At 38.4% G+C, this 126,924-nt stretch overlaps 2 protein-coding genes across 10 annotated transcripts; both read right to left on the reverse strand.

The window, feature by feature from the left end:
* Positions 1 to 10,089: 10,089 nt before the first annotated feature.
* On the reverse strand, positions 10,090 to 103,469 carry chd9 (chromodomain helicase DNA binding protein 9). Of its 5 annotated transcripts, none has more exons than XM_079804848.1 (39): positions 103,372 to 103,469; positions 86,803 to 88,450; positions 56,117 to 56,544; positions 41,728 to 41,836; positions 40,050 to 40,196; positions 39,755 to 39,823; positions 38,863 to 38,918; positions 38,551 to 38,668; positions 38,301 to 38,387; positions 38,076 to 38,213; positions 37,529 to 37,650; positions 36,700 to 36,943; positions 35,823 to 35,999; positions 35,577 to 35,720; positions 35,236 to 35,491; positions 34,932 to 35,142; positions 33,334 to 33,529; positions 33,067 to 33,240; positions 31,754 to 31,939; positions 30,166 to 30,276; positions 29,466 to 29,662; positions 28,705 to 28,904; positions 27,141 to 27,300; positions 24,257 to 24,346; positions 23,417 to 23,520; positions 23,220 to 23,337; positions 23,033 to 23,090; positions 22,296 to 22,344; positions 21,929 to 22,181; positions 20,853 to 21,058; positions 19,863 to 20,738; positions 18,676 to 18,836; positions 18,277 to 18,453; positions 15,671 to 15,848; positions 15,428 to 15,567; positions 15,103 to 15,324; positions 14,546 to 14,683; positions 14,355 to 14,459; positions 10,090 to 13,563 (listed from the first exon to the last, which is right to left on the reverse strand). In XM_079804848.1, the coding sequence occupies exons 2-39, from the start codon at positions 88,315 to 88,317 to the stop codon at positions 12,676 to 12,678; spliced, it is 8,808 nt and encodes a 2,935-aa protein (XP_079660974.1). In that variant the 5' UTR covers positions 88,318 to 88,450; positions 103,372 to 103,469; the 3' UTR covers positions 10,090 to 12,675. The 5 variants fall into 5 exon arrangements, with proteins under 5 accessions (XP_079660974.1, XP_079660973.1, XP_079660971.1 ...); XM_079804847.1 differs by having other exon boundaries at positions 15,671 to 15,845; positions 18,223 to 18,453; XM_079804845.1 differs by having other exon boundaries at positions 18,223 to 18,453.
* A 474-nt stretch (positions 103,470 to 103,943) lies between these two features.
* On the reverse strand, positions 103,944 to 119,278 carry aktip (akt interacting protein). 5 transcript variants are annotated; one of them, XM_079811158.1, is made up of 10 exons: positions 119,169 to 119,278; positions 117,875 to 117,978; positions 115,888 to 116,096; positions 114,693 to 114,757; positions 114,151 to 114,251; positions 110,985 to 111,073; positions 110,547 to 110,645; positions 110,053 to 110,160; positions 106,041 to 106,101; positions 103,944 to 105,790 (listed from the first exon to the last, which is right to left on the reverse strand). In XM_079811158.1, exons 2-10 carry the CDS (start codon positions 117,914 to 117,916, stop codon positions 105,683 to 105,685), a joined length of 882 nt encoding a protein of 293 aa, XP_079667284.1. In that variant the 5' UTR covers positions 117,917 to 117,978; positions 119,169 to 119,278; the 3' UTR covers positions 103,944 to 105,682. The 5 variants fall into 5 exon arrangements, with proteins under 5 accessions (XP_079667284.1, XP_079667285.1, XP_079667287.1 ...); XM_079811159.1 differs by lacking the exon at positions 119,169 to 119,278 and adding an exon at positions 118,629 to 118,793; XM_079811161.1 differs by having other exon boundaries at positions 103,945 to 105,790; positions 106,001 to 106,101; positions 119,169 to 119,258.
* Between the last annotated feature and the right edge of the window lie 7,646 nt (positions 119,279 to 126,924).

Here is a 126,924-nt window from a genome sequence, read left to right on the forward strand (position 1 = left end):
TGCCAGGATGAGTGCTCTTCAAATGGTGCATCAAGGCTAGCTGCCTATCAAAATACACACATCTCACTTTATTTGGTGTTTCCAAATGGAAATGGTCCCACAACACAGAGGTACGGCATCTCTTGTAATGGACAATAACAAAGATAACTTCCTGATTAACAACATCCTCATGCTGGGAAAATTTTATATACACAAATGCAAGTTCTTAAAGGTGAAACCACGATTTTATTAATTTCATAATGAGTTTTCCATTATAGAAGAAAATGATATTCAAACAAAACCCTAGCCCCTTCAATGTTTTTTGTTTCTTTTATTATGATTTGCCCGATATATTTTTCTACTGTACTTTCAAGCACCTGATCTGTATTTTGTAATACAAAAATGTTCTGTTATTTCCATGCTGTTTGTAAATGAGTATTTGTTCAGCAATAAAAAAACTCAATTTTGATCTATTCTATTAATATATCTATCTATATATCACCTATGAATCTATATAATTATCTCTCTCTTATGTTGTGCTATCTGTCACTATCTAACTTAGCCTATATGAATGTGTCACTATATCTATCCAAACTGTCACTGTCTGTACCTATCAGTCAATATATCTCATTTAAATATAGCCTAAATATAGCCAAACTAACCAAAGCGCACTATAGATCTCACTTATATCACAAAATCACTGCTATCACAAAATCTCTCTCCTCTCACAAAAACCCACCAGGTGAAGATGGATTTACTTCACTTTTAAACTTTGGGGGGAATTAGGTTCATACAGATGTGTGACTGTGTTGTTTGTTCCCGCCCCCTTTAATCAACGCAGTTTCGACAGGCGCCATCTGATGAAACACTTCGAAGCTTCGTTTAGCCATAGTCACGTGACATGGGTGTTTCGAATCACAGTTCGGAGCAGTGTTTCGAAACATCTGCGCTTCGGGATCTCGGCAAAGCGCCGAAACGTCAGTTTCGTGTCAGCCATCCCTGGTTATGACCTCTTGCCTGTTTGTTGACTACGAGTGTGGATAACCCCTTACAAATAAAACTGCATTTGGATCCTCTACCTTCTGTCTCAGAGCAGTACGTTACAATCACGAGTCGGTGGGCGTGGCTGCAGAATCAGGCGTTGTTCTTTTTCTGTTGAGGCGGTGCTTCACCACACGATGACGTCAAGGTGTGGCATATTCTGAAATCGATCGTTGGCTGGGCCTGGTGTCTATAAAAGCTTTTCTTTGATGAACAAGGACGTTTTCAGCTCTGAAATTTACAGGATATTCTTATATTACAATGACCTTTTATAGATCAAAAGCTCAAGGGAAAGTTGATTTCTCAATTCATGACCCCTTTAAAGTCAAGGATTTAGCATGGTATTGGAAATGAAGAGAAATGAAGATTCTGTCATTCAAATGCATATCAGGTGCTGTTTTCTGTTGGATTAAAAACCGGTGACTGTGGAGGCCATTTGAGGACACTCGACTCATTGTGTAGTTGATGTTGTGTAACAACCATGGAATGAAGTGTTTTTAAAGAAAAATCAAGAAAATATCATAACACCCTGAATAGAGTGCTGCAGAAATAACATATTTTTTGTTCCATTGTTCTAAAGTCAATGTGTTTTTGTGGTTTTTTATTAAGTGCCTGAAATAATAGTTAGCAAAAACTCAACAACAACAAACCAAAAAACTCATTGTGTTTATAATCACACTCTTGCAAACTATTCAAACTCAAACTTTCAGGGATTTTTATTTATTTATTTGTTTTAATAAAGACTGAAAGAGTTGTTGGTGGTGATATTGAAACCATGATGCAACCATGGTTTGTATAGCCTGTTAAGCGTTTTACTTCTGGAGATTGCATTTAGGCTTCAAAATTCATAAAAGTTGTGTTCATTTGTTAAGATTATGAAGATGGACAAAACGTGCAAGTATCATAAAAGCGAATGGAATGATCGAATGATGAGTGAATGAATGTTTTTGTCGAGGGAACAAGGCTAAGGCTAATTTCTGGTTTGGCCTAAAAATACATCTGCAGCCCTCTGTTGCCACAAGGCAGGGTAAATTCATGAATTCATCTTCTCTACATCAAATTGTGACTGTCATTTGAAGTCGAGTCTGGTCATGTTCAATTTCCTCACGTATTTCTCATTAACAAGGGCTTTCTGCTTAAAGAAAGGGTTTTGGTTTTGAAAACTATTCCATTAAGTCTAATGGCTTTTGTTTGTGAAAATCTTGTCTGGAGTGTCTGAGATACTCACATTTCTTCCTTACTCTCGTGTTTAGTTTGAACAGCAAGTGCGTCTAGTGCCCATCTGTATTTAAGCTCTGCCTGCTAATATTAGCCTACTATTTAGAGCAGTTATATTTGTATCAACAAGCAGATGTACTCAACAAACCTATCTAAGCAAGTGGCTACTGAGTGTACATGTGAAATAAAGAAGAAGAATCTTTCCAGAGAAAGAGATTTCTACCTCTTAAATATCACAGCGTCCCCATTTCTCCTCATAGGCCAACCCAACGCCATATTACGGAGGGACATATGGTGAAGGGAGAAAAAAATGTCAATGCTTTTGCGTACACAGTTTCTCGGGGAACGCAAAAACATTAACTTAGCTATTTTCCTCCCATCTCATATTTTTTCCACCACCGTGTCCCTTTAGGGGCTCCGTACAATCTTGCCTTATTAAACTGATGTGATAAAACGTGATAGGCCTATGTGAGGAAAATGGATTTCATTTTCCAGACGTGTAAATTGAATCATCTCAGATCCAGATGTTGGTCACACTGCATACAGAATTACCCAGTGAAGCGATATTTCTCCAGCCAATTGTCTGTGACAACAATTAAATTAAATTGATGTCAATCAATGGCTGCACTAGCTACACTACACTCCCGCAGAGGAGCGCGTGTATTAACATAACATTGCGTTAACATCAATGGATCATTTGGTTTCATGTAACCACAGAGATAATGGGCATTTTAAGCATTCATATTAATTAACTGATAAAGAGAAGATAAGACATCGGCTCTCTGCAGGTGTGTTTGCTCTCATTAATACTGAGAGGAAGCGGCAGGAGAAATACTGTAAGTCCTTTTCATGCATCATCTGAAATTAAAAAGCTATTAAGCGCCACATTTTCTTTAAAAATGCTTTTCATTTATCTTTTCAAACATTTAAATCACTCACAGTATCCATTTGTGTAATAATAATATTTTGCAGCAATTTCCTGCTGTCTTTCTGATGAGAGTGTGAAACTGGGCTTCATAGAATAGCTTTTCTGTGAGCTCAACCCACTCTGTGTTAATAATCCTAAAACATACATTTCACATTGAATGCTCCCAGCAAGGGGTGCAAACTGCAGAAAAGGCTGGTTCCATGATTAAAGAGCACTTTTGCCCCCTAGTGGTGCTAATCTCTATATGGGTTAGGTCAAGTTTTGCCTAGTGGGATCAGAATGTGACAGTAAAACCACTTTGTAAAGCAGCCTGTTTTAGCATTTATAATTTTTTAGGCCCATTATGACACATTTAGCCGAATTTCATATCTTTATTTCATCATTCTTTAATAGCTTGTTCAATACGTCTTTAATTTATTCCTTTTTGTTTAAATTTGCTGACTTTCCTTGTTTATTTTGCAGTTGTAGACCTACTTTATTTTTATTTGCACTTCTGACATTTCATTGTTTTTTATTTAATGAATTGTTTTACTTGTTATTGAAATTATTCCACGGTCTCGTGCTGCAAACACAAATGTTCAGGTTTTTTTTTCAAATGTGTCTGAATTTCATTTAGATATAAAATGTACAGAGAGAGAGAGAGAGAGAGAGAGAGAGAGAGAGAGAGAGAGAGAGAGAGAGAGAGAGAGAGAGAGAGAGAGAGAGAGAGAGAGAGAGAGAGAGAGAGAGAGAGAGAGAGAGAGAGAGAGAGAGACATCTGGTGGTCTTTGGAGATATTACAGGTTAATTCAAGTTTTGTTTTTCGTTTTTCCACTCCGTGAAATTAGCATAATGTTAATATAATAAATCGTGTATGTGGGGTGTAAAATAAAAAATAGTGCATTTGTCATTTCTTAAGAATATTTATTTACATTCTTAAAAAACAGAATCTGCTATAATATCACAAAAACAATGTGATATAACATTTGATTCCCTTTCCTTAACAGTTTAACCATGCAAGGAACCAAATATATACAGATGGAAGGTATTGAAGTACACTCTAAAAAAAAAGGTTCTATATGGCACCAAAAATGGTTCTTGGCTCGTAATCAAATGGGAACCTTTTTAAGTGCTATATAGCACCAATTTTGGTGCTTCAGTGGTTCTTCAGCGGTTCTTCAGTGGTTCTTCAGCGGTTCTTCAGAGGTTCTTTGAATAAGGTGCAATATAGCACCGCTAACTAAGGTGCTATATACTACCGCTACCATATACAGAACATGTTAAGATGGTGCTATAGCACCAAAAGTGGTTCCTCTATGATTACGACAAAGAACCATTTTTGGTGCCATATAGAACCTTTTTTCTTTTTTAGAGTGTATGTAATGGACAGAGATCACATGATGAGATAAGAGCATATATGTAGAGATCAGAGACATCATATAAAGTAACAGGCTGCTGTAGATCTCATCACATTTTCCTGAAGACTTAGTCGATCAGAGCTGGACTGGAAATAAACTGCAACAGATAAAAGTCATATAAGTGTATGTGTCATTTCAGTAGTCATGTCAAGTGTAGGACACACTCTTGGAAAAAAGGTTCTTTATTGGCATAGATGTTTCATGAAGAACATTTAACATCCATGGAACCATTTATTTGAGCACAAAAGGTTATAGTGAATTAAAGAACAGTTCATTTAATAACTGTTCACACTGTTTCTCCTATGGCATTGTTTTGAAAAACTCTATTTGGCACCTTATAGTATATCAACAGTTCCTGATGCAGGTCTGTTACTAGAGCAGATAAATAAACTATTATGCAGCATCATAAAATGAGGTGACATAGGAAATGTCAAAACATAAATTTGTGAAACTTACCATAGAAGCTTGAAGAAAGTAGCCAGCAAATTAAAAGACATTATCAGCTGTCTTCGTTCTCAGCCTCATTATTCTCTGTGTGTGAGATTTCATTGACATCGTCCTCTCCTTCTTTGTCCGATGAGTCGGCTGATTTACGTCTGTCTCCAGGTTTTTTGGATGAATCCACAACCTCAGTATCTTTACTTGAGTTGCACCCCATAGTACAGTCCTGATATTCTTGTATTAAATCTTTTGATGTTAAAAGACAACAATAAAATGTAGCGAAGTATCTCAGTATAAGTAGATGTTGTCCAGAGGCAGTGATGTGCTCTTTAGAAGTGCATCATACACAATCTCTGCCTAAGTTTGTTCCTAACAGTGTTGTGGAAGTCAGGGCACTGATTTCTATGACAACACATTGAACTTCCTGTTGGCATTGGTGCAGGTACTGCAAACATACTTCAGCATGGTCACAATTAGCAGGGTTTGTTGATTTAGATTCCCGCACACTTTGTGTTTCACCTGCCAGGCAACGTAAGTTGACATTTAACCGGATGGCGTGTGAAGACATGGTTACTGATAAACAGAGTGGGGCTGGTTGTCAGTCAGTGTCTGTCCATGGTAACAAATGACAGGTTGAACAAGCAGGAAAATGCTTCTTTCATTAATCTCTGTCCACTGGGTCAGAGCTTTATCTACATGGAATATGACAACACTGACCTACTGATATATTTTACTTCCTGTCAAAATGTTCAATCATTGATCACTATATCATGTTGAGATGAGTCTAGAGCAGGGGTGTCCAAACCTGCTTTTGGTGGGCCACTGTCCTGCAGAGTTTAGCTCCAACTTGCCTCAAAACACCTGCCTGGAAGTTTCTTGTATGCCTAGTTAGACCTTGATGAGCTGGTTCAGGTGTGTTTAAATGAAGTTGGAGCTAAACAGGACAGCCCTTCAGGAGCAGGACTGGACACCCCTGCCCTGGAGAAATAGATATAGGCTGCGTTTAACTCTTAGACATCCACTTGCGAACTTCCCTAAGCATTCCCCCTCGGGAGAATCCCTGCCACCATTTTGAAGTGCGTTCATCTTCATCAAGTGTATGAGGGAAGTTTATTTGGAAAGAGGGATTTGGGAGAGACTGACGCTGCGTCTAAATAAAACACTTTCCTATATGCCAAAAACAGTAGGCTACGCCATCAGAGTAGTGTCTAAATAAAGAGTATTCAAAAAACAGTAGTTAAAAAAAGTCCCCGGAGGACCTACTACTTCTGGCGAGATTCTGAAGTGTGCATTCGAAGGACAATTTACTATCCCATGAGGGAATGTGTGTACTGAGGGATAGTACACACATTAATACTACACACATTCATACTATATAAAACGTACATTTTTAACGGTCGCAAAGAAAGTTTAAATTCAAATGTAGGACCTTCTCAGACAGTACACGATTTTGGACGCAGCTTGAGTATACTTATGTAACTTACCCTTCTGGCAGATTCGTAGACTACAATGCAAATTAGCATTGAATAGCAACTCGCACGGCAGGCTCCATGGCAGATTCTAAGTGATCGCGGACTTAGGGCAGGTCTCCTGGAGTTCATCTCCAACCCCAATTAACCTGCACCAGCTAATAAAGGTCTCACTAGGCATACTAGAAACTTCCAGTATGTTGAGGCAAGTTGGAGCTAAACTACACTGAACAAAATTATAAACGCAACACTTTTGTTTTTGCCCCCATTTTTCATGAGCTGAACTAAAAGATCAAAGACTTTTTCTATGTACACAAAAGGCCTATTTCTTTCAAATATTGTTCACAAGTCTGTCTAAATCTGTGTTAGTGAGCACTTCTCCTTTGCCGAAATAATCCATCCACCTCACAGATGTGGCATATCATGATGCTGATTAGACAGCATGATTATTGCACAAGTGTGCATTAGGCTGGCCACAATAAAAGGCCACTCTAAAATGTGCAGTTTTACTGTATTGGCGGTGTCCGGGGGTGTCCTGGGGAGGTAAAAAAAAAGTCAGAATCTGGTTCGACCACCATTTGCCTCAAGCAGTGCAACACATCTCCTTCGCATAGAGTTAATCAGGTTGTTGATTGTGGCCTGTGGTGAGTGAGCAGTTTGCTGATGTCAACGTTGCGGATCGAGTGGCCAATGGTGGTGGTGGGGTTATGGTATGGGCAGGCGTATGTTATGGAGAAGGAACACAGGTGCAGTTTATTGATGGCATTTTGAATGCACAGAGATACTGTGTCGAGATCCTAAGGCCCACTGTTGTGCCATTCATGCACGACCATCATCTCATGTTGCAGCATGATAATGCACGGCCCCATGTTGCAAGGATCTGGACACAATTCCTGGAAGCTGAAGCCCCACCCCACCAATACAGTAGAACTGCACATTTTAGAGTGGCCTTTTATTGTGGCCAGCCTAAGGTTGCAATAATCAAAGGAGAAGTGCTCACTAACACAGATTTAGACAGATTTGCAAACAATATTTGAAAGAAATAGGCCTTTTGTGAACATAGAAAAAGTCTTAGATTTTTGAGGTCAGCTCATGAAAAATGGGGGCAAAAACAAAAGTGTTGCATTTCGTCCCCTTGGAATTATAAGGTTCTATCTGACGTTTTTGTCAAAATTGAGTTATTCACATATTCTTATTCTGTGACAACTTATTTACATTATGTGATGTTTTTTTTACGTTGTGTACATTTTGGGACTTTTTATTGAAAAACAAAAAGGTTCTATCTACAAAGTCGAACTCTGACTTGGCTCTATAAGGTTCTATCTGCGTGAGCCAATCAGCACTTCGAATGCACAGAAGAGGACCAATCAGGATCAACTTTATAGGTTGTGTCGCCGGCTTTTTCCTTGACAGGAAAGATCGCAGACACACAATCTGAGGATATCTCAGAATATCTGTGAGGATTATGGCACACAATGCAAAGTTTTTAAGAAACCTCAAGATCGACAATTTTATTGACGATCTTGTCAAGGACAGCAGCCCGAATTCCAGGCATCACATATAGTCAGTGAATCATTTTTCAATGATTATTAAACTTTATGAATTAATTTGCTGAAGCATGTCTGTTTTCTTGCAGTTTTTAAAGTCTTAAAATGTCTTAATTTTTACAATATTAAGCCTTAAAGGTCAAATAGTAAAAAGTTTAATTGATGGGGTCTTAATTACAACAATAAACGTTAGCATGTTATTTCAGCCATACTGATGTCTAGAGAGAAAGACATTTTACCTGGCCCACTTTAGGTGGAATAAAATCCTGCTCAGATGTATTACAGTAGCTGCTTTCTGTCTAAACAAAAGAAAGATGAACAATTTCTGCAATAATGTGTTTAATTACCCATCAAATTGGTACCAAAAATTTACATCTGCACTGGACAAAATATTTAGACCTGCCTAGCTTAATTTGAAATGTCCTAAATACATGGAAGTGCTAAAAATATGAAATAAATGTCATAAGAAAGGATACAATTTTACATTCCAACACATGTTGAGACATTGTTACAACATTATTTTTTATATTTAATGTTCAAATAATGTTTTTGGCAGATAGAACCTTATAATTCTAAGCGAAAAGTGTTTTTTTTAGAATTAGAAGGTTCTATCTGCATTTGACCCATTCCAAAAATCCCCATTTACAATTTTGAGAGGATTTTGATATTGTATATCGTCCCCTTGGAATTATAAGGTTCTATCTGCGTTCTGAGCAGTTTTGAGATATTGAGCTTCAAAGTTTTTGCATTACATATAGGAAAATGTATATGGGGAACAAGTTTCTTTCAAACATGAAAATAACAGGGACCCTAAATGTATTCTAAATAATTTTGTTCAGTGTATAGTGGCCCTCCAGGACCGAGTTTGGAAACCACTGACTTAGGGTGTTTCATTTAAACACATTGCAAAGGATCTGCCAGTAGTGGACTCTCATGCAATGAGACAGCGTGACAACTGTTGTTACTAACAACTGACTAACAACTGTTAGTGAGAGAATGACACAACAATTTTACTTAAATGTAGCCCTTGTACCATACAACTGGCCTGCACAAAATATATTCACATAGTGTTATCAGATACGATTGATTTCATATGAAGCTGCAAAGGGGAAAAATCAAGTGAGTAATTAGAAAATGTGTCTAACATCTGATTTTTCTGTAATAATCAATAACTTATGATTTCCCTGATAGTTGATGTACAACACACTGAATTGTTCAGCACATATCATCATGGGCTGTTTGATTTCTAATGGGACTGGCAGATTCAGCTGTAGAGATCTCTCTCTAGATTACAAACATCCGGAGAGAGAGAAACAACTGTGCTGAAATCAGGACCGATCATGTTGTTCACTATTTTTTTTTGTACCTACAGGAAAGTAGCAAAATGCACAGTGCTCACAGCCTGAAAGCACCACATTCTGTAGTTATTTATTCTTTTAATGTAGCAACTCCCACAATCTGCATACTTTTGCTTGATTATAAGTAAAACATATATATAATATTAATTATTTTTTAATCTGTTCTCAATTATTAGTAAAATACTGGTGAAAGTATTGCAATGTCAAGTCAGACATTTTACTTTCATTCCGTTATATTTCTGAATAGGATGAGTTGGATGATAAGCCCCTCAACTATATCTTTATATACATTTATTAGGGTTGCACTTTATTTTGAGGTGTCATTGTTTTCATTGTAATTCTACATTTAAGTACTGAGCAATATGAATTAACAACATGCTCTATCTATAGGGTTAGGCTGCATGTAATTATGCATAATTTATAGTCATTACTATAGTAACATGTAAGGTGTAACAGGGACACTGTAAAATGTTACCGTTATTAGTCCGTCACTTCAAACATACAGATTATATCAATCCCATTCTGTTCTGTTGTTCCAAACAAGTGTATTTTCATGTAATTCACTTATACTGGGCATCTGTGTACTGTGCTATCAAATATTCAAACGCATGTTATGGTAGTTGATGTCCTTTAAATTACAAACCCAATCAAACCAGCCCACTTTCATCACAGATTAATAAAAACATTTTTAGATGTTTTGATTTTAGACAGTTTTAGATTTTAATAACTGGTGCTTCAGCTCAAAACAAGCAAATACATTTGACAAATTTCACATGAGACAGGATTTTTCTGTAGAGTCAGAATATGTTTAATAAAAATAATTAAACCTCAATTTCTTCTATAGAACTTCATAGAAAGTAATTCAATAAATTACAAACTTTTTAAGACATGTATCCTGCACTACAAGAAGCATTAATTGACTACACAGGCCACAACTTGCAAGTATTGCAACTGTCCAAAAAAAAAGAAAAGAAAAAAAAAGAGGGGGCTTTAATCTCAAAATATTGAAAATATGAAACAAAAACAAGCCATGAAAACAAATGAGTCGGTGTGTCAATTCAATCATTCACATAATTGAAAAAAATGTTTATTTGCAGTAGTGTATTTCTATTTCATTTGCTGTTGCATGGTGGATGTCATTGTCTTTGTGCCACAACGGCAAGTCTTGCCCTGATTCTGGTCAGTAGTCCCGTGGTTCATAATGCAACACATGAAATACAACCAAAATATTCAATGTACACATGAAAAAGAAAAAAAGAAAACCAATGTAAATTAAATTCTCAGTAAACCTGCAATTCTTCTCAAAACATTATTCAGTTAAATGAAATGCTAACGCTGAAGATGTCACAATAAGAGAAACTATATAGGTTTCATGTGCGGTTCTGGGAAGAAGTGGAAAGCAGCAATACCTGTACACAGTTTCAAAGTGCGTGGCTCAGCACGAACTAACTGGAAAGAGGAAGATCTGATGCCACAGTGGAGAGGAGAGGGCATTCAGAACATCGAATGAGGCAAAAATCACACTGAGAGAGATAAAAGTGAGGGCATCTGTGTGAAACCATGATGAATGTAATCATACATGCTTGGAAAGACCCATTAATATTACTGTGTTCACTAGTGAGACAGGCAAAGAGTTGCATTGTGCAGTGCATCCCGAAGAAATTTGCATCACAAATGGAAAACTTCAGTAGCCAAACCTGAATATGAACAAACGTGACGCAGCAGAGACTCGCATGAATCAAATGAGCCTAACAGTCTAGAACAAGCGCACATCAGCACATGTAACAGGAAACAAATCACATACACGTCCTGATTCAAAACGCCAGTGAGGTTCGTCGTGTAGGCCGAGGTGCTCGACTGCAATGGATCGTTCTATGAGGGACAGACACTGAAGTATGGCATAAGGACACTTCTAGATCAGTCATTTACATCTAACAGCAGCAAGGCGACTATGTGGGTCTATGTGTGTTTTATCAGACTGAAGGAACGTGTGATTTTGACCTGTGGAACCCTCCTATCAGATGTGCCTGATAAAGTAACTGAAATACTACTGCAAATACTTGAATTTCTCTCAATACTTTTTACACGGATTACAAACATGGGTGATTTAGCACGTGATGAACTAATGTGACAATACTGTAGCAGTCTGTGGAAAAGAGAGGATATACGCACTGCTGACGGTCGCGAGAAGGTTTGCATTGTGAGGCCGACAGGACCTTGGACACATAGATTTTCATGCAAATTGAGGCAGCAGTGTTCATAAGCACAGAACACCAAACATACACACACACACAGTGCTGTCTGAACGCTAAAAGAAATGTATGAATTTATGGATGTGAAGAAAGTGGTCTGAAATAAAACTGTATTTGTTGGAAGCATGTGCGCGCACACACTGATTTCAGGCAGTGAGGAATGTGTCCCTAAAACAATGTCTGACACACTGTAGACGTGACTGTACAGTGTTGGCAAGATGGATATCCTGCACCCATGTGTTCCGTACAAAACTCAAATCTTTGGGTAAAAATAGCTGTATGAATAGAATTTAAAAGTTGAGGGAAAGAATGAAGGAATGACAGACAGACCATGGTCTGGAGGCAGAGAGTCCAGGACAGTAAACAGATGCACAAATCACAAGAGGAGTGAACGAATGAGTACGTGTGATGAATGAATGGATGAATGAATGAATGGATGAATGAATGAACGAACGAACAAACAAACGCAGGGTCTCTACAGCTTCAGTGACATTCATAAGCTGCCTGTGTGTTATTGCTGTGGATCTGTAAGTATGCTCTGTGAAGTCTATGTGTTCAGGATCCTGCTCAAGTATTTACAAATGAAACCCAAACAGTCGATGTGTTTTTTTTCTCCCAAAAGAAAATATATTAATTATACAGCTCTGCAATGAGCAACAGAGTCCTCATTTCTTTAATAAAATTAAATCCCGACATAGCTATAACAATAATGCCTTTTAGTTTTTGCTTCTTGTCTGTTGCAATTGTACATCATGGTGTAATACAATTTCACAAAGGTTTTTTTTTTTCTTTTTTTTTTCGACATGCAAAACGTCTCTTCGAAACGACATTGTACCTAAACAAACACTGAAATCTCATTTCAGTTTCTCTAGGATCTCCATTTTCCATTTTTTCCTCCGTTACACAACACTTTAGTTATTATATTTACATGGAAACAAAAAACATGATGTAGTAAATGCAGAATAATTCCTATATGTGTGTATATGTATACATTTCTAAGAGATGTATATAAATATATAATATTTATTTATACATGTATAAAGACTCAGTCTTCGTCGCTGGAATCGGAATCCTCGGATGACGAGGAGGAGCTGTCGGACTCGGAGGAGGACGACTCCGCCTTCGCCGAGCCTTCTGGACCACTGGTATCCTTCTTTTCATCGGGCTCCTCCCCCTCATCGCTGTCTTTGTCCTCCGAGCGGCCGGGCCGCTGGGCCGTGGCTTCAGAGGCAGCAGGTTGCAGCGGTAGGGTTGGCTGAGTGTTTGCAGCTTGCGGCTGGTTGGCCACAGGCAGGTTAAGGCCTGGAGTAAGAAGCATCCCTGGGTAGAGCATACTAGAGAGGAGAAGGGGGTTGAGGGCCAGTGAGTGGCCTGAAGCAGAAGCACTTGTTTGATTCGAGTTGGTGGCCGTCGAGGTGGTGGCTTTGGAGCTTTGACCCTCTGTCCTTTCCACTCTGCCATCCGTAATCGAAGTCTGAGCCGAGGATTTGTGCGTGGCGGACTCTCCGCCGTTCTTCTTTTTCACGTCCTCGTCGCCTGTCAAAGCTCCGCCCGCCGCTTCCTGCGAGGGCTTTCCGAGGAGACCGCTCATCCCAAGGAGGTTCGGCAGGCCCGTCATTCCGGACAGCATCATTGGAAACATGGCGGCCATGTTAGTGGGGTCGTGAGGCAGTCCCATTAGGCCAGTGGTGAGTTGGAGGGACTGGAGACTCTGGAGGTTGTGCTGAAGAGCTTGAAGACTAGGAAGGTCCAGCCCAGCGAGGAGGCCGTTGGACAGGAGTGGGTTGAGCCCCAGGGCGGCGTTGGCACTGGCACTGGCCACTGTGGCTGCTTTAGACAGAGCGTTTTTGGGGCGTCGACCTCGCCGACTCACCTCTTCGGGAACGATGGGGCCAGTCAGGATGCGGTCGAACATACTTTCAGGAAGGTAACCCTGAAAACACAAATGCATCTGTTATATAACTACGTAAAATATCTATAAAGTTTTAGTTAATAATATATTGAGTTGGTTTCCTTTTAGGTTTATGTCAAATGATACACATTTCTGATGGGGCTGTCATCATATTCATTACATGATTATCGTGGCCAAAATAAACAATATATATGACAGAATAGCAATAAAATCTCTTTTTGGCCAATGAATCGCATAAAAATATGTGTAGGGAGGCGGAGAGAATGTTGTTTGTTTAAGAACTTGTTGATCGGCACATCCAGCAGACTGTGGTGTCTAACACCATTTTTTTTATGAAATCCCAAAAATCTCATACTTTTTCAGGTGCGGGCCAAGGTTGCTAATGTCTACTCCAACATTACTTTGTGTGGCAGTAGTAGCTACACACTGTGTCGTAATTGCCTTTCTGTTTTATGATGGTTGGTTAGCATTTAGGTGCAGTCACATTTACTATTTTCGTAGGGGGAAAACCAGCCTTTTCAATAGGAATCCATGCAATCATGAATTTTGAGCAAGGGCAAACTATTTCCCCATGCAGCTTTTGGATCGGATTGAAGTTGGTCAAGCGAATTCACCACCACCTACTATGTTGGAGTGTCAACCAGATACTGGCCCTGGATTACTCACGATATTCTCATTTGTGTAATACTAAAACAATATAAATATCTAATTTTTAAATATCATGGTTAACGCCAATACCAGTATATTGCGACACCCATAATTTCTGAAAATGCACTGTATTTTGAATGGAAAATGTTTCTCTTTTTACTCACAGACTGTTTAACAACGTCGGCCCACTCTGGTGGGACACCATACTCTGGATTCTCTTGCAAGAACCGGCTTAACTCTTTCAGAGGTGGAGCAAATGCACCACCAATCTGGAACAAAGAAAGAGCAAACAAGTATTACAAACAACACCCAGTACAGCAAAAAAAAAAAGTGTCTATAGCCCTGATACACTCACCTTGCGAGCATTTCGCCTGTTGATAATCTGGACTCGCTCTTCTCCAGTCAAGCTGTTGATGTCAATTTTGTTGGGGTTTCTGCAGCGATGTCTCTTCTGTTTTGGTCTGCCATCTTGAAACTGCAGCTTGGTTCCACTCTGCAAAGTTATAATCAGAAACTTAAATACACGCATATTCTCACAGACACAATTGTTTTAGTTTTTTTTACATTTAAAAGAATATCTAGTTACACATTATTATAAGGTGTCATTGTTACAGTGTAATTACATATTTAAGTACTGAGTAATATTATTTAACTACATGTACTTACTATAGGGTTAGGTGCATGTAATTATGCATAATTTACTGTTGTTACTATGGTAAGTACATGTACATTTGTAACAAGGACACTGTAAAATAGTATTACGAATAACTTTATTTTATGAGATGATGGCATTAATATTGTTGGAGAAATTGGCAATATTGTTAAAAATTACTAAATTTTTGGCGTATTTTATGACACATTTATTAAATGATTTGAAAAAATCCAGAGAATAATCAAGAATCTGGAATTTACAGGGATAAAGGCTCCCACATCTGCCACAAAGCCCGGGTGCTCCTTCAGCCACTGGTCAAGATCTTTCCGTTTCGGAGCGTCCTCTCCGGCTAGTCGCGTCCCATCTTTGAGGCTGATGACGGGAACGCGGCTCTCCGTATCGAGGGTACTGGGCCCCTGAGGTGTGCTCATCCCAGGGGGAGCGGATGTACCTGCAACGCCACCACTCCACCCAGTGGGAACCTGCAAAAGTAGGTGGTGCATTTGCTTATTGATAATGACTTCTTGCTATCTACATATAAAATGAAAAAAAACAAAAAAAAAACAGATCATAAGCGAGTCGAACCTGCTCTGGCATCACAGGAGGCCTGTTTCTGTTCATGAACAGCAGGTCCATCCCCTCCACATTTTTCCGCCGTCCTCTCCTCTTTTTCACTACGGGCTGTCCATCCATCACTCCATTCAGTCGCATTTGCTCTGGCGGTACTGCAATACCACAAAAAAACATGCTTTTAGTGTCCTCCAGTGTTGTGCATTGTGTACAGTGTTATGTGTGTAAAGCAGGTATCGGGGCAAGAATGGTTGTTACCTTGTGGATAGCTGTTCAGTGTTTTGGTGTAGTCCGCTAGGCTGGTATCAGATGCGTTCTGTAACTCTTGTAACCGGGCTAAGTACTGCTGTTGGGCGAGAGGTCCCTCCTCACCCTCCAGGGGGCGCTTCAGAGGCAGGCCTTGCTTCTGGAAGGTCAGTTTAAGACTGCCTTCCTGCTGCAGTTCACAGGCCAAAATGTCAGAGGTTAAGGACACATTGCTAATAGGGCAGGGTCCTATGAAGTCTATGATACTGGTATGAGACCAGTGAAGGTCTACTGAATAAACAAACGATTTTTACAGATAAAAACACTCATATGAGGTACTCAAATTACATTAGGTTTTACACAGACAGGTTGTTTTAATCAATATGGAAGTAATATAATTGTCTATAATAGTTTGAAGCAACACAGGAACACAGTAAAGTCAAAGGACTTAAAGGTGATGTGTGTAATTTAATACGAAAAAGCAAAGCTGAATTTTCAGCAGGCATTACTTCAGTCTTCAGTGTCACATGATCCTTCAGAAATCATTCTAATATGATTTTCTGCTCAAGAAACATTTATTCTCGTTATCAATGTTCATGTTGTACTGCTTAACATTTTTGTGGAAACTCTGATGCACCTTTTCAGAATTATTTGATGAATAGAATAAAAGTATGAATTTCTTAAAAATAAAAATCTTACTGAGCATAAACTTTTGAACAGAAGTGAATAATACAGCCATGTGTATTTACTTAAAAATAAAAGTACCATTATTTTTTTCAAATGAATGTAATAATATTAGGGATGCACCAAAATGAAAATTCTGTGCTGAAACCGAAAATTCAGAATGCACTTGGCCGAAAACCATTACCGAAAAAATTTATAATAAATGAATAATCGATTAATGAATCAAACTTTTTTAATAATAATCACCACTCAAATAGCTAAAGCTAAGTTGCACAAACATTTAAATTGCACATATATAATGCAGTTTTTACATAAACTTTTTAATAAAAGAATTGTTTCTACTCCAGTTTGGTTAAATATAAACATTTAAACGACAATAAACTGTAATAACTTGTTTTTTTGACAGATTTATACATTAAATAATAATGTCTTCATTATTTAATGCATGTTTGAATAAACCTGTCAAGAAAACAGATTTATTTAAACAGGTTAAGCAAAAATATAATGAATATGTAAAATGTATTTAGCAAACTCATATAAAACGTAATTTTTCTAGCTAACTAATGAGTTTATGGACATAGTTTTCTTGAGGTAAATGTAACGTTAAATTACATTGTATAGCCTACACTGATTGAGCGATTACATGAGACAGGATTCATTTTGGTAAGTTGTAATATGGTCTATCTTTCAACATGTCTTCTGCTGTTCACCCATGTTTATTCCGTGCACATAACTAATAGTAAAGAGGAGATTAGTTGATCGGTTAATATGCGGTTGATCCATGCTGGTGCTTGAACTGAGGTGGCTACAGTGATCTGTCACATCATATTAAAGAGTGCCAAAACGGCTTTATTGTTTGAATTTCATAGGAAAATCAACAGAATTTTAGCCCTTGCTTCAGATTATTGGATGGCAGGCGTGCTACAAATGTTTAGTGAAGTTTTTTGCAGGCATCCACAGAGCACAGCACAGAATAAAAGATTTTAGTTTTAAGAAATCATGTAATAACCGATAAAAATTGAGAAATGAATATTGTCAATATCCAGAGCTAATGTCTACACAGCTGGTATGTTTAACTGTTGTAGCTCATCCACGTGCATTAGATAGACACTGAACAGTCATAACATGCCATCGGTGAAGCGCTAATTAAACATCTGTTTCGGTCACTTATTTCTGCCTGTCAAAACCTTCTCGCCCTAAAAATGTTTCATTTTGGTGCATCCCTAAATAATAATAATAATAATAATAATAATAATAATAATAAATATATATATAAAATATTAAACAAACAATAAAGTATTGTAATAATATAGTTATATATATTATAAATAATATAATATATAAATAATGATATAAGTAAACATGGTCATAATATATTAGTTACACTGTGACTAATGGTCCTGATAACTGCACTGCATGGTCACATCTTGTATGTTTTATTATGTTTGTTTTAGCCAAACTTCTTGTAGTACTGAGGAAGTGTGAAATGAATGTGGGTAAAATTCCCTTTTGCTAGTATCGCAAAAATTACACACTTCACCTTCAAAGCAAAGGACAGAGGCTAAGACTGCTTTTGTGCACAGGGTTTAGTTTAAATGGGCAAATGTTGCAACTTCAGTGTAGTAGATTTGAGTCGATCTCAGCGAAAGTCACAGGAATATACCTTTGGTCTCCAGACAGATATAGAAAGCAAAATTCTGAGAACATAAACTGAAAATGAAACCAAAGCTGCAAAATTTTCAAAGCAAAGTCAAATGAAAGGAAGAAAGAAACAAACAAATACTGGTGGAAAAGGGGGAAGACCAAACAAACAAAACATGCCAAGCACTGCAATGACATTGCAGATCGGCATTTGTGGGGGAAAACTTAAAATAACATACGTTATTGATTTTGACAGAGAACTCCTTTTCTCTGTCTGCAACATGCTTCTTCACCTTTGAACCCTGAGGGGAGGCTGAGGGGTCTTCTGTGAGCGTGGTTGCATTGTCCAGGAGTTTGGTGGTGTAGAAAGAAGTCACTGCATTGCCTTCATATGCACGACGAACCCCTGGCCATTTCCCCTTCAACACAGCCTGACATATACTGTCCAACCGGTTTATCATGACACGGTCCTGCAATGAGAGAACAGTATTATTGTAAGGACAATAAGGTTATGGTGAGGTAGAGAAAAACATCATGTTCCAAGTCAGACTAATGTTTATATAGGTTTATCACCTTGTAATCAATTAAATGATACCATTCTTACAGTGGCAGAGCCAAAACTAAGACACAACATTGACAGAGTGAGGCCAGAGAAGAGGAACTGGCACAAGAAGTTGGCTTGGGCTGCTCACCTTTGGCCAGTAGGAGGCAGCAAGCATATAGCCTCCCTGGAAAGGGTGGGGAGGGTTAGAGATACCGTTGGTCACGTGACTGTCCTGCATGTCATCTTGTGTAGTGTTGAGTGAAGCAATGCTGTCTTCGTCAAAGCCTTTAACACCAGGTACTGCTGACGCTACCGGAATATGGACAGACCCATCAATGATATAAGAGTCAAACACACTTTAAACATTCCAAATGTTTACATTTTGCAAACTCAAACTCCACACAAAAGTATTTTAAAAGGCTATGTTTGGAACTGCACACTGTAATATCATTATTTCTATTTTTGTAGCATGCGTACTGCGCAAACACTCTGCAACAGAATACCCAGACAACCTAAAACATTTGCCAAAATGTGCAATATACAACCAGAGCACACTGCACTAAGTACTGTATCCCACAATGCAATGTGATTAACTTCTATTCCTTCCATTTCTAGTGAATCGGTAGCAATATCAATCTTTTTCTTGACTGCCAGACAGGGTTATTTTTTCTTCTCTTTTTTATAAAAAATTGGATCAACTATTTATTCTGAGATCTCAACTGAATGTCTCTTGCTGAATGAAACATAATATTTGAAATGTTTAGGCATTACATACGGTTTAATTACATACAGGTAGAATTTTTTAAGAAACAGGCAGTATACAGTATATGTGCAGACAGTGTTCAGTATGCAGTACACTGGTACCCCAGTTGCCTATTTTAACATATTAAATAAAGATAAGCATTTCTCTCTCTCTTAAAATAGTCCCTGGGCATGCTGCGCTCGCCAAAATACCTGCTGAATGCTTTTAAAGCTCATGACCCTCAGAACTGGAGTCTGGACATTAATAAGTAAGTGAGCTGACTCTACGCCTTAATACAGTTTGATGCACAAGGGAGACACATCTATGCCAGTCAATGTACTGTCATTGATAAATACAATCTTCCATAGCTCTTTAAAGCTAGAGTGCTTATTACAGTCATCTCTAGAGCCTGAAACCTCATCACCGATTAAGCATAGCTGAACCAAAGACATAAAACGCATCGTACATGGGCCGGACTAGTATAGCACAACTCAAAGACGCAATTAGACATGCTTTACTTGTTAGGAGTGATGAAGTAGTCCTATAGTTATCACAGAGACCAGGATACAACTTAATTTAATTGGATAACTTACCGTTCTTTGGTACCTCTTCGCTGTCACTGTCTTCTGAAGATGAGGATGACGAAGATGATGAAGACGAGGAGCCCGAAGAACAGGAGGAAGACGAGGACGAGGAACTGGATCCTGACCGCGACGAAGACGAGGATGAGGAAGAAGACCTTGATGAAGAACTTGACGAAGAGCTGGACGAGGAGCCGTCTGAGTCCGATTCTGATCCCGACCCCCTCCTGGCCTCCCTGCGGCTCCGCTTACTCAGCTTCTTCTGTTTTCGAGTTACTGAGTTCGGCGTGAGCGGTTTTGTTCTGGCCGCCACCATCCGACTCTCGCCCTCTCCCGCTTTGTTGACATCATTTTTCTCGTCCACTCCTGAAGGTGTGAGTGGTCTGATAGAAGGCGTCTCCATCTTGGGCTCTCGCATTACACTCACTTCCTCTCCTTCTGACTTCACCTCCTCCTTCACTTCAGTTTGGGTTAGGAGTGGTGAAGCAGAAGCCTCTTTAGCCTGAATGTGCTGGAGGGGGGTCGGGATGTGACACTGTCCCAGCGAAAGCGTCTGATTCTGGGCTTGGGCTTGTGATACAGTTCCCTTGTTCTGGCTGTAGTTCCTCTGGGCCGCGGTAAAGCAAAGCTCCGGGTCACGGAGGATGTGGTAGTCTGTTCGGCTGACTCCGTGCTTGGCCGCCCCAAGTAGAAGATCACGATCGTGGGATCCCGTTTCCCACCACACTGGAAGATCCGGTCCCGGCTGACACAGTGCGAGGTGCTCATAAAGCTGCGGGTGACGCAACACCTGTTCTCTTATCTTCCGCAGCAACTCCACACGGTATAAGGTACGGGACGCACGCTCCTCTGTGATTGGTTGAATAGCAAGAGAGGAGTCCACCATATCTGAGGGGAGAGAAAACACAAACTGATGATGAAAGAGTACAAGATAAAGCATTAGCAGACTGGCGGAAAAGCAATGCGAGTGTGTGAGCATGTTTAGATGTTTGTGGCACTGACCTCCCTCTATAGCGGGTAGGCGGCAGACCCTCCTGCACATGGCAATGAAGGCACACAGGTATTTGTGTAGACTCTCGTCAGTTTTCTTGTGCAGTCGAGCCATGGCTCTGAACTTGGTCCAGTCAAAACGACCCAAATCCGGATCAAACACTACCCCAAATGTCGAAACCACACGGTAGAAATCTGCCTCCTCCCTCCGCGTCCACCTATTGAGAAATGGAAAAAAAAGTGATAAATTCATAAAGTTATGGGCCAACAAAAATATTTTTTCAAAAAGATAATACATTTTACAAAGAGGTATGTTACAAATAAATTTTGACTAAAGGTACACCAAGTGTTTTAGTTCTTTATTTGCCTCTTTTTCATCGTATATGCAAGTCATAGATTCAAGAAGTTTTTGTAGATTAACTCAGTTAAACAGCTGATCATGCGGGGAGCCACCCACTTTATGTAAAATATAATTCTAGGCCACATAATCTCATGTGGGTTCTTAAACTGATTTGTCATTCATTTCTTTTTTTAAAGCAGAAAAAATGACTTTGGTATCCTGAAGTTGAATTAGTGAATACAATACAATCTGAACAGATTTTAAAACACTAAGCGTCATACACTAAATGACTGAGGATCACACACTACCAGACTTTCCAAACACAAAAACTCACACGGAAACATGCTCCTTGTTGCTGGAGCCGCACAACACATGAAAACAATATGTGCTCTAAAGTTGGCTCAAAATCAGATCAGCTCAGATGGGCACAGAATCAGATTCTTTCAATCAGATTGATGTCTTTCAATCAGATTCTGTGCCCATCATACACTACATGATTTTCTGTGAAACCTGTCAACCCCAACTGCTGAAAATCTGCAGACTGGCTCTGACTTTAGACAACTACTCCTCCAGACTGAAAATCTAGGTAAAAGTTGTGTAGTGTATTCCAGCCATTAGATAACTCTCTATCACAACCTGTATATTTTGGATTAATTTAATTGGTTCAAACACTGGAATGAACTTCAGTTAGCTGAATCTATTAGGATATATTAGGATGTTTATTTCAATGTTTTTTAAAGCCTCTCACCGTTGTTGTCTTTCAATCTTAGCAGCAATTTTGGGATTGAGTGTGTCGCTGATCGTGGGAGGCAGAGGGTAGAGGGCAGGGGTCGTAGTCTGCTGCGTCTGGTGGATTTGAAGTATCTGTCTGCTCTTAGTGAATCGCTGAGATGCAGTGATCAGACGCCGCAGTCGGGCCGTCAGCGTGGAGGGCGAGGGCCAGTACACCCCTGAGCTAGCACCCAGAGACCCACCTCCACCATCTAATACAGACCCTCCTTCTGCATGAACACAAAAACACACCACTGATGACTAATAATAACTTAATATTAACGCAAAACAAACTAGAGGTTTATTTATAAAAGGGAATGAGAAACCCTATAGTTTGTCTATACCTCCACCTGCATCAGTGATGACCAAGTCTCCCGGAGAGGAAGCATCGTCCTAGCGGTAAGAGCACAAGTTAAGTCATAGTTTAACACTATAACACACTGAATGCCCATTAAAAATCCTGAATTTAACTAAAATTAGGAATTAAAAAGAAATTAAATTAAAAGAACTGCTGTAACTGTTTCAGTATGAATTACTCTGCGTGTTACCATACACACAACATGTGAGGTATTTCCAGAAACATTAGATGACATTTATAATAGAATTACATATATAATAGAATTAATCATTATATTTTATTATATGTATACGGAATGCTCTTTTCAATATATTTTATAAATCAAATTCAAATATTGATGTCAATTGTTTATAACATTATCTGAAAACAAGACATTTTTTTAATGCTGTATGGCTAAAATAAAATAAAAATAAAAGAATTTATGAAAAGAAAAAAGAAAGTATGTCTAATCTGTTAGGAAAAAAAGTATTCTACATTTCAGGGAACAAATAGGCAGTTATTTAGTCAAAAAACATGTTGGACAAATGTAACACCTTTGTTTTGTGACTGTTTATTGAATTCCAATTGAACATCCTGTAGAGTGTGGCCTATTCAATTCAAATTCCAACTCCAACATGAATTGTAAAATTTGTCACACTAGTTCATATTCTTTATGAGCTTGTGTGTGCGCTCATGTGTTTAACAGTCTTATCAGGCCCAGTTCTCTATTTTCCACTTGCGTACCTCCATATCGTCCTTCAGCAAAGCTGGAGCAGGCTTATACTCAGGGTCATCCACATCCCTGCACACACAGATAATACGTACAAACACAAACAAACAGTTACAAACACCTCTGAGAGCTACTGCAGGCAGAAACTGATAAAAGACTTCCTCTATCTGTATGAATGGAGCACATGTTTGTGTCTCTTACCCATCCATAAAGTCATTTCCTCTCTGTTCAGCAGCGATGGCCTTGTCGTCTGGCCGCCCAACCCTTTCTAAGAAACACAATGCTGGATCTGCACGAATAGTGTTGTACTTCTCATAACCTACAACACATACAGACATTAGTTAAAAGTGTGTACCCACACATAAAGCCTTGAGTGCATCAGAGCTGATCAGACTTACCATGCTTATACACTCCTAGTAGTAGACATTTGTCAGAGAGCATGTCCCACCACAGAGCAGGCATTTCTGAATGATCCGGCTCAGGAACCCAGATCTCTATCTCACTGACGGATAGCAAAGAAAACATTTTAGCCATTACTAGTAGTTTTGCTGTACGCTTTAGTCTACTGTTGTTGTTTTATGGAACAGACCAAAATTTAAGTCTGATATTGTCATTAGCAGAAAATGTTCCCCTGTGTTGACATTTGAGATGCATAGCTTTTATAAATATATAGCAAAATAATTGTTATGGTTCTTTATGGTGCTTTTGTTGCAGTTCAACAGCTCCAGTCCTGAATAGTTAAAAGAGCATACTGGACTTTCTTCTTTTGTGTTCCAGGGTTAAAATTGGCATGTTTAATTTTAGGTGAACTGTTCCTTTAAATGCTGGTATTGATATTATACGCGTCCCTGGAGTTTCCTCAGCAGAACAGCAGATGGCGCTTTAATGTTTATCTTACCAACCAAACTGGCTTAAACTGACTAATACTGGAGTAGTTCAAGGACCAACAGTATTTATAATCCTAAAATCTAAAAGGATCTATGATACACAAGTTAAAGTCTTCTGAAACCTTGTACATTTTTTTGATTTTGATCCATTTTACATGGTTTAAAATGAAATAAAAATGACCAGCATGTAAAAAAACTATTAACAATTCAATTTCTTACACTTTTTACTCCCTCTCAAAAAAAATAAACTACTGGTACTGCTATTTCAACCACTATTGGTACTACAAATGCCCAGTTTTCATTTCCCAGACTAGTGAAGTGATAAGGTAAGAGGTCTATGGCAATGCTTACCTGGCATCTATCCCGTCCAGCACTTTTTGACACTGTGCTCCAATTACCTCTTGTTTCAGATAGTAGAGCATTCTAACCCTCAACAGCACCCTACAGGACAGAGACAGAGAGACTGAGTTCAAAGTGCACACATAAAACCACAACTTGATCACTGGTAAATACAGAGTGTGTTCTCTTATGCAGTCAAAATAATGCAAAACCGTCCACATTACCTCATGGGGCAGCTGAGCATTACTGCACACTCTCATACACAGTATTACTGCATATTTGTGCTGACTATAAAGAGCACCCTTTGCTAAAATGTACTATAACAGGGAACTTCCACAGGGAGCCCCTAACACCTAGGCCTTCATGGCAGCAATTGTTGTACGATCTCAAGTGTAGTGCTGAGTAAATATGAAACACATTGATGTTTTCTGAACATTGAGGTTAACTCCTACATTTTCCTATCAAGTCTAAGATAGGAATCACTTTTCAGACTTTTGCCTTTATACAATAAGTAGTTAATTATATTGGAATTAGATGAATAAATTAATTATGTAACTATTTATATACACATATTCATTAATTTCATTCATTGATCCTATACGACCTTCTAGGGTCATAGGGCTGGAGCCTAATCCCAGTTTCTTAGGCCAGAGGCAGGGGAAAGCACCCGTGACAGATGGCCAGTCCATCATAGATTTACACATTTAACTTCTATATACACACACATACACATATAATTAATGATACAAAATTATACAATATATTTAAGATATAAATAATAGTTATTCATTAAGGATGCATTTATTGATCAAAAGTGACAGTAAATACATTTAATAATCTAAGAAATGCTGTTCTTTTGAACTTTCTATTCATCAGAAACAATAACATTAATAGTGATAGAAATATTTCTTGAGCACCAAATCAGCATATAAGAATTATTTCTGAAGGATCATGTGACAATGATGTTGCAAATTTAGCTTTGCCACCACTGAAATAAACTGCATTTTAAAATATATTGAAATAGAGAGGTATTTTAAATGTAATACCTAAAATGTAATAATATTTCACAATGTTTTACAATGTCGTTTTATCAATTAAATACAGTTTTTGTAAGCATAAGAGACTTCTTTCATAAACATTAAATCTTACACATCCCAAACTTTTGAACAGTAGTGTAAATGTGCTTACTTGTGTGTACAATCTGATGTAACATACGCTGCTGTATGGCTGGTGTTAATGAGTGTTAACACATACAGCACATACAGCATTTTCCAGCAACAAAGTTGCTGAATTTTGGAGGACGTGAACGACAATGACAGTGAATGTTCAAAAAACGTTATTTCAGGTGGACTACTCAGCATGACTTAGTTTTTCAGCATGACTTAATTTTTAGAACTTAACATTCAAGCTTATTCATACGTGTCCACATGATCACTGAAATGAGATAGAATTCATCCTCTCATTCTAAAACTCACACTTTCACCCTAACATTCCAGGCCCAAGGGAAACTGCAGACGCATGCGAAGCTGACAGCTGTGTCCCAGGTCATCACTGTGTGTGTGCCTGTGTGTGTGTGTTAAACAGGAAAGCTTACTAAACAATGGGGAACTTTCTCCAATGGCAGAAAGCCCTGGATACAAAACCAGCCTTACAGTAATAAACCCCCTCCACACACACATCCTGGTCCAGAACAGTCTAATTATCAAAGCACAATTGCACATCCCGATTTATAGCATGACATTATGTACAATGTACATGATGTACATACTCTGCTTTCTAGTGTATGAACTTGCATTTGTGACAAACAAATGGAGAAAGAGTGGGAACTTAGCACAGCCAGCCAGATTCACCACCAGTTTCAGTCACGAGATTGACAACTTAAGCATTAAGAACTGAAGAGTGTGACCTGAAACAACCTCTTATCTCCCACTTCCTAGGTGAAAAACCCCTAAATACTCAGAAGAATGACAATAAAATTAAACTGTTAAACTCTATTCAACCTTTAAAAGCCATTCAGTGTGCGCTAAAATGGGAGATTCCCTTTTATCACTCCATCACACACATCCTCCAGAGCAGCAGATATCCATCTAATAAGGCGTTCACATGTCGACAAGTTGCTGTGTGAGGTTATTGGTGGGCTGCACAACAGGCCATAACTTTTGAAAATCTGATCATAAATGGAATGTACTGATTGTAAAAATGAGATCAGGAATCAGTGCTCTTGCTGCTAAACATGTTCTTGAATATAGATCGCAATAGTGCAACATATTTATCATGACAGACAAAATGGATGATTATGAATGCATGAGATGCCTACAAGTGGGCAGAAACCCATCATATAGAACACTGAAATCGCTCACAGTAATATTAATTATCTTCTGTCTTGCCAACACTTGACTACAGTATGTCACCGATGACGGATCTGTGAGCTTCAGTGTCTTCATGCTGTTGGTATGAAGTGCCATCATCACGAACATCACTTCTCATTTTTTCAACTTTGTCAAAACCAGACATTGCATTACCAACAGGTGCCAACAAAAACAGCAACTTTGAAAACGAAATTACTTCTGGTCGCTTTGTCGTTACACGATGCTGTACATAATAGCACCCATTAACACCAGTTATATGGCGGTGAATATTACATTAGATCATGCACAGAAGCGCATTTACAGTACTGTTCAAAAGTCTTTAATGAATATTATTCAGCAAGGAAGCATTTCAATTGAAATTGAACAAATGCTGTTCTTTTGATCAGAGAATCCAGAAAAATATCAAATTGTTCACAAAAATATTAGGCAGTGTTTTCAATAATAGGAAAGTTAATTTCTTGAGCACCAAATTAGCTTAGAATAATTTCTGAAGGATCATGTGACATTGAAGACTATGCAATACTCACTTGTTGCAGTGGTGTTTCAGGTGTTTCTTGTACCCATCATCAGACAACATGTGTTCTGGGTTGTGTTTTCGGATCCACTCTGCCTTCTGGATGTCAAATGAGCTGGACTGAGTCTTCATCTTCTTTCCTTTTCTGCCTCGCGGTACTGGAGTCGATAAACCTGTGCAAGACACATTCAAAACTCTAAATGACGTCACATGCTTTACAAACAGACATTAAGGGCCATATTTACTAAAAGCTTGCGCCAGCTCAAACCCTATTTATTTTTGTGGCTGACCTTATTACATATGCATTTGTAGAAATTTCCCTTTCAGATGCAAAATTTATGGGAGGAGAGTATTTTAATAAATCATGCAAGGTGATTTACTATGGTTTACACTTTACACAATTTACTGGTATTTGCGCCATTATTTAAAAGATTACATTTCCTGATAAATTCCTGATATTTACCATGTCATCCAAAATGTTCATGTCTTTCTTTCTTCAGTTTTGAGGAAAACATTCCAAGATTTTTCTCCATATAGTGGACTTCAACATGGTCCAATGGGTTGAAGGTCCAAATTGCAGTTTCAATGGACGCTTCAAAGGGATCTACACGATACTGAGGAATAAGGGTACCGAGGAATAAAGGTCTACCGAAGAATAAGGGTCTTATCTAGCTAAATAATCTGTCATTTTCAAAAAAATAAATTAAAATGCATATACTTTTTAACCACAAATGCTCATTTTGCACTAGTATCCACGACTTCACACATTATGCAGTCATGTTGGAAAGGTCATGCTTGACGTAGGCAGAAGTACCGCTCCAGAGTTTGCACAGCGACCATGCAAAGACTAAGTCAAACGCCCTTTACAAAGGTAAAACAATGACGTTTTTCACCCTACTCTACCTTTTTGAACTGGAGTACACAGGTGAACGTCAAGTCACTTTTCCAACATGATTCCGTAATGTGTTAAGTCGTGGACGCTAGTGCCAAGAGGAGCATTTGTGGTTAAAAAGTATATTATTATTATTTTTTTTAATTAAGAAAATTACATTGTTTCGCTATATAAGACCCGTATTCCTCGGCTGATATTGTGTAGAGCCCTTTGAAGCTGCATTGATACTGCTATTGGGACCTTCAACCCATTGGACCACGCTGAAGTCCACAATACGGAGAAAAATCATGGAATGTTTTCCTCAAAAATCTTAATTTCTATTCCACTGAAGAAGGACATGAACATCTTGGATGACATGGGGGTGAGTAAATTATCAGAAAATGTTATTCTGAAGTGATCTAATCCTCTAACAGACAAAAAAGCACGTCTTAAACCAGACGCTAATTTGTGCTGCTCTTGGTAGATTGTTTTGGTCATTATGTAAATGATCCGGCTGCGTCTGTGTTCTTTAATTTGTGCGTAGTCATTAGATCAGGCGCAGAACTTTCCCTTCCCATCGATGCTTTTTGGAATTGCGCTCTCGTGCTAATTTGTCCTGTTTAGTAAATCTGGCCCTAATTATTCTCCTGACCTGATCAAAATGCTAAAGCTAATTAAATTTATAACAACAGTTTAGGCCTCATACCCAAATGGTTCTGAAGTTCCTTGGTCCTGCCGTCCTCCGTGGGAGCGATCAGATCCCACATGAAGCTCTTGATTTTGTCGTCTCCACGGTAATGAACGAGGCAGTATGACAGAAGCGCCCTGCATATCCACTCCACGTCACGCTCACTCAGCTGTCGCTTAAAGCGGCCGTGAGCCAGGATGTCCTTCCAGCGGCCCCACCTATGACCACATAAACAAATTCAACGGTCCATCATCAGTATGATGAACTCTGCCTACATATTTGCATATTTTGTATAAAGTGCATGTATGTAGTGTATTATATATAACAGTACACTACCATTGAAAAGCTTGGGGTGAGCAAGATTTTTCACATATTAAATTGATCAAAAGTGTTACAAAAATGTATATTTCAAATAAATAGTTATTTTGAACGTTCTATTCATCAAAAATTCCTGAAAAAAATGTATCATGGTTTCCACAAAAATATTAAGCAGCACAATGGTTTTCTAAATTGATGAACATATTACATTGATTTCTGAAGGATCATGTGACACTGTAAGTAAGAAAATTCAGCTTTGCCATCACAAGAATAAATGACATTTTAAAGTATATTAAAAATAGAAAAGTTATTTTCATTTGTAATAATATTTTACAATATTACTGTTTTATTGTATTTTTTATTACTAACCCCTAAACTTTTGAACAGTAGCGTATATAGTTATTGTACTGCCATACACAATCACTAAAACTCATATCAGCAGACCAATAGCCACCACTTACCCATACACCAACAGATTCTTCTCCACCCTGAAGCACTCTGTGCGGCCATAGCTGTTGAGACGGTCATGTGGTCGGCGGAGTTTGGGTTTGTCGTCTCCGCTGCTCTCCCCTTCAGAGAGCTCGGCCAGCTCGTCCTTAGTGGCACTAAACGGCCGGGTCTGTTTCCTGACCCGAGGGGTGTCGATCACCAGACTGTTCTGTAGCAAAACCAGATCAAAAGACACAGGTGAAAACAGAACCACTGACTCACCTTTACAGAGAGTGCATTTAAATAACGTCAAACGCATTCACTAAAACTGATGTTTGTTTTCAATCACTCTCAAGCACAGCACTTACAACTAAAATACAAAAGAGCCTACAGAAAACAATGATTGAGTTACATCAGAAAGTACATTACATTAAACCCCAATCATGTTAGCCAGCATCCTGTCATCTCTTACAGCAAAGCATCTCTGCTCAAAATCTCATTTTTGGGGGTTTTCCCATCAGCCATTGATACTCAAAGCAGCTTCCCTTAACTTGATTCTTTTTTTATTTTTTATTAACATGGATGTCTAGGCAAACTGTTCTCAAATGAATTCTGGCACTGGAGAGTATTTGAATACATATACACGTTGACCTGGTCAGCCTGGAGGAGGTGGACTCCTCTGCTCTACTGTGAAACTTTGAATTCATACAGCAGAGTTTGCATATAACTTACTCTGCCATTGACAGTCTCCATGTCAATCTCTGCTTTCTTGGCCCACTTGTCCCAGAAGTTGGGGTCATCCAGAGAGATGTCTGTTCTGTTCCCTGAAGCTACAAAACTGGCCTGTAAGCACAGCAAAAATAAATGAGAACATTATGTTAAACAATGTCTCTAAAATGTCCCTTGCAGTTGAAAAAAGAAGACATAAGCACATATACACACAAGAATTAACACTGCACAATATTGATTTTTTTTAAATAAACATGATAGTGTGAGAAACACTGTGATATGAAAAAAAAACAGGATTTTTCAATGACTTATAATTCTAGAATGATTCAGGTATTTTGGGGTGATTGGAGTGTATCCGCATAGAAAATAAAACAAAAATGAAATCTTTAACTCAGAAGACTCATATTGACCCATTTATGACTAAAACAATAATAGTTGTTACGGTTTTATGGTATTATTAAATAAAAACATACATATATATATATTATACATTATACATACATATATATATTATACATACATATATATATTATTATTAGTGGTGGGCATAGATATTTTTTTTTCATCTAGATTAATCTCACTGTAATCTTGGAATTAATCAAGATTAATCTAGATTAAAATGGCTCATTTGAATTCTGCCGAAGGCATTCAGAATATGTGTGCTTGTAAGTGATCGTTTGTCTTTTTGTAGTTTGAATAATAAATAACTTCTGTCCCTTTAAGACCTGACGCACGCATGGATCCCAAACACTGTTCCTGTGAGGAGCTGGTTACGACTGTTTACGTTAAAACTCACCAAGATGGGGATTGAGACATTTTTGAGTGTATTTGACCATTAATAAGATGGAAAAAGTAGCTAATTTCTGCACTTGTATGTCAAGAGGCGGCTTTATTACGGTATGTGTGTGCGCTTCAGATGCGAGTGCGAAATCCGTGGGAATTAGTAGAATTAACGTTATGTGCAACCCCGCGTGAAATTCAGACCGGTCACACCAATACTAACACGCTGTCATGAAGAAAAATCCAGCAGAAAACCCGTTCGCCATGTTCAGAGGATTAAACGGACTGAATGAGAGAAGGCGGGTGCGTGTCAACTCGATCGGTTGGAGAGGAGAGCGCAGCTGATATATCGATACTGTAGAAAATGAGTATCGTATCGTTTCAGATATTTCAGTATCGATACATATCGAAATATGGATATTTTTGACAACACTAGTAGGCATATACACAGGTTCGAAGACTCTACAGTGCAATTCGGCTAGGTATACATCCGTGCTAAAATATCAAGGTGAAAGTCATCATAGCTTGCGTAGTATAGACCCAGCTCCCAACCCAACTTTGAGAATAGATTAACGGCGATATTTTTTTGTTATCGCCCGATAAGAGTCTCACGTTAACGCAGCACGTTAACGCCGATAACGGCCCACCACTAATATATATATATATTACTACTGTAATACTATTGTACTGTAAAAGAGTATTTAATATCATTTTAATTTTATTTTATAAAACAAACTTAAAATTACACTACTTATTATAATTAATACTTTTAAACATATAAGGAATAAAAAAACAAAAGGAGGAAGCTGACCTTAGCAAAGGTGGAGCCCCGGCCCTCAGATTCAATAGTGATGGTCTTGGTTCTGCGTTGCAGGATTTGGTCAATGTCTTCTTCACAAAATTTAGCCCCCTCATCTTCCTCATCCATGATGGCACCGTAAGCTCCACGCCGTAGAAGGTCCTCAATTTCCTTCTTAGAGAGCTGCTGCTGCATCTGCTATAAAGATGGAGAAGGAAAGAGAATGAGACCAATAAAATATATATTACACCAGTACAGTCTAGATTTGTCTCTAACAGGGATATTTAATTAAAGTTCCAAAAGGTCCGGTCTCTATATTTCCTTCTCAGCGGTGGTCCGGACAATACTTTTTTGGAACAGTTATACATTTCCATCGGGGCAGCCATAGTACTTTTTTAAAAGAATCATCAAAGATGAGAATCTTGGGCCCCGAGAGCCAAAGCAGTGATGTCTAAGAATTTTTACCAATATTTACCAAAAAAAGTAAATATTTCTCCCAACTGGATATGAATATAAAGAGGTTAGATCAGATGTTTTATCAGGCTATTATTATAATTTATAATTTTTTTTTACATGTAGACACCTACGCTTATAGCACATAGAAGGCCTTGGGACTGAGAAAACATACTGAGGGTGCAGAGTTTAAGAAAAGTATGGACCGTTTTTATATTTTGCTCAAAGTAATAAACTACTAAAAACAAACACCGTACATAATCTAATAATCAAAACGCTCGCCATGAGCACAAAACAAAGTTAACAAGTAATTTCAAAGTTTTCCATCTCTAAATATTTTTCCAAATTCTAACATTGTTATTAATAATGTTAAATGTATGGAAAAAAACAAAGGCGCTACGCGTTAACTTGTCACAAACCTGGTTTAGTTAAATGGTCTGAGTCATCTGCATAACAGATAAAAATAATTGTATTTGCTGCACTCTCGTTTTCTGCAGCACAACTATTTTGCTTCTCACTTTCTGCTACTGTTGTTAAAAGTTGCGTCATCTGCAGCTCTTAATGTGGCGTTTTAGAGAAGCAATGCGCTTGGAACGGAAAGGGCTTGAATGAAACTAAAAAATATTAGAGGATTTGGCGCCGAAAGCTCATTACAGCAAACAACCCTGAACGCATATGGTGTGAACCGCTCCGTTGTTTTGACACGCTGCTCACTTTAATCTGTAGAAACTGTAAATTGGCGCAATTATGTCCCGTGGTCCGCCATTTGAATACCACTGGTCTCACTCTACAGCATTCATCATGCAAATCTCTATGTAGAGAACCACATCGAGGGCTAGAAACAACCAAACGGTTGACATTTTACGACTTACCCCTCCTCCTCCTAGACTGCTGTCCCGTCCACTCATGCTCTGAAGCACCGCTTTATCCAATCCCAGCTTCAGACTGGCTCTATCGAACATCTCTCGTTCATATGAGTTACGTGTGATTAGTCGATATACTTTAACCGCCTTATTCTGGCCAATCCGGTGGCAGCGAGCCTGAGCCTGTGGAATAAAACAAGGGGAAAAAAAGAAAGGTGAGCCAAAAGGAACATCTACAATGCTTTTTTATTATCAAGTGTGTGTTTGTGTATGTACCTGCAGGTCGTTCTGTGGGTTCCAGTCAGAGTCAAAGATGATACAGGTGTCAGCAGCTGTGAGGTTTATACCGAGCCCACCTGCTCGTGTACACAGCAGGAAGACGAATCGATCGGAGTCCGGCTTACTGAAGCGGTCTATTGCTGCTTGACGGAGGTTCCCACGTACACGCCCGTCTATCCGCTCATAGAGGTATCTGAAAAAGGTCAGTTTGACTTAGAAATTACAGATCAATGTACTTTATTGAGCACTTCCACACAGTAGGTGCACAAACATCATACATTCATACACCAGCATTCAAAGGTTTAAGGCTGCTCACCAAGGCTGCATTTATTTGGTCAAAAATATAGTAGAAACAGTCATATTGTAAAAAAATATTATAATTTTAAACAACTGTTTTGTGTTTTAAAATGTAATTTATTAATGTGATGTCAAAGCTGAATTTGCAGCCTCATTCTAATCCTTCAGAAATCATTCTAATATGCCGATTTGCTGCTCATTAATAATTTTTTATCAATATCAATGTTGAAAACATATAGCTTAATATTTTTGTGGAAACCGTGATACATTTCGCTGTATAAAAGATCGCTGAATAAAAATATTAATTTAAAACAAAAAAATCTTACTGACCTAAAACTTTCATATGGTTAATATACACTACAATATATGCATCAACACATTCACATGATCCTATATATTGAGAGTCATCTATACAAACCGAAAAAACGTACATATATTTTTTGTCTTTACATAAGGAACTAAATTTGTTAACAGAATATTCCAGGTTCATCTGAATCAACAGCATCTCTGGCTGATACAACGTTGTTATTGGATATACATTATATCCAATAACAACATTATATCAGTATGTCCCTAGCTCACTCCTAAAACTCTTTACTATCCCTCTACACCGTTCAGTCACTCTTTCTTTTATTGTTTCCACTTTTGTTTGCAACTGTCGTCCTTTATCTCTTCCTCTCTTGTTATTCACAATCACAGTATCTCCTATTTTTCCCTTTTACTTCCTGCTTTCTCTGACCCACTTTGGGGAGAGCTGCGCCTCTGGGACTGTGTGCCTGATGTGAGATCCCTGGAGTGTCTGTGTCCTGCTGCACCCTAGCTGCATTGGCTAACATACACAACACTTCGTTCACAAAAAGCACACTGTACACACTGATAGACTGTCAAAGACAAGCTGAGGCAAGAGGAAAAATTAATGAGACTTCATTTGTTTCCTTAGGAAAGAAACTAATCCTAGCCACTGCATAGAACTGTCACGTGATATCGGTGGTGCTAAAGGGTTCAACAGCAGAGAGCTCTGTATAAAGGCCTAAAGAGATAAGGAACACGTGAAAACAACTCAAACTGGGGTAAGCAAACTGTGGCATTGAACTCCTGCCAAATAAGCAGATTAGGCTACTTGTTAAAACTACATGTATACCCTGTAAGCATCTAAAACAAATACAGTAGGAGCAGTTAAACCCCATGAACTGTGGAACACAACGAGAGCCACAGCAATGAAATACACCTCTACTTACAAGTACCATACATTTTGTTGTGCTTTAGGATTATGTAAACTCTCCGTTTTTGATTCCCACCTTCTCTGGATGAGGTAGTCTTCCAGGATGTCCAGGCAGCGTACCATCTGAGAGAATATGAGCACTTTGTGTCCACCGGCCTTCATCTTGGGGAGCAGCTTGTCAATGAGAACGAGTTTACCTGCCGACTGAATCATAGCCTGCAGGTGGAAATCTACTGCTATGGGGCTGTACACCTCCTTGAAGTCCTCCAAGATCTTCTCCTCAGCCCCTGGAAGCAAAAAAGAAAGAGAGAGACTTCTTGGGACCTTGCCTAATATAGGTGAGTTGGTTTTGATAGCCGTAGGGTTTTGTGTGGTAGTACCTTTGATGAGGTAGGGATGGTTGCAGCATTTCCGTAGTTCCATCATGGTGTTGAGCAGGTTTGGGACATTGGCTTGGCCAGCTCCTTTAGCAAGGAATGAGAAGTTCTTCTCAAGTATGGCGCGGTAGTATTTCTTCTGGATATTGGTGAGCTCCACTTCGATGATGGTCTCCTCTTTAGGGGCCAACTTCTTCTCCACATCTTCCTTAAGACGACGCAGCATCATCGGTTTCAGGATGGCCTGGAGTTTCTGAACCTACACGAGCAAACATATACAAATGGAGCAGAGTTAATACATACAGAACATTCACATTAATATAAAGTATATACAAATGCAGCACCTGCTCCTCTGTCTTGAGGTCTCCAAATTCCTGCATGAAGGTGCTTTCAGAAGGGAAGCGGGTCGGCTCCAGGAAGTGCAGCAGACTAAAGAGTTCCTCTACTGTGTTTTGTAGGGGAGTGCCCGTCAACAACACCTTATGTTCCTAAGGGACAAGACGTCAACAGATATCAAGTTAAAAAGAGGGGAAAAGAAAAGACATCTGTCATAATGTGTAAATATAGGTGTAATAACATCTCATTTGTACCAGACTCATAAGTTTGAAGCCCTCCAGTAGCTTGCAGTTCTTATTTTTGAGCCGATGGGCTTCATCAATGATGACACAGCGCCAGTCTATTGCATTTAGTTCTGGACAGCCTCCCAAAATCATCTCAAATGTTGTAATGACTGCCTGAAACCGGTAAGCACCTCTTATCACACGACCCTATAGGAGAGAGAGAAAGAAGAGAGAGAGAGAGAGAGAGAGAGAGAGAGAGAGAGAGAGAGAGAGAGAGAGAGAGAGAGAGAGAGAGAGAGAGAGAGAAAATGGGAGGGATAATAAGTGCCTGAAAACATTTTCCACAGTTGTTTTTTGTGCTCCCTGAGGTTTTACATGGTACGCCATTATACAGTCATTAGGGGCAAGTGATATGACCAAAATCATATATCAGGGTATGGGTATTTTTATTTCATAGAAACAGTATATATCATGATACAGTTATTTTTTGCAGGAAATTCAACAAAACATAATATATATTAGCCATTTGGTTAATATAACATATATTAACCACATGGTTATGTTTTACATTTTCTACCAGCTGACACAGTTCTACCATTTACACGGTATATACTGAAATAACATCCAGCCATAACAGGAATGTATGATTTTCTTTTATATCAAGCATTACTTTATACGGACATTCTCAGAATACAATTCAATTTAGTTTGAACTTGAATAAAAGAACCATAATTGAGTTGTGGCTTGCTTTTTCCACCTCTATCTTTCTCTTTTACAAAATATGATACTAGAAGGTAACCGATTCAAAAGCCTTGAATTACAGTTAAGAGGTCGAGATCAATGTGGAGCTGGCCTTGATGTGTGTATGTGTGTGTGTGTGTGTGTGTGTGTGTGTGTGAAATCTCACCTGCGCGTCTCTGAAGTACATCTCATACTGCTGGAGCATCTGTCTGCTGACCATACTGCCATGGTACACAATGACATTGAGGTGCGTCCAGGTTCTGAACTCTCTCTCCCAGTTAGCGATGGTAGAGAGAGGGGCAATGATGAGGAACGGTCCTTTTATCCCTGTGCGATAGATCTCCTCCAGAAACGTGATAGACTGGATGGTCTTTCCCAGACCCATCTCATCCGCCAGAATACAGTTACGCCTGAAAATTGAGACGGATGTTTTTTTGTTACATTTGTGCTTTTTTAAATATTCCCACACACAAGATACCAGGCTAACAAGAGTATGTGTCAAATTGATTAGGAAATTAAAGAAAAACATGCACAAAGCAAAACATTAGACCTTCTTGATAGAGGTCCAGTCACAAAACGCAGAAAAGGCTGGTAATTCAGCTAATATCTTAGAGTAACTCTTAAATGACTTTCAAATTAGGTTCGTAAGTAGCTGCTGTATAAAAGCATCGGCCAGACGAGTCATTGGAAATTTAAGTCATTTCATTAATTCATTACTCCATTGGTGGTCTAAATGCTGTCTGAAGTCTGAATGGGAGGTTACACTTCCACAACACAGCTATCCAGCCTATCTGCCATTTAGTTATCTAATCTACACACAAGCAACGCAAGCTAAAGAACATAGACACAAAGTATATAATATAAGAAAAGCCATGAAGACACTAGTCTACAAATGAAAAGTACACCATATGCTGAAGTTCCACTCAGTAGTTTTATTGACATATATGAGGAATGTTAAAGAGGAAGGATCTGTGTCAGGGCTGAGCTTCACTTACCTGTTGTACCAGTTGAAGAGAAGCCAGTTGACCCCTTCCAGCTGGTAATCCCTGAGACAGTTTCCATTACAATACTCTCGCGATTGATCCCGCTTCTTCCAGTGACTCGCTGGAGGTCGCTCCTGAGATAAAGACAGCATGGAAAATTCAGCAAACAGTAAATTAAGCACTATCCACCCACAATACACTTTAACAAGGCGCTATCTGATTTGGTACACCAATTCGCCATGCATATTAAAATACAGACGTTTTGGCCCAGACATGTCTCCTTCTATATAAATTAAAGATGCTTAATATAGATGCTTCCCAAAACAGAAGTTTATGTACAATTATTACAGTAATTCATCAAATGATGGAGAGAGTTATAATCAGGCATATATCCAGTTAGGCGCAATTCAAGCATTTTAAAGAGTTGTTACAGGTCCCTGGAGCTCAGAGGCAATTACATTTAGGAAGAGGAAAGTAAAAAAAAAAAAAATAATAATATATATATTTTTTTTTTTAAATAAATAAAGTATAAGAAAGAGCAAGAGAGAGATGGTCTCACCACTCTGTTGGTGTGTGGTTTTGCTGCCTGCAGCTTTTTGAACTCTTCAATCTTGCTCTGTTCTACATCTTCCTTCAGCTCCCATGTGCTGTCCTCATATGGCAATGAGCACCATTTCACCAAGTAATACACCACCGGCTACACATACACACAAAAAGAAGGCTTTAAGACTTGCACAAAATGCCTGCCCACATGAACAAACGGACATACAATTCACAAGGCTACCTCTCCGGTGTCCTTGTCCTCACAGTACGAGACCTCGAGAACTCGGTCCACTTCTACATAGTCAGGATTGAATGGGTCCTCCTCAATCTTAAACACGCACATACACATAATTAATAACTACACTTAAATCCTGCGTGTCTCCCTAGTGATTATAATAGTCAGATGACCAAATGACAAGGCATTTAACCTGCAAATCATCATACTAAATATTTTTTAGTGAGATCACAGTAACAAACACAGGCATCCTTACGTCAGCAAAGAAGTGTGCTTTCTGCGCCTGTTTGATCTTGAAGCGCTTGATTTTCTGCTGGATCCTCTTGTCTTTCACTAACTGCTGCTCCGTCGCCCACTCACAGTGAAGATACGAACTAGAACACACGCACGTTAACATAATTACTGAATGCTCCTTACACACACGCTAAATTATGCGTGCTCAACACATGACCAAATTGCTCTCTGAGCTGCTCCTGGCTATCAGCAATATGAAAAACATAATCTTTACTGGTTGAAAGCTAACAGAGAGAACAGGAAAAGCTGAAAAAGCAGTGAATAATTAACTTACTAGTTTTTGTATTTGACAAAATACTCTTCAATTTCTACCACCACTCCGGGAGAAACCTGTTGAATGAAAAATATATATATATTACACATACAAACACACACACACACACACACACACACACACACACACACACACACACACACACACACACACACACACACACACACACACACACACACACACACACACACACACACACACACACACACACACACACACACACACACACACACACATAGTATACAGTATTCAAAATGTGTCTAAATGTCTGTCTAAATCCTATAGACCCCATTTACATCAGGTATTAATATCGATCTCAAGTGATCCTGTGAAAAGTGGTCAGTGCTCATTTATAGGTAGTTGAAAGTGAATATGATTACATTGCAGCGCTGTCTTAATGTGTCCTAATGAAATCTTGAAAAGCCCCATTCATATGCAGACTTCACAGAGCATGTTTCAGTGATATAGATAACTCTCTTTGGATAAAAGCATTAGCTAAATGAATAAATAGATCATGTGAAGCACAAACATTAAAGTTTAATACAGATACTCACTAAAATAACTATGAGCATTCTGCTTGAAATGTCACGTCTGAGGCAAGGTTAAAATTCCAGCATATTTCAGAACAACAGTGCACTGAAAATTGTGTTATTTTTTCCCTTTCCTATGTTTTATCTTTGGTTTTATGACTGCGTACATCATGTTGATAGAGACCCACCCCTGACAAAATCTGATCACAACTGCTTACAGGAGGTGCATTCGAGGCACACTACCATCATGCGTAATACCAGGTGCAAAAGGGGTCATTATTCCCCAAATAAAACTGCATGATTTTTTTAAGGTGAGAAAGAAAAACACACAAAATAAAACAGAGAGATTGTGGAACTCTTACCTCTTTTTTCGCCACACGAGATGCCATGATTTTATCAACCACAGCAGCATCTTCCTCAGTTGGGTTCTCCTATAAACCAACAAGAAGATTCATGAAGTTCATCATGCGGTTTCTTTATACATATACTCGAACGCACAACTCTCTCTCTCTCACAAACACACACACACACACAAAAGCACTGGCTTTACACCTGCTAAACATATATTATTATATAAACGATCAGAGAACTGCGTAAGAATGCTATGGATACATCATGAGAAACGAGCCAGTGTGCTGCTAACTGTGGTGCTCTTACCACAAACAGTTGCACTGCAGGCTGTTTGTGAGCGTTGGGATTGCTCTTCTTGGCTTTGACGATGACCTTCATTTCTTCATCAGACAGTCGAGCCTCACCATCATCCTCATACTTCTTCCTCTTGACCTTCCGGTTTGAACGCCGCTTCTGTAAACACACACACACAGTGTGGTTTTAAGTGTATGTTTGGATTTTTTTTCTCAGTGATCAGTTTTTGAAACAAGTCTCATATGCTCATCAAGGCTGCATTTATTTAAAGCTGCTGTCCGCAACTTTTTTTGTGTTCAAGATTGACAAAAATAATGTACAACATAAATAAATTTTCCAAACCGTGTTTTTGTCTTACCCTGAATCATTATGGTACACTTATAATAAGTGTTTATATTGGGACTATTTCAGACCGGTCTGGTAGGAACCGCTGCAGAGGAGCACGGTTCCTGCGTGACTCGCCATAGACATAAACAGAGAAGTTGCTCCGGCTGCAATGTTCTTCCGCAAGACGCATGCAGTTCTGTTTATTAACCGCTAGAGCGCAAAAAGTTACGGACTGCAGCTTTAACCAAAACAGTACTGTGAAAAATGGTGAAACATTATTCAAATTTAACAGTTTTTTATTTGAATATATTTTAAAATGCTATTTATTCCTTTCATGGCTATTTCTTCAGTCTTCAGTGTCACATGATCCTTCAGAAATATGCTGATTTTGTGCTTAAGAAACATTTCCCATTATTTTCAAACTAATAATTTGCTTAATATTTTAGTGGAAGCTGTGATAATTCTTTTCTTGGTTCGTGATGCATAAAAACGTTTAAAAGAATATATACACGCCCACACATATATGCACGCGCGCACACGCACGCACGCACGCACGCACGATTTCATTATCATAAAAATGATATAATATTGTATATATTCAGAAAAAAATCCAATGACATTAGGGATGAATTTATCCCAAAATTGTATTTTTTACAATTATAATTTACAATTGTAAAATTGTATTTTTCACTCAGCAAATCACAAATGGCCATCAGGGGCCCTTTAATAAATTAGTACAGAGCAGAGCGAGAGAGCGAGAGAGCGAGAGAGAGAGAGAGAGAGAGAGAGAGAGAGAGAGAGAGAGAGAGAGAGAGAGAGAGAGAGAGAGAGAGAGAGAGAGAGAGAGAGAGAGAGAGAGAGAGATTCTGTGCTCCCAAATATAACATGACCTAAATGTGTACGAGTTAAAGTAAATGGAGAGGATGAGAATATCTCAGGATGACCAAATAAAGAGCCACCAGCTCTGCCACGAGACCCCAGTGTTTCCCAAAATGCATATGGCTGTGGCTTTAACTCCAACAGCCTAACTGAGTCATCAAAAGCATACTGCTTTAATTACCACAGGGGGTATTTAAAGATGATAATTATATCTTCAAGGGTGGAGGGGGGTATATCATGGATGGGGAGAATGAGAGATTAGTCATTTTAGAAAAAAGACAAGTAAATTATTTAAGGGTATGGCAGTCATCGTTGTCTCTCTCGCTCTTGCACTGAACATACATATGCTGAAATCCAGCAACAATGTGCATGTTTTGTGCTACCTGATGAATGATCACTTTCAAATATTTTCTTGTTAGACATATATAAGACAGCATAAAATTGCCATCAATCGTATCAAGAATAGATCAAATCCAAAACTCACCGAATCGTCATCTTTAGAGGATCGTCGAGTTGGTCTGTCATCATCAGACAGCTCATCTGAGGAATCTGTCTTCTTTCGCTTCTTCTTTCCGAACTTTATAACGATTTTCCTGTAAAGGGGAGATCACATAAAGAGACTTGTTTTTACAGTTTACCCACTGGAATTCAATCAGAATAAATCAATATTTTATGGAAACACCCACAAAATGGCTGCTTCGTTGAATGCATCAATTCATGAAAAATATTTGATGCACTTAAATAGTTTATATTATATGATATTCCTTCACAAAGGTTCCCTTTCACAAAGTGGTTAGCGAAGGTCAAGAAAGCCATTTTGCCATTTGTAATCATGATTCTGGATGACAATGCCTCTGAATTTTTTTTCTGAAACCTGAGGTAATCTACAGTAGAGCCTAGATTCTCTGCCCGAGCCCGAGCCGATATTTCCCCCCACTATCCTCGGGCCGGGCCCTTGATCAAGCATTTGTGTTTTTTTATCATTACTTTATTAGCCTAATTGGGTGGGCAGAAATCTATGCCATAATCAGAAATAATATATATATTTTTAGCAAAGTAAGAACTAATACTACAACTAAGAAACAAAGTTGCACAAGTCAGGATTAGACTAAAAATGCGTGTTAAACTCACAGCACATGATGAAGCGCAGCATTCTGAACAGAACCGCTGAGACGCCAGTCATGAGCTGCTCGTGTGAACAGGGCGCTTTGCTTAAATATTTATTTTTGTTTCTCATTGTTTCGTTTAAAAGTAGACATTTCAAGCTTTCTATACATATATTTCTCATGTCTGTGAGGCAAGTAGCCTGCTGAGTTTCGGTTTATTTATGAGACATGTCCGGAGCAATCGTAATCGCTCCGGCGCCTTCATGTCACGTTTATTGTCTGATATAGCCTTGCTTCTTATTTATTAAATCCAGGCAATGGGCTGATGAACCATATATTGCAATTAAGATACAATTTATACAAAACGAAATTCACTATAAAAGAAAGGCTTTCTACAAAACAAAACTTAATGAAGTGGTCAAAATCATTTCTGACCCACGCACATCTTTGCACTTTTCATAATCAGATGAAATTTAAAAATAACATTATAATATTTAACCATAAATATGAAAAAAAATACATTGTTTAATGGCTACAACAAGTATAGTAGGCTACAGTACTGATAAATGTCATGTCTGAGTGGGATTTGAGTGAACGGCATTTTACCGATGAGCGGTTCATGAGTGGAGCGCTGGCATAGAGCGGATTATTGAGCTGAGCGTCACACTGGTCCGCTTCGCGCATTACAGGCTCGTTCTCGTCAGAACGCCCTCGTATAAAAAAAAATGGTCGGGTTTAAATCGAGCTTGGGCTCATAATTACAATTAATGCGTCGGGCCGGGCCGGGCTCGGACACAATGTGCACGGGCTTGGGTAGGGTCGGGCGTTGATTTTTTTGAGCCCGATCTAAGCTCTAATCTACAGTACGTTTCCAAGAAGCTGTAAAACTGTTAAGTCACGGTTTCAAATGATGACAAATAAAACAGACACCACACATAAAGACTGGCACCATAAACACACACTTTAGTCTCTCTTAGTGTTGTTATTGTTAACTATAACATTTTTGGTGTAAAGCTTAAATAAAATAAAATCTAAATATTAAATAAATAAATTTAAACTTTAAAAAATTTGCCAGGGCAACTAACTGAATTAAGTTTACATACTAAAATGACTAAACCAGAAATAAAAAATACATTTAAGCTATATAGATATATTGCAAAAAAACGAAGAAAAATGCCAAAAGAACATCAAATAACTAAAACTTAATTAAACTAAAAAAAAATTAAAGCGGATTCCAAATATTAATAAATACTATAATAGTATATAAATAATACCAAACACTGGTCTCTCTCAACTCCATTGTAAATGTCATGTAACAAAGCCAAAACATTCTTTTCATGACTGGACCTTTATATAGTTTTAAATGTGGCTTATTTTACTGTCAGGAATACATAGAATATAAAAACGTCAAATGTAATTGTAATTGTATTTAATTGTAATTGTATTTGTAATGTCAAATACAAATTTACTTTAAAAATGAAGGCAATCAAATTCAATTTATTTATTTTTTTTAAATCAATTTATAAAACTAACAATTTAGTTGTTATAATACTAAAAGAAAGCTTTGAGTTTCTGTGTGAATATGATATGACGATGGTTTAATCAAATGAAATGGTACAATGCTTGTAAAGTGATGTGAACTTAGAGCAGCTCTGCAGATCATGTGTTTCATGTCCCTATAGTGAGATGGCAGGGGCTGAAAACACCACGAGCGTCACAGATGCTTCAGTATTACACAGACACGAAGAAAATGCAGACTTCAGATTTGAATAGCAGTCTTTTTGAGCTTTAATATGTACAGAGTAGAGTTGAAAATAATCAAAGATATTTGAAAATTAACAAAAGACATTTGCTTTACTATTTCAACCCAATCTTTTTTTTACCTCAAGGGCCATTTGGAATTCCTAAAGACAGGTGTGGATAGTCCTGAAGGCCTGTTGGCCAAAATGTGTCACACTCACACCTTTACAGTGGGGGAAGTTGTAATTATCTGATTGGTCAGTTTGAATGTCTCACATTTGGGTTTCGGTCACATGGTCAAGGAAGGGATAAAAGGATATTGCAACTGTTGCTCTGGGTGTTATTCTCTGACTCTCTCTTTTCTTGGGGCCTGCTCTTTGGCTCTTTTCTTCTTTGCCCTCTTCTTCTCTTCGTCTTTTTCTCTCTACACTTCCTCTCTCTCTTTCTATCCCTCAGGTAACATTCTATTCATGCTGGGTTCGATTAATGATATAAGTTTTATCATCTCATACATCTATTTTGTAACTATTTTAGCCATTAAATTCTTTCTATTACAAATGATGTGCTAACTAGTTTTTATTCAGTGTTAACCTTGAAGTGCTACCTATTGCAATACAATAACTTCACAATATAGCAACGCTCTCCCACATATTTTGTAATTGTAACTGCGCTTATTTCCGTCGTTGGAGTTGCAGTGGGTGGTAATAGACGAGAAATGTACAGTTTTCCACCATCTTGCTGATAACGTTTCTTTAGTCATACGGCATCCCTGCAGCCTGAACCCCTGTAGGCGAACCACCCTTACAACAGACACTAGTCTATATCGTGATTTGATTCAATGTACAGCCCTAATTTATTCATCCAAAAAAATTCTGTTACATTCCATTTTATACAGCAAGTTCAGTTTGTGACTGGTTTCCGTGATTCCGTCTGTGTTTTCTACAAGCTCTTCATGGATGTTAAAGAGAGTTAAAGAGTGTGCTGTCCCATTTCAGGATTTCGTGGGACTTTTTTTCCCTAATTTTTGCGGCTTAAAATCACTGAATTTGTGCCAGACACTAAAAACAGTCACACTTTGCAATCTCTCCTCAGTGTCGGACACACAGCCCTGATAAACAGGAAATGATTCTCAGGACATCAGCTATGTGCATCATTTGCTCTTTCACTCTCGTTCTCATTCTGGGTCCTCCTCTCTGGATGATGTTACACTTCACTAGTCTCTGGGACAACGTGACTTCCTGGTTGCCTAGCGACCTGATCAGAGTGAAGCTGGCGACGTGGGTGGAAGCAGTAATGTTGTATCCTGTGAGTGACACACGAGCTCCACTCAGCAGCTGTGAAACGAGACTGAGACCTGGTCTTTACTGAGCTCTTCTCTCTCTCTCTCTGTGTGTGTGTGTGTGTGTGTGTGTATGTATGGACAGAGCATGTGAAATCATAAAATAAGACTGTTGTTTAGTTTAACAACCTCCATATCTTTCTTTTGCTCTCCTCTTTCGAAGGACCTAAAAATACACATGGACACACAGGGTCCAAAATCAACCACAAACTTTCTGCCTTTTTATGCATATATAGAGTTTCCATCAGACAAAGCAATTATTTAGCCATTTTCGTCTTCTATGTTTATGCTGGATCATGTACTATCCATATGAAAATATAAATTTTCCCCCTCACATATTCATGTTTGGCGGAACAAAAAATGTATTGTCACATAGAGCTCTGGAGTAACAAAACAAGGAAATAAAAGGCAAAAGATAAAGCTCTGAAAGCAAAGGTGAGTCAGTGATTCTTCAGTAGACTGTTTGTCCTCTGTCATTTGATTCAAAACCTCAGCCAGTCAGACTGTCATTCTTACATGCATTCTTATCATTCTTACATTTACACCGCATGCTGTGTTACAATTCCTGAAAAAGACACCAGTCAACAGGCCACCATGGTCAACATTTCGTTTACAAGTGAAGTAAACTATTGATTCTATCATTTGATTGATCTTTCCACATTAATAAATCTCCTATGTATCAAAATGCTTTACCAAAACCAACATCACAAATCCTAGCTGGTCAACACTGAGTTACATCTTTCTCTTAAAGGAACTCAGAATTTAAATGACCTGTTATTTGAATGCCTGTACTTTGTCACATAACAAACCTATGTGCTCTGAAAATATCTTTATTACAGCTCAAAGTCAACAAACAAAAACAACATCCACACACGCACGCACGTGCACACACTCACAGGTATATATATATATATATATATATATATATATATATATATATATATATATATATATATATATATATATATATATATATATATATATATTTTATTGACTGTAGTTGCCACTGCATGTTTGACAACTGGGTGGTTTGATAAGTCATAAGGAACATGGGGATACAGTATGTGTACGTGTCTCTCTTATTTCTTATGATGCATCAGTATTTAAAAGCTATATGAATGATCAGACGCAAACACATATACATACATGCACACCTGATGAGAGCGGAAGGTCTTTGGCAGAAAACACAGAAGGCTGCATTAATATTTCAGGGTTGTAACCTAGGCTACATATACGCACACACTATTTTCTCTAAAAGCTCCTACCAACACATGGTTGCACAAACATACACAAAAAAGGAGTTTAAAATCATCCTTGAGCCTGAAAAAAAATCCTGTAAACATCCAGTATCTGTTCATCTCCATCACATGTTGTCTGGCTATCACCAGACCAAGCTCAATTTAAGATTGAACATTGGTCTGGGGAGTCTGCTCTGTATTTTCTACTGCACAAGAGGCGAGCATTATTCAAATGACACTGTACGCAATCGATTAGTCCTTCAACCAATCAGACCACAAGAGGTTTGATAAACAAGCATAATTCAAATGACTCTGTATGCAATTGGATAGTCCTTCAACCAATCAGACCACAAGAGGTGTGATCAACAGGCAACGACCCATCACTTCTCTATCGGTCATCGTGTTAAACCCGCCAATAGCGCGCCAGGTGGATAAGCCAGTCTGTGATTGGTTCCCGCAAAAGTGTAACAGAAGCAGTAGAAATTAATGTACAGGTTTCCAGACTGAGTTGCAGGGCGAAATCAAATCGCCGGCAGATCAGGCTGGGTTTACCCAGTCTACATCACATGCTCAGTATGTTACGGAACAACTAGTTGCCTTACATCACAATTCATTTGCAATCAATCACAATCTCATAATTGGATTAAAACTGAATATGTGAGAGAGAAACTGGTGAGTCAGGGAAAGAGTGAATTTGCGGTATCGGTTTCAATCCGTCTTGCATGTTTCGCTTCACTTTTGCCCAAAACTGCATCGCTATATACTTCACTTAGAAAAGTGAGTTTGAAAAGCTATTAACAACAAGCTTCCTCCTTCATTGAATGAATGAACACATAGTTAAAGGGCTGGGAGATATGGCCAAAAAAATTGTCACAATAAAAATGTTCATATCAGTCGATATCGATCATTATCACGATAAATGTCAAAACTTTATTTCTTTCAAGTTTAAAGGCAGATTTTTGCTCCTGAGTGAGAGTTGTAGAAACCAGAATGTTAATTGTGGTTTTATCATCAGAACATTACAAACACTTGCCAAACAGGTAAACATCTCACAAATCTGAGGTAGAATATTAAAAACATTTATGGTCCATGTGGTGCGGTTCAAATGAGTAGCGCTGTTTCGTTCTGCTTTTGGAGTATAAATATTATATTGAATTTTGTTATAATTGTATCGAGGAAAATTATATCACAATAATTATCGTTATCCGATTCGATATCACGATGCATCACGATGCTACATTTTTGTCAATGAATACAAGCAGTCTGATCTATATGAAATCCTTTTTATTTGATCTGCTCCAAGAAAGTACACTTCTTGAATGTTGCAAACATTTAACACAACTTAAGTCTGAACACAGCAGGCGACAGGACACAAACACTAGTAAATACTAAAAGAGTATGAAACGGTCAAGTGTACTCAAGTTACAATAAATCTTGCACGCACACGCATGCAGCCTCGCATACACACACTAGGGATGGGCGATATGGGCTTAAAAATTGATCACGATATTTTCTAGAATTTATTGCGATAACGATATCAATGACGATAAATGTAGTATCATTCCCCATGTTTTTGGATACAAGTGAAAGCTGCATGCATTCTTGAGAGACTCAGAAAAACAAACAATGATCTATTAAAACGTGCCTGTCATCAAATAGGCTCCTATAATACACAATATATATATATTGATTAGATATAGATTTTTTTAAATGTAAAATTCCTTTTCAGAAATGGAAAAGTTGCATAAATAATTGTCTTCTGTAAAAGTGCAGGTAAAGTTTAAATAGTGCAACTGTGCTGAAAAACATCACACAATGCAAACAATAATAATTAAAATCAATGACAAGTTTTAAATGTAAACCGATTCTGTATTTATTCATACACTCATGTCATGGTGCAAACAGTGGTAAAAATAGCAGAAACAGCTAAAGTAAATATCCAAAAATGTCTTCAGATTACAAAAAAGTTGAAAATAATGATTTAATGATAGAACTTCAGTAATTTGAGTTAATAATACCACAAATTCTTCTACTAAGAAAAATAAACTGGACTAAGGAATAATGAGCTTCTGGGTTCATGAATATTAATCACGTTGTCAGCGCTCATTCAAACTGATTTGCTTAAATCAAAACAGGCGCAGTAATAGGTGCTCGCCAGCCAATGAGATTCCCGTTTGTGCATTCGTTTCTTCCTGTTCACGAAAGGCTGAATAATTCCAAATAAACGCCATTATTTTACAGGAAAATACAACAAAGGATATTGTTTACATGTAGCACGTCAATTCTGTGTGGTATAAGACTCTCTCGCTCTCTCTTTGAGTGTGTGTGAAACACTGAGCTCTCTCACACTAGTGTTTACTGCGCGTCAAATACACTGCCTATTCATTGAGATGAACTGAAATAGTGTGCTTTACCGATCGATTGAGAAAGAGCGAATATCTTAAGCGCTCAGTCCAAGTGCTCAGCGAGTGAAAATACATCTGTATGTACAGGTTCAGATCGCCCTCAGGTAACGTTAGCCCCTCGTTTAGCTATGAACTCTTCCGCAGCTTCCGCCATAGTTGTTTTCGCTCTGCACGTGAGATGCGGATTCAGTGTCGCCGCTCCCATCACGCACGGTGCTTAGGGCACCGAGTGAGTGCTGCGGGGGGCACCACAAGACAATATTCTCTCCAACCCCTGTTCAGCTATACAAAGTGACAGATGCAGCCACCGCGGCCATCATAAAGTAATAACGGCCAGCGGCGGCACTGTGCGGATGGGTCGCGCCATCGACTAGGCTTTATCGTTATTATCGCGGGAAGACAAATTCTTATCGTGGGGAGAATTTTTACCGGTATATCGCAAACGATAAGATATCGCCCATCCCTAACACACACCCACACACACTCGCACTCACATGCTGTAAATATAAAAAATAGTTGGTGCATTTTTTATTACTCGCTATTGTGTTTTGCCTCCCTCTGCCGTTTTACGCTAGCGCGAGAAGTGCGTATGCGATGAACGATGTCAGAGAAACGTCAGTAGGCTATAATCGAATATGGTATATTACTGTATCGATGCGGAATCGCCCACGTCCGCATCTCAAAGTATTGATGCAACAAGTAATTTCAACAACCCTAATATAATCAATAGAAGTAGATGCAATAGCATGTGGGGAAAAATATATATCAACACAGCCATAACCTGGCAGACTGTACATTTATAAAAATGGGTTTGTGACTGACTGCAGTCTCTCCTTAAGAGTCTGAGATCACATGGTCTGCTTTAATAGTGTGCAGTTTGGCGCAAAGCAGGTCAGTAGGTTTCTGGCTTTACTCTCCACCGCAGGCTCAAAGACACCAACTCTGCTATTTATGAAACCAAGATCTAAGACCCACCTCGGCCTCCATGTCTCCAGATAAATATCCAGCATCCAGTGGCTACAAAATCTCTTCAGTTAAGAAAACCCATAGTAATAACAGTTAAGGTTATTCTCACTAAGGGTTTTCCTGACTTCATTGGTTTGTTGTATAAAAAAAAAAAAAAAAATGAAACAAAAAAATCTGTTTGTTAGTCTACCCACAGACTTTTTGAATACATCACGTACTCATACTCAAGTTTGTGTATTTTTGCTAGCTTGACTACAACCTCAAACCTTGAGGTGGAACAATTTTCAATGGCCCAAATTACATACTTGATGTGGATTTGCGGTTTTGTGGCCTTCATTTGTACGTTCAAGAATCCAACTGTAGGGTGTCCAATTGTCATTTTATGATTCAGAAGAGTTTTTTTTCTAGACGGTCCAACTGCATTCTCAATTAAATCTTTTGTGACGTCTGAACTGATGCGTTCTCAGCAGAATTCTACACAATCTATGCAACAAATCATGGACCAGTCTAAAATGAGTTAAAAGTAGTCTTAAATGAATGTAAAGAGTTGTGAGAAAATGGGATGCGCGTCAGATCCGCGTCATGTGTGGCAGGTCTTAAAGGGACGGCAGCCTAATAAACCTGCTGCTGTCTATCATTAATGTTAATCAAAGAACAACAGAAAAAGAGAAAATCACTCACTGCTCTTGACTGAATAACCTGTACACTGTAAAAAAAAAAAATCAGGTCTCCAATAGAAAATTTTCTAGTGACCGATCACATCTAAATTTTTTAATGGCCAAATTGTATTTCTGTGAATTGATGCAATTTAATTCACAGAAATTCAATTTGGCCAACTAAAAAAATTAGATGTGATCAGTCACTAGAAATTTTTCAATTGGAGACCTGATTTTGCTTTACAGTGTAGCTTTAATAAAGATTAATCTACAGTATATTTAATGTATAATCTGTGCAGTGAAGACTGAAGTGTTTGATCATTTTATTCAATTTCTGTATATTTCCTGCCTGTTAGACCTACCTGAAAATCTTAAAGCACTGTTTACAAGGTTACACGGGTCAAAACTCAAAAACAACGAAACCAATAACTTTTTTGTGTATTTTGACAGGGCAAGTAAAACTCTGAACTGGTCTGAGTGGGCCAACAGAATTTTTTTTACCCCTGATATATTGAAAGGCACAGGTAAATGTGACATTTATTATAATGGTTTTATGTGAAGATTCACTTAAATTAAAAGTTTGTTATTTTTTAAACCCTAATAAATGTTAAAATTGATAGCTTTTAATTATACTGTGATGCTGAATGGCTATATTTAATGGCTAAAATTGAGAATTTCAAAGAGACAACACTAACAGTATTGGTAACAGTGATCCTGACCTTCTTTCAAAAAAAGATATATTAATCTTTTCAAAATATGTTAATATTAATGTTAGGTGCGATTAATCCCGATTAATTACAGAAAATGTGTGATTAATTTTTACATTTGTTTAATCGATTGACAACACTAGTAACAGTATATTTGATCCTGCATGAGGTCTTAAAGTGACAGCAGCCTAATAAACCTGCTGCCGTCAATATCAAAAGAAAAAGAAGATTCTCCCTCACTGATCTTGACTGAATACATTTTTAATAAAGATTAATCTATTACTTCATTTATAAAAAGAAAACTATGCAGTGGTATTTTACATTTGATTGCAATTTATGTACCTGAACCTGTTCAGTTGTATTTATTTGTGCTATTGTTAATTTGTTTTTATTTTATTGCTTTGGTATTTTTGTAAAAGCCAAAGGAAAATGTTAGTGTATATTTAGGCTGCTGATTTTTGTTCATGGAAATTAGCTGATATAAATTATGTTTGATATAAATGTTTGACTTAATGTTTTTGACTTACTAGAATCGAAACTGGGAATTGCTAAGCAGAATCGGAATCAATAAAATTCAAATGATACTCAACCCTAATTAATGAAATGTTTTGATATAATATATTGATATGTTTATAATGTTTAACAGTTGTAAATAATTGTAACAGTTTGTTACATAAAAGTAACAGTTTGCTATGAGAGAATGCTATACCAGAAGCTTGCATAGCACACAGATTTTAGCAGAAATATTTAGGCTGTAGGAGTTCTTTGAAAAGTATTATTTTTATTATATTTTATTATAATTTCCTGTAAAATAAATAAATAAATATCCATATGTATAATTGGTTCAAATATTTTTTTCCAGAGATTACTTTTCCAGGTGAGGTTTTGCGGTCATAAAAAAACAGGTCGTCACACTGAACCTTTCTAGAAAAATTCTAGAAAAACGTGAAAAAAAAAATTGGACAGAACATTTTCCTGCACAATGTTATAACTTGAAAATTCCTAATTTTAATTTGGTCAAGACACTACTACCTACAACATAACACTCAACCCTTAATAAATGCCACTCACTTATTTACACATTACACATATCACACATTAGACATCTAGAATAATGCAAGATGACAACATCCTGTTCACATTCGACACGCTGCAAAACAAGCTCAATAAAAGCTTGCCAAACCAGACCGGTAACTGAGTACTTAAAGGAACACTCCACTATTTTTGAAAATAGGCTCATTTTCCAAATCCCCTCGAGTTAAACAGTTGAGTTTTACCGTTTTCGAATCCATTCAGCCAATCTCCGAGTCTGGCGGTAACACTTTTGGCATAGCTTAGCATAGATCATTGAATCTGATTAGACCGTTAGCATCTTGCTCAAAAAATGACCAAAGAGTTTTGATATTTTTCCTATTTAAAACTTCTTAGACTCTATCTAGACTCTATCTTCTTAAAACCTATCTAGACTCTTATGTAGTTCCATCGTGTACTAAGACTGATGGAAAATGAAAAGTTGCGATTTTGCACCTCTGTATCCATGGTACGGCAGCAAAGTTCCTTGGTTATTACGCAGGAATTAGAGTATAGTTCCTAGCCATATCACCTAGAAAATTGCAATTTTTCATTTTCCGTCGGTGATGTAACTACAGAAGAGTCAAGTTTTAAATAGGAAAAATATCAAAACTCTTTGGTCATTTTTTGAGCAAGATGCTAACGGTCTAATCAGATTCAATGATCTATGCTAAGCTATGCTAAAAGTGCTACCGCCAGACCCAGAGATCGGCTGAATGGATTAGAAAATGGTAAAACTCAACTGTTTAACTCTAACGGAAATGGAAAATGAGCCTATTTTCAAAAATAGTGGAGTGTTTCTTGAACAGGTAGAAGACGACCACTTAGGCTATTAGCAATTCAATATGTAAGTATCTGCAAAACGGCCATCAACATCTGCTTCGTTCTGTCAGGCGTGGTAAATAATGTAATCTACACAACAGAGGTGACTGTGCCAAGAAACTGTGTTAAACAAGCAAAGAAATTACCCAGTGAGGGGCTGAGTCTGAACATACACATGTCCTGGTTGTCTTGCCTTTACTGCTGAAGTATTTGGGTCAGTCAGACTGCTAATCCATTAAGCACGATGAACAAATCACTGAAGAAATTCAACATATCGCTTTTACAAGCACAGAGGGAATGTTAAACATTTTCATGCTAGCTTCGTAATCTCAGCAATGGACCATAATAGACCATGTAGCTTTCCTAAGAACAAAGCAGCATCTAGCCTGAACCTTAGAGCTGGAAAAGCCAAACAATATGGTGGAACATAGTTTGCAGAGGCCTTCACATGATGCACATGACCTAGAAATCTCATGTCACGTTCTTCCATTCAGTCCTCCATTAATGCAGATCAGATGACATCATGATGTCGGTTCAGCCTTATGATCTATTCATACACTCCAGAAGAGGCTGTCTGTTTGAGCACTGCTGTTACATGTGAGGTACATTTTGTAAAGGAATCATTAACCACAACAAAAATGGATGTTTAGCAAATGTTTGTTCCTTTGCCATGTTTGAAAAATGTGCTGCTTGTTTTGAAACCCACATTCAACCCTCAAATTAGGGGCTTTCAAACTGGGACCCGGGGACATCAAAGAAGGGGTACCAAAGGGGTACAAGGGGGTTCGATTTTTTTTTCTTTCTTAAAAAATAGTTTCACAATAAATATTAGTCAAAACCTTTTCTTTTTACTCTAATTCATATTTATTTTGAATTAATATTTTTTTATTGAGGCTTTAGAACAATTATAACATACATGCCAATTATTTACATTGTAAAAAACATATTACACTTATTATTTTTTTGCAGACAGTATGAATAAGTTTTATAACATATAGATTCCTTTATATTTTTATAAAGAGGGTCCTTCACATTCCTGCCTCAGATAACTTGTGATTGCTGATAAATTATCTAATAGAAACTGGTTCTGGATCAGACCCCATCCCTACAGATCTCAGTTTCTTCATACTAGTGGACAAAAGTCTTAAAATATTATTTAAAATGGCCCCTATATTAGTCTTTAGTAGTCACATTTCTTGGGAGAACTGCTAGGGCAGCATTTCTCATACAGTTTGTGGATATTAAAAGGGGTCCTTGGTTCAAAAGAGTTTGCTGGAAGGTTCTTTAACTGGTTAAAGATGTGGTTAAAAAGTGCACTCTCCATGCATGATCTAAGCTTATAGGTCCAAAGACTTCTTAACAGCTGAAGGCAGAATCATCATCATGACATTAAAAGAAAATACATCTGTAAACATCTAATGAAACATTGACACTTTTGTTAAGTTACAATTTAACAGAGCATTTTGCTGCGCTAGCCATCTTTGCAGTGTTAGAATTTTGTACCCGCCAGTGACTATTGCTGCGATTCCAGCTAAAGTTATGCTCAAGAAAACCTGACAGGAAACACTTGATATGCGCATAAACTCTCAACATTTGCATACAAGTTTATGCGTTAGCCTAAGGTGTATTTCTTCTAGTTTTGCACAAGTTGAAGGGCACATTAAGGTGAAAGAAACGACTGACATGCCAATGACATGTTTTGGCGATTTAGGCACGCTCACACTTTCTCACAACATGGCAATGAAGAAAAAAAAAACTTATTTTTTATTTTTACTACTGACTGTTTACTTGTCTTTAATGTTTTAAATTTATATTAATTAGGCTAGTAGTTTTAGCTGTGGTATCGAAATTGGAATAGAGTGAATTTTCACTGGTATCTAAAATTTTAAATATATATATATATACAAAAAAAAAAAAGATTGGTCACCGGCCATTGGCAGGTGTGGCAAAAAGATAGTTTTAGGCCCTTCTCTTATTATATTCACAATATTGCACAGCCTCTCATACCTTAGTGCTTAATTAAACTGCTACTTCAAGTTAACAGCATTTTACATGGCATTCAATGCTCCTCAGGCTCTGATGATAAAGTGCTGCATCTTTAAGAGAGCTTGGGGCCAGATTTACTAAACAGGGCAAATTAGCGTGAGAGCGCAATTCCCAAAAAGCGCAGATGGTAGTGGATATGTTCGGTGCATGATCTACTGACGGCACAAATTAAAGAACAGAAATTGAACCGAATTAAGGACAGATCATTTCCATAATGACCAATGAAATCAACCAAGAGCAGCACAAATTTACCGTCTTTTTGGACAGTAAATAATGGTGCAAATACCAGTAAATTGACGAGCGCAAACCTTTGTAAATCACCTTGCATGACTCTCCTCCCATAAATTTTGCATCTGAAAGGGAAACCCCTACAAATGCATATGCAATAAGGTCAGCAGCAAAAATAACTGTCCACGCCTTTTCAGCGCTAATTTTTCACTGCGTGTCTTTAGTAAATCATGACAGTAGTTTAACGCCAAAAGAGGGTTTGCACTGATGCAAGTTGTTAGTAAGTCTGGCCCCTTGACTCTCATCAGTTTTAGACGTGATACACAAAAACAAGTTAAGACCACATCTGTAAGCAGTAAAACCTTTTTAACTTGCAGCAGTTAGCTGTATGGCTAAGAACATCCAGGTGAAGTTACAGAGATGGTCTTAGTTATCACAAATCTTGATGGACACATCTGTATAACACTTCCCCTCCTTCTCCCTAACAAAGAAACAAATTAATGAAATGTCAAATCCTTCAGCTTGGGGAGAATATCACAGATGTCTTACCCAATTTTAGCCTTTTGCTTGGGCTTGGATGATGCCACAATCCGGGCCTTCTTGGAACTCTTATTCTTGCCTCTGGACTTGGAGGAACCTGCCCTGTGACTGCGGTGCTGCGATGAGGAAGATGGAAAGCTTTCAGGACTCATGACGCGCGGAATATTTTTCTCTCCCCTTTCTCGTGCTTTGGCGATGGCCTCTGAGATGATTCGATTGGCCTTCTGTTGTTTATCGTCCGAAAGCAATGACTCCATCTGCTGCTGCTGCTCCTGCTGTTGTTGCTGTTGTTGCTGTTGTTGCTGATGTCGCTTCTGCACCCTCTTCTCTGACACAGATACGTATGAGGATGACGAAGAGGAAGAAGAGGAGCTGCTTTTCACTGGTGGGCTGAGTACCCGCGGCTGGCTGCTGGGACCATTAGTGTTCTTAGGAGGCTGTGAGAAAAGAAAAAAAGAAAGATATCACCATCCAAACATGATATTAATATTCTCCATAGGACTAGCTTCGTTTAGAATTGTTGTGTAGGCAGGACTGTACAGGAAACCAATAGACAGGTTGCTATTTCAGGATTCTGTAATTCCATATGCTAAACCCATGACCAACAATACACTATTTAAGATACCATGACGCCATGTAGACTAGTCTGCCGGACAATATGAGAGCGCTATTCGACATGAAACAGGACGATGAGCTGAATTCCATGAACAGCCATAACATTACTCCTCTAGTCATGACCTAGAAATCTTGGACTCGAGCGGATGTAAATACTTTAATAGGTTTCTTATTAAGGGGGACAAAGTCAGTACAGTGAAACAGCTACTGCACATAATGTTGAAGGTTCTGAAAGTGATTTAAGATGTTTTTCTAACTTTCACCATAATGTGAACTTAAAGTACACAACATCTCTCCAAAACCCAGACCTACAAAGAGATGACAGCAACCCCGAATGTGAAAAATCATTCACAGGCAAGGTAAAGCTGAAATTACCCGCCTCTACCAGCCAAATGCTGGTAGTTTTACAGACATTAGTAGGTAATTTTGCTCATCCACAATGGTTTGCTTATAATGTGCACTGTGAAGGCAAAGCTCTACAGGTTCCTTTTGATAATGTCTGATTTAAAATAGTGTGCCTTATATTTGTTGTTAAACCGACTTAATTTGGGCTTAAAACTAGAAATATATTGGCTAGTTTACTGATGGGCTAAAACGTGTCTCACTCCCCTGATTCTGTTTTGAAGTTACAGTGTCTAGGGCTGCTACTGAGACAGGTGTGATTTTTCACGACACCTATTTCAGTGAGGCCTGTCAGGTAGTAGAGACACTTTATGTGCTTACAGCTCAAATACGGTTCAAGAGTTTGGGGTCTTTCTTTACCCAGCTCAATACAGGTCGAGAATTTAATAAGCACACTAGGTATTTCATGACCTCGCCAGCAGACTAAACATAAGACGGGGTCAAAGATAAAAATCCTTGGAGATTCTATGATATTCTGATTGTAGCTGAAGCAGTGCAGCATGGTAAGCCTGAGTCCACCCACACATACTGGATGACAACATGGGAAATCCTCCATCTTTGAACTGCTGCATCATCAATACTAATGCCTGGGCTTCATAATAGTCACTGTTCTCCAATCACATGGCCAACCAGCTATAGAGGAAGATAAAGGAAAGGTTCGGACAACTGCACAGGCAAATGCAAGACAGCACGGAAGCTGCATATATTTACAAATTGTATCGCTAGTTTATGCATATAACCATGATAGATATTATTTGTAAACTTATGGTATGGAGGTGTTAATAAGTCACAGTTCATCAGAATGGCATCACACACTGATCAAAGGTCAATAATTGAAATCTTCAACCTGGGAGCCAGTTTGTTCACATTATAAGAAGACAAATATGTATAATTCACTGCACGATCATATAACAGAGACAGAGACATGCCAACTTTTATTATTCATGTCCATTATGCTGACATTGAATCTCTCCATTTCCTCAATTTCTCATACATTTTCACAACAAGAAAGCAGCTAGTGAGTTTGAACTCCATAATGAAGTGAACGAGATCTTATCTTTTACTTTATTAGGTTTCACTTTGCACACTTGCTCTTTATAAACATGACACACGTCCGAAGCAATGTTCCAGTCATGCCAATAAAGCTTTGTTGACTCTCAAAAAAAAGAGACCGACATAAAATCAGATCACCTGGCCTGCGCTTTCCTGATGGCTAAATAAAAAGGAATTATCTGGAAAGAGTGAAACAAAAGAAAAGAGAAGGGGGGAGGGTTATAAACACTAACTCATTTGGTGGCAAAACATGAGCCGGAGAGCAGAGTGAGAGAGACTGAGCTCTCCTGAAATATTCACACTAATCCATTCGAGGCATGAAGGGGTAAATCAACAGGAATGGAGACAAGGAGGAAAGCTATAGGGGAAAGGCGGGAGAGCGTATGTGAGAAAATGAGTAATAGAGAGAATATGACGTGAGCGAGAGCGAGAGAGAGAGAGTGAGTGAGCAAGGGGAAAATGCAGCAAGCCGTGAGCACTGCAGCTATGTAACACATCTATAAATAACTGAAATTACAGCCTGCCAGCGCCGCAGCAATTTCAATCTCTCTTCTCGCTCAGGTCATCAACGTCTTTGCTTAGAATGAAACTATATTGAAATGGAAACAAGCATGCGGCGTAGCCACACAAAGCCTGGTGCGCACATGTGGCACATCCCACGGCACCTTGGTGAAAGAAAGCAGATGAAAACGAAACAGGAAGAAGAGCAGACAGGGCACCAAAAGCTAGCTAATGTAGCATTCCCTGTTAGCACGCAAGCTAGAGAATAAGAAATGGAGAGAAGCAGTTAGCACAAGATGGCGGCGATTGTGTAGCCTGCCGCATGAGCCTGTAGCTGTTCAGTTCCTGCCGGCCCCCTCCCCCACCTCCACCCTTCCCACCTCCTCCTCCTCCTCCTCCTCCACCCTCCCCCCACCCCATACACAAACACATGCTCGCTCTCTCATTCACTCACTCACCCGTCCTCTCGGCCTCTTCACTGTAGACATGTTTTTTTCTTTTCTTCCTTCCCCCCCTTCCCTCTCTCCAACCGCCAACAAAAGCCTTGCCCTTTCGCCGTTTTTTTTTTTTTTTATCTCTGTCTCTCTCTCTCTTTTGCACGCTCCCTCCTCCCTTCTCTCTCGCTCTCTCTCACTTTCCCTCTCTCCCTTCCTCCCCCGGCAGGTCCGTGGCTGAAGAAGCCCTGTTCACCTCCTCCTCCTCCCCTGGCCGGGCTGCATGGAGCCGCACTTCACGGAAAACGAGGGAATGAGGAAGAGACCGATGAAGCAGCCACGCTGGTCCAGGATTCTCTCATTCTGCTGCGCTCAGCAGGGCTCGGTCTATTCTTTTCCCTCCCTCTCTTGCGCTCTCTTTCTCATCGATTCCCTCCAACTGTCCGTCCGAGAACAACTGCGCTCGATCTCTCCCGGCCGTCGTTTTCTCGTCCACTCTCTTGCGTTCACACACACCACGCATAGACCGACAAGACTTCTCGTTCCTCTTTCTCCTTTCACATACCAGACGAAGGTAGGATTGCAAACACAAAAGGTTTTTTGTACTGCCTCAGTTGGACGCTCTGTAGCTTGTTTTCCTTATTTCCACTTGTTTTTTTTCCCTTCCTTTTCCCTTGTTCCCCTCCCCTCTCTCAGGCTGGGGTGTGTGCGGAGAGCAGGAGACGCAGACGAAGCGGCGAGAAATGAAAGCACAAAGCAGCAAAACGCATCAGCATGAATATTAGAGATGTCGTTAAAATCCGGACTCGTTTTTCTCTCTCTCTCTTGCTCGCTCACTCTCTCTCTCTCTTTAGCTCATTGTGAAACAGGAGGTCCAGCAGAGGGTGCTAGCTGTTATTACATTAACTTTCACAACTTAACCCTAAAAATACTGAATTTCTTTACTTGCTGAATCCAACCAGGCACAAACTCAACAGCAAATGTTCAAGAAAATGAATACACCAACACATGCATTCAACAGATAATTTGTGTCAAAACATCTTTGTTTTGATCTATACAAGTAAAATGATTTCACAAATACAATTTGAAATATGTCAGAATCATGTCAGCAATACAATCATCAGATTTACACACACACACACACACACACACACACACACACAGGCAGGTGGCATGAGTTCATGTGCTGCTGGATCGACTAACAGGAAGTGACAACAGAGACTCAAGGGGAAATGAGGTCGTGCCCCCACTTTCCCAAAGTGTGACAGATTGGCCATGTGCAACTGTGCACGTGCACTGCAAAAAACACTTGTTCCAACACACATACATATGCAGCATACACAAAAGAAAGTGTCTATGACCCCCCCCCCCCCCCCCCCCCCCACCCACCCAACAATTTGTCAGATATATAACCACAGATGTGTTATGACTACACCAGCCATCTGAAATCACGCACAAAAGTGGGTCAGTTTAGCATACGAGGAGTAGTAGAGAGATTAGCTTTGGCTAGGCCTAGCCTTGAGACTGGAGTAAGATAAACTTTTACAAGGTTAAATTAAGTCTAGGCAATACAAGAGACCTGGAAGTCATTTAAAAACTCTCCTCACTAGGTGGCACATGGTGTAGCTGCCTGCATGGGCAGATTTCTCTTTTAGCAGTATACTAGGTACAATACAATGTTCTGTAACAGGCTTTGTGTGACAGAGAGAGAGATAACAAAATTGAGAGAAGAGATAAGGCTTTGAAGTTTGGACTCGTGGAGACAATTCAAACGAGACTTCAATAAACACCTAATGCGATCATCTACATGCAAAAAATTTAAATAAAATTAATAAATAGAAATAATAATAAAATAAAATAAATCATTTAAAAATGTATATAAATATTGTAAAATATAATAATTTAAGAAATAACATTTAAAAAAACGTTTCCCTAATACTACATCCCCTTCACATTTAAATGTGACATTTTTGAATGATTCAGCCAACTGCAGCAGACCAGTCACACACCCACACACGCATGCACGCACTCGCTCGCACGCACACGCAAACACACACGTGTTTTCATGTTTTATGGGGATTTTCCATAGACATAATGATTTTTATACTGTGCAATCTATATATTCTATCCCCCTTCACTAACACTACTCCTAAACCGACCCATCAGAGAAAACTTTCTGCATTTTTACATTTTCAAAAAAACATCACTTAGTATGATTTATAATTTGTTTTCCACATGGGTACCAAAAAATGTTTTGGATATTGCCGTTATTTCTACATTCCTAAAAGATGTATAGGTTTATATTAAGGATGTGTGGTACTTAATTTTTATGTGCAACCTGTATTTGTATGTACAGGCAGCCAATAAACAATAACTTAAAAGATGAAGAAGAGTGTTGGGAGGAAAAAGAGAAATATGCACATGCTCTGGAGGTCACATGGCACAAACCACCTCTACACCAAGGCAACTAAATGGTTAATATGTAAATAAGATGAAATAGCAGCACCAAGATATTGGGAGGAGTTCAGCTCCGCAGAGAAAGAAAGAGAGGGGGAGAGAAAGAGAAAGAGAGAGTACTCTATTCCTTCAGTTCTCCAGCTACGCTTTCTAGCAGATATAATGTATTAGAGTTAGTATATGATAATTCTATTTCATTGGCTCTCGCTATTTCATGTGTTCATAATTTCGTTGTATAACAGCCTGGCCACAAATTATGACTACATGGCACGTTTCATGAAGTTGTTGGAACCATTGATGGAACTGCTCCAACTGTAAATGATGAGACATACACTGTATTGCCAAAAGTTTTGGGACGCCTGCCTTTACATGGACATGAACTTTAATGACAATCCATTCTTAATCTGTAGGGTTTAATATGGAGTTGGCCCACCCTTTGCAGCTATAACAGCTTCAACTCTTCGGGGAAGGCTTTCAACAAGGTTTAGGAGTGTGTTTATGGGGAATTTTGACTATTCTTCTAGAGGCGCATTTGTGAGGTCAGGCACTGATGTTGGATGAGAAGGCCTGGCTCGCAGTCTCCGCTCTAATACATCCCAAGTTCTATCGGGTCGAGGTCAGGACTCTGTGCAGACCAGTCAAGTTCCTCCACAACAAACTCGCTCATCCATGTCTTTATGGACCTTGCTTTGTGCACTGGTGTGCAGACACGTTGGAACAGGAAGGTGCCATCCCCAAACTGTTCCCACAAAGCTGGGAGCATGACATTGTCCAAAATGTCTTGGTATGCTGAAGCATTAAGTGTTCCTTTCCTGTAACTAAGGGGCCAAGCCCAACCCCTGAAAAACAACCTCACACCATGTAGCTGCTCGGTCATAGAAACCCATTCCATGAAGCTCTCTACTCACTGTTCTTGAGCTAATCTGAAGGCCACACGAAGTTTGGAGGTCTGTTAGCTATTGACTCTACAGAAAGTTACAGACTTCTGCGCACTGCACCTCAGCATGCGCTGACCCCGCTCTGTGATTTTACATGTCCTACCACTTCATGGCTGAGTTGCTGTTGTTCCCAATTGCTTCCACTTTGTTATAATACCACTACCAGTTGACCGTAGAATATTTAGTAGTAAATTTCACGAATGGACTTGTTGCACAGCGACCCATTCTTTCACAAATGTTTGTAGAAGCAGTCTAGATGCCTAGGTGCTTGATTTTATACACCTGTGGCCATGGAAATGATTAGAACACCTGAATTCAATTATTTGGAGGGGTGTCCCAATACTTTTGGCAATATAGTGTATATCAGCAGAAAAATATTTCACAGCATCAATACTTATTTGTGATCATTTTGCAAAATGCAAAGAAAATAAATTAAAATTCAACCAATTTAATAGCCCAATCTGAATTAAAATTTTCCATGTAAACACCTCAATCTGAATAAAAATGCTTAATTTCAATCGGGTTGAGATAAACCTTTTCTAATCCGTTCGATAGGACTCGTAAACACTTGACCGGATTGAAAACCGAAACTGGAAAGTTTTACGCACGTGTAAGGACGTAGAAATGGCGTAATGACAAATGACGCACGAACGGAATGAACTGATGTTGTTTTGTAATATAGACCTAATAAAAAATCTAAACTTCTCTTTCGCCTCATCGTCTATAAAATGTGTTGCAGAACAGCGTTGTCCCACAAGTGTCATCTGCAGGCTCCTTGTTTTAGGGACTGGAATGGATGTCTTTACTGCTTGATTATTATCTAGTGGACTTTGTTTTCAAGCGCTCACTCGCACTCGCAGTCACATGCACATGCGCTGTTGTACGCACACCGTCTGATGACGAAAATGACATCACACGGACAGCGTGCAGACCGCCACGGAACATGGACCGAAGTATACTTTGGGCTTTAAGTGTCACCCCAGTTAGCAGTCTTAGACTTTGCTGAAAATTGCTTTTAGTTTCTTTATGAATAGCTCCTACGCTTAAACAAGTCCTACTTTTTTTACAAGAATTTTTTAACACTTAAGTCAAAACTTAAGCCTATGCTCAAGAGCATTTTTTTAACTTTTATACATATGGCCCCAGACATCAAAGTAAAGTAAAGAATATAATTTCATCATCTTATAAGGCAGGCCCACATTGAATCAGTCCATGTACTGTAGAAGGCTGCAGACCGCAGATTTCTGTGGCTTACATGTGTGTTTATTAAACATGTTGTATAATTCAATTACATCTTAGATACCAATAAAAAATGTTTTATCTTAGCTGTCAGCTAAATTCATTTTGAGAAATTCAAAATTGTCCTCAAAAAAATACCACAAAAGTAGTATGCCATTCAAAGATTTGTTTTAGTTCTAAGACAAACTTGACTGATTTGAGCTCTCATGACAACTAAGGCAAGCATAGTACCTTTTCAACTAGAAAACGATAAATAGTTGGGAAAAAAAAACAGGTCGTTTTTGTTGTTGTTGTTGTAATAATAAGCCTCTTGTGCTTAGCAGGGCTGCTTTTATTTGGTCAAAAATACAGTAAAAAAAACAGTAATACTGTGAAATTGTCACAACCTGTCACGTTTTCGTTTTCATTGTCAAGGACTTTTAGTTTGTTTTCGTCATTTCCTGTGTTTGCTTTCTGCTTATTCACCCTCTGTGTCCTAAATCAATTACTTCCCTACTATGTAGTATTTGAAAAACAGTATGCCAAAAGAGTAGTATGTCCGAATACATAGTATTTGAAAAACAGTAGGCGATAATTCTCCGGATGAGTAGTTGTGTATATAATGAGTATATAATGCCCTCAGTGTCTTTAGTTCATGGTATGGTGTTGTTTGTATTTCATGCACATGTTGCATTTGCTTGTTTGATAATGTTGTGATGGATTACACTCCTATTAAATTTGTTTTATTTAATAAAGACTATGCTGCATTATAGATCTGCTTTGTCTAACCTAGAAATCAGCCATTCAAAATTATATATATATATATATATATATATATATATATATATATATATATATATATATATATATATATATATATATATATCCGTCACATGCGTGCTTCATGCGCTAGTGTAAAATGGCAGAGGGAGGCGAAACACAAGTAATACAAGTGAACATGAGAGTGTGTGTGTCTGTGTGTCTGTGTGTGTGTGAGAGAGTGAGTGTGTGAGCTGCGCGTTATTGTAACTTAAGTACACTACTTAACAGTTTCATGCACTTAGTATTTACTAGTGCTTGTTAGTTCTAAATGGTCCTGTCGTCTGCTGTGTTCAGACTAATGTTGTATTTGATGTTTGCTACATTCAGGAAGTGTACTTTCTTGGAGCAGATAAAATAGAATCGTTGACGACATGATAATCAAATTGAATCATGAGACCAGTGACGATTCACACCCCTACTGACAACCACCCCCCAAAACGCCAGCATCATGGAGTCAAGAAAAATCTACTTAACAGTCAGTTCCTTTTCCTGCTGATAATGAACTCCCTCTTACGTTTAATAGTTCCTCAACAAAAGCACTTTTATAAAAGCCTTAAATATCACATTTTCAAACACTTATGCCATTTAAAAGTTCTCTCACTTTCATCTAGAGCTCTTATAACAGTCCAACACTGTAATGAATTCCCTGCCCACAACCTAAAATCTGTGTCCTGCTTAGGTGAAAATGAATTACACTGTCAGAACCAGAGAGAGAGTTTAGAGTCCATAATTAGGACTAGACCTGCAGACTAATGTGGAGTACAGCGGATAGAGCTGGAGGGATGGAGGGAGAGAGAGAGGATTAATGAGGGAAGGCCTGATGTGTAGCATTGGTTTCCTGAACCCATTAAACACGACGGCTATTAATGACCCACACAAAACACACCACAAACCCCCTCTAAAACTCTCACACACACACCACAGCGGACAATGCATACACTCAATGAGCATATACATTCAGTATCGCTACACTGATTCAGGTATACACACACACACGTCTGGTTCACTTTCTTTGTGGGGACTCTCCATAGACGTAATGGTTTTTATACTGTACAAACTGTATATTCTATCCCCCTACATTAACCATACCCCTGCCCATTTAGGACCTGCAATTTAGGTCCCCATGGTGACACGAGTCCCCATGAGTCTGTGTGCATTCAAAAACACATGTATATACACACACACACACACACACATGTCTGGTTCACTATCTTTGTGGGGGTTTTCCATAGATGTAATGGTTTTCATACCTTACATACTGTACATTCTATCCCCCTACACTGCCCCTGCCCCTAAACCTACCCATCACAGGAGACATTCTGCATTTTTACATTTTCAAAAAACATAATTTAGTCTGATTTATAAGATGTTTTCCTCATGGGGACCAGCCAAATGTCCCCATAATGCAAGTGATCTCAGGTTTTACTATCCTTGTAGGGACATTTGTCCCCACAATGTAATATAAACAAAGGCACACATACACACACACACACACACACACACACACACACACACACACACAATACACACACACACACATATTCTACACATATCTGCACTTGCACGTTCTTTAGTGCATAAACAGGCTCAAAGACATAATGACCACATGCAAGCAAATCTAACATAATCCTTTACCCATGTAAATCTGTAATCAATTTTTAAAAAAAGTTGTTGCAAAATATATATTTTAATATGATTGATAACTATATCATAACTTATATCAAGCAGGTCAAGCACCTACACAAATGTAACTACTACTCCCAATATCAAAGATAACTCTTATGGTGGGCTGTCTAACCACCTCTAAGCCAGGCCCGGTTCTAGGCACCTATAGAAGGGTGGGCTGGCAGATATCCTGCATGGGCTTTTTTTTTTTTTGGTGTTGGGGGTGTACATCATCCATTCAGTGATCATCCAGTCAGTGAGTACTCTGCAAAAGTAGAGAAGTGAGATGGGAGCGCAAAATTAAGGGTCTGGGTGACAATTATAAAGAAGTGAAAATGTTATAAAAAGTTATAAATAAATAGGTATATCACTGAATGGATGGATAGATATTCTTATTATTATTCTTATATTATTATTAACTATTTATTTATAACTTTTTTATAACATTTTCACTTTTTTATCATTTGAAAAGAAAACTGAATGGAACCCTACATGTTAATACTATAGCAACGAATGCAACTTTAATTGCGTAGAAAGGGGCCATTAAATGCTAAACAGAGTTTTTTTTTTTTATCGCTTTTATTGTAAACATCACCCAGACGCATTACTTTTGCTCTCCCATCTCGCTTCTATACTTTTGCAGTGTATCGTGCATGACACGGCTTTATAAAAGGGGCACTCAAGTTAAAGTAACTTATAAACCGCTTTAACCGCAAAAACACGTCCTGTGTGAGTGACCCTGGCCTAAACTAATTAAAAGATAAACAGCGCCTTCTTATTTCAGCGCTGTTATTTAAAAAGTCAGTTTGCCTCGTACATTCAGTTTAACTGCATTAACAGCAAGCCAATGAGAGGTTTCAACTGAACAATGCATATGCATTTGCATGTTCTAGCTCTGTCCATGCAATAAAGTCTTAAATGAGCGAGTGTTTTTTATAGCTAATTTGGCGTGAATCAAAAATAAAATCAGAGCTGCATATTAATATTTACAGGATACAAATTCTCAAATACAACTCCTGGTAATTCACACCTTAATAGCACACACATATTTCTGCCCGTTCTGCTCGTGTGACTGCAGCCTCTGCTTTTCTGCTACAGACTGAAGCACGCAATTAACGCGCTGCGCCATTACTTTCAGTTAATAAAGGAAAAAACTGGTGTTATTTTTGCGATTGTTTGGAGCATTCTACAGCCTTTCCACACAGAGCCCACCTCAGATTGGGTTTAATGAATGCACAAATAGTAAAAACAAATTAACACTATCAGCTCCTAAATTCTGATTGGGTGGGCAAGGCAGACGTTTGGGTGGGCTTACCCCTGCCCATGCCTAGAACCGGCCCTGCTCTTAGCTCTGGTCTCTGTTTACACTTTGAATATTGAAAGATTAATGTGATTATGGTTGCAAAAAACTGTTATTTATTTTTGTTATGTACTGTTTTTATTTCCATGTTCAATTTGTGGAAAGGAGTTAAATTAGGAGGTCACACACAGCCTCAATCAAAAATTCTGGATGCTCATAATTCATGTACAGTAAGGTCGGAAGAGACTCATACAGGAGAGAAACCAGTCAGATGAGTTTGTTTGTTACAGTCAGTGCTTGTATATTGTTGTCTTTCAGTGCATATGATAATTAATTCTCAGAATGTAGACCTGACATGACATTCATTACAAGATGATTCGTTAAATGCACCATACAATTTTTTCAGTCATGAATTTTGTCATTGAGGATTTCTTTTTAAATACTGTGCAAGAATCTTGTCTCTTCTCGTCTCGTTCTCGTGAACGCAATCTTGTGTCTCGTCTCATGAGCCAAGTGTCTCGTCACACCCCTACCGAGTACCATGACATTTTACTGGTATTGGTACAGACTACTAGCTAAATTTTGGTATCATGACAACACTAATTCAGAGTTTGGTTGGGTGACCTAATTCATCTCAGAGAATTACCATCAACCCCAGCCTCAGTCTATGCCCCTGCTCACTATAGGGTTATACAGAAGAAAGAAAAATAAATAAATAATAATAATAAAGGGAAACAGAGAGAAAACATAAATATACATTAGACAAATAAATTAGGCTGCAACATAAATTAATAATGGCTAGTGATAGACACGTACATTTGCTGGTCTATCTTTTAGACAGACAGGCGGACAGATTATATAGTTTATATGATTTTCTGAACAGGGAATGAATCATGAGCAACCCAGGAAAAAAGATACACGCCAGGGGGGGAAGAGAAAGAGAGCACACAGCGGGTAGCCTCCACTAGACCTTTACACTTCTTTCATTATTTAGAGCAAAAGAGAAAGACTGAGAAAACAAAACACACCGTCAGACAAACATGCAAACATCACTCAAACACACTGAACACCATTCACAAAAATGCAAATTTTCAAATCAAAGTACACACGCAAAAATACAGAAGAAGAACCTGTACAATAATGTGTCACTCTTGCATGTGACCAGAGAAAAAAAAAAGTCGGAATGGCAGTAAATGAAACCAGGGAGAAATGTGTCCATATCTTAATGCAATTTATAATTCATCTTTACTATCAAACGATTTACAGTTGCTGAAATATGGCCCTATGAAATGTTTTATTTTCCCCCAAATTCCTAGTATTGCTATTTAATGGTTTAATTACATTTTTTAAATCAAAAAAGCAAATCTAAAAAAATTATTTAAAAAAAACCCCACACAATTTAAAACCAGCAAAGCAAAGAACGCTCCCTTTATAATCAATGCAGCTGATGTCACTTTAGTCTTGTTATAATGATAAAATCTCTATATTGCACAATGAATCTTTTCAATTTTCTGGATTCCTATTTAATGGTTTAATTAAATTAGTAAAAAAAAATTCTAAACAAAAAACGAAAATCAAACTAAAAAATTTGATGTCACCACAATAACACATTAACTTGCTATGCTTTTCATTAGTTTCATTATGTTAGAGCAAATGATTAGAGGAAATGTATGTAGATAAAAAGAAAAGAAAAGAAGACAACTTAATTTCTATCATAGAGGTAACAGCACTTGGGCTTTTTTAATGGAGGGGGAAAAAAAAACTGATGAACTGCTTTGACTTCTACCTGAGGCTCCTGTTCATCTATTGACCAATCAGAAACCTGAAGCCCTAAATTCCCGGCCAATCAGAAACATTGCAAACCAATGGCCGTCTCCAGACCAAAAACTAATAAACCAATAGTAACCAAATCAAACGCTTGTCCTCCAAACTGCAAACACCACAGCTGTAGAAATTAAGCTGAAACAAACATTTTCACGACATCCCACAACTGTTAAGCTCCCGCATGTTGTGTTGTGTGTGTGAAGGGTTAAACAGCTCAGGCAGGAGATCAGACAGTGTCATCGGCCTGAACTCCTGACATTCTTCTAACCCCCCCTCGCGAGAGCAGAGAAAATGGCCGGCTAGCTTACAGACACACAAACACACACACACACACACACACACACACAGATACTGATACCAAAGTCTAAGCGTGCCAATTTTCAGTAGACTGAAGTGAACTCTGAATACACGCCACACACCTACAAACACATGCACAGTGAGAAAGTTAAGTAAAGTAAAAGAGGGCTTGAGATTGAGACCTACTGTGTAGTTTGGCCTGGCAAACTTCCCACATGCTTTTTCCCCCCTTATGACTCGACTAACCCCTCCCTCTTCTCAACGTCCTTCCTTTCCTGTCCTCCCTCCCCTTCCGCTGTGCAGCAAAGACCGCCTACTGTATCTATAGACATGCTACCAGAAACCCTTCCTGTTTACCTTTAACCCCTCATGTCCCTCCCCAGATCTGTGAAGCTCACAGCTTTTCTCCTGACGTCATTCGTCATTTGATTCTGACCCTAGATTAGTGCTTGAGGGAGAAACAGACCGTCAGACTGGCTGAATGAGCAAACGTCTGTCTGTCCGAGTCGGCTGGTACAGAAATGAATGCACATGCGTGCTGAGCTGAATTAGGTGAAGGGAAAAGGGGATGAGCCACTTGCATACACAGATGGGGAGCACAAACACACAGACGCATGCAGACATACAGTGGGAGGTAATCAGGTATCAAGTTACAGTGCTGGTTGGAGACTCTGCCTGACAGACCGGCCCAGTTATATAAACCTCACAGACGCAGGGTCAGGAAGCAACAAAGCAAGTTGGCCACACACACAGGCATGCACTCACACAAAGAGGCGGATGCGCACACACACACACACACACAGACCGGTTTTACTCACACAGCGCATTCACACGGCACATGGTAGAAGGCTTACAAGCAAGCAAACACACATACACACCTTACTTCATGCCACATCAGTTATTGGGGAGGGGTGCCACAAAGAAAGCCATTTTCATTCATTGAGACACCTGAATTTTCCCCCTTGTTTTTTTCTTAAACATACAGACATATAAATTACCAGAGTATAAATGACCAGTGAACCTTTAAATAAATTAATATATATATTCCTAAAACGATTCGGCTATTGGACCTTTGACAAATACGATGACAGCGAACACTGAATTCTGATGTTGTGCTGACGCAGAGCCAGACAGAGCCATTGTCATCATGTACAGTTATGAAACAGCGTCACAGTTTTTTACAAACACATAAATAACATTTTCGATCAATTCAATGAATCATTGGGGAATATTAATCCCAGTCTTCACCCAGGTTGTCAGTATTATTTTCTTCTGAAGAGAAATGTTACTGACCCCACACTTTTGAACAATATATCATTTAAATGTATATCATTTGTATATCATTTAAATATTGTTTGCAAAAAAATTTGGGATTTCCAAATCAAATTTTCAGTGATCCTGATCCTTTATTTTACATCAGCTGTCACGCAGATGTCATGCAGTAGGTGGCGGTATGCACCTTCAAGCGGGTTTACCAAACGCCATTAAAAGACAAAGAAGCTCAAATGTATTGTGCGTGACCAAGCGGCAACCTCCCTCAGTTTCTCTTGAAGCCAATACGGAAGTGACTTAAACTGCAATTCATCGACTGGCCACTAGAGAATCTCATTGAGCCCCATGTTAAAATGCCCAACTTTACATTAGAATAAAACATGTTTACAGCCTGGTACAAATTGTGGTTTTGGTCTATACAGCTAATTTTGCCCTTCATGACAACTGTGAGGGGGGTGAATTTTTTTTATAACTCATTCGTTTACAATATATAAAGCTTTAAAGTTCTGCATAATTAAGGGCATGGCCACTTTGAGTGACAGGTGGATAGTCATTTATCTGCTGTCTGTTAGTCATCGCGTCACTTCAGCTCCGCCCACATCCCGCCTTTTTGCCCATTTTCTATTATCTGGGAGTGACGCGCGATGACACGCTGCCAAGATGGCAACGGGCTGCATGTCCCTACTTTACACTTCAAAACTGCTCATCAGAACCCTATGGGTGACGTCACGGACACTACATCCATATTTTTTTACAGTCTATGTGCGTGACGCTCAAGACCCAATGAAGTCTGTTCTAGCGCGTAACGTAATGTTCAAGTTTCCGTGTTTAATATATTTGATGCACAATTTTGTAACTAATCACTAAAAATTATTTTGAGTTAATTTTTATCTACCGTTTACTTTATTGCACGGCTACGAGTGTAATATTTCATTGATAAAACAGTTCGACGACATAAGTGTGTAAATAAATAAGAAACAACAACGGAGTGTCTTTAAAAACCCTCTTTTGTGCGGAACTACTTCCTTGCGCCGCGGATTCAAATTTCAAGTTAAAAGTTTGAGCCCAAGCCTCCGTTACTTATTCTAAAACTCCACTTTAGAACTAGAAGAAATACTAGAAGAAGAAATACTACTTAACTATCGGTTAATAGTTACTGTTGCTAACTCAGACAAACAAACGGAGTTGCTAACTGTCTTACAATGACAGCTGTCAGTGTGAAAACCTTATCCCAAGTTGTTTTTGGACACAGAATGTAGCGGACCCCCTCCAAATGACGGCCAAACTTCACTGATGGTTTATGAAGTTTAATACCCCCCCCCCCCAAAAAAAAGTCTGTGACACAGATGGACCACCTCTCGTCGAGGAGCATTCAAGTGGGACTTAAATATATAAAAGATTTTAAAATAAATATGGTGGGAGATTAATTTGGAAGCGATGGTTTACAGATCACAATGCAAACGGGAGAAGCCTCATCATGTTACGGTCGTCACAATCGCAGATGACAGCATCCAGGATCAACACTGTCCTAAAGCTTATTGTATTATGAAGAGTAGAGTATTATGAGAGAGAGAGAGAGAGAGAGAGAGAGAGAGAGAGAGAGAGAGAGAGAGAGAGAGAGAGAGAGAGAGAGAGAGAGCCTGCATTGCCTGCATCTAGATGGTATTCTTCTGGTCAATCTTACATTTATAATCACAAAATCAGTTTGAATGTCCGCTGAGGAAATATCTTTGAGTTTGTCCTCTTAACAGTGAAGGGGATTTCCCATGACAGCCAATGCATGTGTAAGTTGCGTCTTAAAGGCTCAATATGTAAGATTTTTGGATTAAAATATCTAGTGTTATATATTATGTTGACTTGTGTACTTACATTATCCTAAATGTTTCCAAGAATATTTAAATCCAGAGAAATAAGCTATTTTAACCAGGACAAGAATTGTGTCCGTGCGTCGCCTATCAATGACATCATACATTCCCGCGTTACCCTCGATTTCCGAATTTTCCTCGAATTTTTTTTATTTTGTAGAAACCATGTAAAAACACCAAAGACACTAATATATTGTGTGTTACTGTTTGAATCTCGTTTTCTTGATTTACTGCGAGTACCATGTTTTAGCATGCCTAATATTGATCTAGCTTACTGCAGTGTGCAACAAGTGTCTCATAGTAGCCACTAGGGATGCACCGAAATGAAAATTCCTGGCCGAAACCGAAAACTAGGGATGCACCGATATGAACATTTTGGCCGATACCGATAACCGATAATTCTTAATATTTGAAAGCCGATAACCGATATATTGGCCGATAAATCTAAATACAAATTTTAATAAACTCTGAGAGCCTGATTACAAAAACAAAAGGCTCACCATTAAAAGCCATGTCCCAAACACTTCAACATAAATCAAACCTATACACTACAGTAGCCTATTTGAACCAGTGTGAGATTCCTTACCTTTTCAAATTAATTTTACACTCCAATTTTTTTTTTAACACTTTACAATAAGGTTTAATTTTTGTTAGTATTAGTTAACCAACAATGAATGAACAATACTTCAACAGGATTTATTAATTTTAGTTCATGTTAATCTCAACATACTCAGACCCAAAGTTGTGTCTTTTAACATTAGGTATGAACTGTGAATGGACTGTTACAAAACACAAACATTTTATTACTAAAAGAAACTAAGGTTATTGCTCTCTGTTTGTTTATGATAGTTAATGCATTAATAAAATGAGACCTTATTTGTAAAATGTTACCAAAAATTATATAGTCTAAAAAATAAAAATAATATACCTAAATAATGCAAACAAGTAATTGAACAGCATTACTTAGGCTGCATAATAAAGAATCAGAATGCAAGTGCATGAAATAACCTCCGCACAGACGATAAAGAAATGGTTTTAATCAAACCATATTGTTGATGGAAATGATACGAGAACAATAAAAGTGCTAATTATAAAAAATAATGCTTCTGTGTTTTTGAAAAAAAAAATATGTTTAATATTACAGTAATAGTAAACATCTGTAATATTAGTCTAGTCTATTAGGAATAATGTTGCTGTTTGAGAGCGCGCTGAAGCTGGAGAGAATGAACGAACAACCATAAACTGAAGCGCTAAGAAGTTTAATTAACAACTAAACGCATCATATATGAGAACAATCAGATATTTATACAAAATAAATATAATATTACAACTTATATTAGCACAAAATCACGCATAGGTGAAGGGTTATAACTCCTGTGGATGCTCTTCCCCTGTTTGAGAGCGTGATGAAACTTAAGATGATCACCGGTACAGTGAAGCACTGCGGGTTATTGACTTAACCAAACACATCCTATATGACTTTAATCAGATGTTTATACTACAAAAACGTAATATTACGACTTAGGCCCTACATATGCTTAAAATGACGCGAATGCACAAGCGAACTTGACTGTGCTGGTCAGAATGCGTTGTTGACGCTTCCCACAACAGCGCGCTGAAAAACAACTAAACCCAGAGAATTCACTACGTTTTATAACAGAAATATTCTCATTGCAGTGTTATGTATAGGACAGTCCCAGTAGTTATTAATGCTGTGCATTTCTGTTTGAAATGCGCGCGCCGGTACAATGAAGTGCTTTACTGCATCGTTAATTAACTCAACCAAACGCATCCTATATGGGATTATATACACAAAATAATAAATATAATATTACAACTTACAATGGCACAAAAGGCTGTGAATGCACAAGCGAACTTGACTGTGCTCGTCATGAAGGTGTAACTCCGTGGGCGCGCGCTGAAGCTAAAGACCGGTACAATGAAGTGCTTTACTGCATCGTTTATTAACTTAACCAAACGCATCCTATATGATATTACATACACAGAATAATAATAAATATAATATTACAACTTACAATGGCACAAAAGGCTGTGAATGCACAAGCGAACTTGACTGTGCTCGTCATGAAGGTGTAACTCCGTGGGCGCGCGCTGAAGCTAAAGACCGGTACAATGAAGTGCTTTACTGCATCGTTTATTAACTTAACCAAACGCATCCTATATGATATTACATACACAGAATAATAATAAATATAATATTACAACTTACAATGGCACAAAAGGCTGTGAATGCACAAGCGAACTTGACTGTGCTCGTCATGAAGGTGTAACTCCGTGGGCGCGCTCTTCCCTCAACAAACGCGCTGAAACACAACGCTCTTTTACAGCCTATTCTATTCTCATTATCATTTTATGTAGATTATAGAAGACTTGCGCTTCCAATGTTGCACATAACTGTATTTTCCTTTTCGAAGTGATTCCAAACATATTTAGAGCAATTCAAACCCATCATGGTGGACAGCGCGTCCGTCTCAGCTGAAGGAAATAATACATTATCTATCGGCTTGACTATATCGGTCAAATTTTCTTATTGGACCGATAACGATAACATCAAAAATAATCATTTATCGGCCGATAACGATATGTTGCCGATATATCGTGCATCCCTACCGAAAACCGAAAAAGAGGAAACCAAGGCCGAAAACCGAAAGCCGAAACACCGAAAGAAATTATGCCAATTATTAGTACCATTGCATTTATGGCTATGACTGTGTACTAACTTTACTAAAATCAAGGCATTGCAATTGCATAGATTAATATTAAAGTTTCAAAGAATAAATCAATTACAAATTATGCCAAAATTTATTTAGCACATTGCAACAATGCACAGTATAAAATAAAATAATTCAAACTAAAATGTTTAACTTGACCCCACTCATTTGTACATTAAATAATAATGTACAGGCCTACAGAAAGGTTTTAAAAGTAAATGTTCTCTCATAAAAACAAAGTGCATTTAGGTCTAGTGCATTTAAAATTGTTCTCTGTAGGACTACTACAAGAAAGTGCATTCAGAACAAGTGCAACTGCTTAAAGATACAACTACTTTCTCTGTAGGCCTTCAACATAATAGTGTATCAAAACAAAGACTGCCAGAGCCCATATGTTAACTGTAGAATAGGGGTGTAGCGGTTCACAAAACTGACGGTTCGGTACAGCAGTTTTACAAAATGGCTTTTTATTTATTTTTATTGGTTTACTGAAAAAAAAAAGTATCTGTCCTTAAATGAATAAAATTATAACTAAAAGTTTATTGAATATATTGCTCTAAACTATATATCGCGCCCTTACTTGCACATTAATATTAAAGGTTAACAACAGAGCCCAAACTATTAGCTTAAATTCAGTTGCTATGTATTTTTAGGTCTAATAATCAACACTCAAATAACATAGTACACAAACATGTAAACTTCACATAAGGCAGTTTTTGCAATAACTTCTAAATCTAATTATAAAATAGTTTTTTTATCCAATTCGTTGTTGAAATCATTTATACACAGTGTCTGTCATTTTATTTAAACATACATGAAATAATCAATATATCATTAACAGGTTCAGTAGAATATAATGACTATAACGGCTAATATAGGTCATATATTTAGTGAAAGAGTTGATTTCTCTAGTGAACTAACAGCTGTGGACACTGAATGACTGCCTGAGGTAAATGATGCTACATGACTGTTTAGTTTACAGCAGTTATATTGAGGGTCTTTCCGCCGTTGAGACACTGATTGAGCGATTACACCACATATGATACGTGACAGTAAGTTGTAATGTATCCTCAACATACCTTCAGATGTTCATTCATGTTTATTCTTAAGGAAGAGATGATCGATCGCGCTCACAGATGATCGCGTTCACGCGCGCGCGCCGCCGCCAGATTGAAGTGTGTTCCGTGCTTAAAACATGGCCACTGTTAAAGATTGCGTTGGGTTTCACAGTGAAGTCTGGTCCTCTTCTCATGGAGAACATGAGCTCTGGCTGTCAGTGTGTGTGCATGGAGCAGACGTGGGTGTTTTTCAGATATACTGAAATACGTCCACACCGCGGACATGTTGCTTCAGACAAGCACGTGCAGGTTGCGGTTTCTGTTTGCGTCATCACAACATTTCGGCCGTGTTGTTTCGGTGATAAAAGTCTTTCGGCCGAAAACCGAAAATGCACTTTTGGGCCATTTTCGGCCGAAAATTTTCGGTGGCCGAATATTCGGTGCATCCCTAGTAGCCACCAAGCTATAACATAACTTTCAACACACTGAAATGTATCTAATATGATAAAACAGCGCTGCGTTACCCAACATACGCATGAGCGGAGGAAGCGGAAGCGGTTGTCTGCAAGCAGCATAATAAAAGCTCTGCAGTATAATACAAGATAACCTTGTTCAGCTTCCCAATAGGGTTGTGCCGATGGACGATATCACGATGGAGCGCCACGCCCCCCATTGCGAGTCTTGTTGTGAGTGCGACGCCCCTTCTATAGTTAAACTAAAAACTTTGCAGGGATTGCTTTGTAAATTAAATTGAGTATAACTAATGCATGCTATTTTAAATACTGTAGTCTATGCCAGATATAGCCTACATTTTGAAATAATAAACGAGGCTCAAACATCTATTTCATAAGCATGCGTGTTTATTTCAGCACTTCCGTCAGTGAAACAACACACTTCAGCCTGTAAAACATTTAAACAATTATCAGTAAATAATGGTAACCTAAAGAATATAAAATTAAATATTACTTTAAAAAAAAAAATTCACAGCCTATTTCCCCGCAAAGATGCGTCATATGCCGCTCTGCGCTTTGAGATGAGTGTGGGACACGAGCTGGATAGACACCTTCTCAAATATCTTCGTCTTCATGTTTTCTCCTGATCTTGCAAAGCAACACCTGTTGTAAAAGTTCTAAAGAGCGAATTTTATCTTCCACAGGGTCAGGACATTTAAGCTATGTTTGATTATGCACTGCCAGAGAAAGCGAAAGTAAAATCGCCTGTGTGAATGTGTGTGTGTGTGTGTGTGTGTGTGAAATGCGCTATTCAAATAAACTTGACGCGCCTTACCATGTTTAATAACAAGCACAAACTGTGTTAAATAAATGTTGAAGTAAAAAGGTAGCCTATTCGTCTTACAGTTTTTCTACTTTCCCGCAGTAAAGGATGTGAATGGGTATAATAGACTTAATTATAAACAAACGAAAGGAAGAAACGTTTATAATTCCCTGTGAAAACGGGTGCGATGCCAGTGAAGATTTGAGAAAAGAAACGAGATATATCTCCATGTCCAGTGGGATAAAATGGACTAACGTTATGCCTATTGTTAAAATTCACGGAAATCGCAAAATAGAATGGCTGCGATGTAACATTTATCTGCGAATTTATTTACTTTGTAAACAAAGCTTTGTGCTTCACTCCTGTGGTATTATTCCCGTAAAGAAGCATTAACATACAAAAGACTGGGTTAATAACGAAATTATCGTTTTGAAGTAGAAAATAGCATTTATGTAAAGAGATATATTAAAATAAAAAGTGCACAACTCTTCTTAAGTGGAAGGAAGCTACTTTTTTCCCTCACGTGCAACCTAGCGCGGATGAGTCATTATTTGGGTTAGTAAAATAACAAAATTATATAGTTTTTAAGTAGAAAATAGTATTTATGTAAAGAGATAGTAAAATACAGATATAGTAAATTATATATTTTTATTTTTTTTAAAAACACGATATCATCGTCCATCACAATGTTTTACTGTAAACATCGTCAACTGCCAATTTAGGAGACATCGCCCAACCCTACTTCCCAAATAACCCACCGTTAAGGAAACAGTGGACGCAGTTTGTTTTTCTGGAGCAGCAACAGAGCTCTGCAAGTGTGTTTGTTCGTTTCCAGTCACCAGTCGAAACCGCAGGCGATGAGTGAAACTGCATTAAATGTCTGTTTTGTTGGCAATCGGCGCGCAAATTTATAAATGTTAACAGCACGAACATATAAGGAATCGAAATTTATCCAGGGATAATGCCATGATGTATTTTGTGTGTGTGTGTGCGTGCTTGTGCCTCTTAAGCTCCGCCCACTGCACAAGCTCGGCTGTTTTCGGAAAGAATCGGTACAGCGCATCTGTCTTTTAAATATGATAAAACTAAAGACTCTTCTGAGATATGAAGGATGCTATGCCCTTAGCCAAATCAATTTGCTCTGGAACAAGTTAAGAAGACCAAAAATGTGCCCGTTTGATATACCCAAAATTAATTATACCTCATGTTACACTATCTACATACGAGCCAGCAGCAAATTTCTGATGGACTCAATATTTAACCACTCGAATCGGATCAGGCACACAAAAAACTTGATCAGGACATCTCTATTAAAGGGATAGTTCACCCAAAAATAACAATTCTGTTGATGGACCACATTGACTTTCATAGTATGTGGACAAGATACTAAGAGTCCCATTAACTGTTTGGTTAGACATTCTTCGAAATATCTTCCTTTTGTGTCATCCAGTCAAAGAAAGAAATGCACACAGGTTTCGAACAACTTGTGGGTGAGTAAATTATGACAGAATTTTACTTTTTGGGTGAACCATCCCTTTAAAATATATTTTGACAAAAAAAAACACAAAAAAACATATTTCTGCCATCAGTGAAGAAAGATCCTCTACGTAGTCAGATTATGTAGTTACAGCATCCACCAGCAGGGGCTACATGGGCTATGTTAACCAGACAAAACTTTATTGAACACAACAACAAACCCAAAAGTCACAGTTAAGAGTTAATACTCATTTAAAATGTGAAGGCATTTAGATGTACAGTATCATAAAACAGCCAATATCATTCCAAAAGTCAGAGAGAGAATACAAAATTAAAATGAACTAAATTCAAGTGAAATACAGAGTAAAAAACAACAACAACAACAACAAAAAACATATGACCCCTTTAAAAAGCAGATCCATCATCTGGATCCCATCCAGACAGTAGGTTAGGGGGTTTGTGTGTGCATGTGAGTGATGTGGATTGGTATTTGCATCTATGTTGCTGAATGTTCATTCTGCACAAAGCAGCAGCACAAAGGGGCTCTGTTCATGCCGTCAGCCGGTCTCGCTCGCTCTCTCGGGCCCTCACACTATCACACCACCCTGTAACACTGTGACCGCCGCTGCTCTACCCTGTCACTCACTCCAAACCATTTCTCACATTTTAACTAGGTTGATTCCTAAATTGTCTGATCAAATGGCAGTTTATGTAATAATCTCAAACATTTTCAATCCTGTTCAACAAAGCTGCCATGCAAAAAAAATAATATATCTTTCATATCACAAGAGGGGTTCATTAGAATGGGAAGGTATATGATATGACATTTCCCAGAGGCTGGTGTGAAAAATCCCCTTTTTTGAGTTTACAGATCTAACCAAACTTGAAGAAAACACCTGTGTAAAAGTACAGACTGTTTTTGTTATAATGTATTAGTCTAATGAGAGCTTTGTTCTATATTTGGGGGCTCCACCCACCCACCCTTATAAACCCTCACTGATTTGACCATTGAATGCACTGAAGGAGGGTTATCTTTTCAGTACCGTGAATAAATCAACCTACTAGTGAAATTTCTGTCTGAACATGTTCAACCATGATCTTGTATTTTCTACAAAAATTTAACCCAAGTAAACCACAAAAAAAAGCCATTCCCCTCTACTGAAACTAAACTGACGTCCTAGACCTAGGTGAAGGAAAGTTTCAGTACTGAAACACCAACCCCTCGTAGTCCAGAGGCTTATAAAAACTCAGAACATTAAAAGCACAAACTTGCCCCAGAGACCCTCAGGGAGAGAGAAGGTTGAGTGCATCTCTCTCTTTTACCCTGGGACTGCCTCACATTATACATCTGTTGGCTTTCCACAGCCCAGTGCACATGAATGGCTCGTCTCTCTCTCTCTCGCTCAGACACACACACACACACACACACACACACACAAACACACACACACAAATGCAGACAGACACAGCAACACAAACACACTCACTACAGGAAGTCACACGATATGAACTCTGATCCACATCCTGCCTCTGCTTTAATTAAGGATCTGCGAGGACAGATAGATTGACTAAAGGAGAACATAATCTATCATGACTGACTTGGCTTTCAGCACCTTTACAGGAAGTAACATATTTGTAACAATATTTGTAGCAATATTTGTGATATATCTGACAACAGTAGATGGATGCTCCAATACGAAAATTCTGTCCAATTCTGAAGAGCTGATAATTATTATCATGTTATGGCCAACATTAAAATGTAATACTATTTTGTCTAAAAAAAAATTACAATTAAAACACAATATAAATCATATAAAGATCACGTTTAGCAGAGTTATTAATTAGCATTTTTAAAGATTATATTTAAGTGAGGGACAGCCAAGGGGATTGTGGCTATAATTGTATTATTTATTAATGTACACATTAACTGTATTAAAAGAGTAATGGATTATAATTGTATTGTATTTGTATATTGAATATAATTATAATTGTATAATTGTGTTATTAGCAATATCGTGTTTGTCATAACAAATACCATAGAAACAAAATGTTACTATTTTACAATGATTGTGAGGTGCAATGTGTTGTTAACATGATCCTAATACTATGGAAGACCAATCATTTTGAACCATAACATTTTTAAAAATGCTACTGCTTTTGTTAAAGGGGTGGTGAAACCACGATTTCACTTTTCTAACTTTAGCTAGCGTGTAATGTTGTTGCTTGAGCATAAACAACATCTGCAAAGTTACAACGTTCAAAGTTTAAAGCAAAGGAAGATATTTGCTTTTAAAGAAATCAGTTTCTAAGGACTACAGCAAACGGCCAGTAGGCGACTACAGACATTCCTCCAGGGTTGGTGACATCACCAGCCTCAATATTTACATAAACCCCTCCTCCGAGAATATTAAATAAGGGGGGGTGAGGCCATTTTGTATCGCTGCTGTTGTGGTATAGTTAGGCTGGAGTGGTGTTGCTGCAATGCCGACGAAACGCTGTTATTTTCATCCGGATTGCAGGTCTGGGGTACTTGCTTTGTTCAGCCTTCCTAGGGACGGGGGTGCGTTGCAGAGCGTTTAGCATACAACATGTTATATGTACGTGTGTATGAGGTAGAGGGGCCCATCATAAAGCACGAGACAGACAGGGTCGGAGGAGAAGACTGGAAAATGTGACATAATGGACAATATTCGTCCATTGCAATTCATGAGCAGCGGTTCAGCGAGACAAATACTGCCAGTGTGAATCACACACGACGGGCGCGCCTCCCGCAGCACATTTCACAGAGGAAAACATCCACAATCTTCGCGAGTTCAATGCAGGATTTGCACAACGTCAGCTACGCGAGACAAACACGGCCAGTGTGTGGATGCACGACGCGCGCAGGGCTCCCGCTGCACATTTCACGGAGGAAAACTTCCACAATCTTCGCGAGTTCAATACAGGATTCGCACAACGGCTTGTCCTGAAAGCTGGATTTACAAACAGAAGCTGTTTACGGGCCACAACCTGTAAGTCTGATTTATTTTTCATCGATGTGTTTTCCTGTAATAGGTTAATTGTACGTTGTAGCAAGTAAGTAAACAGATGACAACACTGTTCTGCAAACCAGTCTGTTAAATGCTCATTCATACTTAACGTTATCCGACGAACACCTAACGTTACAAACACCTAACGTTAAAATCTCAACAGCGAACTTGGCATTAGTGTAAATGATTCTTTGATTAGAGCTTTAATGTATTATTTATCTACAGGCATGCTAAACATGGTTCTGTGTATGATTTGGCTAACTTACTAGTAAAGCCAGTGTTTAGTGTTCGTTTTGGGTTAATAGTTCTTGCGACAGATATTTGGCTATAATCGTTCTAAAAATACATTCAGTGCCATTCAGTAGCTATCACTATAGATCCGCAGTCTTTACTCTTGAGGACTGAACAGGTTCTACTCGATCATCTTCACTAAAATGTTCTGGGTCTGATTCGGGCTCATATGGTTTTATTGACGACATTGTTTCTAATACTGACCAAAGCACAGCCTCCGGTAAAGGTAAAGGGCGTGGCGTTTCCGACAAACGTGCACTAGGCGGTTAGCGAATCACAACACACTGGGCCAGCTAACCAATCTGAGCCCATCGCATATTTTTGAGGGACTGGCTTCATAAAACCCGGAAACCATCAGACTGTTTTACAAGGAGGGACAGAGCAGTGTAGAATAAAGGTCAAATATATGAAAAATAATGCAATTTTTTTTTAAACGAAGCATGAACACGTTACAGTGCACCCCACAAACACAATCAAGCCTTCAAAAGAATGTGTTTTACCACCCCTTTAATGAACATAAATTTACATCTGCATCTCAACTCAAGTTACTAGTCTACTACTGTTGACTAGGGATGAAACGATTACCGGTTTCACGATAAACCACGATAAAGTTAGTAATTAGTAAAATTAGTAATATCGTATAAAATTTAATTATCATTAAAACCGCGTGTGATTATCACGATTGTGAAAACTCGCGGTAAATCATGTCCAGTCAGCGTCAGTCTGGCGCAGCGCACTGCTGTCTTTTGAATGGGAATAAATGGCAGAAGGCAGTGACAGCGCCTGGAGATTTTTCAGACTTCTAAAAGGACCAAATCTGAGGTGTGGTCATATTTTGGCTTTTACAAAAGTCCTGAGCGAAGATGGTCACCCTGTCTGAAGAACATGCCAGAAGAAAGTCGCTGTAATGGGGAAACACTTCAAAACTACGAACGCAAGGCAAGTGGACTTTGACCTCAATACCAAAACTATGTCTGGGAAATAATAACGTGACGCGAACGAACAAATTCAGTCAAGACTAAGGTGACATTTAAGGGATAATAATCAGGGCTTGACATTAACAACCTCCATTTGCGGGTGTAACGTTATTTCGGCTGCACACTATTGCCACTCTGGCTGTTGAACTTATTATAGTCTTCTCAAAAGCCATCTGTTATAATCGCGTTGCGCATTATAACCACGTACACGTGTTTCTATTGAGTTTATGAAAGCGACGTCGTCTCATAATCAGAGGCGTTCAGATTAGCGGAGTCAGAGCGCGCGCCGCTCTCACTCGCTGAAATCTCTCAAAGCAGAGATAAATGTGCGATGTACGCAGGAGATTCACTCATCATACAGTGGTTGAGTGTTTTTGTACTATTTCAGCAGCGAAAATGGTTTCAAACAAACACAGCAGAACCACAGCGCATCTGATATGACTGGCATAACGCAGGCGAATTTAGGGACCGTCTCTAAAGTTACACACAACATCGGTAACGTTATACACGTTTCAAACATCAATAGCATTTGAAGAGAATGACAGTCATAAACCTGACTGTAAGGTGTTCATCTAGGTGTCAGGTATGATACACACCTTTTGATATTTAATAAAATAAACTGTCAAATCATATGGAAATATGGATATGCATATTTCACTAGGATACTGTTTGGGCTCTTACACAAAAATATGCTAGATTAAAATGCATCATTGCTGAACACTGATGCTTGAATATATTTACAGAGATAATATTAGAGATTATATTTACGACAAATTATTAATTATGCGTTATGCGTTGCTATTGACGACGGCCATTATAAGGAAGGAAATCCCACAGAATAGAATCTAGCTTAAAAAAGTGCATAGAGCTGCTTGATTTATTTGTTGTTTGTTGATTTCAAATATAAAACTTGTTTAAATGTTTTAAGTGTGTGCATCTGTTCTTTTTGAACACTTTCATCTCATTTGAACAAAAACGTGATAATATTGATAACCGTGATAATTTGGGTCACTATAATCGTGATGTTAAATTTCCCTACCGTTTCATCCCTACTGTTGACTCAAGCTACTATCAAAATGTGCATTTCTAAGAGCCAAAACATGTAATATTAATTAGTGAAATGTTCACCTGTTGGGCAAGTGTTTGTAATGTTCTGATGATAAAACCACAATTAACAGTCTGGTTTCCACAACTTTCACTCAGGAGCAAAAAATCTGCATTTAAACTTGAAAAGAAGAAATATTTTACATTTATCATGATAATTATCTAGCCTGGATGCCAACCGAATTTAGCCCCGCCCACAAAATGTTTTGCTCGGGCAATTCGGTCTGGACTCGCTCCATAGAGGAGGAATTATGCCCGAACAGAAACTGTTCGGACCAATGAAATTGTCAGGGCGGGCTTTAGACAATGATGGACAGATGATCAACAGTAACGTGATCATCCACGTCATCGAAGGCTCTTGGGTTGAATTTGCTCTTATCCTAAACGGAGAACTTGTTCGTATATGCGTTCACCTTTACTATTTCTCTCAGAAACGATGATCGTGTTGGTAAGTACTCTGTGTATCCTTAAATTATTTTATTACTGCCAAAGATCGTTTACACTCATGTTTTTCTTGTAACGTTACTTAATCATGCGTGCGTGCAGACAGGGTTTCCAAGTGTTTTTGCAATGTCGCGCACAATTGCTACTCAAAACGTTTGGTTGGCAAAATATGTTATTTTGGCAAGGTTGCCTGCTAAAATTCGCATTCCTGGGTTTATATAATCACATAATTGGGGTCGCTTCAACCCGGGGACATGGAGAAAAACACGGACTTGGCAACACAGTGCAGTTGAGTTCTGTTGACATTTGACAACTAACCTTATGCGTCGATCCGTTACTCTGATTGGTTGTGGGTCTATCCAATTGAGGTCTTTCCTGGCTCGGTTGAAACACGCCCCATAATCAAAGCTCAATGGAGCGGTACCAGACTCAAATTCTGACTAGAATTGAGTATGGCCACGCCAGGCTAATAATTATCAATATCGACTGATATTTTTTGGCCAATATGCAAAATTGACAATACTGAAAAAAACTCATACAGTATCTGCCAATAGTCAATATGGTAAAATTAACTACAATCCATCTCTCTATTGATAAACAAAAAGGAGACTCCTGTTTGCATTTCTCCTCATGGAAAAACAAGAGCACTGGCAAATAAGAATCCGTATTTGGGTAGGTGTATTTGTGAGCGCACGTCTGACTGCAAGAGCACTGCGTGTGCCCAGTAGAACTGGTGGAAAGAGTTCACAATGTGTGTGTGCGTGTGTGCGTGTGTGTGTGTGTGTGTGTGAGTGAGAGAGAGAGAGTGTAGCAGCTGAATCACTGAGCCTCAACTCCCTGTGTCAGCAGCAAAGAGCTGAGGGGAAAGACTGATGCTCATGCATCACAACAGAGAGAGAGACAGACAGACAGAAAGAGAGAGAAAGAGTTGACACTGCCAGGCAGTATTGCTGAAAGCACTGCCTGCTGCTTGCGATCACAGTCTAGACAGCACTCCTGCTCTTTTCATTCTCTCTCTCGTTCTCCATTTCCCTCAGGAAACCTCATTATCAACATATCCCTTCTGCCTGCACTCACACACAAACACTAATCTCACATCAACACACACAGTCAGAAAAACCACAAGCCAGACCCACTCTAGTCAGTCGGAGAGCACCTCCCACTATCCTATGGTTGGCCTGACCCACATCTTGTTATAGCCTTAAGTACGCTTAGCCCCAGTAAGTCCTAAACACCACTGCAACTCTTAATCGGCTGCTACAGTACCTGTCTAAAGGCCCTTGACAAGAGGAGTGGTGAATTATTATTTAAATGGAGCCTGTCTATCTTGACCTTTCTCTTGCAGTACAGTTGAACACTACAATGTAGCCGGTTGTCAAAGTAGTCCATTGTCTGCTTGGCAACATTCCTGCAATAATTTCATTTATCTCTCATCCATGTCATTAGCTCTGCATGTCATATGTACGTCAAATCTGTCATATTTTCTGGTGTAGATATACACCAACAATGACTACAAAAATCCTGTCGAAATAAGCCAAGCAGAGCTGATAATCTTTGACTCACTCCAACATCCCAACACTGAATATGTAAAGCCATCAAACAAAACAAGATACATTTGGGAAAGATCTGAGAACTGCTTTTCTCACCTGTACATTGTATGCCATTGGCACATCCTCCATGCCTTCCTCTTCTCTGTCATTCCCTAGTCCTACATTTATCCAAGAGTGATTGGAGTTCTCTTCCTGGTCTAGTGCCTCCAGCTGGGGCAACAGCTCATCTCCCATAAGGTCAGGAGCTTCACCCAGGTCGTCAAGTCTTTGTTCGTGTTGCTCTCCAAGCAAGACCTCCTCCAGAGCCTGAAACCCATTAATGCTGCTTACGCCATGGTTCGTAACCAAAGGTCCAGGCACTTCACAGGTCCTTCGCTCTGCCGTAGAGAACGGACGGTCTGCAGAGAATGAGTTCAGACCACTTGAGAACACCTCAGAGGAGCTGAAGGGATTCTGGTCCGATTTGGAGCTACGTAAGGGGCACTGTTGTGCTGGACTGCCTGGTATTCTGACTTGTTGCTGCTGATGTTCCATTCCGGAATTAGACAGGAAAGGACAACCAGTATCCAACAGGTTTGAAGCTGAGGATGAGATGGACATAGAAGAGGTTGTAATAGATACTGGGGCAGCGGAGAAAGACTGAGTTTCATTTACAACAGGGGGAGCGTAACGAGCAGTGGGATAGGACGAAGCATGGCTAACTAAGTCAGTTGGGAAAGAATGAGTTGCAGGTGAGGACTGGACAGGGAAGGCCAGATCATTCTCTTCCAATCTTGGACCTGTAGTAAATCCTTGGACTCCCTGTGCCACCTGAAAGCCACTGTGTTGAGAAGAAACAGGCCTCATTGAGGCCTCAAGATACTGTTTGGACTGTGAATGACCACTTGGGGTAACTGTAGGGTGAAAGGGACTACCCTCTACACCGAGTGAGTTATGGTGGCGCTGCTGGGAATGATTTTGGGGGACATTGCCCCCATAGTAAAAATTTTGGTTCTGATAGGTCTTGCCAATATGGTGCAAGCCCTGATGGGCTATTTGTTGGTGTGGAAGCTGCAGCTGGTTTGAGATTGGGTGTTGACTGAGCTGTCTCTGCTGAAGATGTTGATGACTGTACTGCTGATGTTGAGTTTGATGCTGCTGAAACTGTTGTTGCTGTTGAAATTGTTTATGTTGAAGTTGTTGATGAAGTTGTTGGTGGTGTTGATGGTGCTGATGGTAGTTATTCCCTTTTTGATCATGGTTTCCCCACATGGGGCTGTTGTGAAGAAACAGCCCATTGGTCTGGGGCACTTGAAATGGTTGCTGCTGTGGCAAAAAAGCTCTTCCATCATTGCTACCTACTTCTGGACCAGGGAAGGACTGTTCCATTGAAGTCTGTGCCTTCACGGTGTCAAAATGCCCTACAGGTTGACTGTAGGGTATCCCGTGTTGGATGGTAGAAGATCTGGACCCTGCATCCACCTGAAGATTCTCCAAACTAGGACCCAGGTTTAGTTCATCATCCAAGGACACTGTCCCGGGGGTAAACCCTGGATCATCCTGGACTAGGCTGTCAAGCCCTTCCCCAAATATGTTAGGGTCATCAAAGAAGTCCATGATGGGGTTGGTCATTGTATGAGTTCAGTGCATGAAGTGTCTGCCCCCTCAGCGGCCCCTACAACAGGATTGCTGAATGCAACTGGGAGCTAAAGACTGTCAGAGTTTGTTGAGCCACTGTGTGTCCATCACCAAGAATGGCATCATTCTAGAAAAAGATAAACACAATTACACATAAATTTAGATATGCAAAAAACACTTAATATGGGATTCATAACCATTTCAATAACCTTCTATAAGATCCTTCATTGAGCACATTTTAAAAGAGGTTTTAAATCCAAAAACATCATTGATACCCCACATAATTTCATCACAGTTCTCTGAGCTTAGCTAATATAAGTTGACTTATTGTATTCAGAATACTACTTTTAACATACATGTTCAGTTCCAAACAGGATGGGCAAAATTATGTATTTAAAGATGCAATAGGTGAATGCTAACTTTAGCCTGCTAGCATTGAAAGCATATGATCCCACCCTCCCTGCAAATTGCCGTCCAAAGCCATGCTTCCTCCAAAACACATGAAAACACAGACCAGAAGCGTGATGATCAGAGACAACGTTATTGGATTACGATCATCTGTCATTCACTGGTGAGAAAACTTAAAAGTACAGTACTACAATGAATGCAAACAACTGTCTGGACAGCGCATGTGAACGCACTGATTAGTGCTAGGCAGTATGACCAAAAATTTATATCACAGAATTTTTCAAAACTATATTGGTTTTGCGGTAGATGACAGTATTTTTTTTTCACTATGCATGACCGGGTGTTGACCACGTTTTCTACTAACTGAGAGAGGAAATACTGCAGTAGATTGACTAGAATGCCCCATTTTACTGTCATGATGTGGATATTGTAGAAAAATTCTACACTAGAATTAATACAGGTTTACAGTTTACAAAGCCCCACAAAATGATACTGTGGGGAGACAACAACCAATAAAACACAGACCTGCAACATGCTCTTTCCAGACACATGAATATTAAAATATGGCCATGGAGAGAGAAAAAAAACAGTTGAGGGCACCTTAAAAATCGAACCCTATATAACAACAAACAAATTTTCAATACATTTAAGGGCACTACAGTCTCTGAACAAACGACTCACACGTCAGTTTAACACAGAAAGAATAAAGCAGTTACATTTTTGCCCATTCTTCTTTGAATTGTCAGTCTATTTATTAATTCACTTCGTCTTCTGTGTAGCAGAATAACCCATCATTGTGTCATCGCGGTCGCAATCCGACATACGGTTGTCTGTGTCCTTTGCATACATTTCATTTGAAGAAGACGTGATGAAATATGTGTGCATACACGCTGCCGGTTCATGTTTAGAGCACTAGAGTATATGAAATAGGTCCATAAAAAACTTAAACACGCTCACTCCGGTCTATATATGTGCTATATGATCCATGTGGAGAACATTGTTAATCTCATCATGGCGCTCCGCGCAAAAACCGCTCTTTCTCTCTCACCGCATGTAGTTTGAATTCTCCACTGTAATCAAAGGCTGAATCCAAAATCGCCCCCTATAACCTCAAATAGGGCATTATTTGAGGGGACAGCCGAAACCATAGTGGACGTTATTGAGTGCACTCATTCAATCTCACATTGCACTGCAATAACGAGTGTACAGCCGATGTACACACAACAGCTGTCTGAATTCACACACTCGTTTTCAACAATATAAGTGGATAACGTAGGGAATAGTGAATGAGGCTTTTGAGGGGGGCGATTTCGGACTCACCATAGGCTGTGATGCAATCTCAGCTGTGTCCTCACTACAGTGCAACATTGAAACTGGACCCCGCTCAAACAGTGTCGCGCTGCGCCGCGTTCCGGCCGTTGTTTAAGCGACATATACCGGTATTGCAGTATCATCAAAATTCATATCATAACAAAAATAAATCCCGGTATTCGGTATGAACCGGTATACCGCCCAGCACTAGTGCTGATGACACATGATGTGTATGTGAACAGGCTGTGCAGTGGTAATGCAAACACACGTTGACTGACAGGGAACACGTTAGAGCTGGGCGATAAATCGATTTTATCAATTAACTCAAATGTGTAGTTTACGTCGACTTGTTTGAATGAAAATCGGTTTTCTCTTTAACATCCGCAGACGCTCCCCTCTGGGCTCCCGTAATGGCTCAGCCCTCCCCCGCACGTTTGCCATGGAGATACACAAACAACAAGGACAGTGTCATCTTACAACATACAGTGTCATTCATAATTGGTTCGGATTTTCGGCGTCAGTCGCAAAACAAACAATACCCCACTGCAAAGTGTGTTTGAAGTCTGAACGGAACCGTTCAAAATTCATTTGAGCTGCGCGGATAGCGCAGCAAGAGCTCACACATGGGCCGATCTTGATCACGTGACACGTTACTACACAGCACTGGGAGATCCAGTGAGAAAATTCACCAGAGAATTAATAACATTGCTTCTGTGCTTCTGTGAGATCTAGTGGAAGCATTCGGCACAGAATTCTGTTATCAGATCAAACAGCGCTGACGTGGAAAACAGGAGAAACATTGAGACAACATGAGCGAAGATCAGGGGTTTCAGTCACAAATCACCAACATTTACCATGATTTACTGTGGTAACACCACATGGATTTAAGTTGTTGCCATTATTCATCTCAGGGTTCATACAACCTTTTGAGATTGAAATTCAAGCGCTTTTCAAGGGTTTTCAAGAGCTTCACACATTTTCCAGCTCTAAATATTATCCAATTTTAATGTTATTTTTAATGTGATGATTTGTAAAACAAAAAGTTTAAAGGGGTATTGTGGAAGAAATAGTTGAATGTTTTTTTTTTTATGTGTAGACCACTTTGTGGCAAACAAGCACTTTTATTTTAAAAAGATATGAAATTACCACTATAACCAGTAGATGGCAGTAGATTGTTCAGTAAAAGAACAATGGTAACCTATATTTAATAAGAGCAGAATATTTAAAATTTCCCTATATTTTTTTGCACACTACTGTTGTTAATAAAGGTTAATTTTATCTGCATATCAATTCATAAACCTTTTATATGTGTATTGTATATTTGCAAAAGATATGGTGCCCATTTATACTGTGGAATAGCCGGGGTTTATTCACATGCTGAAAGTTTTGGACCTCAGGTAGTTGCTACCAAGCCGCAAATATTTTACATAAACAAAAAGTTAAAACTTGTTTTGAACAATTTCTGTCATCTGTAGATTGATTTTAAGCACATTGAACATACATTTCACACCTTCCACAGATATATGATATATATTTATAAAAATATATTTAGATCGCTTAAAATACTGATTGCTATCAGGATATGAGGAGACTTTTAACCAGCATAACAAAAAAATGTTTCTGTAGAGAAATCACCTATTGCACCTTTAATAATCACTTTCAATTCATGAGTGTGAACTTAAATTGAATTTGCCACACCGTACAGTTGAATTGGAATGACAGGAAATGGAACAGAATGTACTGAACTGAAATACAAATAAATTCAACAGGTAATTATTTAGCTAGTTCAAATGTGTTTACATGGAATGCAGTAACTCTAAGACAAGTCAGATTTACATCTCTGACGTCTTCCAGTTGACGACAGATAAATAGGCCTATGCTATACGTTCAGGTGATAGCACTGCTAGCATTCGTTTTGGGACGTGTATGATTATCAAAACAGAATATGTACTGTTGTATACTCTGGAAATGTTTGCTAAGCAAATCAGTTTTATTTGCTTACAAGTTAAGGTGTACCATTATATCTCCTTGCCACAACGATCGTATGACGTAAAACACCCACATCTCAGCAAAAGTCAGAGTTTCCAAGTAGGAAGTTCACAATCAAGTGGCGTTCTACTGAACTCGTCCAAGTGAGAAACTGAGAATTCCAAACTGCCGAAATGTAATGGAATGCAGCATAAACTCAGCAGGAAGGTGGACCTCTAGGAGTAGCACAGAGCATGTTATACTTTAAACACAAACCTAATGTTACATCACTCCATAAGATCGATACCACATTAATGCTCTTCTAACATGCTCATGTCCTTAAGTAAGACTCTGGCAATAAACTCTTCTAGAACACCCTGAGGCCTGAGAGAGGTGAAAGGGGAAGGAATGTCTGGGGAACATTTGGCACCATTATTGGAGCTCAGAAACAGGCATTACAACAAGCACAGCAGCTGAAGAGCTTTCAGCACCAGACAAAAACCAGGTGCTTCACACTCCCCTCAGAGTTCCCTCAGCTTTGGATAAGAGAGAGCGTGTGGGAACTGCATAATTCTTTGTCAAGCCCTGGTCAGGAGAGCGGCAGGAGCTGTGTGGGACATACAGCTCATTCCATTTCATGCACGCATGCACACACACGCAGCCGGACAGAGAGGGTGAGAGAAACAGGCTGTCCTGACCAACACCGGCTGTGGAGGAGGTCAGTCACGACCTGATGACTCACAACACAGACAGATAAACAAAATGGCAGTGTACAGAAACCTAGCCATGGCCCAGAACTACAATACCATCCTGTGGTTTCATTCTTCATCCCTCTATACCTACAATAATTATTCAGTCGCTACATAGGGAAGCATAACACCTTAAAGAGTTGCTCCACATCTTGACTATGATGTATCTTTTGGTTTTGCCATCTGAAATAAGACTCTAATGGCTATTTTATATTGATTTTAATTTAAAAAATAAATAAAAATAAAAACATATGGAAGGTCAAGCATGAGTCTTATATTACATCAACCACAAAGCTCTGTGTGGGGATTTTCAATCATAAATGCAGCCGCATCTGCTTCTGTCACCAGTGTTCAAAATTACAGGGCACCTCCCATTATCTAGGGCTGGCTTTAGTGAACTGTTTTGCAAGTAGTACACCTGTCTCAAACCAGGAAGCATTTGGGCAGGAACACTGTAATTAAGGCTTCCTGTCACGTCAAGCCATCTGGGTGAAACTGATATGATATCAGACTAGAAGTGAGACGAGCTTCTGCAGAATGTACATAATTCACTTTGTTTCTTAAAGATTTTTGAAGTCTGGACTGGAATATAAGGATGCTGCCTTGATTACGTAATTGTGAAGTGTTGATTACACAATTCCATTTAAATCTACTGTAGCTTTAAATTTACAACCAGACTGCAAAGAATCAGTGGCATTTTACAATTATCATTGCAACTATGGATGCACCGATTTGATATTCAGTATCAGTATCAGCTCTGATTAGGGCTGTGCAATTAATCGAATTTCGATTTCGATTTCGATTTTGCCTCCCAACGATCACCAAAATAGTACAATCGAGAAAAAACGATTATTTTGCCTTGCGTTCTGAATGAAACGCGCATGCGCTCATCCGCCCCTCCCGAATTAAGCCACAATCTCTCTCACCCAGTTCGTGAGTCTCGTGTGCATATCATCCGCTGGAATTTAAAAACTCTGCGCGAGTAAAGATGGCAGAAGGAGGGCAGTTACAGCAGCGTTTGGTGAGCAAAAAAGGCAAAACCAACTCTGTTGTCTGGGAACAGTTTGGCTTCGAGGAATCAGACGACGAGCAAAAACATGTTACGTGCAAGATTTGCTACATGGTAGTGGCTGCAACGCAAGAGAACACCACGAATTTGTTTAACCACTTGAAAATTAAACAGAGTGACCTATGACAATCTAATAAAGAAACAAAAACTGACGAGAGCAGGGGTGCCGTGTAAACGTCCTTTTTTCCCCTCATATTTTTCAAAGAATTCTCTCTTTGTAAACTTTGTTCAATGCATGCGAGTGCTGCCGTATGTTTGAATATGACCAGTCGTTTTCACCGTCGTCACCCGGGTTTAGTGCCAGAAGACGCGAATGAGAAGCCGCGCGCTGTGAGAAAATGTATCTGTATCTGATAATGTATCATCCGAGAGCGCGCACACGTCTCTCAGCGCGCAAATATTGAGTTCTCTTTCAAGTCTTGCTCTTGAACGGACAAACTCACACAAAACGTATGTCAACATGTCCATCTTGATGAGTATCCTAGCAGACATAGTCTGTATATGCCTTAAGTGAACTTTATACAGTCGAAAAAGACGACGCATATCCGATCCGGATTGAATAGCTTTTGTAAGTTTAATAGGATTCATCTTTAATTTATGCACTCAAATATGCAATGTTATTTTACACATGAGACATTTCTGTACCTGAAAACTAATGTTAGACGTACCTGAAAAGCATATCTAGCCGAACCATATTGTTTATCTTATTTATTTTAATAGTTCAAAAAGTACAACAAATGTTACAATTTCAATTGAATTGTTGAAAGGTGTATTTTTAATAAATACAACACATTCCCAAAGTCATGTGAAATAATCGTGTTACATAATCGTGATTTCAATATTGACCAAAATAATCGTGATTATGATTTTTTCCATAATCGAGCAGCCCTAGCTCTGATACTGCAATTTTTGCCGAACCGGGTATCGGTCAGACACAGGACCAGTCCATAATATTGGTTGTTACTGATAACAATGTTTAAAAAAAAAAAATAAAAAAAAAAAAAATGTATATATATATATATATATATATATATATATTATAAAATGACTGTGCACCAAATACTTTTGCTGCTCACCTATAGCTTATAACATATATTTTTTGTTATAGATTGATCATATTTTTTTTATTATTTTGTTGTTTTTCTCTTATGAAATCTTGTGTATTTAGTGTATTTAACACATAAAAAATTGACCATCAGTTCGACACACACAAAAAAAAGCAGCACTGGTATCAGCCAATACTCAGAATTTAGAATATCGGAATTGGATTGGTTATGAAAAAATGGTATTGGTGTAGGGCTGGATGGTATAACAATATTTCTGTCAGGATCACTATCATCAAAGTGATAGACAATTTGCATATAGTTTAGATTGGCGGTATGGTTCTGTTCTGGGCAAGAACTCCCTGCGCATCCATGCAGCCTAGCATGGATAAGAGCAGGGAGAGCAGTGATAAACCCCCTTAGGGTAAACAGAACAGAAGCACAATGTATTTATTGCAGATAGCATTAGTGTCAATATTAAAATGTACAACCTAATTCGGGAATTTAGTCTGATTCAGATGCCATCAGATGCCAAATCCTGACTGACGAGAGGAGGAGCTGGGGATGGAGGAGGGTAAATAGCTCCGGAGAAACGCAATAGCAGCTGATAGTACTGAAGGAGCTTATATATGCACACTGTGATAGGCATCGTATTCCTATAGGTAGACGTGATCAGCTGACAGTCAGCTGATGCAAGCTTGACTAACGTGCCCTGCCAGAACTAACGCTATACGCTGGATATATTGTTACCATGGTATAAAATGTCTATCATTAGAGATCTTGCTATATCGTATATTTTGCGGTATGTACCTTTATTGCTCATTGTACATATTTGACACTTCAGAGTGATGACATGCATGAATGAGAATATAAAGAGGACGTACACAATGTTAAAAAGAGTTATAAGCGCAATATTTCCTGAAAAGGAACTCAGTGAGGTGCTTGTGCTGAGTACACTGCCAAAGTGCATGCACAGAAAGCTGCCTCTCTCAAATGGTGATCGCAAATTTGGGACGTGCACGATTAGGGCTGTGCAATATATCGAAATTATCCAAATATTGCAAATGTACATATTGCGATATCCATATCACAACGGCATGCAATATTTGAATGATTTTAATAGGCTACTTCCACATTGTGAAAAGTGTACATTTTAGGTTGACACATACAGCAGAGAATAGACTGGGCACATGACTGTTACTTATGTGACTTTCTTGATGTTAAAAAGAGTTGTTAAACGCAATAACTTGTGAAAAACAACTCCTTGCAGTCTTACGCTGTCTGACACACACACCGAAACGTGCGCACAAGCCGTCTCTCTGAAAGCGTGTGATAGAGGGCTGCATTGGGATTGAGTCCCGCCGGGTCCCGCGGGACCCAACGTAAATCTCGTGGGAGCGGGCGGTTTGAATTTTGCTGCGGGCGGGAATGGGCGGCTAAAAAAAACACCGCGGGAATCGGCGGGATAGGGAGGTTGCCTAACGACATGATGGAGAAGATGTCAATAGATGATGTAGAAAAGAACCTCAAACGAGGTATTTACAGCACAAAAGCTAAGCAAGGAAAGTCTGACATTTGGAGAAGTTTCTCAATTGTTTTGGTAGGCAAAATCATGCGGTATAACGTTATATGTATCCACATATTGCGCAGCTGGCAAATACATAGCTACTTGATCATACCTCACCAAAAACGCTCAGCACTCCCTGCAGGTCAAGTTGACTGTTTGGTGTCTTTGACAAACAATACATAGAAGTTTAGTGAGTGCAGTGGAAATGGATTGTTTCTAAATGTCCGTTTGCTATTTTGTGTTCACGTTCTGTTGAAGCATGTTTTCTCAGGTTTCCTTTCAGTCGGTCACGTTCGACGTACGTCGGAACTGACCGACGTATTGGGATCTGTTTTTTGTTTCTCAATCTGTTTTCTGTTTTGCAAAGCAGTCTTTTTTTATGTGCAAAGTTTTTGATAAAAACGAAATTATATTTGAATGTATTTGTCTTTTTTTTTTTTTTACATGCAGGCCAGGGAAACGAAACAAACAACCCCATGAATCTCTTTAATAATATCAATACAAATACGTGTTTTTTTTCCCTGCGGGACGGGAGAAGACACAAAATCAATGCATCTCTATTATTGTGCGGGAATAAATTCTCAGAGTTTTGCGGGTGCGGGCGGGAGTGGACATACATATTGCGGGAGCGGGCGGGAGTATAACACATATGTTGCGGGAGCGGGCAGTAATGGTCAGAAATTTGGCGGGTGCGGACGGGAGCGGGATGAAGAAAACAGTCCCGCGCAGGGCTCTAGCGTGTGATCCCTTCAGTTCTGTTTCGTGCCTTGTTACACACTCGAACTGTCAAATACACACACAGTTATGTCAAAATGGCTGTCTTGACGAGTATTCATGTAAACACAGTCGGTTATGCTTTAAGTGAACGATATCAGTTGGGGAAAGACTGAATGTGTGTCAATACGATCCGTGCATTAGGTCTTAAAAGTGACAGCAGCCTAATACAGTAAACCTGCTGCTGTCTGTCAAACAACAAAAGAACAAGAAAAAAAAAAAATCACTCTGAATAACCTTTGTAGCTTTATTATGTATCAGAGTATATTTAATTAATGTGAAGACTACTGTTTTTAGTTATTATTTTTAATAACAAGGATAAATTAAAATAATAAAAAATAATCGTCCACCCCTAGTTCAGGTGTCTTTGTTTACCTGGATGTTCTTGATGTTAAGTTTTAGGTTGATGTAACTATATATTACCAAGTCAAAGAGTTTTTGGTCTTTAGATATTGGCATAACATGTTGTGTTTGTTTACATTGATGTTAAAATTATATTGTCAGATTTGTGACATTCATTTTTGCTAAAACACTGCTGGTCACTTTCAGAAGTTGTAGCGATGCTTTCTTTTCCCAGAAAGAATGTGAAACACATATTTTTAAATATTTTTTTTAATATAATTTAAACAGATTTTACGCACTTAAAGCAATATCGTATCGCATATCGAATATCGCATTATTTAACAAGGTATTGCATATCGCATTTATCTTCAATATCGCACAGCCCTATGCACGATGTTAAAAAGTGTTATTAAGCACAATAAACAGTGAGAAAGAACTTCAGTTCTCTTCGTGGCTATGAATAGATGCAGCAATTGTTTCAGACAGCTATGCACCGGTATGGTGGTATTTGAAAAAAAAAACATACCGTATGCAAATTTGAAACCAAATTTTTTAAATAGGCTATTAATGCAGCTGCAGTAGCAATGGCTTACCAGTAGTTCTGGAACATTGTGGCACAGGCACAACAGACCCAAACAGATTAAAATGTAAACACTCATTGCTAACCTTCCAAGCACAGATAGCTTACCGGTTTTGATCAGCCTCTTTGGCTGTGAGGACTGATTTCTATCGACTGGCTCTAGGATAAGCCATCAGGCCAGAAACATTTCTTGTGAGAAGAAAGGCCAGAGATGTCTTCCAGAAACTGCATCAGTCCACAGCTGAAAGACACACTGATAAGAGCCCTGCCGTCTCAGGCCATTAGCCGTGCACTATCTGTACAAGCAAAAACACGTGCAACTTCCTACTACTGAAAACCACTGTGACCCCCTCCCCCCAACACACACTCTTCACAGATTAGATCTTAGAGAGAAGTCTCTTTCATAGAGTAACCTACAATGTCCCATTCAGTTTACATTTCTGCAATATGCCTGACAGCCCTGGCTCATGAAAAAGTCACTAACATGAGGCAATGATGTGATGCAATGCGTTTAACAAATCTAATCCACTGGCTTTTGTACTGTCAGTGAGAGAGCGTGACTTCAACAAGATGAGGCACGGCTGAGTGTCAGCGCTGCTGGTCTTGGACTGCACAAGTCAACCCATTTCCGTTGTGAAATTGCCCTGTGACAGAAGCCAAGTCATATATGCTGGATTGTGACTCATCTAAAGAGAAGGTGCTATAGAGGTTGCCTGGTGCCAGAGACCTGAGACCAATTTCAGAGCTGTATTTGACTACGGTCTGATACAACTGATCCTGGACCACCCCTATCAAGTAACCTCTTTTTTTAGTGATTCTTTTTCCCGCAGCACAGCCATGCTTTAACCAACATGACAGGTGGCGAGTGAAGTTTTAATGACTTTCATATCAAAAGTGGAACAACAGGATGAAGATACAACTGTCTTTTTTTGCAATTTCTTGCACCATGATGAGGGACTGATTCCTGTAGGAACAGTTTATGTCTTTCTTTAAAGCTGCTAAATGGCTTGTTATGGCTGACAAACGAAACTGCAAAATTAAAATGTACTATTTTGTCTAACTGAAAAATAATACATTAAAAACTAATTGTTTTAAATGCTACAAATTATTTTAAACATCACAACATTATAATGTATAGTATACAAATGCTATTGGATATTTATTATGAAATGTGCTAATGATAACACTTAATGGTGTTATTTGTGCTTTCGAAGTTTAAGTTTAAGTGCATGTTTGATGATGGCAAAGGTGAATGTAAAAATAGGGTGAAATGCGCATGAACAATGAGCCCTTTTCATATTTCCAGGGTTCTCAGAAACAAGTAATCTTAGTTGGATGAACTTCTACACTCTAAAAAAAAAAAGGTTCTATATGGCACCAAAAATGGTTCTTGGCTCGTAATCATAGGGGAACCTTTTTAAGTGCTATATAGCACCAATTTTGGTGTTTCAGTGGTTCTTCAGCGGTTCTTTGACTATGGTGCTATATAGCACCGCTAACTAAGGTGCTATATAGCACCGCTACCATATACAGAACATGTTAAGATATGGTGATAGCATCAAAAGTGGTTCCTCTATGATTACAACGAAGAACCCTTTTGGTGCCATATAGAACCTTTTTTTTTTGGTAAATGTGAGACTAGAGCAATAATGATTTCTGCTTTCCCAGTTGCTGCAATTGCAAAAGATAAAATCCATGAAAGCATTTCCACAACTTTCCAAAAGATGTCAGAGAAAGATGTCAAATTTACCATCACTCTATCAGCCATTATATTAGGAACACCCTTCATTGTTAACTAGTTTTTATTTATTTACTTATTTAACGCTAAGGTAATATAACACAAAGTATTGTGTTATAAATGTTCATTACATTTTAAAAAATTAAACCTAAAAAACAAAGATTTATGATCTTAATAACTGTGGAAACGTGTCATCAGTGTCTGTGAAAAGGGTCCATTAAATACTCATAATCAGCTAACATACATTTTAAAAAATGTTGCCTGATGAGATATTGTGCATGCCGAGTGAAAAATGAAAGTGAAAAACTTCAGGTAGATCTTCCAGCATGAGAATAAGGCTTCAGGTCTTGCAGATGCAATTCAGGATGAGCGTGATCTTTATATTATGTTCAGCAAACCTTTCTCTATTCTTAGTATACTTCTAAACAAAAATATGGACCAGCGTAATCTTATATAAGAGTGGACAAATAATGAACCTGCTTCAATTGTGGAATGACAAAAAAGCCACTCCTTTAAAAGAGAAGCAGAAAGAAACAACTACTTGCTGGTGCACAACATGGCACAGGGCATAATTCACTTTTTCTGATGCAGAAAAGACATACGCATTTTGTACCAACTACTGACAATGCACCGTTTGCAGCTCTTAGTTGATGTACAAAATTAATCAATTAATGTAAAGCTGGCTGCACAAGATTTCCTCTAGATATAATGGAAAAGTACTTCAGTTATCTTCTATCTCATCATGACTCATGATGCTCAGAGATGTGGGCTCAAATTATCCTGTCCCTGCTGGAGCTTCCATTGACTCATCACTGAACGCCATTTTGCTTCCTGATGTAAGTTCAACAGTACTTCAGATAGTGATGGGTGTCAAGGGTATTTATCATTTTTGGAGTTGATTTACCATCTGTCCATCTTGGTTTTTGATTTTTTTTTCCTTTTACATTTAGGCTCTAGACAGACATCACAGGCAATGCATTTGAAATGCTATGTCAAGTAAAAAGCATTAACCTAAAAACACGTCAATGTACACTGTTTAGTTTTTTTTTGTTCGTTTTTTTAATGGAAGACCACTTCCTGTGTGAACAGCCCCTTACAGTGCATTCAAGGTGATCTGAACATATTGAAGGCTAAATGGAAGCAACACTCTCCAGGGTAGGGTTGCACCAGCTATTCGTAAACGCTTACTGAAATTGGAACGAAAGTCCACACAAAAGAGGTTTAGTAATTACTAGCTAGTTTGTAACTAACTCTGTCCTTTACCATTTGTCGTTCTCTCCGTAACATAATGCGTAGTTGCGTAATATGATGTTTACCCTCAATGATCCAATAGCATCCTTTAAATATGAGAGCAGAAGTTGTTTAAATGTGTGAATTTCTGTTTATCCTTCATTCTAACTTGTTTTGCCACATGTAACTAATGGTAAAAATATGTTTCCATTAAATACGATACTAATAACGAATAACATAATAGGTATTTTATATTTGATAACATTCAGAAACTGTATTTAAAAATAAAGGTTCACTAAATAAATAAATGCTGATAAAAACAAAATAAGAAATTATATTGATCTATTATGACTGATTTCATTCGACATGCACAACACAGACCATTGCACACAGAGGTGAGCTGTTTAGGACAGTTTAGATCCACAAAAACATCTTGTTCGCTCTCTTAAAATGTAAGCAAGTGTAAATGTTTATTGATGCATCTCAGTCAGTCTTCTATTTTATTCCAACCGTTACTCCCGATCAAGAGCTTCTGTAATTAAGTTCATATGTAGAGTAGTTAAGCTTCAACTAAGTTTAATGGTGCAACTCGAAAATATTTAGTAGTGCACAAGTTGTTACTTTAAGACAAAACTAGACTAAGTTGTAACTTACGCCCAGCTTTGTGCAACCGAGTCCCAGCATCATCTCGGTTTCGATTTCACTAACTTTAACTAACCTGCAACCTGTACTAGTGAGGTCTATGCCGGAAACTATGGGCAGTCCTAAACCGCACACAATCATATTTACCAGACCTGTGTGTAATAGAGCTGAAACTAATAATGAATATTTGACTATTATTTAGTTATTTAGACTAAAAGCATGTGGCAGAAACAAACACATTGTTGGATAGAAGAATAAGCTATCTAACTGAGCTCTGGAGGACCCATAAACAAAAAAGTGCAATGTATGGTACTACCAGGTTTTCTGTACATGTGCATAATTATGGTACCATTTAGTACCATTACATTTGCACCCGTATCTAATGGTACTAAATGGTACCATATTCATGCACATTCATTCTTCAATTAGGGGTAGATTTTTGTGTCAAAAAGCATGATTTTGCTACAAACAAAATATCATTGTAATTTAAAGAATATATTATTAAAGCTTTAATACTGGTTTCTATAAACAAATGCTATTTGTGTCCATTTTTGTCTACTTTTTTACAAAAAGCTTACATTATTTATAACTCCAATTAAGAGCATTTTTAACAATTTTAACAATTATTAGGCTACATCCTGATCTGAGTCAATTAGATGCCATTACCAAACCAGTCAGTATTTGAGATTTTGAATTCATTAACAAACTATTTATTTTTAGAAGTTCAAAATGAACCATCCATTTCTAACAAGTAACTGTTGACATCATCACCATCATAAAAAAAGAAAATCCACACCACCACAATACAAAAATCCACTTAAAGGTTGATCACCTTTTTGACTCCAGTAAAAATTATGAGTCAAAATATATTTTGAATATATTTCACAAAGCTGTCAAAAGTGACTCTAATTGACGAATCCCACAATACAGTACTTTGTGTGTAGGTCAGCAACCTCTTAATATTACTTAATATTATCTTCAAATGGTCGAGCCTGTTATCCTACCTCTGTCTTCGCAGATTAGCTGTATGAAACTACACTCCATTATCGATGAAATCTGTGTACCATCCAGAACATCACCTGGAAAGCGCGTTTCAGCCTCGCCACCAGAGCATTTCCAACTTTAAACGTGTGTCCTCTTCATGTTTGTCAAGAGAGCGAAGGAACATGGTAATCCTTGAAATTCAAACTGTTATTTTCCTGTTACGTTCGTCCGGCGACAGCAATCTGGTCTACTTTCTGGAGTGGACTCGGTCGCTGTTAGTTCAGAACCACCGTTTGCTGAAAACACGGCGCTGCCTGTCGTGCTTTTCACGTGGAGCTCATATCGTGACAGTCTACCTAAGTTCAGGTGCTACGAGTGTTTCATCCAGGCTGGGATTCCCTTCAGGCAGCTGAACGTCACGGTTTCTCTCTCTCTCTCTCTCTCTCTCTCTCTCTCTCTCTCTCTCTCTCTCTCTCTCTCTCTCTCTCTCTCTCTCTCTCTCTCTCTCTCTCTCTCTCTCTCTCTCTCTCTCTCTCTCTCCCTCCCATCAGGACTGACAGCCACCTGAGTTTCAGCACTGTCGCACTCTATAACCCTCTACATTATCTTTAGACTAGGAGAGGAAACAAATAAACGAACTTACCCAAACGAAGCCAAATCCGGCGGTGACAGCGCAATCATTTAAGGAGGAATAAAATAGCGAAGTTTTGGCGTAGTTAATATCGCGGCTGTGCGACCTCAGCGTTTCCAGCGCTGCTGACGTAGGATGATGATAAAACGGTCATTTGCATATATGTTAAGTCCTCTGTGATTGGTCAAAGTTGAATTCGTTTCTTTGGACTTACTGGAACGCCCGTTTAAGTCTTCAGATTAAGTTTTAGCACAGACCAATATCATGTCCTTAAAATGTTACTCGTGATCTGTAACCTAATTGTACTGTACACAAAATATGAAGTTAGAGCGTTGAACAAACAAGATGGCCGTGCCGGGACGTCAGCCAATAAGCGATGGTTTTACATCGATTGAGAATCAGCCTATGGCAGTGGAAGCAGTGGGAGGAGAGAAGTGGAGAAAAGTTGCTGTCGGTGCCTCTGATATTTGATCACCTCTGGCGGATCTTTTCGGAACTGCTTCTTGTAAACACTGACATGACAAATACAGCACAAACTGGAGCATGCCAAATGCACAAGGTGTACAATCAAAAAGACTCGTTTTACCCAGCGCCAATTTAATATCGCAGCACATTAAAAATGCGGAGAGTTTCAGTTACCACAGTTCACTTTTCACACCAAAATAGTATATATTTTTCTTTACATTTTTTAGCCAAATCTCATAATTGTCCTATGGTGTACAAAGAAAGCATACAAATGTTAATACAATTGTACAATTGTCTATTTTAGTAAATGACTATGATTTTTTTCATCCATATTTCTGAAAACGTAAGAACTTAATACACTTTGTCACTGAAAACCATGTCCTCCGGTGTGACACCATAGGCCTATCCTGATTTTAAATCGGGCAATTCCACTGACAAGTTTAATTAATTGAAAGACCCTATTCATGGTCATGTTACCGTGAAGCCCGATATGTGCACATGTAGCCGATTTATCTGTCCTTTGGTGCCTCACCCATATTCTTAAATCTTTCTGTCACACCATTGGACATTTCCGTAAAAACGTTCAAAAAAAACAGTGAAAGAATTGACAAGTTAGTGACCCCTTATTTTCTCAAACATTAGACTTCACACTACATAATATGCATATTTTACTGCTTATTTGTCAACTACCCCTATGTAGATGCACACATACACTCACGTTTTTAAACTGTATTTAGCAAACCCAATAATAAAGTTAAGCAGTGATGTCTACTCAAAATGCCACACAAGCAGCAAATGTGTGATTCATGTAGAACAAAATTATATTATGCATTCTCCATAAACAGAGGAAAACATTTTATTGCAAATATCAACACTAAAATGTATTTACCACTGAATACAATTTCAGACCAGTTTCATACTTTATGCATTTATTTGCTCTTAATAGATTTAAAAAAGGGGGGAAAAAACAAAAGAGAAAACCTTATTACTTACACAGCTGAGCTAACATCAGTATTCTTACTGAAACTGCCCCAAAATAGAGAATAAAAAAAGCATTGTATAAAGAGGGGAGGAATTTCTAAAATTTCAACCATCGTAAATTTCTAGATAAATAAATGAAAGCTATGGACTCTGTTATAGAGGCCATTCATTTAATTTAACTGCTCCACTATTTACACATCAAACCCATTTAGATCAAACCATTAGGACATAATAAAAGTGAATTACATTACTGAACAATAAGGATTAACTTGGTGTCTTACTGAATAGTATTTATCTTAATCTGTATTTTACATTAAAACCATTTCATACACAGAATATTACACAGACCGAAAAAAAAAAAAAAAAAAAAAAACAACCTCAACCCAAATACATCAAGACACCAAAACAAAGCGTTCTGTCCCAGTCTGCTAATGTTTGACATTAAAACTATGAACCAAGTTTGTAGGGAAAGGAAAACCAAAAAAAAATAAAAATAAGTATCAATCTATCAAATTATTTGTTCGAAAACCAATTTTATCATTTAGAAGAGCATGAACTACACAAATAAGTGAGGTGGTTTGTTGTGCCTGAAAACATGTGCAAGTAACATTATTGATTAGAACCATCTCTGTGCCATCTGTGCGTTCAAGCCTCAGCTTTGAAATGAACGAATGGGGTCTTTAGATCTATACCGGGAACATGTCTATAGTTCTGTAACTATTATAGCAGTTTAAAATGATTTTCTTTTAAAGCTGAGCGAGGGTTTTGCGAATGAAGATGAAGTTCATAGAACTGCATCAGAATTCTTTACATGTGGTTCGGCGCAGCCACAGTAGCATAGCGCCCCTCCTGGTGGACAGACAGTAGCACTGAAGGTTCACGTCTGAAGGGGGTTGTCCTCTTTACTGAAAGGCTGAGTGGAACCAGGCTTCACCCAAGACAGCCCAGACACCGGCAGTCCTTTGTTATAATCCTCCGGCCGCCGCTACAACAACAAGAGAAGGTCATTGGTCACAAGCACCAAGGGTGTAATTCATATTTTCACAATAATTCACATTTTAACCAACCCACAAGCACAGAGCAGAAAAAGACAACAGGACATAGGAACGGAAATAGTGTTCCACACACACACACACACAAGCTCATGATTTTAAATGAGGCATGCATCAGATACCAGGAAGAAGCCAGCTTTTACTTGGTTGTGGGGAGCAGTCAGGGGAGCGTCACACACTCACTTTATGTGCAAACATCTTCTCTTTTGCCTCTTCATGCACCGCTGGATTCCACGGAGAGAAGCTGCAGAGAGAAAACAAACATGAGATGCAGAAAAACAAATGAGCTGAAGTCCAGTCTGATGACTCAACGCTGAACAACACAAACTCCTGCTTACATTTTCACAAATTACTTTAAGTCTCAAACAGTAAGATCTTTTGATTCTGATTTTTTGTCTCGCCTTTTAACACTTACTTAAGACTATATATGCCTTTACATGAATCCCCACCCAAACTAGAATAATTCCATTGTTGATCGCTTTCGGTTTTCCCTCAGGTTTTGAATGGCCGTATATAAAAATGGTCGTATATAAAAATGGTATAACTTCACATCCGGTGGTTCTTTGACTTTAAAAATGTACACCAGATGTGATTATCCCACTTTAACTTGTCCATGCTGGCAAGTGATCATGGTATAAGCTGTCATTGGTGTTTGAAGCATAAACTTTGACTAAACAGACACAAATATTTGTAGATTTCATTAGTTATTTTTCTACGGGTTGTTAGACAGAATTCAGAAGTGAAATAAAGTAGCACAGTGGGATTACATTTATTTCAATGAATTTGAGAACGATAATTACCTGCGTTTGCAGTGTCTCTACATAGTGAAAATTGAGTTTAGTTGCTTCAAAAATGAGGCCTGCCCCCTATTAATCAACTAAATGTTAGTCGACGAGAAGAGGCTTAGTCAACTAAATAATGAATAACCCATTAATAACCAATAATTAGTCAACCAATTATTAGTCGGCTGGTTGCAGAAAAAGAAAAACTCCACAGGAAGTGGCGAAGTCACTCAATCCGTGAGGGACATACCATTACTGGCTGGTCCTTGTGGTAATTACAGTATGTCGGGGAGAAACGTTTGACCGAATCATCCATCGGCCTCAAATATGCTTATCATTTGAAACATGCAAGTAGCAGCATCTTTACATTGCTGCTCGTGCTAACATTAACCTAGATAAATGTGCATTATTAGTGGCCGCATCTCCAAGTGTTTGAAGCTAATAGTGGGCTTACTGTATGACAGAGGTACCGGCGCGATCACTTTTTTTTTTACTGATAACAGCGGAAACAGCTTAAAATACTACGTCATTTTTGGTCATACAGATAAGAGGAATACATCATTCAAACTAAAGCGGCTACTTTTATTTGTGTACACTCACAAGAACACCACCACAATGTGCTTTTGTAAAATAAAGAAAACAAACAGAATGCGCTTTCTGCAGTCCTGGGGTCCGTTCTTCGTACCTCGCCAACTCAGTTAGCCGGATTTGATTGTTGACGATTTGGCATGATATTGGCTTGTTTGGTTCTTCGACACTCATCCTGGACTTGCTGTCATAGCAACAGGTCCAATAAGCTTAAACCTGCTCGCGAGCAGGCTTATTTCATGTAAACAGGATTAGATTGCATCTTGAGGTGATACTTAAAATCTGTCCCAGCCACTGCTACTTTATTACAAGAGTTCATTACTGAAGCAGGGGCAATAATAATAATATAAAAAGGTTATATTGTATATAATATTGTATATAATATAGACACAGTCACTTGATTAAGCGATTTATTTGTGATGGAATAATTACTTTATAATTTTATTCGACGTTTACACACGTTGTACAGTTAATCGGAGCCGTGCATTAATTTAAGTGATCACAGATATTATGGGAGTGGCTTGATGCAGTGCAAGAGATGCAGATAATTTGATCTTGACCCTTAAGAAACTTTAATACGGTCACGTTACAAATCTGCTTCAAATTGAATTACAACATTGAAATAAAAATGTAAAAATACTGTATAAAATCGTGGATATACATAATTGGTAATCATGTAAAAAAAAAAATTTTTTTATAAATCATCATTTAGCCATTATAACTTTTATGTTGGTTTGGTCGTTTGGCTGTTTCCTTATAAAGGTCCAGAAATTTGTGGGGTTTTTATTGTACAATTTGTCAAGTTTTTTGCCAGGTGGCTTTTTTAATTATATGATGTCATTACGTTGCTGTCTTGACGCCAGCCAAATCGCTGCATTGCTGATCGTGGTTTTGAGTATCGATGCATCTGCCCTCTTCAGGGAACACAAGAATGCTCAGTAATCTTAGATCATTTAATCCAGATATTTTAATCCAATCCACAAATTCGTTTGAAGAACCAAATTAGCCAGAGATCAGTTATCATGATTAGAAGATCTGGGATCTGTCAAATCATATCAGATGTATTAAGCAAGGTACGAAGAACGGACCTCTGGTCTCTATGAACTGGAGTGTAGTGGCTGACTGATATATCGGCCAATATTTGGCATTTTAAAAATATCGACATCTGCAGATAAGTTTCTGATTGGCCAATGTGTTAGAAGCAGGACTTTTATTTTGATGGGTGGCGCTGAAAAGGCCAGTGCCTGAGAACAGCAGCACCTGATCACACAGGTTGAATCCAAAATCGCCCCCTAAACCTCAATCACCATTCCCTACTTTAGTCCACCAATACAGTTCACTTGAAGCTGTGAATGAAAACATGTGAGAATTCGGACAGCCGCTGAGTGTACGTCGGCTGTACATTTGTTATTGCGGTGCAATGTGGGATAGAATGAGTGCATACAATAACGTCCACTATGGTTTCAGACACCACTACAAATGGCTGTCCCCTCAAATAATGCCCTATTTAGGGGTATAAGGGGCGATTACATTCTTCTCGGGCTTCATTAGTTTACGGCCTCTGTTAAACAGTCATATCTAAAACATTATATAGACCTGTTAAACAAAGAAAGTAAACGGTTTGCGAAAAAGTACAGCGGTGGCTTTTATATTATTAGCAATGGAAAGGCAAAAAAATTGGCTATAAATACGCTCTCATTTACCATCAACATTCAGCTAATACACACATCTATATCGTTAAAACAAATCTCTGAAAATCCAATAAACATTTAAATCCTCGATTTTTAAATATGCTGCGCTATATTCAGTTGACCACTATGTCAAATTAATTTCACTTACACAGTGCTGTATGCAAAATGAGTACTACCTTGTCTGTATTTGAGACAAATATGATCACCAGTGTTTACTTTTATTTATTTATATATTTAACAATTACTTTATTTGTGGAAAAGATTAAAAAAGTATTATATGCATATATATATATATATATATATATATATATATATACACACACACACACACTTTTTTTTCTTCTTCATATTTCTAATTTATTAAATATTAATTAAAATATAAATATGTATATTATATATCGGCCATCGGTCACCCTGCTCTCTAAGATATTGGCAGACCACAACTGGAGTGGGTCACAAATTAACCAAAACTCAACGTATAGGCTACTTACCTCACAGACATGACAATTATATCTATAGAAAGCAGATTACATTTAAACAAACCAATTCAAATAGAAAAATACTTTGATTAAGTATAAAAGTTGCATTTCTCTAAAGGGGTGTCCACTATACAGTGAGTCAGCATCGTCAACTTTATCTGTACGACGTTGACTCAGAAAACACAAGGAGTCATTTTAATTGTTTATTAATAAACTAGTTATTTTTTACAACACATTCATAATCATTACTTTTGCGAGTGCATTGTGGCAAGCTGCATGCATATGCGGAATAGGCTCATCATGGTTTAGTATATATTTAAGCAATTCTATTTAAGTAATTAAATTAATATAAAATGTACTATTAGTCGCCTAATGGCTTAAATGAATGACTAGTCGACTAAAAATCTTTTGTTGGGGTCAGTCCTATCAAAAAAAAATAAAAATAAAAAGTTTACCAGCCCATTCAGGCTTCATAGTTCACATTCTGAAACCACATTTGACAGATGCGAAATAGCTCATGCAGATTTTTGTGTTTACATGTGACAACAATATCCAATATGTGTCGGATATAAAAAAAAATAAAAAAAACCTTCTGTGCCAGTGTAAACAACCTAAGAGACAATAATTGTGGAGGAAATCTGAGTGTTGCACTTGCCTTATTGCATAAGGGTCATCGATCTTGGGCTGATCGAATAGGTGACTATTGCATAGCTTGACACTGTCTACCACCTTGCTTTTGAAGAGATGGACGTCTTTGTCATACCTGCACAGAAAAAGCATTGATATTAGTAAGCAAAAAGCAGTCAAGTGTACAGGACTTCAAAACAAGCTCTTAACTACTGGGACATGGCTAAGAGGAAATGGGGGGGGGGGGGGGGGGGGGCTAAATAAGCTTTCATCTTGATGTGTGAAGCCAAGTCTGAGGTTGGACTAAGCTTGTAAGCACCGTGTCTTCAGATGCACAGGAAGTCAAAATAAGTTCACAGGCAATGCCCAAACGTGAGAGAGAGATTTTGGTTACTTAATTTCACTGTAAAGCAGAAGCAAATTCAGTGGCTGAGACTCTTATCTAATGCCTGCAACAAGTGTTAGCGCTGGGAAAAGTTCAAACTGTGGTGACTATGAAATGATACAGAATCAACTACTCACAGCACAGCAGCCTCTGGGTTGAGCGGTTCTATGGTGTTGATCTTATAGAAGATTGTGCGGGCGTACATAAGGACCTGCCAGATATGGTTGTGGTTTCGTCTGCAAAATCAGAGCAATATAAATAAATAAAATCCCATCACCATAGTCACAAAAATAAAAAGGGCCAAAATAACATTGAGCCCCTTTTAGATTTTGACAACTCCATGGAGGCAAAAGGATAAATGTCTATATAAATATTATCTTATTTGTATTCATTACTTGGCACCTTACTTTAATAAAAATGTGTATTATATTGTTTAGTTTTTCTTCTCGTCATTACTTGTTTGTCTATAATGCTTTGACAATATTGTATGTAAACACAATCATGCCAATTCAGTTCTTTAAATTGAATTTAGAAAAAAAATATGAAAACAGGGCTTTACTTCTTTTCAAACAGACCTCCATTTGGTGAAAGCTCTCCTCACATCCAGCTCGCCAGAAACCGGGTCCACTAGTGGGTGGAAAACTGGGGTGTCGAAAACAACCCTCTGAAAGAACATGAATAAAGGCAACAGAAAAGAAAAACATCAGCTCTTCTGATGACTGCAAATTGAGAGGACAAACAGATATGGCCATAGTGAAAACTTCCAAAGGGTTCCAAAACCTTTTGAACAATTAATTATGATAATTGTTTTCAGACATTCATGATTACTGAATAAGCATAACTATGTATACTCCATTATATTCAATAGACTTTCCATGACTTGAGCATTTTATTAATTTGTGTGACTTTCAGACCTGGAAAATTAAAAATAAGCAAATAAACTCAGTGAGCATATAATTAAAACGTAAATAAAATGAACACATCTCTGCTGACTTAATAATGTTGCCAGCAGGGCTTAAAAATTGGAAAATAAAAACAACAACACTAACTCCAGTGGATCCTCAAACTGTCGGGAAAAAACTCATAGTAGCTCCCCCCGGCTCAACCGTGAATGAAGTGCTGCACACATTTTGTTCTTTGAATAAAGTACAGTATTTTCTTTACTCAACAAGTTCATTTTATGTATTTGAGAAGAGAGTCAGTCTGGTATTTGCTGTCTAGTCTGGTATTTGCGGTCTAGTCATAAATACAGCCTGTGCATAGCACTTCATCTTTGAACACAAGATTCTGGCCAAATGACAGGAAAAACCGAGCGCCCACATAGCTACAATAAACTTTGTAACTTTGTTGATAAACGTAATGTGATGCACTTGCTGCCTCAAAGGTGGCCAGTCTAATGAAAACACAAATCTGAGACATTCGCTGGTTAAACAAAAGAAGCTTGATTTGAATAAAATGTTAATATAAAATGACAAATGCAAGTATCTGACCATACATAAAGCCACAATACTAACTTTGATAATATAGTGTTTACTTATTTAAAAAATACAACATTTTGAATTCACGATTGGTTGGCTGCCAAATTAAAAAATATTAAACAGAACGATACATTTTATTAAGTAGTTAATGGTAATTTCAAATAAATTTCGGTTCAGAACGATTAAACTTGATTTTGTTTTTGTTTATGTTCCTGTAAAAATTGTTTGTTCGTTTCAAGGTGTGTTCTGTTCCTAGACACACCCTAATGTCGTCACATCATATAATTACAGAATTAAAGATTGAAGCATTTCAACATTCCATTTGACATTGAAAAAACAAATAAAGACTACAGCAAGGTCTGACTTCCCTATAGTTAGCGTAGGCAATAGATTAGCATGCGGAGTTGAAATTTGTCGTCTTTGTAGAAACCAAATTCTAGTAGAAAAGTTTTTATTTTTAAACAGACCTTTACATGACAAACATAAATGTACATTTACTGCCTGTGAGAATGTGATTCAGTCAAAAAAACACTAAAATAACCATGATGGTTGACTTCCACTATATCAGTTCCTTGGTTTACAAATTGCAAGAAGGGAATACACACTACGATTTTATTAGATGACTAACTTTTAAGACTAGTCGAAGCCATTTTCGCAACCGGCCACTGGGCTCATATTTAATGGTCTAACATTTCAAACAGTTCTGATTCATGGTGTATGTGTGTAGCTTCTACAATGACTTTAAATGACTCTACAGAGAGAAAACCAGCAAACTAATGTAGGGTGCCACTACAGTAGGGATAAAATGGTAACCGGTTTGACGATAAACCACAATAATTTCAGTTAGTATTACGGTTTCATATTTTAATTGTATACAGCGGGTAGCAGGTAAACAGCTTTATTTCTGCTGTACCATAAGCGCCACTTTACCAATGCAAAAATCGGACCACATTTTTATGCACTGTTGTAAATAGTAACGAGTTGATGGAAAATAAGCTAATGTACGTTTTAAAAATGTAAATGTGACGAGCAGGACGAGTGAGAACGACGCAAGGCCGGTGAGTAATTGGATGAGTGTCAGCTGCGCGTCACACCGGTCTTGGATAAAAGGAGGAGCGACGACAGTGAAGGATGAGAGAGGACCAGGTCTGGAATTTATGTTGTGTTTTGTTATGCGTGTGCTTTTACTTTCAGTTTGTTTGTTTTATTATTAAAGTCTTCTTGAATGTTCACCGGTTCCCATCTCCTTCCCATAACAACAAACCTCATTACAGTAAACTATTTGGATAATAAAGGTATCTAGAATTATACACAGAACAGATGAAATGCCTATAATCATTTACACCTCACATTTCAGCCTTGAGTACACACACACACACACTTTCAAATTAGGGATTCGAATATTCGTTTAGTTTTTTTCGTGCACACCTGGCATCCCCCTCAAAACGGTTCTTATTCGTGCTTGCATATGTTTTTTACACTATAAAATCTGGCGAAATACAATACCTTTTTTTTTTTTTACAATAATTTTAGCCTAGCAGTTTTTAACAGGATGGGCAGTTGAATAGGTTGAACAACCTCGTTATACTTAATAAATATATTTGCTAGGGATGCACCGGTTGACCGGCCAAAAATCTGAACCGGCCGGTTTTTTCTTCTCGCACGGTTTTCTTTGTATTTTTCTGCCGTTTTTTCCGGAAGTGCGCCCGCGTGCACATGCGCCTATATTGCAATCGCGAACGTGTCACTTGTGTGTTACAAACGAAAACTGGAGAACTGGGGGAAGAGACGAGATCCGCTTAGTTCTCTAAATTAACAAAATAATTTTTACTACTATAATATATCAAAACTAGGAGGTAACAGACCTGCATTTTGTATCACCAATGCAGTGTCCGTTCTCCTCGTGCCGCTTCTTGAGATTAATGCTTTTATTAGAGAGAACAATTTGTTCAGCCCCTTCCCTCCGAATATTAGATGTTGATTACTACCGAAGCTACGAAGCTAAAAAAAAAATAAAAAAATAAAAAAAAAAGGTATTTGGACCAGCCCTATGTTCTATTATATAATTTCCAGCACATTTTAACAATTCCATGATAATATTGATAACTACGATAATTTTGGTCAATATAACCGTGATATGATATTTACATACGGTTTCATCTCCACATCACATGGATAAAATTAATACAAGTAGCAGTACCCTGGTCATGTTATGGCACAAAATTCAGTGGAAAGATGAGTGTAAAGTGTATACTATACTTACAGGACAGTCTCCATCTGGGTAGTTATCAGGAATGTAGACGGTGAACTTAAACACACCGTCTTGGTACAAGCCATGTCGAATGAAAATCACACCAAACCACACTGCAAAGTATAGACATTGATGTAAACTTCAGAGCACAGCAGCAATAAAAATCAATCAATTTAACTCCTCATCTCAGTTATTGAACATTAATTCCACAAATGATCCATGTGATGCAAAAACTGCAATAAAAACAATGACTAACACTGCATTCCATTCAAAAACAAATGTTCACCAATGCTAGCATTTGTTTTGCATGTGTGAGAACATATTGCATTTTATTTCCTTGAATGTGTGCATTTATCATTAATCAAGCATATTCAAGTGACAATGCATTCTCATCCTGACATATTTGTAGAATTCCACACAAGATTCCAAGTAGAAGTTAATTGGCCGCACATTCAGTTGCACTTTTCCCAAGCAGGAAGTTGGAAATTCTTTTGGAGTAGAATGGAATGCAGCATAAGAACATTCTCTGTGAGAGTGTAGGAAGACACTCTTACTCAGTGCTGATCTGTATGAAGGCTGTACATAGATACCAGGGAGCTTCTGCTTGATCACCAATGTGCTGCAACAGAGAGAGATGATCATTATGGTCCATTTCAACCATACACCAAAAAAACTTTTTTTTTTTTTTTAAAACACACTGCATAACCCAAAGATGCTGCTACACAACTCCAGGAAATAACAAATGTGAATAAGAGATGTGATGCATATTCTTAGGTAATGTGGTTATAAAATAAACACATTTTGGGGATGTTTATAGGTCACAGCTTCGTTTAAATCAACACTACCAAGAAGTCACAACATCCAGCAGGTAAAAACCTCAATGAGGGTTTCATCAAAAACTGTAATATTCTAAAATATTACTACAAATTATAAAAAGCGGTTTCCTATTTGAATACATTTTAAAAACGTACATTTATTAATTTGATTTCAAAGCTGAATTTTCAGCATCATTAATCGTCTTCAGTGTCAAATGATCCTTCAGAAATCATTCTAATATGCTGAGTTGGTGCTCAGGTAGCATTTCTTATTATTATCAATGTTGAAAACAGTTGTGCTGCTTAATATTGTGGAAATGGTTTGAATGAAATGCTTTTTTTAGGATTCTTTGATGAATAGAAAGTTAAATTAACAGCATTTATTTGCATTCATTAAATCATTTATCAAATAGAAATCTTTTGTAACATTATAAAAGTCTTCACGGTCACTTGATTAATTTAATGCATCCTTGATTTATAAATGTATACATTTTTCTCTTTTTTTTATCTTACCACAAATGTTTGAATGGCATCATTGGTTCCACAAAAAGAGTTTTCAACATTAATTAATAATAATAAAATAAATGTTTCTTGAGCAGCAAATCAGCATTTTAGAATGATTTCTGAAGGATCATGTGACTGAAGACTAGAGTAATGATGCTGAAAATTCAGCTTTGTAATTTTAAATTGTAATAATTTTACAATAGTGCCGTTTTTACTGTATTTTTGATTAAATAAATGCAGCCTTGGCTTGGTGACCATAAGAGACTTTGAAAAAGACTAATTGTAATGTTTTCAAACTTTTGACAGGTACTGCAAGTCCCATGAAGGTCATGCAATAAATTATTTTTCCATTTATAGAGCTGTGGTGTGCCAACTTCCTCCATTACAATTACCCACGAAAGCCAATGAACAAGAACAGGGCATCACTCACAACTCAGCAAGCAGCGAGTACTCCAGGTAGAAAGGGCCGTACGAGGCATGGGTGCCATTGGCAGACTGTGTAGAGGAGGCCGGAGAGGCAGCTTTAGTGATGGGGATGGCATTCTTTGGGATGGAGGGAAGCTGCTTCTTACCAAGCGAAGAACGAGCTGGACTAGCTCTCTGCTCCCTTGCACCACTCTGCTCTTCACCATCAGATCTCTACATGCACAAACAAATTTAAAACTTATTTAAAAGTTGTGTTAATCAGGTTTCAAACATTTGGAATTCCCAGGGCCAAACCAATGACGTCTAGTACTCAACCTGCCTAATACTGTTCTGGACCATTTCTTCAAAGAAATACATTGTCATTGCAGTAGTTAATGAAACAAGCAGTCATACTCATGGGGGGAGGGGGAGCATATTTTTCCCCCTTTTTTTAACTGTAAAACAGACCAAACTGACAAAAATCATATTTCATCCATTATAAATCCACATCACAGAACTCCGAATTGGAGAACCCTTTGAAAGTTTTTTTTAATACTTTTTTCAGAATTATTGTTAGATGAACGCATAATCATTACCTAAAACTGATAGACCTGCCTAATGCATTATACCTTATTTAAATCCATTATGTAGAATTTCTCTTAACACAGTAAAAAAAAAAAAACAAAAAAACCCTGCAGAGACTCCATCGGGGCTCACTACAATTCAAGAGACAAAAGGTAAATATCAGATACCAGAAATTCACAAGCAGTAGAGGAATGGGGCTTAATGAAAAGAATATTGAACACAGAAAACGGATTCAGCTATTCAGCACATAGCCTCTAATAAAGCCAACAGCAACAAAATTCAGCTGAATAGTCACAGAATACAGTAAAATACACCTCTCAAACAAATTCCAAACAGCTAGTCTAAGTGCCTACCATAAATCAATGAAAGAAAGCAGTTGGGTCATGAGTCGGCATCTATTAAGAAACAGCTGAATTTAACGTCTTTATGACAGCTGCGACGCCACACCAAAGTCAGCACGACACAACACCTCTGTAGTTTGCAACGAACAAACTGTTACTTCTTTAAGTTAAAAGAACTTGTTGATTGCAATTCTCAGACTTCAGAGTTTAAAACCACCATAACTTCAAACAAATCAATGTTTTTCTAGGAAAATGAGTCACTCACTAGCCATCGTTCTTTAGGAAAAACATCTTGGGAGAGGCTGATCTGTGTGAAATCACCTTTAAACCCTAAGCCTCCCACGTGAGTTCCTTATTGAAGTCACCTGTTATAAACCCGTCCATTGCTCTTAGCTTGTGCATTTAGACTTTATTGGGATATGCTGCATAAAAATGTCAGGCACAGGCAGTGCATCACATTGTCTGACAGAAGAAACTTTGTCAACCTCAGCAGGCTCACAAGCCAATTCACAAGTTGGTTTAATAGGCCAGAAATAACTGATAGGTTCAAGAGGTCCAAGGTGTTTATGAGAAGACATACAGGTGGACTGCCTAGAGTTCTGCTAGCAGACCCAAAAAACTCACAGGATTCAGGTCTGAGTATTTGATTTTATTTTAACGCAACTTGTTTCACGTATGTGCTCTTGCACTTTCTCTGTCACAACTTATTCCAGTGGCAAATGATGCTGTGAATTGTGTGAAAGCTGCACTGTGGAAGAATTATGAACTTGTCGGTACAACCAACAAAGAGCTTAGCCTCAACGGTTACGTGCAAGACTTGCAAAGACATTTTGGTTTGCGATAGCAAGACAGGTAGAGGCCGCTATGCCTTGATGAAACGGTGTTCATTTACATTTTACTATAGAGACTGTTGCACGCAATCCTGAAATACAGCATATTACATAAAGTTACTTTTGGGTCGGGTTCAGGCTTCAAATTTAACACATGGTGTGGTCAGGTAGGACTGGGTCAAACGTTCTCGGGTACAGACTGGGTTCGGGCTTAAATTTAAAGCACGTGCAGACCTTTAGAACTGCCATACTTCACCTTACGACCAGCGTTTGTCGACATGCTCCAGAATGGGTTCATTACTCATTGAGCTCTTGATGGGTGTATGCTTGTCCACTTTTTGGTGGCATCCGAAGAATTTGCTGTGAGAGATAGAAAGAGAAAGAAAAAGTGCTGATGAGAGCCTGTACATTTGGAGAACACAATGGGCAACCTGATGCTGTATGGCAGCTGGTGGCAATCCAATCCCCAATAACCATGTTGTTGCTGGCGCTAGTGAGAACTTCAGTGAGCGACAGTGTAAAGCAGGGGGTTTCAATCTTTCAGATGCCATGGACCCCAAAATATGATCATTCTTATGCAATGGACCTTTTTTACGCCCTATAGTACTTTAAGACTTATTAATAATTTATTAATCAATGTTTTATTCTTTTATAATATTACTTATTTCACTTATAGCCAGATCTAGCAGGGTCTTAAAAGGCAAACATTAACATACCACAATCATTCTATATACAATTAATATTATATTTCAGTAGTAACATGACAGATGTCAACGCCTGGGACACTGGAAGAACCGCTTCAACTAGAAACAAGGGCTCCGACTCCTCATTAGACAAATATAATATCCTTCAATTTTACCTGACAGCAACTGCAGACAGACTACACTTTAGCGTTAAATAAATTGTTCTCTAGGTGAGTTCAAGTTACTGACGCGGTATTTTGTAACTGGACTAACGTTAGACTAGCCTTTATTTAGCAAAACCTCCGTAACTAACGGGTTTCCACTCACCTGCGAAAAATAATGTCACCTGATTGAAGACATGTTACACGGTAACTTGTCCAGATATGAAATTGATTGAGACCGCTTTTTAATTCTGCACACTTAACTAAATCACCGACGACACTGTTACCCGAATAATCTCAGACAAATACCGAACACACCTCTAACTAACTTGACAGGAAAAGGCGGGACATAAACACAACCGAGGGACGGTGGTTGGCTTTCATTGTGAGTGACAAGCCCTTCAACCTATCAAACATTCAATACAGCAATCCACAAGGTTAAATGTCTCCAGGTTAACGTTTAGACAGAAAATATTTGGCACATACCGATCATTTTAGATGGAAAATTGTCTGGGAATGACATCAGCCGCAAAGTGTATCGCGAAGGTGGTTCTAAATCATCTCACAAAATACTTGCTTACGGTGTTGTCCCCTCAAGTTGTGAGCTAAGCGCTTTAACGGACGCGAGTAGTACATTTGATCTTGCAGTCTCTCCGTTAAACGTTCATAATCATTTCTACATTAGAATGGACTTTGACAAACTTACCGTGCTTAAACTCAGGACATTTTACACGGTTTAAAAACACGTAGTATCCACCCTCCCAGTTGACTGCACTGAATGGATTCGCGTTCTGTCATTGGCTTATAGAGACGCACGGTAGATTCTATTGGTGCATTTCCCTATCTATCATATCAGACCAAGGTAGTAAATTCGGATTGGTCCCTTCAATCATGGTTTATGTGAATTTATAAAACAGATTCATGGGTAGTTTTACTAATACATAATAAGAGGTGAATTTATTACGAGCCTCAGTGCACCTTTTAAATGTGTAACCACTGCTTTAATTTAATATAAATCACTTGTTATAATATTAGGGATATACAATATTTTCTTTATTTCTTTATATTAGTTTTATAAAACAATACTTTAAATATCCCTTCGCTTAGGAATAAGCATCGTCTGCAGGTGAAATATTTAAACCTATCAGTTATCTTACTAAAAATAAGAAAGTTTCCACACCCAGGGTTCTAGAATAAAGCAAATTGGGAAGCATACATTGATATTGGCAAGAGATTTGACTGATTTTGCAATGCCCCCTTTAGAACAACAGAGGGAGTCAAATACTCAGAATGAGAGTAAATCAACACTCTCCAAAAAATGACTGCCTAATTTAATCCTCTCTAAATAGGCACATAGGCTTTTACTTTGAAAAGCAGTCGTGTCATTCTCAAGACTGTCATTGATGATAATTTTCTTTTACAGACAATTTCATGGTGGCCTACTACAGTATGAGTTTTCCTGCTTACTTCTGGATTAATTGCTCTATAAAATTTGGTATACCTGCTTGATTGATTGATTTCTTGAGGGATATGTCCAAATACGTTATATACTTAAATGGACTTAGGATATGCCTAATAATAATTTATGAGGAACATAGAAAAAAAGAAAGAAAAAAAATAATTTACTGCTTCACTGATTTACCTAATTGAGGGAAATGACATTGTCCAGCACTGAAAGTGGAAGTTAATTATTGACTTAATTATTGTTTAATTATCTGATTCCATTTTGTTTTTCAACACAGTCTGTTAATAAAAGTAATTGGCCTGTGGTGTCTTGATGCAGCCAGTAAACAAAGCAAGGTCACTGACACACTGACAGAATGATTTTGACTGGATTCAAGTGGCATTTCCCAAATGTAAATGTTGGACATGAAAAAGGTGATTGCACTCTGCCCCAAATGCTAATATGCTCTGGCCTACCTGACCTGAATGTGTTAATAATGTTAACAGCATAAACATGACCATTTGCTTTGTCTAGCAAATAAAATATTATATCACAATCTGATTTCAACCTGATCTTTTAAATGAAACCCTGACATTGAGTAAAAACAAGCAAACACTGCATTTTTAATATGTTCTGCTATGAAATAGTTGAATGTGTATTTTTCTGTAGTCAACACTGGTGCTATCTCTCATGGGTTGTAATGTCTGAGATGGGCAAAGTTTTGCTTCCCGAGACCGTTGCTTGAAGCAAAAAAGCAAACCTAATGAGTGTTTGGGTTATTGTTTTGTCCCTTTTTTGTCAGTATTGATTAATGTACCAAACTTCCTAAAAAGCAGACACTCGGGTCATTGTGTTCAAACTGCAGATGAAAAATATCCTGAGCTCATCCTCTCCATCACTCTGTGTCTCCTCTGAGACACCAAAGGCCTGCTTATTCTGATCTGCAATTTGGTTTAAATGACAGTTAAAAATTGCAATTGGCAGCCCCCCAGTGAAATATGCCATGACAGCAAAAGCCATAAAGCAGGCAGAACGAATGACTTCACGTCTAGATAATAAGTAATAACAATGTTAGTTTGAATAAGAAAAGCCAGAGCTGGATTCAGATGCAATATTCATTGTTGGAATATGCACAACTGGGGAGAGGAAAGAGGAGGAAAAAAACATCAACGGAGTCCCACACACAGCAATAGTCTTGTCTTATCCCTTAGGCTATGGCCCGGCTAGCACCTCAATGCAGCAATTATTTGCTATAATGACTGCAGTTCAAATAAGCCTGGAGATTTTATTAAACCAAATGAGGAAATCTTCAGTGTATTATCACCTTGTGATTGACAGTGACAAGTGTTGGGCCGGCTCAGATGTGAGTGTGATGAAGAAGCTCTCGGCAAAGCTCTCAATAATGTTCCCCCTGATAAAGTTGCCTATTGAACTCCAGCGAGAATAGAGAGCAGCAGAACTGCACGCATATTAATTCTCATTGTCAAGAGGTGGTTAAGGGAGCAAGGGCAGACGGAGAAGCGAATAATCTGGCAGGGCTGGAAGTCCCTTACATTGCCTGGCTGGCATTTTACTGCACTAATGAAAAGGAGATCTATTGTGCCCGATCATGTGCATAGATTTTACTATATGATAGTAATAATGAAAGAGAAATATTCATATTAAAAGCAAAGGTCATTCACAGAGTAGACTAAGCTTTCCTAAGCTGCAACCTTTACAGGAACAGACAACCTGTGATGCAGATGAAGAGGAAAGAGGAGGGAGAGAAAAAGAAAGAGAAAGAGAGAGTGCTGTGTCTTAGTACGGACGAAGGGGGGAGACAATGTACTGTTCTTCAGCTGTGGTTAAACGCAACCAAAACCTCTCGTATTAGGGATTTATTTTGACATAATGACCATTATTCCACCTTACACAGGCTATTAAATACATGGACATGATATAATTTGAGTTGAAATTATTTTATAATCTTACACACCTTTATGCTTCTGTTAGATGTGTCCATTACAAAGCAACCGGCATAGCAACAAGATGAACAATATTTCAATATAATATTTACAATAGTTAATACTTTTTAAATCGTTTTTTTAATAGGGTATATTACAGTAAAATTAATACTGAAGTTCTCGGAGGTCATGTTTTCCTACAGTTGATAACAAACCGAGATGCAAGATGGCGGCAGTTGTGTTCGTATGACATGGGAGAGAGAGAATCCACAGTGTGATAGAGGCAACAGGAAAGTAGCGTGATGGTAAAGTCACCATGCAAAAAAATCTGCGATTCTTTTTATTAATGGAATATTGCAGTATTTATTGCAAATGATTTATCAGTGGCACATCATTGTTTTATTTTGTAACAACATTCAAGGCTCAGGGAAGAAGGAGGATGGAACTGGCTAACATAAAAGTTTGAATCAAGAAATAAACAAACAGCAAAATGAAAGTAAAGATAGACATATAAACATAATAAAACACAACATAAATGTCCCAGGCCTGGTCCTCTCTTGTCCTTCATTGTCGTCACTTTTTATCCTTCTGGAGCTCCTCCGTGAGACCGGTGTGGCACTTAGGTATAACACTCGCGGCACCGGCCTCGCTCCGTTCCCACAGCTCTCGGCCCCGCCTTGCCACATATTCATTGCCCTATGCAGGCTGGGGGGCACCCAGTCTGCGCTGTACGGCAGCCACAGCACTTTGGGGTAAAGTCAGAGGCGAGAGAGGGGAGAGAGGAAAAAATTGGCGGTCCGGTTCCCTAAACATACTGCCATCTGGTCCTCCACCAGCTGGATAACTTCTCCACAATGGCTGGTGGTGGCGCTGGATACTCCTCGGTGGATGGCCCTCTAACTCCTTCGCCCCCGGGTGGAAGGTGAGGGCGATGGCTCCTCTGGCTTGGGTCTTGAATCTGCACAGTAGTGAAAGCGAAGTGGAGCCGCGATATCAAGCTCCCGCCAAATCAACAACTTTTTGTGAAATAAACATTGATTTATGGAAATGTAGAAATTAAAGTTAAAGCTCAAATCTCCTCCCGAAGTTCCCGAATGTCACACCCCCGTTTTTATAGCATCAAATAACTAACTAAACTCAAACTTATTTAAAGAACGAACACTTGAACTAACATCAGCATGATAAAAACAGAAACCTTCTTTGAAAACATTTAATTTGAAGTGTAATTTGATTGTTTAGTTTGTCTATGTCCCATTACATTTCATGGAGAAATAGGTTTATGACATATAATGCATCCAGCCACCTAGGGGCGATCAACACGCTTTGGCTTCACTTTCAGGACTCGTGTGGCACACTTGGTCCAGACTTGGCTCAGCTCTGCTCGATGGCACCGTGGATTTCCCACAGCGACAAGGGCTCTTTGACAGCGCGCTCTTCCTTCCTCTTGGGTTTTCGGCACCAATGTAACAAAGTTTGTTGATAAGGGAAGAAGGAGGCGGGAACCAGCGTACATTAAACTTAACTTTTAATGACTGTGGCAAGCAGTCGAGGCAGAGGGACCGTGAGAGAACGGCAAGAGAACGGTGGCGTGATTGATTCTCTCACAAAACGAAAATAAGCGGCAGCGCCTCACGGACAACTTCCGCATAAACTTAAACAACATAAAGTCCAGGCCAGGTCCTCTCCGGTTCTTTATTGTCGCCACTCCTCTTTTAATCCTTCTGGAGCTCCTCTATAGGACACAAGACCGGTGTGGCGCGTAGGTGACGCTCATTAGCAACCGTGCCACCTGCCTCACTCCATTCCCACGGCTCTCAGTTTGCCCTGGTTGCCGCATTTTTTATTTTATTTATGTGCCATCAAAATATCTTCTCGTCAGTCTTGCAATGACTTCTCTTCTCTGATGATGTGTCTCTTGGCACAAGGGTGGGACAACCTGTCATTTACATGAAATCATAGCAATAGCAAACCACAACCTTCCAATGATACATTCAATTCTGGACGAAATCAAGTCCCGCCCTACATTTTTTCTTGTTTGAGAAGTTGATTAATTCAGATATATACGTCACAAAATGGAAGAAAATATCGTAACTTCCGTTTCATGCTGACCTTAAGAATTTGCAGGGCAGACGGGGGGCAGACTCACAAAACAATAACATAAGAATAACATTTTTCTTTTAAAGGCGAATGCCGAACTCTCGTCAAGCCAGTCGCAATGAAAGTGTGCCCGCTTATTATGCAGGCAGCACCAAAATACAGCCTTTGAGGTGTTTTCTATTGAGTTTTCCAATAGTATAATCCTGCAATTCTGGAGGCTTCAGGTTTAGGATAGCAGCAAGGAAAACGTTTCTAGGACCCGGTTGGGTCTGCGCCACATAGTCAATACTTCTTCATCAGAGGAGACCTGATTCAAATCTGAAACAAACAGGTGCAAAGACCAGGACCCACAGAAATGATTCAGATTCAATGAAATTGAATTTAGAATGATTTAGATTCAAATGAAACACATAGACAGAAAATTGTTTACTTCTGCGTTGATTTTTTTTTTTTTTTTTTTACAAGAAAACTGAAAGAATTGCATTTATCTTAATACATTTCTTAATATGTTTCCTAAGGAGATTTTCGTGAATTGAAATCTAATTGATAATTAAAGGGATAGTTCACCCAAAAATGAAAATTCTGTCTGTATGTCTGAATATTTGTATATTGTAATCTTTATTTTTTATTTTTATTATCTGTCTTGTCACTGTCATTCTGTGCACTGTGGAGCTTCTGTCACTACAAGAAATTCCTAGTATGTGTAATATACCTGGCAATAAAGCTCATTCTGATTCTGATTCTGATCATTTACTCACCCTCAAGTTGTTACAAACCTGCATGAGTTTCTTTGTTCTGCTGAACACAAAAGAAGATATTTTGAAGAATGTTTGTAACCAAGCAAATAGAGCAACCATTGACTACCATAGTAGGGGGGAAAATACTATGGTAGTCATGGTGGCTCTATCTTCTTTGTTACAAACACTATTCCAAATATCTTCTTTTGTGTTCAGCAGAACAAAGAAACTCATACAGGTTTGTAACAACTTGAGGGTGAGTAAATGATGACATTTTCATTTTTGGGTGAACTATCCCTTTAAATATCAAATTAAATATAATCAAATTGTGGGATTTGCATGAATGATAAATCTCATATTTCACTATAGTTAGTTATGTATATGCAAGGCTAATCTCAACAGATCTGTACACAGAATAACATTATAACTACGAAACTAGTGTCCACACAACAGGTTTAATCAAAAACATAGGCAAACTCACTTTTAATAACCAAGGCACCGACGATATGAAGAATTCTCTCTTTAGGCCGGATGCTCTCGTCGTTCTTTTTTTAGACTCGGGCAGAGTTGCTTTGAAAGACAGTGCACACATTATTGTCTGCAGTATGTGAATGAGCAAGTAAGTGATGTGGGCTCTATGTCCGCATATGCATCACACACGCCACCATTTATTAGAGCTGTGCACTAAGTACAGGCCATGTTATTGGATTTGAGTACCGACTCCCAGACACGTTCTCTGGCGCTGGATATATATTAAGATGAAGCAATCTCATTTAATAACACCCAAACTAATAAAAGGCAGAGAAGATTGGAAATTAAATTTATGAATATTGCTCAGCAGCAGGGGTTAGCCCAAAAAGGCAGGCTTGAGCTGTCAGTCTTGAGGCAGATGAGTTCTTATGAGGTTCAGACAGGCTCCTAGAGAAACATGGAGACACTCTGGCACAACCTTCAAAAGCAGGAACAGAGAAAGCATCGTGACTTATCTGAGGTCTCCATGTCACCATATTAAACAGGAGTGAATTAGACATCTGAACATATGCTCCTTGTGTAAATTCACAAAAGTCTATGTATGCTAGAGGATAGATCCCTTCATATGTCATGTTAAGCTTTATTTATGCCTGTATATGACATACTCTGTGGCATATTTCGTCCGCAGAAATCGTTTTATTTATTCTATAACAAAGACAAAAAAAAAAGATGCGTAAAGATAAATTCTGGATAATATTAAATGATACAAATCACCATTATTCTTATCATTATAAATAGGCAGCGGCTATTTGCACTAAGTGCAAATAGTGATAGATGCTATATACACCAAGTATAAATAGCAACTAGATTCTATTTACAAGTGAAAATAACAATTTCTAAGCGATAGATGATATTTACACTAAGTGCAAATAGCATACTAAGTGAAAATAGTGATATATTCTATTTACACCATATAGCAGGTTTTTTTTTTGCAATATGTGTAAATAGTAATTACATGCAATTTATACTTTATTTTGACAAATACATACTATTTGCACCTCAATATTGCTGTACATTAACAGGATGCAATAATGGATGATTATATTTATTAAAATTATTAAATGGATGCTGCCTTAATGGGACAATAAAAGCCCTCCCTACACCTACCCCTAACCAATGAATGCTTGTATTATGCATTTCGTTAGACACTTTATTTCCATTTTTAGTTTTTTATTGAAAGTAAATGCCTTTCCGATGTGATACATATGATGGGAAAAGGGAGAAGAACAAGTTGCGCAAAAGACAGATTCCAACCCGGGTCGATCGCAGATCCTTAAGCCTTACGCTTTACTGACTACACCACTGAAGACGTTAAATATGCATGTCTTTTTTTTTTTTTTAAATCTTGTTTGGCCCAACCAGGCATTGTTAGGTGAAGCTAGTGCGAATTGCACTTGCCAACAAGGCACGCTATTGTCACTTGGTGTATATAGACACTCCGTTATTATTATGCACTGATCCATCCTCTTTGTAATGGTTCATCTGTGCCTACTTCAACAAGACTACAACTGACAATGCATGGGCAGACATTACTGACTTCTGGTATACCTCTAAACCATGTAATTAAAAATGCAATTATTTTTGTATTTTTCTCACTTATTTATTTAAATGTATATTTTTAATTGTATTTATTTTGACATGTAGGGTACAACAGGGCTAAAGGTGCACCGGGAACACTCCAAAACTTCATGAAGCAGTGTTTTGAAATCG

Source organism: Gobio gobio (assembly GCF_949357685.1).
Source record: "Gobio gobio genome assembly, chromosome: 2".
NCBI classification, from domain to species: Eukaryota; Metazoa; Chordata; class Actinopteri; order Cypriniformes; family Gobionidae; genus Gobio; species Gobio gobio.

Coding starts and splice junctions, on each gene's coding strand:
- chd9 (XM_079804845.1), bottom strand. CDS start 88,317: ATGACCAACCCCATCATGGACTTCTTTGATGACCCTAACATATTTGGG. Junction 37,651..38,075: donor AACCACACACCAACAGAGTG/GTGAGACCATCT, acceptor TCTTTATCTCAG/GAGCGACCTCCAGCGAGTCA. Junction 15,568..15,670: donor ACTGAACAGCTATCCACAAG/GTAACAACCATT, acceptor GTGGTATTGCAG/TACCGCCAGAGCAAATGCGA.
- aktip (XM_079811158.1), bottom strand. CDS start 117,916: ATGAACCCATTCTGGAGCATGTCGACAAACGCTGGTCGTAAG. Junction 110,161..110,546: donor AACCCAGAGGCTGCTGTGCT/GTGAGTAGTTGA, acceptor TTTTCTGTGCAG/GTATGACAAAGACGTCCATC. Junction 106,102..110,052: donor GATGACCCTTATGCAATAAG/GCAAGTGCAACA, acceptor TTCTCTCTGCAG/CTTCTCTCCGTGGAATCCAG.